The sequence below is a fragment of the Scomber scombrus genome, chromosome 10 (genome assembly GCF_963691925.1).
Source record: "Scomber scombrus chromosome 10, fScoSco1.1, whole genome shotgun sequence".
In the NCBI taxonomy this organism is placed as follows: domain Eukaryota; kingdom Metazoa; phylum Chordata; class Actinopteri; order Scombriformes; family Scombridae; genus Scomber; species Scomber scombrus.
In genome coordinates, this window is record NC_084979.1 from 19,673,351 (window position 1) to 19,777,596 (window position 104,246).

At 40.1% G+C, this 104,246-nt stretch overlaps 2 protein-coding genes across 3 annotated transcripts; one reads left to right on the forward strand and one right to left on the reverse strand.

Moving 5' to 3' along the window:
• Positions 1-8,320: 8,320 nt before the first annotated feature.
• Positions 8,321-17,137, reverse strand: LOC133987666 (amphoterin-induced protein 3-like). The gene is given in 5 exon segments (XM_062427110.1): positions 8,321-8,329; positions 8,555-8,584; positions 8,586-9,980; positions 14,630-14,694; positions 16,975-17,137. Coding segments are annotated over 5 exon segments (1,662 nt in total).
• A 22,235-nt stretch (positions 17,138-39,372) lies between these two features.
• grm7 (glutamate metabotropic receptor 7) lies at positions 39,373-98,627 on the forward strand. 2 transcript variants are annotated; one of them, XM_062426495.1, is made up of 10 exons: positions 39,373-39,876; positions 63,662-63,878; positions 69,662-69,797; positions 70,446-70,600; positions 73,027-73,164; positions 75,026-75,226; positions 80,745-80,884; positions 85,649-86,584; positions 95,106-95,358; positions 98,578-98,627. In XM_062426495.1, exons 1-10 carry the CDS (start codon positions 39,373-39,375, stop codon positions 98,625-98,627), a joined length of 2,730 nt encoding a protein of 909 aa, XP_062282479.1. The 2 variants fall into 2 exon arrangements, with proteins under 2 accessions (XP_062282479.1, XP_062282480.1); XM_062426496.1 differs by having other exon boundaries at positions 39,409-39,876; positions 98,584-98,627.
• Positions 98,628-104,246: the final 5,619 nt, after the last annotated feature.

A 104,246-nucleotide genomic window follows, 5' to 3' on the forward strand; every position in this document is an offset into this window, starting at 1 on the left:
GCTGAAAACTTAACTAATCAGGTATGCCTGGGATAATATGGTCAGTCTTGCAGTGAAGTGAAAATGTCAAGTTAGTCTCACTTCAAACTTTTCATTAGACCATAGACCCCATTATATAAGATTTTGCTTAATAACAAACTGTATTAAACCCATGACCAAAGTAGTCATACATTCTGTCATTGTGTTACCTATAAGTGGCATTATAATGAAAATAATTATTCCTCTTTGTGAAGGATTCAACCTCCAAATAAGCTTGCTAGCCTATACAATGCAGTCTGTGCAATTTTAGTACATTTAATCTATTTTAGGATCTAAGCCCAGTTAAGCCTATAAGCAAAATTATTAAAATTTTAGAAAACTAAACCGCAGCCTGCTGGTAGGCCAATTTCTTACATAATTTAACCATTCAAAAGTGAAAAATAGATCCATAGGTTATATTTTAATTTGACTCTGCCTGATTGATCTCCATGATCTTAAAATTGGAATTATTCTCCTCCTCAGTTTACTTGACCTACTTTCAACCCTCTGAAAATGATGGTGAATCTTCTAACATTAACATTGCTGTCTTTTGAAGGTCGTTGCAGGCTCAGTTTTTTAAGCCAGTGGTATCATGTGAGTCGTGAGATTGCAATGAATCCGTCGATACCAAACATGTCAGCTTACTTGGAAAGTGGTTAAATATCGCTCTAAAGCTGAACTGTCTCCTCAATGTCAAATGACTGCTTGTAATAACTTTTAGTAGCCACTTGATGAGTTCACCTTGTCTCATGTCCTCAGTAATAGATGAGGGACGTGCCACTGCTTTGCTCTTAGTCTCTGTTTATGAAACTGAGGGCCATGTGCATGGTGATGTTAAGCTTTGAGAGGTAATGTTGAAAGATATGTCAAATGACATTGTAACTATGATGCTGATTAATTTATGATACAGATTAATTTATGTTATACAGTGCAAATATGCTCCAAGATAGAATCTTGGCTGACTGCTTTCAATCTAAACAACTGCTGATATTAGCTTAGATCATTCTTAAATTGTGCCATTGTGTCTCCTTTCTTTCTTTTCTTTCTTTTCGTTTTTGACACCCTGTTTTCACTTTCTTGGGGAAAGACATGTCACAGTGCATTTGGTGCTCCAGCATCAGCAGTCACTCTGCTGGATTAGCTGCGTTTAGAGATGAACAGGGGTGGACTAAACCATTTTGCTCCTTTTGTAAGGGGTATGAGGAACCTCAGAAAGCCTGCACTATTTTTTGGATGCAAAGTTCAGTCTCTAGACCAAAAAAAAACTTTTCAAAGGTCTTGTCCCCACTGGGGCTCTTGGTAGACAGTCTCACTTTTCTGACCATGACAGTGACCAGTTAAATCTATACTCTGCAGCAAAGAAAAGAGCAGTTTGGAGGAAAACCAGCACTTTAAATCTTTTGATACTCCATAGAGTGCCACTAGCCTTTCAACCCTCACCACTGAAGCGATCATTAGGAGGGCTGATGCTGTGTGGGTTTACTGTGTTGTTTCATCATCTCCTTGGAGTATCTGGTGAAGAGAAACACCAGAGGGCGCTGTTTCCCTTTTATGTGGAAAATAGGTTTACACTTCATCCCCAGAGCCCCATTACAGAAGAGACTTACTGAGCAAGACTTCCAGTTACACCTTGATTTCACATCCCACACAGTTACATTTATACCTTAAGTTGGATACTGGAGGAGTTTAGGACACCTCAGAGATGTTAATAATGGAGGGGAAAGTACAATGAATTTAATTACTGTATAAAACTGACACAAGTCAAAATATAATACCACGAAAAATATACAAAAATACAAATTAACTGAATATACATAAAATATGTGTACAAAAGTAAAGTTTATTCCATGATATGGAAATTGTTTCATTATATATATATGTGTGTATATGTATATAGTGTATTTTAATTACTACATTATGTAAAAATGCAATCAAGGAATTAAGTTATAGCTTAAATTTTACCTGAATTAACTGCTATCTGCCCTGAAAACTGGAGGAAAGGTTAATAAGAACAGTAAGAGTAAACCAAAGAGTGAAGTTCTAAAGCTATAAAACCCAAACAATGAATTGTAAGAAGCTGTCAAGCTAAGGGAAACCATGGTGGGGGGATAAAATGGAAACATAGTTTCTAATTTCTAATAATAAAAACATTACCATTTTATGCTACTTTATACTCCAACTCCAGTAAATTTCATATTGTACTTTTACTCCAATATATTTATTTGACAGTGGTAGATTTTACATGAAAAAATCATCATAAAATACACAACTTAAAGAGTGTCTGGTTGAAGCCCCTTGTCATGTTTCAGATGTCTATGAGTATGACTGCAAATAAAAAATATTTTCATGATTGATTGGTCTGCCTGCTATCTTCTGGATTGATCGATTTGTCTATGAAATGTCACAAAATAGAGAAAAATTTCATTTTAATTTCTCAGAGCCCAAGGTGATGTCTTCAGGTGTCTGACCAACCATCCAAAATCCAAACATATTCACTTTACTAGCCTGTATGACACACAGAAGCTTTAAATCCTCACATTTTGAGAAGCTGCAATAAGCAAATCTATAAAAACAGTTCCCAGTTTGCTGTCTGTTTATGCACCTAATTGTTGCACCTCTAAGTTTTTAGAAGTTCCACCAAAGAGACATTTCCCTTCTAAATGTATTAGATGGTTTCATTTAAATAACTGTTTACAGCACCAAAAGGTAAAATTACCAAATATTTCACTTTTTTTCCCCTTCTTTCGTAACCTATTAGTCAACTTTACACACCCCAGACTAAGGTAATAAACTGTGTAAAATAGTTTAAATTAGACAAACCTCACCAAACCACAACAGCAAAATTCATACATCTGTATCAACAATCTAACAATGCCATAATGAATACATCATTCATAGGGGCTGTTTTTCCAGCAGAATCAGCACTCTTACTACTTTGTTTTATTGGTACCTTTGGTCAAGTAAAGGATCTGAAGACTTCATCCATCACTGATTGTGAGCAGCCCCTTTCACATTTGATTCCCTTTTCTAAAAAAAATCTAATGGAATGACATTGGGTTAGACCATAGAGGAAGTAAGAAAACATGTCCCCTTTGTGGATATACGTATCTAACCCTCCTGTTGTCCTCCAGTGAATTTCCACCCAGGTAGACAACAGGCATTAACTCAAAAATTAGGTATAATTTAATTTAAATTTACCATAATTTCCAAATATGTGTGACACCTGTGATAATAACTTGGAATGAAAAATGTCTAACACAGAGTTGGGTGATAACCTTATGCTTTATAAACAGTCAAACCAGACTGGGTCAATTTTGACGGGAAGACAACAGGAGGGCTAATTAATCAAATGGGATCTCAGTGCTCTGTTGCATTCTCTGTGTTACCTGAAGAAGCACCTGTGCAGGATTTGGGGCTTTCGGACAGAATGAAACCTAGCTGTGCTCTTGAATGGATGTGACTTAGTACCACTTCTCTTGTTTCAAGCCTTAACACAACAGATTATGGAAATCCTCCAGTTTCCACTGTTATTTTTCACATTTTTAGTTTGTAGCCAAAGAGCAAAATTACCTCTGAATAGAGCCAAACCAGAAAAATGTAATCTAGTTTAAATACAGCTTACTTAAAGCCCATTTAGAGGCAAAAACTTTGTGGTGTAGTTAGACACACAAGCAGTGAAAGTGCTGGTATTCATACAGGAAAAGGACCAAATCCAGTGATGTTTTATAAGGCAGTCACCTATATCTCTATGAATATTAGAAATACCAGTAACTTAGTACCATAAAAGTTGTACCATAAAGTACATTACTGAGTATCTCACACACTGTAAGACATTGTAGAAAGGGAACCTGCACAATCTGTGACAGTAAATGTTTCTTTTTAATGGAAATAATAAATCTTTATATATCATTAAAGTTCACTGTTGTCTTTGAGTGAACAAGTGTGACACAGAATAACAAGGGAAACACCATTACCACATAATACAATAAAGCCAGTGGAAGAAATGACACAAACTGAACACTAAAGAGGATAAAAAGACAAGAGGACGTTGTAGAAAAGCGGTTACGAGCAACAATATAAAACGTAAAATGCTTTGAGTCATTTTGCTTGTCAAATCTTATAATATCCAACTACGTTCTAGTCACTGAAGCACAGAACGACGCCAGCGGGACTGTGAGTCTTCCAACAGGCTGAATGGTTCTGACCACAGTGTACAATTTGCTTGTTTGCAGTGAAATGTGATAGATCCGTACATTTGATTAATGAGGCATTCAATATCCCCACAGTGCTCTGAATGAGGCCAGAATCCTATTTGATATGTCGGACATCCTGCTGCTTTTTATTGCTTTGCAAACACAGAAGTGATGTTTAAACCCAGGACATGACCTGCACTCATATTCAGTGCAGAGGTATAGATAAATAATTTGTTGTCTAATATGCAGCAGTCTACATTTATTTTAGTCTTTCTAAGGAAAACAACCAGCCTACCCCCTAAAAACATGTACAGAACAGCCAGTTGGTGGACTGTGCTGAAAACCAGTGATATATGTGTGTTTCTTGAGCACACACTCCAAATAAAGTGTCCAATTAAAATGAAATAAGAGTTGTGGTCGACTTGGAGATATTAGGCCTCTGCTGCACCGGTATATGTGGGTGTTACAGCGTCTGAGAGATGTGTGCATGTATCTGCCACAGCTGGATGCCTCCATTTCTTCCTGATGACTGTTTTGACGGTTCAGTAACAGCCCCTGTTGACAGTCAATGCAGCCCTCCACGAATGAAGGCAATTCAACTTGAGCTATTCAGAAAAACTCCCCTTTTCACAGTAATTAGATTCTTGAATAAGATGATTTCGAATCCCTTGGAGCCCTGAGGAACTAGGGAAAACAATTAATCTGGAAAGGGAAGAGCTTGCTTTAATTGAAGCCTGATGGAGTGTTTTGCTTAGGAGGAGGGCATCATTTCAAGTATCTTTCCCTACATCTGGGTCATTTGTTAGAGCTGCTCAGGATAGTTTACAGAGAGCAGACTGAGCCATACAGACTTGCACCTTCTGTGTTGATTAGAAATTATAAAGTTATTTGAAGCACTGGTGTACTTGGGTTTTAGATATTAGGTATTTCTCTATAAGCTTGAACTTTCATGACTATATAGAGCTGCACAGATAGAGCAATCAACCAGTTGGTTGATTGCCAGAAAATGAATAATAAAACAATTATAATACTGAATACTGGCTATTTTGATGATCCATTATCATTACTCATTTTTCAAGCAAAAAGGGCCAAATATTGGATAGTGCCAACTTCTCGATGTGAAGATTTACTGTTTTTTCCCACACAGTAAATTGAATATCTGAACATTTTAGACTGTTACACATCACTGTGGCCTCTGAGAAATTGTGAATGCCACAGTCTAAATGATCAATCAATTAATTTAATACTGATAATTTGCTTCATTGGGACTGTGTGGGTGTGGTTTGACCAGGTATGATTAACACCAACATGGATTTTTAAAGACTGATACTCATAGAGATATATGGGAGTCATAATTAGATAACTTTTTTTTTATAAACACATAACATGCACACACAAAAAAAAACAAGATACATATTTAGCAGGACATTTTACAGTTGAAATATTAACTTGTTGGCACTCTCTGGTGGATCAACTATGTATCGCTGACTCTGTTTCTAAGTGAGCTCAAAACTAGCTTGGCCTTTCTGTTCTGTGGTTTCTTACTTATTGACTGTCATATATATAGATCCCACTATATCTGCAATGCGCTAATACTGGCTAGCTAGCTCCAGTAAGCTACTGGAGCTAGTGGGTTTTCACCCACAACTGTTATCAGATACAGATATTGCTAAATCGAATTGGTGCACCGAAATACAGGACATCACCTTGATGAACAGTTAAAAACACAAATACAAAAAACTGTCATGTGAAAAACTGTTCTAACTTTGGCAGAAAACTTAATATTTCCTGTAGGATCCCATTGCTGATATAAAAACACAACATACAGGACTACATATTCATTTGTAGATGCTAAATGACACAGGGTATATTCTGATTTCAGCAAACTAAATCTGTCTCTAGCTCTCAGTATATCAACTGAGCACAATAACAATTTGAGTTATTGTTTATGGTGATGTGCTTTTCATACCTCTGTTTTTTTTTTTAATGAGGCCTTTCATTGTCAGTAAAGTACTTGCTGTCACAAGGTTAAAATAAAAAGCTTCATCCTAACTCTGACATGCTGCCTACACTGAAGTTGACTCCTAAATCAGCAGCGCACTTACATAAACAGAGTCACCTATGGACTCTTTGTGATGAAGCCATGAAATACTCAAACCATGTCCTGCAGGCCTATGTTTTAACCTGTCTGCTAATAATATCAGAAACAATAAATCCCAACTCAGCTGCATGTGCTGTGTCAGAGAGCAGAGCCAGATTAGAGGGATTTAAAACCGGTGGAATTGACAAAGCACCTGGGTTTTTTTATCCTAGTGGTAATCTCCTCAAACCTAACCTCAACTCATCACGCCATGTAATGTCTCTTATACACTGTCTGAAAAACAACAGGTCATGACAAGACTCAGATATGAGCTGTTACATCACACAGGCACATAGCCTCATGTTACATAATCTTTGTTCGGGAATTTCAATGTTTCTTAGCATTATGAAAACCTTTTAAATTTGGGCTTACCTAAATATAACGAGTCCATTGTAATGTGATTAAATGCAGTAATGCATTACAATACAGTGTTCTTTTAGTCTTACAGATTTTTGCTTAATCCCTGAGCGTTTTAGCCGTGATGAATCTCAGCGTCATGTCCCAGTTTCCTGCATGGTTGCCCATTTGATTTTCAATTTTCACCTTTTCTGTCTTTGAATTTGCATTCTAGCTGCACAACAAAAGTAGTCTCCTCGGACTTGCAAGGAGTCAAGTTTTAATTAAGGATTTAGAAATAATCAAATGCCCCTCAACTAACGGCATGCTCTCCTTTGTGAGATGTGTGGTTACAGGCAACTTCTCTTTGACATTATATGAAGGATTACATCTAATCCTGTTCTATCTCTGTGCAATCCTTCGTTCCAAGCCAGTGTTTTATTTAAGATTAAACTACAATCTAAAAACATTATGGATGCTTGGACTTAAAGAAACTGATTTGTTTCTTTTGACACTGCTGTTTTGAACATCCCTTTCCCCCCAACTATCTATATGATCTCTAAGGTCTTTCATGTCATTGACTTAATGTTCGCATCGCACACTTATTTCATTTCACTGTAAAGTGTGCATGTCCTTCTTCAACATCATTCATCTCCTTTGTTGCAGTGTGCAATTCTGTCATTTGAAGCATGTTACACTGAGTTTAAAAAAAAGCTCAAAGCTACACAAAATAATGCCTCCCCCAGGGGTTTTGCATCTGAGCTGCTTGAAGTATTTGTCACTTCAGTTCAAAATTTGGGGGTTGTGTTTGTTCAGCAGTGTTCAAAGTGCTCTTCTGTGTTTGATCAAAGAGATGCTGTCTTTGAAGAGCAGCCCAATTGCTGTTTGTTTTTTGGTTTGTTGACACTCCTGATTTCTGTGCTTCACTATTTGCCTGATAAGCAGAGCGCAGAGTCATTGTTTTCGGCAGCCAGATTAATGCAACAGGTTTAAATGAGATATACAGTATATATATGTATGATGGATCACTGCCCGATGCGCCTGTTTTCTGTGAGATAAGATTTTTAAATGTTCACTGAATGCGATGGCTTCTCCACAAAAATGTTCATTGCTTTTCTCACTATACCTTAATTCATCTTTTTTTAATATAGCTATGGATCTGTTTACAGTTCTATCAACAGGGCAGGGAACCGATTTAAATGGACTGCATCATTTGTTAGGAAAATGGGGAAGTTTTCAGGAGTTGGATAGAGTTTTAGGTTCCTCATGAACAAGTAACATACACACCCATTAAAAGATATATATAGTCTGTATATTTGAACTTATCTTCAGCTAGTGCCTATCTTTACCACAATAATTATGTAGCACCTCATCTCAACCAATATAGAGGCTGACTTACTTCCTGCAGTTCGTTACAGTCATAAACTTACAGAGTTTTTCCTTTTATTCCTTGTTAAACACTCTCTGTGAAAAGTGAGCCAGATTCATTCTTTGATCCCGCGAGAAATATTTTTGGCTAGCACTCTACCTGAGTACAGACAGATTTTATTAGCTGATTTTTAGGGCTGATAATGGCCCTACTGTGATTTAGCAATGTCAGTACACTCAGGATAATAAACCAAAGTAGAGACTTTCATTCGGACTATTGGGCCAGATGACAGAGAAGAGAAAAATTGGAACAGGAGATATTGCTTTTTTAGTTCAGGAGGCCTTTTAACTGCAGCCATGAAAGAGAGACAATGTTCTTTTTTCCTTTACAGCATGTTATTACTAATTCCTGAGAAATGAGTCTTGGTTTGTCCAGAAGTATCCTGCCTGCATCCTCAAAAGAAAAAAATAAAAGGAAAAAACTCTGTTCAGCATCAACTCTCAGGTGTCCATTCTGTTCCGTCTTCATTTATCATTGGATCCATGAACGCCACATGCTTATCAGCTTGCATTTTGGGATGGTCTCTTAAGGAGGGGGAAAAAACTGAGGATAAGGTGCAAGGGTCATAAGTTGCATTGGGAATGACTGGAGGTGTGGGCTGTTTACAGTAGCTGCAGCGACAAGGAGTCAGGTAGAGGTACATGAGGATGACGACCATGGTCACCACACAGCCGATCAAAGTTGTGTAGCCTGTGTTGAAAGACTCTGCTGCTGGCTGCAGCACTGTCACGTTCACTTCTCTAGTTGCATTCAGTGCCTGTTCAATATCCACAGCCGTGCACACATACAGACCTGAGTCATTGACCTTTGCTGCTTCGATCTCCAAGGTACCATTAGGAAACAAACTAATTAGGGTGTCATTTATGCTGGCTTGGGTAAGGTACCCTTTGCTGGGGGAGAGCCATGTAAAAGAGAGGTCTGTGCTGCTCAGGGACGTTTGGCAGTCTAGACGCACTGTCTCTCCCTCTGAAACTAACACCCTGGAGAGGAGCACGGTCACAGGCAGCGATACAGCTTTCTCCACAGTGCAATTTTGGAAAAAGCGGGTGTGTCGCAGGAACTGAATGGAAGCTCGTGGGTCCCCGTAGATACTGCAAGTGTGCTCTTCCGTGAAATCCTTCAGTGAGTCATAACCTCTCAGATCCCAGTGCCAGAATACACTGTACATGGAGCAGTCGCAGATCAGAGAGTTGTTATGGAGATACAGCCCCCGCTGTACCAACCCAGGCAAAGCTTTCACATCCTCCCAGGGCAGACGACTCATGCGGTTGGATGAGAGGTCCAACATGGTAAGAAAAGGATGACTGTGGTCTTGAATGGTGAAGAACGGGAAGTGCGTGATCTGGTTAAGGCTGAAATACGCTTTTTTTAAGCTGCTCAGACCACTCAGTGTGCCGGCCTCCACCTGTGTGATCTTATTATTGAAGAGGAGGAGTTCCTCCAGCCTCCACAGCCCCTGGAAGTAGTGCTGCTCCACCACATGTAGCTTGTTGGAAGACAGGTCAAGGTACCTTAGTCCGGAGGCATTGTTAAACACACCCTGGCCCAAGGCGTTGAGCTGATTGTGGGACATCCGGAGGTTTTCCAATCTGGGCATCTTGTTGAAGCTGCTGGGACCCAGCCAGGACAGATGGTTGTGGCTGAGGTCGAGGGTGGCAGAGAAGGAGGGCAGCAACAGAGGTATCTTGGACAGACCACTGGAGCTACAGCTCACTGTGTCAGATATACAGAGGCACATGGATGGGCAAGACTCCTCAGAGCTGTGGAGGAGACAAAGCAGAACCAGGAAAGGGCCTGGATACAGTCCACAGGTCATGTTTCTGGAAGTGGGATCCTTCAAGGTTTCTAATCCCTCCGGCACTCCCTGGTTTAAGAGAATAAAATGAGAAACAGCATGATACATTAACAAAAAACAGAAAATTAAAAAAAATGGTTCAAATGGAGAAGCCACAAATTAATTTTGCTCCTTGTAATTCAGCTTTTGTATTACAACGACTCTCCTCAGACTGTCTTGGGACATTTCTAAGAAGTAATCATCATCCAATCAGTAGTGAATTGCTAAACACATTGTGATAATTCAGTGTGATGCAACAATCTATACACAGAGAGAAATACTTTACCTTAAAAAGAAGTTTCTCCTCAGTTGTTATCAGATGACTTTAAGTTGAACATTATCAAAAAGATCAGTTCAAACAGTTTTCCCACGGCTGACTTGAATTTAAAGGCAACAAAGGGGAAAAGTTCATACCACTTCCAGACAAGTGAGCAATTTTTTGCTCACTCAGTTAATCCCACTCCCCCCTCCAAAAAATGAAAAACCACTCTTGAACCACAAATCCAAAGTAAACTGCTTAGCTACATGAGAGTCCAACTTTACTTAGCTTTTTTTTCTCTTTCGAAGTTACATCCAATCAATGAATGCCCAAAACATTGCTCTCTAATCCCTATCTGCCTCTTAGATCCTTGTCCCGATGTGCTCGAGGAACAATGCAGTCTTCTTGCCTTTGTCCTCGGCCAAGTTAAAGGTCCCCCTACTGGCTCTCTCTTCATCCCAAATGAGACTGCTGCTCTACAAACATCCTGCAGTGTTTTGCAGTGTACAACAAACAGCACAGAGCTCTCTTAATCTCCCACAATCCCCTCCTCCTCCTCCTCTTCTGTGTCATTTAGAGACCAGCCTTGTGTCTCCCTCTCTCATCATTAAGTATTGATGCTAGTGGCTGTCCTTCCCCCTCACTGTCTCTCTGGCTTCCTCTCTCTATCTCAACAATATTGTTTTCTCACAATAATCTATTAATATTCCATTTCATTAAACTTTCAGTATTTTGCTTACTAACAGATTAGCAGAACCTTGGAGATTTCCTCATGAATGTTACATGTGTTATCCGGTAACCTTTCATGAATAATCCCAGAGGACTGAAATTTAGCTGTGCCCAGTGGACTTTTTTTTTTTTTTTTGACAATGTGTGGATATTGGTTTACTTATCGTTGTAAATGCACCTGTTTTCTGTGAGTTGTTGAATTAAGCAAATCCTGGACATCCCTCTTCATCTCTCTGTGTATTTTGTCAGCTACTGTGTTGAAAGTCTTTCTTAGTCTGAAGTTCTCTTCTTTTCTCCATACCTTGTAGTTTCTATTTTAGTGGTTTTGAGTGTATAGATTTAACCTGCCCCCTGCCTTGCAAGCACGCACACACACACACACACACACACACACACACACACACAAACACACACACACACACACACACACACACACACACACACACACACACACACACACACACACACACACACACACACACTGACTACTTACATTCATTTCCTGGAGTCTTATCCTAACCTCAACAATAACCAATACTTGCCTAATCCTAACTGTTACCCTAACCTTAACATGACCCTAAAATGACTTTAACTCCAACCAATTTCAAACTAAAATTAATGATTTACCTCAAGGGGACTTGTTTTTATCCCCATAACGGAGGCGAGCCCCCACAATATAACTGTGTGAACAGATTTACGTGCCCACAACATGAGGAATACCTGGTATAAATGCACACACATGCACACACATGTGCGCACACACACACTTGCGCGCATACACACACACGCGCGCACACACACACACACACACACACACACACACACACACACACACACACACACACACACACACACACACACACACACACACACTTGCTCTTTCTCTCTAAGTGCCTCATGCAGTACATCCCTTCCTTTCTTTTTGAGCCCCCGACATCCCTCCTTCCCCTCAGCCGTGGGTTTGACTGGATGTATGCTGTCCATGATGCTTGGTCATGGTGGTCCTGACAGCTCTGATTTCTGTCACAGTGAATTAGCTTTGCCTGCCAGCAGCAGCCACCTCCTCACTGCTGCCCCTATCCCGCCACCCCCTCCCTATAAGTGCTTGGGGCTTTGACTGATTCCCACTCACTCACTCTGCAGAGGCACATAGCCAGTTCCCTGTGGATTCAGGTTCACAGAATGGGGTTCACTTTCTTAAAACGTGGGCTGATGGAGAGCAGATGCAGAGTCCACAGGAAGGTGGATGCAGGAAACTGAAGGGGAGGTGTGAGGTGATGCTGCTCTAAGTCTGAGATCAGTTTAGAATCTCTTTTCCTCAGTGTTCATTTGGATGTATTTGTTGCTAAAATGAACAAGCTATCATCTTTGGCATTGTGGCATTTCACACAATCTTGTCCCAAGGCTAGTCATCAGCTTGGCTAGAGCATGTAAGAAATATATACGCCCACGTTTGTACATTTGAGATATGTTCCAAAAGGATTCTCAACAGCCCCCCCCCTTGTAGGTGTTATGTATGTGTGGGCTTATATCATGACTGAAATGGCCTCGAAGTAATTTGTCTGTTTCCTTGCAAATTGAACTTTGTCCTACTGTACAGAGAACCATATATCCGTATAGCTTTTTAAATATTCATGTTTCATTGATTGTTTTAGGGTATTATGTAACACTCCCGTTTGTTAAATGGACTGCTGCAATCATGTATGTAGTGTATTTCTCAGTCCCTATGAGTAAATGATCCGTAAGTCACATAAGACCTATAAACCAGTGAGTTTATCTGCATAAGCTGGTGCTCTCATGGTTTGGTGCCCTCAGTCAAATATGAGCATGTGAGGCTATTAAATAAGGTGTATCATTATGCCAGTTTGATGTCAATGGCTGCATTTGTTTTAGCTACAGAGTCATTGAGACTTTATGCTAAGTCTCAATGGTGCTGGGAACCTGTTACTTTTCTCAGGCACATGTTTCGCTGCTGTTGACACAACTTGAACATTTCAGTGCCTCATTATTTTTAGTATTGACGCCGTCAATTTCGAGCGCAATCATTTGTCATTGTCCTTGGAGATCAATTCAATCAAAGCATGAGCAGGTAAACAACACAAAGAGGTAGTTGTTTTTGTGCACAAAACCTATTCACAATTATTTTGGCTTTTTTCTGTTGATTGCCTCTAATTATTCAGTAATAGTCTGTAGTCTGGAATATCAATATTAACAACTTTCCATCTCAGCCCCGCTTTTTCCCTCTCAGCGTGGTCTACTAATCTTTTTGTGGTGAGTCTTTCTTTGTTTCTTCATGTTCTTGTATTTCTGTTGTCAGACAAGACCACGTCGCTCCAGCCTGCTGTTCTGCAAAATCCCTAAACTAATCAGTATCTTTGTATCAAGCTGCTTTGCAAATCCTGCACTCTTTTTCCGCATATATTTGATTAGACTCAGTGTATGCAAAACAGTCCTGTCAAATCAGTCAGGTTCAGAGTGGACCTCAAAGCTTAAACCCTGACCCTGATGCATCCTGCCCCCAGCAGAAAGTGATTTTCTCCTTACCATCTGCTTCAGACGAGGAGAACAAAAAAAGGAAAAAGAAACACACAGCAGCACAGGCAAAAGTCTGCTCTTATCTTGCCCTTGAGAAGCAGTGAAGCTCACTAGGAGTCGATAATATAAAGCTCTATTATTCTCAGATGCATGAAGAATATTTTAGTTGGGCATTAAAACATTGGATAGCAGGAATGCAGAAATGTATTTAAATCTATCTATACCTAAAAAATAATTTGTGTTGAAATTGTGTTAATAATATCCATAATGGCTTGGTTATATGATTTGAAAGATACATTGAAACTGAAGACAGAGAAAAAGTACTATCTTAATTACTGAATAGATAATTGACAAAATGATAGGGCAAGAGGAGACATACGTACAAGTATCCCTGACTCTCACGCTAAGCATCCAACATTACTCAGAACAACAAAGTAAACCCTGCAGCTGAAGGGTTTCCATTGCTTCTGTCTGCCATTTATGAACCCTTGAACCTGAACATAGACACCCTTGTTCAGTATTTATTCTGTATTTCAACAGCTTTTTGTTAGCATGGCTGGCAGCCAGACTCTCAGATATGAATGAGTCAGTGCCTAGATAAAGATTCAGAGGATTGAGTTTTATTTCTTTTCTCTCTCTGGGTGAATCCGCAGTCTGGATAAGCCCTCTGTTGAAAAGAAATTTCAGACAGCGAAGGATTGTTTGCTTGTCACAACGAGCAGCTCAGCTGCTCCATATGCTCTGTATTCATAGTGATCGCAGTGCATTATTTGAGAATGTCTTACCCAAAACCCCAGAACCTGGTGAGATAGCGGTTTTATATGTTGCATAATGCTAGTTGAACACACAGTATGCTCAAAGACAATATGACTCTATCCTCTCCAGCTAGAGCTTTTCTCTACTCAACCCATCTGATGGATGTAGTAGTTGTAGAGACAAGCACACCATCTAGTGGTTTAAGACTCAACTAAAATGGTGAAGCATCCAGTGCACTATTTCCCTACTATCACTATCACTGTGCCACACAAAGGAATAAGAATAATTAGAATACAAATAAACAAAAGCCAAACACAGCACGATAATAAATAGAGTGGCATGGTGGTGCAGTGGTTAGAACTATCGCCCTACAGCAAAAGGGTTTTGGGTTCAAACTTACCAGCTGGCTGGGGCCTTTCTGTTCACCGTAGGTTCTCTTCAGGTACACTGGCTTCCTCCCACAGACTAAAAACATGCAGGTTAGGTTAATTAGTGACTCTCAATTGCCTGTGGATGTGAATGGTTGTCTGTCTCTATACTATATATTAGCCCTGTGATTGACTGGTGACCTGTCAATGTCAGCTGAGATTGGCTCCCCGACACCCTCTTGAGGATAAGTGGTAAAGAATATGGATGGATTAAATGGTGAATCATTATTCATCTATTGCACTATTTCCTAAGTATCGCTTTCAAATAAATACGAATAATTAGAATACAAATAAACAAAAGCAAAACACAGTATTTTAACAAATACATAAATTGAATTAGTAGAGACACACTACTTTAAAAAATACAGATACAAAAATACATAGACGTGAACCCTATTCTAAGTACACACTCTTAAAGGAATGCTTTTCACATTTTGGAAAATACATTTATTTACTTTCGTACCAAGAGTTAGATGAGGAGATCGATACCACCCCCATGTCCGTACATAAGTATGAAGCTAAAGCTAGGAGCTGATTAACTTATCGAAGGATGGAGGAGAAAACAGTTATCCAGACTCTGGCTGAAGGTTAGCATCACTACAGCTTAACTTTGTATCCCATTTATTTGATCCATAAAAAAGTGTGAAAATAAAGTTGTGTTATTGCTGGGGAACTGTGTGCTGAACTATTTATTGGCCAGAAGCAATGACCACACCAGAAGTCATCATTCATTTTTGCACTTGATCTTTTTTGTAGATATAATAATGTATTAATTAGTGAGCTTTAGAGCTACTAAGACTTTTTTTTTATAACTTTAGATCGAGTAAGGCTGTCTGTTTCCAGTCTTTATGCTAAGCAGAGCTAAACTGTTGCTGGTTGTAGCTTCATATTTAAGGGACAGATATAAGAGTGGTATCAATTTTCTCATCTAATTTCAGTCAGAAGCGAATAAGAATATTTCCTAAAATGTTTAACTATTCCTTGAAGATACATTCCTTGATTGCATTTGTGACAACATTGACAGTTGTGGACAGTTTTCCTTTAAATCCACCTAATTTACCATCATGAAGATGGGCAGCAACCAGAACTGATTTTAATTAAAAAGAAAATCTCTGAATGAGGTAAAATGTCACCCATATCCTTACATCTGCAGATGTTTGGCTGATTTTCTTGCCCTACCCATGAGCACAGAAATCAAGCATAACTCTTGATTACAATGCAAACCCACGTCTTCATGCATGTCAATACACGGAGCGCAGCGTGCAGAAAAGAGGGCTCGGGGTATGAACAGCCCCATGTCTCCTCAGCCTTAATCATCTGCGCTGATTGTTAACGGATTTCAATTAGGACTCACAGGAGTTAATATGATTGCTTGCAGTTGTTTACCCTTTCTTGCTTCCTTCCATGGAAGCCAATTATGCATGAGTAGCAGTAGATGAGTACTGGACGCTGCTAATGGCTCTGCCTCTCCCTTTGTGTTCACATTACTGAAGGATATGGGTTGTGAAATGAGATCACTACTGACTACTGTGCTATCAGTGATTGTGCTATAAAACATTATGGGCCAGAACATAGTAAATTGTGTGATGTGACTGTGGGGTGGCTGTCTGCTCTTGCTCTGCTCTTTTATCTGTTATCCTCTCATCTCTTTCCTCTTCCTTTACTCATTTTTTGATATCTCTTGTTTCTCTCCTCTTCTCTCACATCTTCTCCCCTCTCCCTCCCCTTTGCCCATCCACTAAACCTTCTTCTTGCTCCCTTCCTCTTCTTCTTGGTCCTCTCATCCTCTACTCATCCCCTTCCATTTATTCTCTCAACTCTTATCTCCCTTCATTCGTTCTTTACACCATCCCTCCACATCTTTCATCTCCCAAACGGGGGTTATCAACAGACAGACAGCACACCATCCAACAATCTAGCCTCTTCCCCTTCCATATCACTTATGGTGGATTGACATATCTTAGAAAATCCATGATGTCCTAATCAATAAGGATTAACGTACATAATATAGGGAATTCATATAAATCACAGCCATACAATTAATCATTATCTTATTACTCAGGGAATATATTGCCCATATATCATCTGGGATATCTGATTTCATGTGTGTAAGTGTCCTTGAGTATAGGCATGAATGCAGGTGATTGGCTTGAACTTTGTGGTGCTGTTCTGTAGAGTGAAGTTGAGAGAAATGGTGAATAGTTATGTTCTATACGTGTAAAAAAGAAAAAAAAGCAAGTAGAGCGACATAATCTTATCTTTCACCTAGGTGACAGATAGAAACAGCTGTGCTGAATACAGAGCAGGTTTATCTGACTGCACTCCACAGTTGAGATAGTGTGATGGATCCTGCAGCCAACTGTCTGTGCCACCTGAGCCTTGCTGCTGCTGTTGTGTTGCTGCTCTCTGCTCAGACAGACACTAGGGGACATGAAGGGTGATGAGCATTTAGCAGTTCCATCAAGGATCTCCGGGGCCATCCGTGGAAAATGAAACCATCTCTGAACAGGTAACTCAATTTAACTCGTGGCCGCCTTCTCTGGAGCTACAAGCACAAATACTTTCTCAGCTGATGAGATGAGGTAACAGAGCATGGCTGGAGTCACTGAGTGCAACAGGAGAGGCTCGCTCTTCCCAAATTGCCTAGACATGGTCAGGGGAGGCTTTTCCACCACTTTTACAGATGGAGAAGCGGAGACTGAAGCACAAGGGGCCAGGTTTTCTCTCCTTCCTTTTCAATCAATAGAATAGACTGACTTTAATCATGGAGCTATTGAGTGCTGAAGCTAGCAAAATAGAGAGTTGGTCTTCTGGAACCATTCCCAACCTTGCCCACTGCTTCAAAAGCATTTGCTTGCGCAGGAGAGGGAATACTGCATTTGGACTGAATTTGTAGGGACAGCAATGAGGTGCCAAATTTTTTAGAATATATTCCTCAAGTGTACTTTGTATTCCCCACATGGGAATTAATGGATGTCTAAAAGATGAGCACTTTATGTGACTGCAGTATGACACTTTTACTTTTAGTCTTCAGCTGCCTAAAACCAAAAACAGGTTGGATTGTGTTAAAGCTCTGAAATGGATCTTCACATTTTGACAATTAGATCGATTAACTCAGAGAGAGAAGGTGTCACACTCACACTGCTCATTAGAAATCACTCTTATTAAACCATTTCATAATTGCTCTCCAACTAAATTATATAACGATCACATTGACCTTTCCACGATCCTGCTTAGTAGTCTCAGTTGGTGCATTCAGAAAAGTCAATCTAATGAATGCAGTTTAATGTGTGGCTCAATAATGCTATCTTCTACTCCATTATTAATCACAATAAAAAAGTTAGCTCTGTTAATTATTGCAAATGTGTTACAATGAAAATGCCAATGTGGCTTTAAAGCCTCTAGGTATTTCAGAGGAAGTGATGGATTATTCACGCTTCTGGAGGAACTCCTAATGAAATGTCTTCTGTTAAAGTCACCCACAAGAGCAGATAGATGTGGCTTTAGATGTGCTATGCTGTCTTTCAGTGAAGTCTGTATGACTATAGTAGAACACATTAGATGAAACTTTAATGTTCCCTTAGGGCAAATTGGGTCATTACACCTTCATGTTAGAGGGAGGCTCTGGAGATACCAAATGTTTTTTGTATCCTAAATTTAGTATAAAGGAGCAGGGAAGTGTAATAAGGAACAATACATTCTTGTAATGATAACATCTAGGTTCAAGTGTCAGTCATAGCTGCGTCCTTCCTGCAAAGGTGTCCTTCAGCAAGACACTGAACCCCTACCAGCTGCAGACCCCAAGCTAAATCTGAAGATCATGCAGCCATAAAATAAACACAACAAGCACACAGACCCATGTTCATCACCTGCAGTGATTCTCATTGATTATTCACTCATTTTAACTATGGAGCGCTAATTCTATTTGAAAACTAAATGCAAAGGAAAATGGTGTGGTGCCGCAGGTTATAAATCAGAGCAAAGCAGCCGTACATCATGCTTTACTCTCAGCCGCATGCTGGGAAAGTGAGGCAGAAGATGAAAAAAGAAAGCCTGCAGAGGGCAACCATTAAGCTCACCAAATATCATTATCAGATTTTCAATAAGGTTGGAGCCATCAGATAGTGAATGCAGACAGTGTTGCTGCTTCTACTTCCCACTCTAGCTGCACCAGGTGCAACATGTTTTTGCAATCCAATCTGGAAACAAGGCCACAAGGAGGCTTTAGTTATTGCTTAGATCCCAGAACAAATCATAAGCCCACCAAATATAAGGGCTGGGCTGCCTGGGGAGTGTCTGGAGGCTCGGGGGGCTCGGATGCACACTGTTGTTTGAGTGATCACACAATGATTACCACCCTATGCGTACTGTTATGCTGTGTGTATACTGCAGTACAAGGGCACTGGGGGGATTTACAGTGTTCTTCATTATCAAAATTTAAATAGCTTTTCTGATAAAGTATATCCAAAATGAAACCATATTTCAATAGATTATTTCCCCCTTGCAAAGCCCCAACACTCATCACAGACCACAGCTAATGAGAGATAAGAAACTGTAGATAAGGCAGTTTGGGGCTTGAAGGGTGCTTTTTTCCTTTATTGTATACTAAGTGCTAAAGTAGCACAGAGGATATAAAAGATAGTAACCATAAGCCAAAATATATACAGACAGAGCATTGATTGTTTTGTATAAAATAAGAGAAGAGAGGTACCAAAGAAGAAAAGTGGGAGCCCATTTGTCAGTGCGGTCAAGTTGAAGTTGGCCTTCACCTCTCTGTTTTGATTATTTCCTTATCTCTCTTTTAGTGGCTGGTGGTGAGTAACAGTGACCCACTGGATTGCTTCCTAGACCATATTTCCTGATCTGACTCTGGCATCGCCATTCCCTCCTAATGTCACTAGATTTATTCTTGGGCTTAAAATCCCACAAAGCAGCAAAATAATGACTTCTCAATAAAGAAAATGAGATCAAATAAACTGCCTTGTTGAACAGCTAAAACACAGCCATGATCGGGCTGAGTGTAAACAGATGTAAGCTTAATTAGAGGCAAAACATTCTTTGCATTCATCTTTAATTACTTGTAAACCAAAAAAGAACTGGAAATTAAAAACACAAAAAACTCATTTATTTCTCTCATGGAATGCCAGATTGTTTGATAGAAAAGGCTAAAAACAGTTGACACATAGAAATCTCTGACTTTGGCACCTTTCAGTGGCAATATCAAAAAAGACACCATGACAGAGAACAGTGCTTTTCTCTTCTTTTTTTTTACTGCAAACAAAAAATATAGCCTTGAGGATAATTTCAAGCATATTAATTGTGGCTGTAACCTGATCCAGATCAATTGTTACACAGAACCATCTGAGAAGTGAAACTGTTTGGAAAAGGGAAGGCTCTTTAAAAGAATACTTGGCAGGTAATTGGATGAAACACTTGTCCATCACCAACTATCAGTGTCTTACTTTGCGAGGCAGCTGGATTCACGATGCTGATAAGCTCATATCTTTAAGCCTGACAAGATGGGTTCTCACATTTCACAGTGATCTTATGAATTCAGCTGCCTCGCAAGTTAATTGTGGTTAGGGTTAGAGCTAACAATTATTGTCATTATCAATTAATCTGAAGATAACTTTTTTGTCTTATATTTTGTCTTATTTTTTTCTAATTTCCATGATAACATGTTCATATTACTTGTTGTTATCAGAACCTCAATTTATTATCAGGATAATTTAATTTGATCTTAATTTTCACACCAGCTCTACAATCAGTTATAGCATATATCACTGCTACATGCTCTGGCTGAAAACAAAATAAAAATGTATATCTCATACTCAAAGCAATTTATTTGGATATGTGTACATTATATTGCATATGTTTAGCACTGCATAGCTTTCAAATATTGTACAGGTGTCTCTAAAAACCATTGCGCACATGACACTCTCACCATTTAACAAATGATCCCTCTTTGCCTTGTTACTCTGGTGTTGTGATTTTTCTTCGCATGAATTGTGTCCTGTCCAAGTAAACAGTGTCTTTGAAGTATTCCCCCAATGTTAATAGCTATTGCACCTTTAATGATGAGGCAACAGACAAGGCCTGGGAGAAATATTAACTCAGCAAGGTCAAAGCAGACAAGGTCCCATCTGTCTCTCTGCAGCCTCTGTGAATCCCAGGCCCCTACATTACTGTGGCCCCCCGGGGCAGGGAAAATGGATCATCAATCTGATTTAGAGAGACTCTGGCCAATGCTGTCATTTCTAAAGCCGAATAACACTACTTTCTTCTTCTGTCACCTTTCACAGGTAAATTCATAATGCCTAGTGATGTTAAACTGCCTCATGTATGGCGTCACTGAGCCCAGACCTTCGGAGAGCTTCACATCACATTACATCACGCTAGCCTGCCACACCATGGCACTCTGCAGCCGCTATGGATACCAAGGTTTAATGCAATACAGCAGTCAGGGCAGTCAAGAGAAAATAGAGCAGAAAAATAAAGTGGTAATAGCTTTTTATTTCTGTTTACTGGTAAATATATAGCTGCTATGTATTTGAGGGTAATTCCCTGCCTTGGTCATGAAGTTTAAGTCTGCTGGTAAACTCAATGACCAATCACTTCGCTCCAACTTCAGAAAAGAGACACCGTGTAAAACCGGATCAGCCATGCTTTTAGTGCAGCCACTTTCCCTCTACACTGTGTTTTGCAACACACACGCATACACACACGCAAACACACAGTTTGACACTCTCCTGCCATGGAATTTGGTGTTGTGGCTGACACAGTAGAAATGTGGTGTAAACGACAGGGCTCTGTGGCCACACAGCACTGTTGATAATGAGTCTGTAATCCATTTGATAGTCTATAAACAGGGTGAGAGTCCTACGAGTCTCTGCCAGGAAAGGCAGCCAAACAGCACCCTGGGGTAGACATTCCCATAAAAGAATATGCATGTAGAGGAGCATTACTCTAGCACAGACGGGTCACCGCAGCTCGAACCTCACCCTGTCATTGGATCTTTGCATAATAGCCTTGCTGATTTCTGTCATCTTCTTTTCACGCTGGGTTTCCAGTACCCACAATCCCAGCTGTCGTCTTATCAGCCTTTCCCACCTATGAAGCCTCTTCTTAAACTGCTCCTGCACCAGGAAAATGTCACGTTTGTCTGCCAGTGTAAATTTGCTTATCTTATACAGAAAGGAGCCTGTGAGAGGAAAGAGGTTGTCTCCACAATGCAGGGCCTTAAGGGATCTTTTGAAACCCAGTTCTTTTCTGCTCAGCATTCGTCTAATGTGACACAAATCCCTCTGAAAGAGGAATAGCGTCACCATCCTCAGGTTTGCTTCAGGTACATTAGTTGTATTTTTCTGCCTTGTATGTTATGTACTGCGTTGAAGTGTAGCTGAGAAACAGTAGGGGAACCCCGGCTGTTTCTCCTGGCTGGGTGTTTGAAAACCTTGGCGGCAGCCCAGGAAGCAAGCAGGTGGCCAGGAAAAGCTTGCTGTGCTCCTGTGGACTTTGAACCTGATTCCTCCAAATCCACACATTGTTATTCACCTGGAACTTGCTGTTTGGTTGACTTCCAGACCCAAACAGCATTACGACGAGCCTGCTCTGCACACTCTCCAACATTATGCTCACCCTAGTCTTTATTCTTTGCATCACATCACACTTTCACAGTGAGACCAAACATCCCAGAAGATTCCCCCCCTCTGCACACAGTATGATGGCATGCTTTGTTCTTTCTGGCAAGGTGAAAATCGTCAAGGGATCATTTAATAAGAGAAGGCTTGCTTGAAAAGGATGAGAAAGGGCCTCAGGTAGAGAACCTCCCTCTGATGAGGATTAGTTTTATCCTGCATATGCAAATGACATTGATTAAGCCATAGACAGTACTACCCCTGCTCCAGTGTGGCATTGCTCTCCTGCAGGTAATCTCTTGAGACAGTACGCAATACAGCCTTGGGAGACAATGCTAATAGCCAAAGATGAAGTGCTGTCATCACGATCATCATTTGTGACTCACAGAAAAAGGGTTAGTGGCAAATTACATAGACATGTCATTGAACAACTGATGTTTGTTTTTCCTGATCTGCATGCTGATTAGCATGATAAGTAACATAGATCTCTATTCCTGAAATGCGCTGGATTCTTCCTGTAGTTCATGACTATACAGCCTTATCGTCTTCCCATGTGGGGACTTTTAACGACTTAATCCCTCAGCATATTGCAGGAGATTATCTTTCTAAAATTAACTAGCCCCTTGAGACTGCAGAGATAGCAGCTGCTTTTTTGCCACTTGGCGTGTTTTCAACAAACAAAGTGACTTATTGCATTCGGGAGAGCGTGCTCACATTAGCTTTTTAAAGCTGTAAGATTATAGGACTATTGTGCTGCTTCGACTGCTGTTTGATGCATTCAAACAGAGGAAATGTCTGAATGCAGGTTTGGCGGATTCTTTAGATTTTTTTGTTGTTGCAAAGGCTGTTTGGCAGTATATGTGCTCTGCATGTTGTCACTGTGCGGGGAAATAAAAATGGAGGAATTCTAAAGGGCTGCCAATCCCACTTTAATCCCAGTGTGTCTGGCATTCGTGAGAGGCAGTCAATCTAAGGCAAAAGTAAACTTTAGTAGGCATATCCCGTGGAAAAGAAAACATACTACATCTTCTTTGAAACAAAATTTAAATTAATCATGCATATGGCTGTGAGTAAACAAGATTTCATTGAGTTACAGTGATTATTTCCTACATTTCCAAAGTGCACCATCTAATCCTCCATATAACCAAGTTTCCAAGAAAAACACACATGACTGAACTGTCAGCAGTTATTTTTTTATTTTGTTTTTATCTCTAATTGTCCTTTGGCGCATTAATCCATATTTCTGCAGGCTTGACGGCTTCTTGGGAAATGAGTGAGTCAGTAACATTTCAAATGGTCATGTGTTTCTCTCTTTATCAGTCATTAGATGTCTGCAGTATAAATGTCCGCTATTATTAACCATCATGTCTGAAATTGTAAATGTTAGTAAATTGGTCATAATTGGATTTTGAACAATGTGGCTCTTCTCTAGAAAGTAAGAGGTCGAATGGTCCATTGAAGGGGTCATTGCTTTTTAATAAATTCAAAAGTGAGTAGGCAAAGGGGATTTTTTAAAAAAGCCTAGTAACCTAAAAAGGGTTCTTACACGATTTATTATTAATCTACAAAGCCTGTTTTATCCCACCAATTGTGACTATGTTTTTTCCCATGGAAGCTCTAGAAGTATTGTTGTTTGCTTTGAGCAAGAAATTCAACTTTAAAATGAAAAAATAAATTGCCTTGATTAAAATGTATCAATGAATTGTGACTAATTTGAAAGGTCACATGACCAGATCTGTTTACTTCCTGCTTGCACCTGGGAGATGTCTTTCTCGGACTGCTACAAAAAGAAGTAAAACCCCTTAATTAACAGATAGAATGATCATATTTTGTACATATATTCTTTAAAGGGTCAACTACTGATATATTTTGGGAATTATACTCCTGCATATATTTTGGTTATTATTGCAACAATTTGCCAAATGTTGCAATAATGACAATATAATACAGTGTTTTAATTGAAAATGCAGATTTTTAGCTGCTAACCCTAGTTATCATTATCATTATCATTATCATTATCATTATAATCGTTTAGTTTTTGGTTGTTTTTACACAGTTTAAATCTATCAGATGTGCTGGACCTCCTAGAGGTACATTCCCCCTAAGTGCTGTGTGCACCACCAAAGCTATTCCCATACTTGAAAAAGAGGCAATTGAAAGTGACTGTGATAGTGATGGCTCAGACAGGGAGTACCAGGGTGAAACAAGCCATTTGCCAGGTAGACTATTGAATGGTGATGCAGAGGTGAACTATTTGGAGGATGAGGCAGATGTTCATGAGAACCAATTGATGTGCCCCCCACTTCTGCAGCAGTTGGTGTTGAAGCAAACTCACCTATCTTGGCAAGTCTCCCACAGCAACCAGCCGAAAAAGCCGAAAATGAAACCCTACAATGCCACAAAAAAAAGAAAACATCTCTTGAAAATATGCAAATTAGGGACAGGGTTTTTAAAAGATCAAAACAACCGGCCGTGTCCAATATTTGAGTCTTTGTGACCTATGAGCCAACTGCAGCAGAGTGCATAAAGCAAATTAACCCAATCTAGTCGATTTGCTCCTGTTGATGCATCCTCTGCCTCTGAGGAATGTTGAGTTGTTGTGATGTCTGTCAGACCTTTAAGATTTTGCTCAGGAGGAGGGTTTTTTTGCCTCTTGTTTTAATATTTAACAAGTTACTGAATATAAATATTGAGGTTTTTAATTCTTTGAAATCAATATATGTTTTTTGTAAATAAATCATGACGTGGCCTTATTTGGAGCACACATAGGCTTAAATGGTGTCACACTTTTGACTTTTTTCAAAAAATATCTTTATTTTGTATTCCAAAATCCACATGAACTAATTAATACATTTTCAAAAGAGCGATAAGTCTTACTTTATAATAATTTATCTCCACTATAAATCATGTTAGTATACATGAAAAACACCTGAACCTAGATTTTGGTGGGTTAAGGGTACACTTACTCCAACAGTTGACAACATTCATTACAAAATTAGATAAGTAATCAAATGTAATAAGTTACATAACTTTGGTTAAGTAATGTTATTTATTACATTTTAGATAGGATAACTAGTAATATGTAAACCATTACATTTCCAAAACAACCTTCCCAACACTGGATGAAATAATGAAAAAATAAAATCCATCTGATGGATAACTCAAAGGCCACAAACAACCCTCTCAACAAAGTACAACCTATCTTCAGTGCATTTCTTACAAAATGATGCCATACTCAAAATCGGTTGACAAAAGCATGATAGCCTATTATGGCAGGCATGGTTGCAAGCAATTCATCTGGAGCAAACCAATCCAGTTTGGGTATAATGGATTCTTGCGTCACCCACAGCGTACATGTATTTTATTGTGGAGTGCACACACATCTCCCTGAAACGGCCCCAGGACAGGGCTGAAGTATAGTCCTTGTTGTACCTGAACAAGCAGAAGTTCCTTCAGAGTGTAACTTTGTACAAGACAACTTTTTCCACCTCACTTAGCCTCCTTGATGAAATGACAATACAAGGTTCTGCATGTCATGGAACTTTGAGACAGTGTCACCTGCATGATGTACCTTTCACAGATGTTAAAAATGTTGCTTTACTTTGCGGTATACCAAAAATATGTAACAAGCCCTAATTTGTATCATATAAGGCAAAAACTAGAAATAATATAGAGATTAATAATACTGAAACCGTGGAAGTAGAGCCTTAAAAAGATATTTGTTACCACTCTGGGTGGAAGGATAACAGTGTTGTAACCATGCAACTAATACTGCTGAGAAGTATTCTGAGGTGCCTGGCCTGTAAACAGGTGAAAAAAAGAGAAAAAAAAACCTATGACAAACACCACAGCCCACGTGTATTCTCACATATAATCAAAACATGGGCATGGATCTCCATGGCTACAGTAAGGTCAAAGAAGTGGTCCCTACACAGTGTGGTGGTGAATAGCAGGTTGTTCTTTGGAGTTGTTGGTAGTGAATATGACCTCCTAGCCATTCAGTGATCTTCGAGTCTCTGAAAAAGATATGGAAAACTACCTCTTGGCCATGGCAGAAGATCTTCGTTTGCAACTGTCACTCAGGATTCTTCAAGTGGTGAGGAAAAATCTCACTGGCCTGTGAGCACAGATAAATCGTTTCCACAGATGCACATGGTGTGACAAGTGCACTGTATATGGATGTGAGAAGCGTGATGCACCTCTTCACACTTAGTGCTTCAAGCGCTTTCATGGAGAGTGAAGTCTAACTGTCTACTGTTTACTCAAATTTGTTGTAACAGTTTCTGCGACTGTGAAATAAGTACATTGTTGTCACCCTACAGCATGCACTGCCCCAGTACAATTGGCACAATATTTCAAGGCACAGTTTATGTCTGCCTGCTCTAACATGCTGTACGCTTTTTAAAAAAAAAAAGGTTTTGGGTTTTTTTCTTTCTGCTTGAATCTGCTGGATGATATACTTGACTCAGCTTCTGGCAATGATGGTAGATCTATCAGTCTAACTCAGTTATTTCTCCAAATTGATGTTGTTGTAAATGACTGGGCACTTTTTATTTTAAATGGAAAACATTGCAAAATGTCAACCTATTGGTAATACAATGAATTGAATGTATGGGGTTGGGATCTCTGTCTGCCATGAAATGTTCTGATATTTTATAAGCTATGACGGTAACACTTTACTTGAAGGTATTGTCATAAGAGAGACATTACACTGTCATAACTGTTACATGACACAGTCATGAACGTGTCATAAACATTATGTCAATGTCATAAACGTTTATGACTGTTGTCATTAATGTCATTCGGTTTTTGTAATGACAAGTTGACATTGTTTGGGTTGTCTTGATTATGACAACTTGACATTAATCAAATTTACATGACCAGAAAATGTCTTTGTCATGACAACTTGACATTACATTTGTTTGGGATGTCCTTATTATGATAGATTTAAAATGTGTCATGAATGGGTCCAGCTGAAGAATTTGTATGAATTCTGATTGTGCTGTTCCCCATTGGTCATTATTGTGACTGAGTATAGCACCTAATATTTCACTAACGTAACCAACATAAAATCAGTAACTTAAAGTATGTGTGTTAGGAAGGTCTGTGGAGTAAAATGCATGTATTCAAACTGCAAGGAAAACTTGAGTATCACACGGGGTTAATACATTATTAATAGAACCATTAGTCTGAACTCTTAACCCCCTCATAAAATATGCCTTACTAGGAAGTATCATTATTTATTACAAGTAGTTCAGTTCATCCGTATTCTTTTAAAGGTACAGGATCATTTTGATGGTATGTAGCTCTTGTTCTTTGAGTGTGCGTGTACATCACTTTGAACAAAGCCATCTGCCAAATGAATGTAATGTATACTGAATGAATATAAATGCTCAAAGTATTGTACTGTGTACTCATTGTCCTGATATTGACCAAGCAGTAATTTATTTACATTAATAGTGAGCTAGTGCCAAAAAAAATATCATTGATTGTCTCCAACTTCTCATTCTTATTCAGGAGCCGTAGGAGTCTTTCACAGCATACCCAGGGATAAAGGCAAGAAAACAACCTGGACAGACTGCTGGTTTATCAGTGATCACAAATATACATAATAAGTCCCACTCATACCGATGGGTAATTTAGAAGCATTTGTCCCCCTGATTTGCATGTGTTTAAACTGTGGGAGGAAAGCTTCATGAGCCTGTTGTGGACAAATGTACATTTAAAATTGAAACAGATATCAACAGGTGGGTATCTCATTTAAGGTCGCAGATGCACACATTTAAAAGCAGAGTTTTTACATTTGAAACCAAATGTGTTGACTGCTATGAAGGCTTATCAAACAAAAACTATCGTTTTTTCGACTATTAAGCTAATAGCCTACAAAATTTCCAATGATCCTATCTTGCCTGGGTTTTTTTTTTAAAAGCTGTGGCAGTTGCCTCACAGAAAATACAATATCTAAGTGAGTATGGATTTCCGTCAAATAATTTCAGGCCCCATAGTCATCACTCTCCACCTTCTCATCTGAAAACCAAGGTCAAGCTTAACTTCAAAATCTGACTCACACTTAGGTCAGTAGTGACCACTTTCCAGACAAGGACAAGGGTACGCAACTGAAGGCTATATAAAACAACCTGAATGAGCCATCCGCTCTATGAGTAATGAGGGCTTGCATGGCTTCTTACCTGTTTCAGTGCTTGTGTGTGCTTTTATAAAATTATGCTCATTATTCACTATTTGGTACTGAACTGTGTTCCGCTTCAACTCACCCTCTTGTAATATAAGCTATTTTATAGAGTGCATCTATTATCTGTAATCAGATAAAGATTTTGCATCAGTGTATGGTTGCTCTGCTTCAGCTTCCTTTGTGTGCAGTAAAGCTGAGAGTCAGACAAGTGAGTCATGTTGAAAGTGACAGGAGATATTTATCACTGCCACTGTTTATGGTGCAGCCTGTATGAGCACTTTTTTCTTTTTTTCTGACAATCTGGAGGCCTAAGCAGGAGAGTTAAGCACTAATAAGACAGCTTCAGTGTTCATTTCTCACACTCCCCTCCTCTCCTCTGTCAGATGAAGGAAGAGATCTGAGCACTGGGGAGAGCCTCCCAAGTGATCACTCGGTGGAAATAAAGCCGATTGCTTAAATAAGTAAGAACGACCGTGACCGACTGACTAATGATATGTGTTGCAGCGGTGTATTTTGCTCCAAGCAATGTTTTAATGTGTGAAAATCAAAAAACAGTTACAGGTTTTGCATCATTTACAGAGAGTGGAAGCAATTGGGGAGCTGCTGTATGCTAGCAAGCCCCCGCTTTTCAAAATGAGGACTTATTCCTGTATCAGCATGCCTTTTTTTTTTCTTGTTCCTACAGAAAACATGATGAATAATTAAATAATAAATCGTGAAAGCAAGATAAATGTCATCAGTGCCTCAACTTCATTTATACATTTTTCCTGAAGCGAAAAGGGAGAAAAATATCTTCCAGTATTGAGCTTGTACAATTACTTCTGCTAACCTGTTTCTTTTTTATCTACATCTCATCTGTTTGTGATGGGATTTTATGTTAGAAATCAATAAGAGATAATGTGTTTACCTGGATTCTTCTCACTAGTAGCCTCTATGCTGAGTGTCCTTAAGATGTTTTGCATTCACTCTACCACCTATGTGCGATTCTCGGACAGGTTAATAAAACTGCTGAAAAACATTTACTGTAAAATGAACCATGCAGAAAATGACTGACCCCAAAGGGAATTAAATTCTATTTGCTTTTGGTCTCAGCCTGTGATCATGATATACCCATATCCCTGCAGCAACGTATACGTAACCTAATGGTATGCTGTTTGCTGTCAGTGCACTTTTAAATCACTTGTATCATCTTGTGAACTTTGACATGTATGTTTTCTAAAAGCATCCTGGCAGTGAACAGAGGATGTTGTTGTATTGCTGCACCCGGTCTCTCCTTTGTGTGCTGCCATGTCTCTGAGGCATTCATCAATTATATCCTCAAGGCTCAATCTACTAGCATATTTCCACTCTCAAATGAATGGAATTCTCTATTATTTAGCTGCTAATATGGCTCCGGATGGTCCCTGAAGTCTGATGCTTTCCTGCACTCTGGAGCAGCTCGGACATAAAAAGGGGCCGACTCTGGCCACACTGGTCATTTTATCTGTTCTCCTCGTTTCCTGCTAGTTGCATTAGCTTGCCCACTGGGGTTTCTTTTGGCACATTAAAAAAGATTTGGGTTAATAATTGATGCTGCAATTTATGGACTCCAGTGCCTGAGGTTCAATTGTAAGCCTCCACTTAAAAGGAAAGCATGCTTCTCATTCCTGCCTTAGCCTCAGAGTACCATGATTTATAACTTCAGTTTGATGGTGCTCAATTTATTGTGTGGTACTCCTTTGAAGAAAAAGAAGCAGATGTATCATTTTTCAAACAAAAGTCATTTTGATGTGATTATGTTTGGGTTTCAGATTTCTCATTCACACGTCATCTCAATACAAAGAGAAAAAAATATTGATCTATGCACCACACAGATTAAATCTATTGTGTGTTTGTACAGCACTGAGCTCTTGGCCCTACTTTGATTAAGAAATGTTGCCTGAAATTAATGTTCAATATCACCACCAGATTTGACATTATGTGAAAAGATCTATAGGATGTTAATCAATAGTATTACTTTGGTGATCATAGAGGGTGTGATGTATGTGTGGGCATTAAGCTTAGCTTTAATTAAAATTCTGCAAAGAGGCGACATGACTCATAATGTTTGCCTGTGATAGCTCCTGCTTCTCTTGGCAGCTCTCAACTAAACGTCTCTGTGTTGTCTGTTTTAAGGCCTTTCTGAGAGGAAAAGTGAAATTTGTCTAAGAAGACTTAAAGGATTCAGATCCAAGGACAGAGGTACAAAGTTTTAAGGCAACTGCTCTCACAGTTTTCTTTTCTCTGACTGGGCTTCATATTTCCTCATTGTTTATGTGCTTGAAGGGATGTTTCTCTTTAAGTGGCTGTATGGATGGTAGTGCCGGTAAGTAAGTCAGTTTACCACTTTGGTCTACACTGAAATATATCTCAACAACTAATGGATGGGTTGCCATTAAATTTGATACAGACAGTCATCTTCTCCGAGAGGTGGAAGCCTACTGATTTTGGTGTTCCCCTGAGTTTTAGTGCCGCCATGAGGTTGACTTCTGGGTTTTTTGGTTGTTGTTGTTGTTGTTGTTGTTTTGTTTTTGCAATGAAATGTTAGTCCAGATCTCCATTATGCCCAGAGGAAAGGTCCTGGTGTTACCCTGACTTGTAATTTTTCTAATACTTTTACCAGATATCTGAAAAAACTAATGAAATTTCCTTCATCCTCAGCTGCACTTTGCATGAGTTAGTATGCAAACATGATGCAGTTTAGCACTGTTTGTACACTGATGTTAGTATTTAGCTTAGGGCTCGGATGATTGGTCGATTCAACAGAAAAATCCTCAGCAACTATATGATAATCATTTTTCTCATTGTTTAAAAGAAAAGTACTCTAATTCTGTGGTTCCAGCTTCTCAAATGTAAATATTTTGTGGTTTATTAAGTATTCCTTCATAGTACGTCCACTGAATATGTTTGGGTTGCGGACTTTTGGTCAGGAGAAAAATATTTGAGGTTGTATTTTGGGGCTTTGGGAAATGCACATTGACATTTTTCACAATTTACTGACATATTATAGATGAAATGTCTAATTAATTGATTAATGAAGAAAAGTAACACATTAACCAATAATGAATATAAATGTTAGTTGCGGCCACAAATGAGCTCAAAACAATCCTGCAAAGAGCTGCGACAGTTTGTGTGTAGACTCCTGTTGCCGCAGGCTTGGGCTGTCAGTGGTAAATTGTGGTCTCTCACTCACTCATGGATGGGGTCAGTGATTCTTAAGTGTGTGCAAATTTGTTTTCGTATTGGTGGCAGCACCTTGTCTAATCATATGCTTTCATGCAAATCAAGTTCAACCTGAAGGTCAGCCAACAACTTTGTTCAGCAGCAGTATTTCAGGAAAACACACAGGCAGGTAAGTGTACACAGTTGTTCAACCTGATGACAGAGTCTGGGAGACAGTTACAGGGATAGAGTGTGCCTTGGCACTGGGGGGTTTTATGCATATTGAGTGTTTCAACCTCTTTTTGTGTCTCGGGATACAAAAAAAATCACAAAAACAATTTGACAAGAAAAATGGGTTATGAATTTTTGGCATTTCTAGTATTTCTCAAAGACTATAATTCCTTTCCTTTTTCAAGGAAATTAATAAGGGAGAAGAGGATCCATTCCCGACAGAATAGAATATAAAGCAGGTGGAAGCATTTAGAAATGCACCTGGTTTCAATCCCCTGAAAAGAGGGATTGAAACCATTTCCAGTTCCATTTTAATTTCCTGTTTATTTCGCTCTCTGAAGCTTTGGGAACTCTGAAAGGATTTAAATGCCCTTCAGTCCCCGTGTCTTTCTCCCATTGCCTTTGATTTATAGATTTGATTTTCAGCTTGAAACCAAGAAGGGAGAAATTCCAAAAGGGGAAAAAACACCATCATGACATGGAGGGGCTTAAAGCGAGCTGAAAGGTGGAGGAAATAGGAAGGATATAAAACGCCCATTGCCAGCTCGGCGGATGAAATATGGGGAATTGTCGGAAACCATGTAACAAAACGTGATATGTAGCAAATGAACTGGGCTTTATTCAATCCCTGAGCAACAATAAGAAGTCCCATTCTGCTCTGCCTGTATTGTGCTGTGCCCTGTGCCGACAGGACTCACTTTCACTCGACACTGTCGGGCACCCATTAAATTGTACAATACACAATCATTCTTCCCTCCTAACTCTGTAAACGCAGTGTGCACCCTGTTATTCTCTTTCACTTTGAGCCACTATTCCTCAGCAGGAGATGTCACTTGGGGACAGGCACCCCGACTTAACTCCCCTCGTCTTCATAGTTCCTCCAAAACAAGCCATGACTATTGACACACAATACAGAGCTGTGTATGAATATATGCATTTCCTCACACTGACTCCCTCTCTATATGCAAGAGATCAGCTGGGATGGCTCCAAAAGGCACCCAGCGTGTCGACAGTGGAGCTGCCCTGGGGAAAAGGCAGCTTTTGTGACCCATAGTTCCCACAGTACTCCCATGGGACCTCTCTGCCTTTGGGAGTCCAGGGAGACAGACTTGGGCTGAGAGGCAGGAGGGATACTTGGTGATGATGGAAGCACTGAGCTCACTGAACAGATAAACCCAGGGGATTACTGTCAGACTACACACACAGTCAAAATAGCCCGTGTGTGAGGGACCCAATAACTTGGGTCCCTTAACTGTGTACAGCCTCAAGCTAAAAGAGGTGATGTAGTGTATGAGACGATAAATGTCAATGAATGCGGATGACTAAAGGTAGTGATTTATTGTTCCACCTTATGTGATAGCCATGTGCGGTAATTTGTAAGAGTTAATTTCCACCTGATGAGCGAGAAAGATGTTTGCATGCATTTGTGTACCTTTTGTGTGTGCTTTTCAAAACTCTGGTAAAGACTGCAGGGGCACTTATCTGAAATAAGTAGGCCTGCCCTCCACCGCAGTCCTCCCTAGCAGCTTCGTATGGTAATGAGTTGTGTAAGATGAAGAAAATATGTTATTTGCAACACAAACAGCACTGCAGTTAATTCAAGAAGCAAGGGCGTAATCCACTCATGGTTTCAACGACAACATTTCTGCAAGTTGTAAAGTTCATCTGAGAAAATGGAGGAATGAGCTCATTTGTGCTGCAATAATACATTGAGCACATTGGAAAAATAAGATAGTTTGAAACAAGGCTTATGAAATGCAAATACTTCACACACTAACTCACTGTGGTGGTACGTGATCAGCTGCCAGAGCATAAATTGAAATGAATAACAAACTAGGAGGGTTGCCTGCCAACGTGAGAGGGATGATGAGGTTATGATGTCCATCTGCAGTATGTGCAGTGTCTCGGTGTTAAAGTCTTCATTAACATGAAGATTGTTTTAATCTGTCCAAATTGATCCATTTAAACACGCTGACATTTGGCACTTATGCCTCTTCGAGTTCAGAAATGTCAGCCGACAGAAGAGGAGAGAAAATGCTTGTAGTTGTTGGAAATGCAGCTCTCTTTTGTGTCGCAACAAGGGCACAGAGCTACAATATATTTGGACCCACATTCTGTACTTTACAAGATGTCTATATTGCTGGGCAATATTTGCCATGGGAACATAAATCAATTCAAAATAAGAACACTGTTGAATATAAAAGGCAATCACAGATCAGAACAGCTCAGCTGCACACATTGTACAGAGAAAATGTCTTGATGTTTATCACAGTGAAGGTTTTTATCTTTTGGAGGATTCTGTCTCTGGTTTGTTGTGAAGGAACAACTCAGACACTTGTTAGTTTGGTAGAATATTGCTTTTCTTTTGTTGAGGGGACACTTGAGTAATGGCAATGTAATCATGATGTAGCGAAACATGTAACTAAGCAGTATGGTACACCACTTTACTTGAGGATGCACAAAAATAGTCAAGTAGTTAGAATTAATGAGCTATTACTTTTTTGTCGCTCAGCTTTTTTGCTGAGAGTCAGATGAGAATATTCTTACCACTCGCAATGAGCCTACTGGAGGCTTTACTGGTTGCCTGGCAACCTCAAAATGATGTAAAGACCTCAGGAAATGACTGTGCCCAGCCAAGAAATTGTCCAGCAAACCACCCTCCATGAAACTTTACAAAAACAAGTTAGCACGTTTTAATTTGTGCATTTTTTTTGGTGCATTTTTTAGTCTGTGGGCAAAACCAGGCGAGCTATTTTCTCTTTGCTTCCAGTGTTTGTGCTACGCTAAACTAACCAGCTGATGGCCCGGGATTGATATTTAGCAAACATGAGAGTGGCATTGATCTTCTCATCTAAATATCATCAAGAAATACCTCCCAAAATGTTGCATTACTCCTTTCATATAGTACCTTTAAGTCGACTCAGAAGTACAGTATTTTTTTCTTTAATATAGTGACTGGATTCAGACCAATAAAACAATGATTTGCACTCAAGATATTATTCATTTATTAGAGTAAATACAATACACTATTTTTGTATCTATTTATTTTTCTTTGGTTGAGAAATATTCATCAAAGATAATCTGGTCATCTGTATGTCTCACGTCACTTACATGCACGTACACCACCGGCCCCACCCACACACAAACAAACACATACGTGTGGAGGTATTGTTATGAGTCATTCACAAAGACGGCAGATTAAATCTCCACCATCATAATGATACCATGAAAACACTTGTGATAAAGTAATTCACAGAGGCCTAGTGCTGCTCAGAGAGCCGGCTAATTAACAGACACAAGGTGAGAGGCATTAGCCATCACAATTAAATTTGTGGCTAAAGTCCTCCTGGCTAACTAACACAGCTGCACCCACTTATCATGTAAGACCACTGGACTATGAGGTTAGCCATCAAAACAAAGTCCCAGTCACCCACTAATAGGGCCTCTGGAAGACTCCAGGGATGTGTGGGTGGGAGGTCAGCACCTTCGGGCCCTTGCCGCCACAAATAATACCTCTGATCATTATCGCTACCAGGCAAGCTCCCAATCAGGAGAAGGTCCCTGTCACATCTGTGAGAGAGAAAAACAGCAGTAGTCTGGGCTTATTATTCTTTTGGCTTTCTTTTTTCTTACTTTTTGCTTCCCTCAAAGACTGCATCTCTGTTAAAGCATCTAAGCAGGCTTGCTGCCATGTAACCTAAGAGTTTCAAGCAGTCACAAAGATAGCCTGGGGAGAAAAACCTCCGCAGTTTATGTATTCCAGTGGTCACTTGTGCATTATCTATCTATCTTTCACATTTCAGTGTGTGAGTGGGTACCAGGCTCGCAGCAGCAGCTTTACAGAGACATAATTAGAAGGGAGCAGGTATGACAGATGGATTACAATCATAATTGAGAGCGTGGAGAGTCTATCGTCCTAGCTGCAGTGCACCTGCTTTGTCTTTGGCATAAACAGCAGAAGAGGTAAGAATTTGTCTTCTCATACAGCGTGCCTGTAGAATTACAATACCCTCCTACCTCTCCTTCCCTCACAGGCGCTGATTCTGCTTACAGTGATAAAGAAAGGCGTAGATAGCCTGATTTTATTATTCTAAAGCAGATGGTACAAAAATGAGACATGGGGGCCCAGCAGCTCAGTGACCTTCATGTTGCTAATCTAACATTGCCCCTACATTGATCTAACATTAACACCTCACCCCTCACAGAATATGCATGACTCCTTACAGGCTGTTGCTCCGTGTGCTTTTGAACAAATCACCTCGACATGCAATTACCTCCTGCTCTGGAGTTATTCCTTTCCTGTGGATACGATAGCCCTTTCATTTAAGTCAGGGAATTAAACAGTTTTCCAGGTTAATTAATTTGACAGACAGACCCCCATTGTGCCCAGTGTCAGCCCAAACTGAAACCTTATTGCCTCTTGTCCTGAAGGTTGACTTTGTATTGTTCTTTGATTCATCATTCTTTAAAAGGACCACACAGTGCCAGCCCTGTAATTGACTTGAAGAAGACTGCATTGAGCAGACATGTTATTGAATGCTTGAAACAAAAGCTCTGGTCTTTCATAGAAACCTTCAATTTATCCAGTGGGATGCATTGAAATGTGGTGCACCTCTGCCACATGGAAACCAAGGCTGTGTTGGTTTGGTCTTGTGTATGTTGAACATAAACCTCTTCCAAGACACATTCTCACTCCTCCTTGCTTCCTTTGTACTTCATTCCATGATGAAATTGAAATGGAATTTGTCGGAGTGTGTGCACATGTGACTGTGTGTCTGTGTGAAAGTGAGGAAGGAGAAGGAGAGAAGATCCAAACTGAAGTGTAATCTCAGTCTAAATCACACAGCCTCCCCGGGGGAGAGGCCCCTCTTCCTGGGGTTAGTCAGTGAATTAAATCACGGTGAGGACCCCATTTTTCAAAAGTAACCTTTCCGTTGACAGTGTAAGTGGGAGTCAGGCTCTCACCGCAGAGTCCAAGCAGTGAAATTAGTGTTGTGCTTTGCGACACCAGTCTCTCAGGGTGTCATTTGTAGAGGCTGTTGCTGCATTTTTCCAGGCCTGCCTGCCTCAGTGTGCTCACAGCAGAAGAGGCCATCTGCCTCCCTCCCCTCTCACATCCCTCATTCCCACACAGTTTCTCTCAATGTATTTTTGGTGTATTTCATGAATTTTGGCCCTAGTGTGCAGAATGTTCACCCAAAATCACATTATCATGCTTGGAGTTGAACATGCGCAATAGAAATGCATGCAATCAGTGCAGCTAATAGAGATAAATACACTACATGGCAGGATTAGACTTGAATTAATCTCTATTCAACTTAATTAATTAGAAATTTGTCCATCCAAGCCTGTAATGTCAATAGGACATGTTTCAATTAGAGCTACATTGCCTTTTCTAATCTTTTAATTGAGAAACGAATGGAACGAACATGTTCGTAAAATGGGATTCTGTGCCACGTAATCATTTCACGATAAAGCAACTCTCACAGGCTGTTTATTACTCACTGATCAAGCAACTCAACTGACTTATCCTGTAATCCGTTTACTGTTTCTTCACTGTTTCTCAGAGTGCTGCTGTAATTTTTAAACAACAGCCTCCATGCAGATGCTATTGTTGGAAATGTGGTGGCTGGTTTAGAGGTAGTCAGTTTCTAAGGTTACTTGAAAATGAAGGATTATACATGAATTATGTATCTACAGAGTACTCAGTGGGCACCTTTTCCAACATTGTAGGAATACAGCAGCCATTAGTTGATCCTGACAATAAATTAACTGAATATGAGATTTACTTTGAATTACAAATAGAAACTACCTTTTTTAATTAATACCACAAATTGCCAAGTAAGTCCCTGGCTAATACTGTTCCACAAAAGCAAATTATTATAATCTGCTTGTTTGTAAAAGCACCATCTGTGTAATTAAATAGTTCGGTGGTGATATTGTTGACAAGGAGCAAAATGAGCCCTCACATCTTCTTATATACCGTAGGTGTGGTTAATTCTCTGTTTGTGTGCCAGTGTGCATGTCAGTGTGGCGTGTGTGTGTGCATGTGTCCGTGCGTGTGTGTGTGTAGTGCACAGGATGAATCAGGAGTGTTGCCTGGGAGACCAGCCTGGACCCCTCCAAACGTGTCTGTTTCTCTCTCACTCTTTCTCTCACTCTGTGTGTCCTCCGTTTTAAAGGTGCATCAGTAATGAATCCAAAACTATTTCAGGAAAGGCACTCTTTTTTTCCAGTCGGCGAGTGAAAGTCTTCATACCTGCTTTTCATAATGCCACAGATCTCTGTTTTATGCACGCCGCTGTCAACATCAAAAAGAAAAGACTCAGACTTTTTATGTGTATGTGTGTGTATATGTCCGTGAGTGTGTGTGTTTGAGAGGGATAATAGAGGGAGGGGAAGTAGAGAGAGAGAGAGAGAGAGAGAGAGAGAGAGAGAGAGAGAGAGAGATAGATAGAGAGAGAGATTATGAATGCGGAGATACTGCGCGCTGAGAGGCATTCAGAGGACCAATTGTCTTACTATTCAAGTCTATAAGTGCTTTTGTTCATCTTGTTTACCTCCTCGTTCAACTGATGTCTAAAGATACTGAGCTCCAACTTCCTGAAAACCTCGCCACGAAGTGATGCTACTATCTTTTTTTTTTTACCCCAGCCAGCTGAATGACGTGTCTCGATGAAAGGGGGCTGAAAACTCGGCGCACACAGTGAATCCCTCGCTGTGACTCATTCATTTTGTAGCTATAAATGAGACCGGTTGCGGAGACTGGGGAAGAGCCGGGGTTCTAATTAGCTGGATTTTCTTATTGCTCGGCTCATTTAACGCACATTTAAGCGTGTACTTGTCGTTTCCCCTCTTTCTTTTTCTCTCTCTCTTTCTTTTCTTTTTTTCTTTCTTTTGAAGACTCTGGAGATGATATGCACCCTTGGGAGACAGACAACCCAGCCGACCGAGCCACCCCTGCGCTCCCGTGGAGTTGGTCTGAGCAAGAAGAATGTCACCCACTTCTGCCGGTGATAACATTTAACAACATTTAAGTGCTGCTTTTTTTTTAGAGATAACTCTAGATATTAATTATATGTAATTTTGGTATAATTGCCTTTTATGGTTCTTAGTAGCGGCTTCATTATGTTTCCAATCGCGCTCTGGATTTAGCATAAATGGACAAAATTAGGCCAGTTCGTGTGCAGTGCGTCTTCTTGTACTGATATTTTTCTGTCTAATGGATGTCACCTCCCTTTCAGAGGGAACTGAATTAGCGTTAGGGGCTTCACCATTCAACAAGCTGCACCGCTCACTCGTGGCAGTAAAGCGATGGGCACAGTTTGTCTGAGCCATCTCCTGCGTCTTGGTTCTTTAACCCAGCTTGTTGAATCTCCTCCCTGGTGATAAGGATGGGTTCGTATTAAGAAACTTATCTACCGTTTTGGTTCTATCATCGGCGGATTGCAGACTCCATCCTCTCTAAAAGTTGATCATGGCTCGTCCCGGTGTGTGCGTGAAGCTGAGCTCTATATGGAGAGTGTTTTTGCTCATGAGGACTGTGGTGGATTTCGCGTTGCCTCAGGAGACTTATGCACCCCATTCAATACGGACTGAAGGGCACTTGACCCTCGGTGGACTCTTCCCGGTGCACGCCAGAGGGGCCGACGGCACGCCGTGCGGGGACCTGAAAAAGGAGAACGGCATCCAGCGGCTTGAGGCCATGATGTACGCTTTGGACCAGATTAACCAGGACGAGCAACTCTTACCCAACATCACCTTAGGCGCCCGGGTGCTGGACACTTGTTCGAGGGATACCTACGCGCTGGAGCAATCTTTAACTTTCGTTCAAGCCCTGATCACGAAGGACACCTCCGACGTGAGGTGCACTAATGGGGAGCCACCGGTGTTTGTCAAGCCTGAAAAAGTGGTGGGAGTCATCGGAGCCTCGGCGAGTTCAGTATCGATTATGGTTGCCAACATCCTACGCCTCTTTCAGGCAAGTCTCCGAGCGTGTGCAATAGTTTTGTGGTTTAAAAATAGTGTTTTCATTAATGTACAAGCTTCTGGTTATTAGCTCTTTAGGGAAGCGTGACAATGATGCGCCTCCTCATTGCTACTCACCCAATAGATTAGAAAGGGATGCTGTTAAGAGGTTGCCAACAAAAAAACCGGATCTGAACAGCCCTTTCTATATTTATAATTTGATGTATATTAGGATACACTTTCTTTTAGGGTTTTCTGCATGTTAAAATATTGTAATAAAAGGAGGGTGAAGTGGGTTTTAAGCGCGTTGTCCCTTCACTACATTGTTTGGATGAGACAGCTGTGCTGTTGCTTGTCCCCGGTGGTGCTGAAAGAACAGCTCCCGTCTGTTCCAGTTTCACTCCGGAGTCTGGATGAGTGGGCACTGACAGCCTGACACAATCACACCCAAACTCAACAACCCCCTCCTGAGAATAACAGGCCTGCTTCATATGATTGCACATGATTATATGAGCCTCTTGTACTGGAAAGACTGCAGGCGTTTTTATGAATGGTTTTGAACCTGAAAGCCTCATGGTTGAGTTTGCTTCCTTTTATCTACAGGGGGCCCCTCTTGAAAATTACCTTGCTTTAAACTGTTTGTACCCCAATTGAGCTCGATGTTGGCAAGTAAATTAAATTAATTTGCACCGCTAATTTCCAAAATTAGTTTGAGCTTGGGTTTATGGGAGCACATCTCTATCTGTTCCTGTTGGCTGAGAGTCAACTGATGGTGTTGGCCCACTGCTGGTGCTGCAGTGGAATGGGAAACACAGCAGGGCACCAATACAGCAGATTAATTATTTAAAACACATCTCCATAGCAAAATATATCTAATTACTTAATACCATGTGGATGTTTCTGCAAAAAGTGCAAATGACTACAGTATTTTTCTCTTGTGAGGACAGTAGTGTTACAGCCAGGATGGATCATCAGAGCTGTAGTGTTGGTGTTAATGATCTATGGTTGCAGATTGTAACTCACAGATGTGTCATCTCCTATTTTGTGTGAGTTCAATTAGACAAACCATGGGCTTGGCTCTAAGTAGCTGTAACTGCAACTGCTTTAAGCCTCGGACACACACACACACACACACACACACACACACACACACACACACACACACACACACACACACACACACACACACACACACACACACACACGCGCACACACACATCCTGACAACACTCATTCACCACTTAAACGCAGATTTTTTTTTACAGCAGTCATCCTCTGGGGTTTTGTGGCTCCATTGGTCAGACAGTTAGACTGATGGTCCCCACCGCAACCTTCAGCCTGGCTTTGGTTCCTATTCACTCTTTGTAGGCTGAGTTAAAGAAATTAAAATTGTATTATTCCAGGTTATAAAACCCTCCAGTTATGCTTCGAAGCGTCCTGACTACACTCCTTATTTGTTGCTCAAGGTGTGCTTTGTAAGACTTCCCTCTTTATTTTAAGGAAAGCTGTGCAATAATAACATGTATGTGTTTGTGAAACTTGGATATAAGGGGAGAGAGATGATTTCTTAATTCTCTCTATTCTTTACTCCTCGCCTCAGGTGTACCAGCATGTCTGTGGGTGTCAAGCTGTGGGAGTGTAGGTGTCGCCCATGTGTGATGTTGCGCTGGAGCTCAGACGCTGTAATGAAGCGTGGGGGATTGGTGGATTGACAGCAGTTGTCATGCAGCTCAGTCCTGCATTAGCACAGTCACTATGCATTTCTTTTCATTTCCCCAAAGTGTTGCCAGAGACGTGGATTTAATCACCACAGTTAAATCTGCACCTGAGAGACAATAAATTCAGTCATCCTCTAAACCTTGTTCGCCCTCTAGCAAACCTATCGGTCTCTGGTACCAGTGGTGATAATGTTATTGATAATAATGATGATAAATTAAATGCGAGGCCACATGATACTGTATAATCAATACATACCAGAAGTGATAGCTCCCAGCTCGTGTACTACACTCATTAATCTTACAGTGTTTGATCGTCATGTTTTAGCAATTACAAGCTTATTTTCAACGCCAACCCATCAAGAATTGAATGACTCCAGTCAAAAGCTTGAAAGGACACCTGTTCAGAAATAATTAAAGAAACTTAGCAGACACATCAAATGGGCTCTGCACAAAGCGTTCAATTCCTGCCTTAGTTGATTTAAACTATATTTGATTATTGGATATACCCCATCACTAAGCAGTCTATTTGACTTTGAAGTTAAGTCTCTTTCTTTGCAGTTCAAGCCTGCGGACATTGACAGCTCCCTGATCTGTCCTTAGTCTACTTCCAGTTTTGTTCTCAGTGAATGTCATCAGGTCGTTTTGTGTCTCACCCCTGTGATAAATGAATCATCAGGGAAGCTAAATAGTGATTGTAGATTTTATTGCCAGACTCTAAATATCATGGCTGTCTATTCAGGACATGAGTAGCTGCTGAACTGTTAATGCTGGGAAATTGACATGAGGGATAGATTTTTCTGAGGACCCAGGAGGGTTGATCAATAGTGTTTCCATGGTGAGGCCGATCGGCTGCTAAGATGTTTTTATTTCACTGCCTTTCATGTTGTGTTGGATATGAGAAGCAATAATGCCACACGAGGGGGGGAAAAAATCAATCAGCCAAATTTTTGAATCTTTACCAAAAGCTATGATGTTAGGCACCTTTGGAAAATCATCCCATCCTCACACTCTTCCCACGAGCTTTTTCGGAGAAGATGGCACCGTAGTTGAAAAGATTATGCGACTTTGTCCATTTGTAAGTCCCGGTCTCTTGAATGAATCATGAAATAGATTTTTATCCAGGTGACATTTACATCAGGAGTGCAGCTCGCCATTCTCTGTCGCATCTCTTCTCCCAGAGACCGAGGCAAAACTTTGTATTGAATGCAGGTGAACTCTGTCTTGTCCTCCTGTCTGGGGAAGCGGCCCCTTAAGACTAGCTGTCTAAGTGAGGCATTGACGTCCTCTGCTCTCATACCCGTGACAAGCTCCGGTTGGCTTTTTATCTCTCCTCTTTCACAGAATCATCGCCATGATTGATTTGAAGGAGATTGAAGTCTTGCAGTGTGATCTATTCAGCTGACAGTGGTAAAGACTGACACCACAGGAATATGAAGGCTGAGTGTGTTATGTAACAAGCTCTGAAATGGACACCAAATGTCAGAGGTTAAATATGTCCGTTTTTATAAACAAGGTTGCCATTTGCACATTGAAGCATTTAGCAGTGCATGTCAATTAGTCACATCTCTACTGCTGTATTCTGTCCTACTGTTAGAGACACGGCAGGTATGTCAGTGCAGCGTACGAGTAGATACACACACACACGGATATGCACACAAAGAGCTCCATTAACATGGCTGAAGGAAGAAAACACAATTGTCTCAGGGATATTTCATGATGCACACCAGTGGTTTTAGCTCTTGTATTTTCTCTCCATCACTTGCTAATTAGCTTTTATCCTGATAGTGACATAAGGAGCCCAGTCACTCACTACTCACTTTATCATGAAATCTGAAATATGGATAAAAATAAAGAATCATTTCAGCTTCTCAACTAATGTGATACTTCTCTCCTAACTAAGGCTCAGCATCATACATCTTAGTTAATACATTGTTTTAGAGCCATGAACTATATATACTATAAGAGAGTTGAGTTCTTTGTTATATGCATGCTATTGCATAGGACAGTGCTTTGACATCTTGTGATGCTTCTGTTTAGTATTATTAGGAATTATTTATTTTGGTTTTGGATGCAGTATTCATATTTTGAAACTTGTGTTTATTAAGACTTCGCACATGTGCAATTAGTTATATAAACGTGACTAATATATGCAGTTAGGAAGAAAAATGGGACAAATACACAGTACCATACAAGAGTGGTGAAGGACTTGTTGGATATTTTCAAATGTTCCCTTTTGAAAAAATGTCAGTGGGAATAGGATGGGTGGAAAGTGGAAACTAGACTGGATACAGACTATGTTAATTCATCGTCAAACCCAGATGATCAGATCTCATACCCTTCTTTGATGTGAAGCAGAACAAGAGAGTTACTGAATATTTGAATATGACTCAAAATGTTCTGGCTGTCTGGCTTTCCGGGGGGGGGGGGGGGGATTTAGGTTTGATTTTGCTCTTTTACTCAAGTGGAAAACAAACTGAACTATTTCATTCTTGTTTTTGTGCAGGCACAGACACATCCCAAAAATCCTTACTGGTCTTGAGCAAAAATTATCTTCTAAAGTCTAAAAAAGAACCAGCACATGACAATATTTCGGCTACAAATGGTTCTTCTCAAATTTAAATGAGATTGAGAGCACACTTGTGTATATAGAAGGGCTGTGATGATGTACCACACATCACCTGTACATTTAGTAATTAATCATTTACATGTGAGGACAAAATGCCCAATGATTCAATTACAAGGAATAAATAGTGTAGACTTTTCCCCATCCATGTCAAATGAAAGCAGTACAGGAAACAAGATAGTGTGGGTATTTGTTTTCATCTGTTTCCCGAACATTAAACACAAAACTCTCCAAAGATTCACTTTCAAAGTAGGTAACAAATGTAATTACTTTTTAATTTCACAGTCATAACACCCCATTCACCCTGACTAACATGTTCATCAAAATGTTTGCCTTTTGCATGACACTCATAAAAACCTAAAAAGTCAGAAATAACCCAAAAAACTATGTTACTGCTTATTTAATTGAAGTATGAAGACAAATTGAAACATTTATTGTCAAAGTGTATTTCTGTGCCCTCATTACACACAGTGGGGAGATGAGAGGGGAGAGACAGATGCAACAAAAGCCCCCAATCAGACTCAAAGCGGGAACACTGCAGTTCATGGTCTGCGTCTTAACCCCTACCCCACGGGGCGTCCCTCTTTTAAAGTTTTATAGCACTATTAAATGTTTCACTGCTTCCAGAGTTTAAACGAAAAATGACTGTAAGATAAATAATAATGGAATAAACTTAAGTAGAGAGGATTATGAAACTTTAAATGAATATGTTGTACTTTTATTATTCCTATGTGGATATACTGAGTACATTATCTAGTCCAGTGATTCTCACTCAGGGTCCCTGGGACCAAGAGCCCTGCTGCTTTTCATTCTAGCTGTTTAATCAGAGACTGACTTATGGCCTGGTCTGACCAGAGCTGGCAAGGTGAAACGTATTCACGCTGTGGCACAAAGCAGGTGGGGCGGGATATGATGTGGACAGGGTTACAAGGGTAAGTTGCTAGTGCTAGAATGGCTAACAAGCTAATAATAGTATTCCACAAATTGAGAATTATACCCCTTTTTATCAAATAGTCTTTTTCATCTGTGTACCTGTGCTTGCACTCGTTGCTAGCCACACAGTATGAACCCAGGTCTGCTGCTTGTGTTAAGCATACAGCTATACAAAAAAGGATCAAAACAATCAATACTTACTTAAGGAGAGGTCAATCCCACCTGCTCTTTCAAATTGGCTTGAATCTCACTATTTTGCAGGTCAGGGTTCAATTAGGTTGAACTCTGTGATAACTGAACAAGGCAAGATCAATTCATGACAAGAGGTGGAGGGGTCTCACTTCTGTACCTGAAATGATGGTGTGAACATGGTGTTAGACCTGTGATGGAGGTGTATAAATTAAACAATTATCTGGTTGAACAGATGATAACGCAGCATGCACTGGTAGTGTAAGTACAAGGATTGTTAACCCCGATCTTGATAAGCAAGCATAGATCCAATGTTGGAATTGGATAACAAGATTCAATTTACTTTTGCATTCGAATTGAGGTGAGTCTATGACTGCCAACTGTTTTCAGAGCATGATCTGTACTCCAGGAAAGTATAGTCAAATAGTTAAGAAAAACTGAGCTTTTTTTGTGGAATCACTGTTGTGAAGCAGTGTGTTGGTGCTCATGTTCAGTGAAGCAGGTGTATATACTGTTGTGAAGGAGTGTGTTGGTGCTCATGTTCAGTGAAGCAGGTGTATATATGTGTGTTCACACACACAAACAGGATGCAGTGTGAGCAACTGCAATATTAATAAAATGAATAAAATATCCCTGTGTCAGACAAGTTGTCATTGCTGCTGACATGAGGTCATTAGGTCAGCAGCCTGCTACAGGGAGAATATGAGAAACCAAGCATGCCTGATATTAAGGTCTCGGCTATTCCACAGGCCTGGGGGGATGGTGCACTTTATTATTCAGCGACATAATAGCTTGCTATATGATTAAATGTTTATCAATGAAAACACAGCTAGGACATTCTTAGTTCAAACTTCATTTATTTTCACACATATTCTATTTTGTTTCTATGTTATGATTCCACTTATAGCTGAACATTGGTCCGTATCTTTAACGAGGTGCCATCCCTCATTTATTTGGGGTCTTGGCTTGACGACTGCAACAGCAGTGACATTCCCACACAAGTTATTACCCACATTTTCTCCCACTGCATTGGGGCGGTGGGGGTTGGGGAAAGAGGGCACCTGCTTAAAAGCTTGGCTCTGCTCACAGTGAGGTCACATCGGTGTTCTTTCAAAACGTATTGTCGGTATGACTGTAAAATGTGACAAGAATAGCACTCTTAAGACTTTGCAGGAAGTTTTCTATAGTTTATCTGGTGAGCAGAAGGAGCAGGAGAAGAGGAAACCCCATTACGTCCGATCCTCTTAAGGGGATGAGTGGAGAAGCATGAGGAGGTCTCTACTGGCTGCTGGTATGCCTCTCACTCATCCTTCCAAAAGAAAAAAAAAAGTCCCCATTGCTTCAGCAGAAAACGATCCAGTGTGGGCTGAAAGGCATTATCACAGGGCTCATTGTAGTTTGTTTCAACGCAGTGATCTGTGATCCGTGCAACATTCTGGACGAGGCCTGAATTACAAAGTCACTCAACCATAGTAGACTTCTGTGCTGTATGACTAAGTAATATCTAAGTCTGTTTTTGCCTTAGAAAATCTCATATTGGCACACAATGTCTCTGTATAGATCAATCAGTCTTTTAAATATTATCTGTTTTTACCAGGCAGTCTTCTCACAGTTCCTCAAATCTTGGCAAATGAGTTAAACTATTTTTTTTTAAATGGCTGCTCTCAATTTATTCCATCCTGTGAAGAGCTCATTGCATGGGTGGAATATAGTCTCAATCAAAAATATACAATGCAAGCCTCTTTCAAAACTGACCCAGGGAACATCCAGGTTTATACAAAATTAAAATGCCTTAGTTTTAAATGGCAATATGTAGTTAAAATGGCCAATGTAACCCACATCGGGCTTCATCAGGGTCCCTGATGTAAGCACAGTACACCTGAAGTATCCAAAAAGCACCTGTATGTGACCACCACAAAGCCCCAGCAGCACTTTTCCTCCAGTGTCTTCACTGGCTGCTTTTAGTGCTGCCTGTGAGAGTGTCTGCTGCTTCAAAAGGAGCCCTGTGTTGTGGTTCCTTTTAGACCTGGATTTTGTGCTTTGTCCTCTGCTTTATCTCTTTCTCACTCCTCTCCCCATCCAGCTCTGAAATCACATGGCACCTTAGAAATTATATTGCACTTAAGACTAATACTGTGGATTTACTTGTCAGGGAGAATTCCCTTTCAACATAAAAGATGTTGCATTTTAAGGAGGGTGGAAGTAAAACTAAAGCAAAGCTAGCAGCTCTTTGAGGCTGTATTTAGACACAGTGGTGCGTTGGCTAAGTGCTAATATCAGCAAGCTAACATGATCATGATGCTAACTCACTGATGTTAAGCAGCTGTAATGTTGACCATGTTCACCATCTTATCTTAGTTCAGCATGTTAACATTTGCACTAATTATAATGTGGTATTTGGACATCAACTAAAGTACTGGACAATTTTTGTTAATTAATCCTGACAGCAACATCAACATATTTACCAACTTTCATGGCAGTCCATCCACTAAAACCCCCAAAGTCAGGAGAATTCACCCTCCACAGACAGTGAATGTGTTATCAAATTTTCATGACAATTCATCCAAGTTTTAATGATATTTCAGTCTGCACCAAAGGGCTGGATCAACCAACATTGCCATCATATTCAAGTTATGCACATGGGTACACACAGTTTGCTTCCCATCAATGCAATGCCATGCAAAAAAGACTAATGCAACAATACACCGAAAACACAATAAACTTTCTGAACTGTGCTGCCAACTTGAAAAGGGACAGGAGGTGCAATGCTCACATGGCTGTCTTGGTGTCCCTTGAGGCTGGTGGCACGAGGCTCTATTTAGACTGAATGTCCATGTGAGGGTTCTAATGTAGCATGCCACTGAAGAGCAGCAAGAAATAGACAGAGTTACTGCACGCCAGTTTAAGCTTCAAGTGAGGAGAGAAAACACAATGGTCCTTCAGCTACAATATATGTTTTCTCAGTTATCTCTTGTAGTTAGATCACTCAGTCTTTTGGGTGTTATATTATTATGTATTATATAAATGAATTATTATTGCTGATGTATTAATATGTAATCAATTTAAGTTGCATTTTACTGTAGAAAATGAAACAATGTAATGATTAGTCGATCAACAGAAATTAATTGGAGCCAAAAAAAACTAATTTAGATAATTTTTTGTAGCTTCAGAAAATTACAGAATTTTTTTCAGACATTTTAAAGATCAAACAATTAACTGGTTAATCAAGAAAACAATCAACAGATTGTTAGAAAAATAATAGTTAAAGCCCTATTTTCCTGTTTAAACTTATAGGGGATGTATTTAGCTTTTCCTTATTTTCAGTCATATACAATGTTATAGTGTCAGATGTTCATATTAAACATGGTCAAAGTGTAAAAAAATAAATACATATATATATATATATATATATATATATATAGAGAGAGAGAGAGAGAGAGAGAGAGAGAGAGAGAGAGAGAGAGAGAGAGAGCGAGAGTTGGAAATGAGCATAATCGATCCCCTCTAATTTTATATTTAGCTAGTTAGTTAAATCTATAACAATAAATCAAATTGTATAAGATTATTATATGTTGTGCGCATAAAATCTGTTTCAATATCATAACTACAGTACTTAAAAGTTACTTATATACTTTAGTACAGTACTAATAATAGTAACAGTAATAATGGAAGTAAATGTTAGAGTTACTTTACACCACTGATAAACTATCATGACACCTATCTTCATGACTAGACTACTATCCTATAGACCACTATAGGTAAGTGAATGGATCCTCTCAATTTGATGTGAAATTAGTTAAATTCGAGGTGTTTATGTGCTTGTGTGTGTGTCTCACTGCATGTGTGTGTGTGTGCTTTTTGTACAGTATCTCAGAGATGCTGGGGCCCAGTGTGCTATCCCACAGTTTACACAATAAACTGTCATCTGGATTCATTCCTTGTCCGTCAGTCATGTTATTACAGCGGGCCCTGAGGGTGCATCTCAAAATGGTTGCTAACAACAGATACTAATATATAACCATAATATCAGCCAGCACAGTGTGGACCTTTTTATAGGAAGAGTAGATTATTAGAGTGCACTGTTGATTTTACATGTGAAAATGAAAGGGTGGCACTTTAGTGTTTCATTAGCTTCAATTTCATTTTGTCTGTATTTCTCTGGAGTTGATGTTTGGGCGAGTGTACGAGTGTGGGTTGTTGATATTGTTTATTTTTTTTATTTTTTCCTCTCTGGCTGTGCAGTGGTGTGCAAGTGCAGTTTGAACATGTTTGTGTGTTGCTGTTCTTTTGAGCTTGAAAAGTATACTGTGCTGTAGCAGCCAAAGCATACATAAAAAATCAGTTGACAGGATTAAGGTTTTCAGATGCAAATCCTGTAGGATTTCAAGTGCTCTGTGAAGCACCTGCATGTGACAGTTACATTGATTTGGGGGAAGACCTCCATCAACATTGACATCTTGCAAATTAGGGAAGCTCTTTCCTTTCAAATAGGGTTTCTTAAAGTACAATTGACTACTGGATGGAAGCTATTGATGACAGAATATAGTGTTTTTTAACTGCCTTATCAGTGTTGGAGCACTCACATATTGCCCTGAATGAGGTTTTGGAGGATCAATACCATGTCATTTATCAATGGATTATGCAAAGAGCTGCCATACACTGTCTACCTGGAGGTCGAAGAACAATCAAATGTGGTATTGTCAGTAAATTTGCTGATGCGTTTGGGAAATGAAACCATCTGTATGTTGCATCAACCAAACTTTTCTTCCTGCACTCCTGCTAGTGGATATATATCTAAAATTAACATAACATTTATTTTACTATACCAACCTAATTGAATTTCTTCATTAGATTGTTTCATCATGCTTGCCATCGCTGAAGGTTTTCCCATTCAAACATATATACTTGTATTCAATCTGTTCAAATATTCACATCATGGGCACTTGCTTCCCATCAGGACCCCACAAGGTTTACCAGTACATTTCAGGGTTAATGGTTGGGTCATGGGGTTACATGTCTGTTATGGTTAAGGTTAGAATAAGAATTAATGTAAATCCATGGAAGTGAGATTCTCCTAGGACTCTCCTGTCATCTGCTATCACCTCTGGAGACAGAAAGCTGGTCCCCCCAAAGGTTAATCATTAGATTTTGTATTCTGGCTTCAGTTTGGATTAGGTTAAGGGTTGAGGTTAGGTTATGTTTGGTTATGGCTAAGGTTAGGGTAAGCCTACAGGGAATTATTGTAAGTCAACACAATGTCCCCATTAATGGCAAAAACACGTGTGTGTGTGTGTGTCAGGGTGGCAATAATCCTAGTCTCAGTGCGCAACCAATTTTCCAGTTATTGTACACAGTTGGAAACACATCACACCTTTTTATTTGGAAAAACAGTCCACACAGTGGTGATCATTTTGAATGTGCTCTAATGAGCAGTAGATAAAGAAAGAAATAAACACAAGGGACTTAAATGCAGTTGCTCTGTTGATCCCAATGAAGAGGCTTGGAAAAATCTAGTTTATCACAAGACTTTGATGTGTTTTTCTGTGCTGATTCAAACAACTGTATTAACCTGTTTAACCATATGCAGTTTATATAGTATTTTCAATACTGGCTTCATAGGTTTGGCTTCAATATCACTGTTAGAGGGATTTTTCCTCTATGAGCCATCATTTTTTTATATCAGGATTTGAAGCTGAAGGCTAGACGTTTGACTGTGTATAAAATGTCTACTCCATATAACTCACATTTTAAACACTAAGTGAAGAAGATCAGCACATTTCTTTATCTTTTCAAATATTTTGGATCATCAATGAAGTTGATGTTTGCCTCAAGTTAGAGATTCAGACCCACTCAATGTATGTTGAAGGTATTGTGTGTTGTGTTAGTTTAAAAAAAAAAATGTTTTTTTTTCTTTTCTGCCTTTTTTTGACAGTAAAGAGACAGGAAATTACGGGGGAGAGAGTGGGGTGTGACATGCAGAAAGGTCCACCGGCCTGGACTCGAACCGGGGTCCGCCTCGTATAAGGCATGCGCTCTTAACCACTCTACCACCTGCACGCCCTATCACAGCTAATTTGAGAGACTCTGTTATTAGCAATTCACAGGAGCTGTTTTGAGAAACATATGTGTTAGAGCTCTTGTTGAAAATAAAGATAACCCTTCAGTAGTCATGTGTGACAGTTCCATTGTACTGGGCCCATCCCTGTTTCAGCTGGTTAACTTGTCTGAGGGTAATTGTCTGATCTGGCGTCTGTTGCGCATCTCTGACTCTGGCTCAGAAATACATGTCAGTGTGCAGCCTTCTGACACTTTGTCTCACCGTGAATGGAAGTTATGTGAAATGTGCGTGTCACAAAAACACATTTCATATGAATCTTTTTGGTCCATTAGTCGAGACACTTGCTCTGATGAATCATGATCTCATGAGAATGAAAGTCTGTTTACGGAGAACAGCTCTATTCATAAGACTGTGGCCAGTTCTTTTAGAGTTGGCAGGTTATTCAGTATGGCACTGGAAAAAGCTTCTTGTGCTCACTGAGTGGACAATTGTCCATTGTTCTGGCTGTGCCGCAGAGCCAGTTTGTTGCTGACAGGACTACCAGGTCATATACCCCCAGTGATGCACAACACCAGCAGCACTAGAGGAGAAAGGAGAGCCTGGGTCATGACTGGACACAGGATCATTCTCATCAGAGTGAGCCGCAGGGTGTGAAGATAGCCATACAGAGGCTTTAATAAGATTTTCTTCAAAAAGTTTTTCAGCTCTAATACGGTTTCCTTTCTGTATGCTTCACTGCTCAAAAGCACACAACAAAACCATGTTTTTTTAATGGAGATTTTTTTTTACTTTTTTCCCTTTACAGTCAGTGCAGATATGTAAGGTTATGTGCTATATGCTGTAACCCCATGCACTCTAGACGGCAAACGTAGCATAAACAGCACATCAGCAGAGCAGAAGAAACAGAGAGAGCTCTGTCTATGTGTCTACACTGGAGGCGTTCAGGTGCAGTGTTGAGCGTAGGTCACCCGTATGTTGGAAGCAATTAGAGCCTGATACTCATGACTGTAGTCACGCGCACAAAATTAGTAAAAATAGACTTGAAGCGTAAATGAACACTTCAGATCGCAGTTGCCTCCATGCACAGAGCTGCTACAGACAGCTGCCTAGATTAAAATGAGAGCGTATCTGTTGCATGTGACTGCGTGAAAAACGTATCTGGCGCGCTTTGTTGTCTAGACACAAGGTAGCCCCCCTTTAACAATAATTCGAGCAAGTTTCAAGAATCTCCCTATAGATTTTCATATTTTACGGAATTTATTGAAGGGTAATGGATTCCTGCTGGTAGAAAGATTGTTTAAATTCTATAAAACACACCAGGAAGACAGTTATCTTGGATGTAAAGTGTACTATTTACAGTAAATGAGCTAAAACTTGAAAAAGCACTGGTAGGTTCCTTTAAAGGCATACTCCAGCAATTTATTACCGGACTTTCCTAAAGCTAGGGTGCTCACAAGTGACAGGATGTTAAAAAAAAAAAAAAAAATCAGCAGAGGCCGATGTATTCAGTTGTTCCCAGTATGGATCAAGCAAAAACATGGGATTCTTCATGTCTCATACTTTTTCATTAGACCACACTATCTCATTAATGCTAACTTGTTTCAAACCCCGCTGCTCAAGCTTATATCGTAGACTTTTTGTAAAAAATCTCAAACTCACACCGAGAACTTTTCTGATGACTTCATCAAGTCAACCCTAACCCTATTTCCTGTCAAAGCCAAAGATAAGATTATACAACTTTTTTCCATTCCATTCAGCCTTGTGACAGGTAGACTGATATTCAGGTGTAAAATTGGTGGAATGAGCAGGATTTGAAATAAAGGCAGAAAAAATGTTCACTTATCAAAAAAATCAGATAAGTGTAAAAATAAAAAAGGTATCTTAAAGATTATTTTGCGAAAACTAACTAGGACCATATCTCCTCAGACATTTTAATCCTACCTTTAGAGAAGTTTTTCACTTTCTGCACTTTTTCCTAAGTACCCAAGTCGTTAAAAAATGCAGGGTAACCGTTAATTGTTAAAAGAGGAGGAAAGAGGACGATGATTTTGCCATCAGGACCCAGAGACTGCAGCAGGGAAGAGACTTTATTGGCTTGAACTGTGTCTCCAAGGCTATGTTCTGTTCTACCACAGAAAGACTTCAGGTTATAGATGGTTAATGTGAGGACCAGTTAGAGTTTGCTGATCCCAGTGAAGGAGGTGAGATGTGTCCAAGGCCTCGGAGGAATGTCTTGTCTGGGCAGCTAAAATCAGGGCTATAAAGTCTCACAGTCAGCTGTCGAATGGTCTGCCTTCATGATTTAAAAAAAAAAAAATATATATTTTTTTTAATTTTAAATCTATTTTATTATCAGCTTTACACTTGGATGTGCGCAGTTTTGTCTACTTTTAGTTGTATGCTACTATATTTTCAATATTTAATCTGTTTCTGTATTTATAAGTTCATTTATTCCTTCATTTGTTTTTCCATTTCATTTTAACCACATTTCTTGCAAATGTGTTTCTGGATTTTTATTACCTCTTTATAGATTTTAATGTTGTTTGTTGTTAAGCCAGTTTTGTAAAAGCCCTGGTCGATGCCTGTGAGAAGAGTTTAAATGTCTTACCCTGAATGGCAATTTAAGCCTATTTCCTGTAACATAAGAATATCAGCTCTGTGTAAATTACCCAGCTGCATACATTCATCTCCAAACACTTCCTATGAAGATTACTGCCATTTCCACAATGCACTGTATAACCTGAGAAAACCAAACAGCAGGCATCACATCAGTTTTATTTAAATACATTTGTGAAACTTTTAAAGGAGATAGTTGTCATCTGCACATTCTGGTTCACATTTGCAACCATTAAGCCAAATGGGCTGACAGTGCATTTTGGGCATGTTGTGAATGCAGGTGTTGCTGATAAGATACTGTAATCCCAATTGTTGGAGAGGATCACGGCAGCACTGCAGGCAATGCCAAGCAAGCAGATAACTGCCTATTAAAATGTTCCATTCTTTTCTAAAACTGTATGTATTTCTGAAGTGCACTGCATCAAGCTCAGACACACTAACAGAAGGAATAGTATATCTGTGACATTTTCCACTGCTGTGATCAGTACATAATTACACGGCATTACTAAAGAATTCTTTGTGAGGAGCAGACAGAGAGGAAAGTTAACATCGAGGAGAATCACCCGCATTGTCTGTACTATTAGGACAGAAATGGGCCTGGTGATGATGCTCTGTCGAGTCTGAAGAGAGAGCTATACAAGAGAGAGATGGGGTATAGTACAGAGGGAATCATTGGGATGCAGGTCAGAGTGTTGCAGGTGCACTACTGACAATGAATGTGTCAGACCTGGCGTGCTCCAGGTGTAGCTGGGAAAAAAAAACATGCACCTATGCTCGCTCTTTGGTGAAAAACATGTCAGAGCCAGATTAGGACTGGACAGAGCAATGAGGCAGAGCAGAGCTGTAAAGATGAAGGCACACACAAACAATTCCCTCAACACAGACGCATACATATTTATATTCAGATAGATATTATGGCATGCAGATTTCCACATGAGTTTATTGATATTTCATACTTCTCAGAGAAAAATAAAGTTATCATGCAGACTTGTGAAGACCACTGTAGAGAAAACACAGCTGCGTCCGGTGCACTTTGCAGCAAAGAAAAATCAATACAGCCATCTGTAATGTGAGACCCTGTGGATATAACGGAATACATTTGATAACACTTACACATAAACCTGCAGGCTATGTTTTATTCTTACGGTGAGTCGGGTCTGTCACACCTGGAGAGAGCACACAGCACAGCCGTGATGATCAAGGCTACTCTGTTGAACTGCATTGTTCTCTGCAGAGCCTCGCTTTGAGTGTAGCCTAAGTCAAAAGAAGGTTTATGAAATTACTTAAAGAGATACTGTATCTGTACATAATAAATCTCAAAAGTGGCAATAAAAGCTTGATTGTCGTGCCAGCTTGAATGGCATGATCCCTAAGTCAGTAGGTTCCCTTGGTGATAACAGCTACATATCACCTTTACACTGCATTACATAAATGGTTGAACCTCTCCTTGGTACAGGCTCTTCTCTGACAAGGCTTTGAGAGCTATTTGGTGTTGGGAAACGATTATTTCTTTGAAACACCAATAGAGTTGAAATCGCAGTCTGTTTACCAGATGGAAAGATGGAGGTCACTCAGGTTCCCTTTGTGAGTTATCCACACTTTCCTCCCACGCCTCAGCTCTACTCTACTGTGTGGCTCTCCTGGTCAAATATCTGATTTGTGAGTCATACCTACCCTCTATACACATGGAGAAACATGCTGGTTGTCTTAAAATATACTCTGGCAGGGCAGCCATGCAAGAGCTCAGGGCCCGGCGCAGAGCACTGGAGCTGCCCAGGGGACTGGCATGGAGCGAGCAGGAGAGATGGAGGGTGAGGGAATCGACTGGGAAAAAGAGTAGTGGGTGGAAAGAAGGAGACGGTGGAAGGTCGTGTTAGATAAAGGGTTATGAAAGCCTAACTTTCTGTCATGTAACACCAAGGCTAGCACAGTGGTGTAGGCAATTCTGAAAGGGTGGGGTTTGTTATGTGATTTGTGCAGCAAAAAAGGGATGCAAAACACAATAAACATCCAGACTGGTTAAGCACAATTCAGGCTGAAAAAGAGTAGATATATGTGGTGGGAGAATGATTGGAGGCTGGTCTTGGTGATGAAAGGGAAAGGTATGGGAAAAAACTGAGGAAGCTGATTGAAAATGAAGTACCCTGTCTTTAACAAAATACACGTATTTACGTCTAATTTTGTTTACCAAATGCAATGTGGAGGAAATGGGTTCAGGTTCACACTTGTATTTATCACTCATGTTATAAGGTGTTGGCAGCTAAACACTTTGTTGGTAAAAAGACTGTGATTTTTTTTTAATACTGAAAAAGTCCATTTTGCCCCATCTCATTCTGTGATTCAGCCAAGTTAAAGGTGCTATATTCCATATTTTTAAATTAACATTTAAGATTAATGCTAATAAATTCCTGTTATTCCTGCTCCACAGAGGACAATACACTTAATACCTCATCTTGTTATTAGCACAATATTTAGCAGCTAAAGAGCTTCCCTCAGGAGTTGGTGGAGACCTATACAAAGCTGGAGGGAGACTGAATACTGGACTGCTGCTGGTGGTGATCAACTCCAAATGAATGCTAATATCGCTCCATAACCGCTTTATGTGTAAATAAGCAAACTTAAACTGACTCATTCTTAAACATACCCATCAAATAATAATCATGCTTTAGTTGCCACAAATGGATATTGTAAGGAAACAATGTTTTGCAGATATGTTCAGTATAAATATTTTGCAGTTTACAGATACACTGTTGATAGAAAACATTTTTTTTAAAACTAATCCTCGCAGCATTGCATTTCCTACAAAACATATTTGCTGATGCAAATTAGTTGTATATGAGCAGAATTTTGAGAGATGGTTAAGATGAAAAACAGGGAGAAATGGGGAGAAAAAAGAGAAAGACTAAGGACAACGAGGAGGGGAAAGTTGGCTGGCATGCGAGCAAATGACTGAGGGCAGATTGTCTCGACTTAGGGGGAAACTGGCAGCCTGAGGACCTCTCGGGGCAGGAAGTGTCTGCTGATCATCTCTGTGGGCGTGTCTGCATGCAGACAGATGACAGGGAGGAAGGGAGGGAGGGACAGACACACACAAAGATGAGACTCACTTGTCTCACTCCGACCGGGCTGGAACACACAGAGGGGCGGAGAACAAGGGAATGGAGGCTGAAAGTCACAGGTTGCATGAGGGCACAATGATGGAATGCAGCCTTCACAAAAGGAGAGTTTGAGTGAGAGTTAGAGACACAGATGGGCAGGAAGAAAGGGGGAGAGAGTGACAGAGAGAGGGAGGGAAAGCTGTCCGTTTCCCCCGCCCTTCCTCCCTGCCTCCTCAACTGTGTTGGCAGTGCCGTGCTCTGGTAAAGAGAGATTACCAAAGCCCAGCCTGAGGTTGCATGTATGGACACAGTCATTACCTCTGCCCTACTGACAAATGGCACTGTTGTCTGAATACAAACTGATGGTTCCCTGATCTCCCCACCCCCATGTCACGGAGATGCAGAGCCTTGATTTAGCAGTGAGATGTAAAGATGTAAAACGTGATAACTGCTCAACATCGTTATAGGCCTGTTTATCGTACTGTATTGTATTGTTTATAGGACATCGACCGCCGCTGCTTTACAACGCCGGGCAGCAGAGCAACAAATAAATCTTTGGACAAGGGATATTTTTTGTGAGCAAATATTTATTCCATTATGGGTGGGGTGTGTAGTTTTCGAATTGCTCTCAAAATGGCTCCTTGGCTACATCATGGGGTCATACTTTCAGTTTGTGTGTGTGTGTCATTGTGCTGGTGTCATGAGGACAAATCTTTGCATTGGCGTCCAGTCACAGGCAGCATGGGGTTAGATTCGGGTCTGTCAGAACCCGCTGTCATTTCCGCCGTCACCGTGGAGATTGTTGCGAACAGCCGAGTGGAGCTGACTGATGTCAAGATATACTTAGAAGCTAATCATGCAGCAAATAGAGGCACAGGGACTCCTGCAACACAAACTGCCTGACCGCCCTCGCTCCACTTGGAGCCATTCATGGGAAACATTTCAGCGCTGCCACTCACAGTTTGTTTGCAGCTATGGGCCTATGTTTTTTGAGAGTTTTCTTTGGATAAATGGATAGCAAACCCAGGCCGGACAACACTCCAGTTTTCTGCGCCCTGACACTGATTTAATCTACTCACAGTGCTGCCTTTTGTCAGAAAAACATTGGTATTTGAAAGATGGCCTTTGTTTTTTGTCTACGTTTTTGTTTAAGAACCCATGGAAAGTCATAACCCTTTGTTTTCTGTGGAGACAGCCTGTTTTTTCATATCTGCAGACTCCCCTCATCTCAGATGGCGAGGATAGATGGTTGCCATTACCCCGACTGAGAGTCGTGTTGCGCCATATGCTGCCTATTTTTCTTCAAATAACAGTTCCTTTTGCATAGTGCATATGAGAGAGAAAACAGTGCAGAGCAGCACAGCCAGCTACATCTGCAAGTATTGCTCCCAGCTCTTAAGAATCACCAGCCGCAAATTAGCAGAGCAAGGACAGCACAAACATTATAGTCTCTCACCTTTCTTTGGAGCTGCCTGTGGTGCTTGTGGGCTGCTGTATGTGAAAATGCAACAGAAAGGCCAAGGCACTCTAATTAACTTCACCTGGCAATCCCACTTACCGTGAACGTGTCTAACCTTTACACAACCTCGCTTAGTCACCTCTCCTCTTAAACACCCAGGTTGAAATTCTCATTTAATGTCAGTAAGCAGATTACGACACTCCCTGCCCCCACCTCTGTCGTCTTTTTTCTTAACCTTCTATAGACTTCAGTAACAGATTTTTATTCAGGGCGGCTGCAGCACTTTGTGGTGGTAAATCAATAAAACAGTGTCCCCTATAACAGACCTCTGTGTTTTCCTTACATCGATCCTGTCAGCTCAGATACATTCAAGAGCAAGCCAGGCGATTACCCTCAGCAATCCTAACTTTGATCTATACTGCAGATGACAGGTGCCAGACATCAGCTTTGGGTAAATGTGATACTGAAAGGGGGGCATCATTAATCATTCTTTCTGGCTGGAATTCAGTTGCTCATGATCGGTTCATGGTTCATTGTCGATGCAGACCGCTCGAAGGCAGTGCTGTCACCCATTCACCTTGTTGCCAGTCATGTGTGATGCAATATTTCATATTAAAGATTAAAAGTGTCTTAATAACAATTGCAAGCAATATGAATTAGTGTGACTGCGAAATGGGCAAATTCTTGATATAAATGGAAGGATTCAGAAAAAAAATCCCTTACTCATTCCAAACTAATTATTTACAGAAAATGATTAAAAAGATTTTGATAAAATATCCATCCTGCCTGCCTTAATGATCAACTTAACTGAATCCATTCAAATCAACTGCAATTTGTTGCAACAAGAGCTTATTTTAGGTGATACAATTCTGTAAATCAGTCATGAAACTGTTATCAAATTGGAAAAACTAAACTTTCATGCTTGCAATCTACTGAGAAAGACGCAATCAAGATCAGAATAATTTAATTTAATTCACTTATTTTATACAGGAGGTTAAATTACTATCTCACATCCCACTTAATTTGTATCGCATTAGCTGCAAGAGAGAAAAATACAAAGGTGTTAAATTCTAATCAGTATCAGTTAGTGAGCATCTCCTTGTATCGTAATTCTGGGAGGTTTTATCCTCACACCTCGGCATTTTCTCAATCAAGGTTTAGCACTCTTGTTACCTGGAGGTCAAAGTGGTAATTAAAAAGCACAAGCTGAAAACGTGAGTGTTTGTACAAAGTGCAAAGATTCCTCGGGAATAAGGAGCAGAGAAATTATATCAACAGGGTAGAAGCCTGGGACAAAGTATAAAGACGTTACCGTCTTAAATGGTTCCCTGCAGCAAAAAAGCTCCAGTGAGACAAATGTTCAAGCAGCTTTCCATCCCAGCCGAGGTGAAGATAGGACGTGATTCAACACCTTTTGACTCCATAGTAGCAGCTCTGTTGAGACAAATCCCATATCAAATGTTGCAAATAGATGCTTCACTTTTTGGAGAGAAGGGTCTTTTTAAATGCAAATTTCTGTTGCTGTTGCTTTTCCATTACTTTGCTATTCTCCCTCTTTGGCCCGATATGCTCAGTTTAAGCAGCACTGAAGCAATTTAACTTCTGACATCGCAGCCACATTCCCACCTGTGAATTTGTTTGATTGCATCGCTGATTTTGTTTACTAATTTTGTAGATTTCTCTTTTGTTGTTGTTGTTGTTGTTGTTGTTGGAATGACTTGAAACATATTGAGTCTTCATCTTGAGCTTGATCTCTTCCTCTGCTCCTCAATTTGTCAGCTTTGTGCAGTTGACCTCCTTTGAGTTGTGGGTCAAAGCTATAACTCATACTCTGTGAGTTGAAGCAATCCCATCAGTGAGCTGCTGTGTCCTCATTCCTGTGTTTCCCCAGTGTCCGGCCGCTTTTGATCACTCTAACAGAAATGGATGGCATTCATACGGTGCTCAGATTAGACTGTGTGATGAGGTACTGCACCGGGTTCAAGAGAAAATGATGTATGTCCTTGCTTGTGCATTCACCTATCTAAAGGGAGGTCTACATTTTGATTCCAGATGTGCCACCATGTGTGATTGCAGTGTTAAGGTGAGAAGAAGCTGGAAACGTCAAACACAGTTGCCGTCTAGATGTTTAGGACTCTAACAGATACCACCGAGAACAACCTAATACCAGAACCCTTTATCAGCTGGTTTGCATCATGCAGGGTTTGTTGATGATGTGTAATACCCTACCTCCTTATCCTACTGAGGATTAATCTAAGATTTTGAGCTTGTATGAAGAAAACTATTTAACAACATGTTGGGGGGTAAGAAACACATCTGCAAGCTATTAAGGGGCTTCCTGAACATTAGGAAAAGTGATTATCTTGCATCTTTCTTAACAGCTGATTGGTATAGTCTGTTGTATATCCTCATGCGGTGCTCTTTGTTATCAACATGTACACTGTTCAGTTGATATTATGTGTCAGTTGTTAGTTGATAGTAATAATTAAGAGAGATTACAGTACTCCCTGTAAGGAGGAAACACAGCAGTCTATATAAGAATTAGTGAACACGCGAACCTTCCTGTCATAAATTCCCCACAAAAGAGTGTCTATCAAGTGAGCATGCAAGGTCATTCCGAACCTGGGAATAGTTGTTTGACAAAATCAACAAAATGTACTTGCTGTATTTGATAAAAAAAAACTGGAGCATGGTGCTTTCTCAGCTCATATGGGACTGTTCAAATGTTCAAATGATAACCCCTGTCTATGTTCAAAGACTTTTTTTTAACATTGTATTTTGTGTCAACTTTCAAAGACTTGAAAGCTTACAAAGACTGTAAGATGCAGTTGAAAGCTTTAGAAAAGGCGATTAAGTCGACCTGAAGTTTTCATGTATTTTTAACAGATTCAGGGGTTTAAGTTCCATATTTAGGTCAGGTGATGACAACTGATGGTGTCCATGACAAGAGAGCAAACTCTTAACACTGAAGAAGACATTGAGATTATGTTTGAAAGTAAGATTTTACTTTGTTTTTTTTTGGTCAAATGCATCAATTGCTTGTTATTTTGATCAAAAATGTTGAAATGTACTTAAGTCAAAAGTCAAATGTTATATGTTATATGAACTAGCTAGTGGAGTCTGTTTCATGTACCATGTTAGATTATTTTTTCCTTTAGCTTGGGTCAAAATACAGGGACACCTGAAAGAGACAATAACCATAACACTGACTTTCTTTAGTTTTATATTTGGATATTCTTTAGTGTGATGGAGACAGACTGAGGTTTCATCAGGAGGGAGATGTAAGACAGTGCTTATGAGGCTGGGTTGCTAGTCCATAAAAAAGTGCTGCAAAGACATGGTCTCTGCAATAAACCTTTATGATGATATGTTAAGAGAAGGAGGTGACAGCAACAGCACGTTGCCCGGGTAACGGATAGGCTATGTAAAATATTGCATTACATAATGTGAATATATAACTGACAAGATAATGCAAAATGTATGAAAAAAATGTATTGCTCATTTGCTTTGCAACCCCGGCCCTCCACTGCTTGTGACACAGTGAGCAGCAAAAAAAGCGAATAAAGGCGATGTGAAAGTTGTCAAATATTATATATAACATATATTTAATACACTAACAATGTATAGTACAGATATTTAAAAAAAAAAAAAACCCATTACATGTATTTATATTGTAATTCTTGGTGACAGGATTTTGCAACATGCAAACAATGCATTTAAAAATTGTAAACCTGAATTATAGTTCAAACTTATCCAGTTTCCAGGAACACAATCAATTTATGCCAATATGCTGCTGATGTGATGTTAGTAAACTAACCATGACAAGTTGAAGGCTACCATTAAAGGAATAGTTTGACATTTTGGGAAATGTGTTCATTCACTTATTTTTTAAGAGTTGGAAGAGAAGATTGATCCCACTCATTAAATATAAAGTTACAGATAGGTGGCAGTAAGCTTAGCTTAGCATAAATAAAAGAAACAAGGGGAAACCGCTAGCCTGAATCTGTCTGAAGGTAAAAAACGAAGATCTATGCTTTTTCTGATAAATCATGCTTTCTGTCAGTTTTGAGGCATGGCAGATATACCTAAATACTAAAAACATAAAGTCAGAGGTATGAATCAGAGCAATAGCAAATTCAAATTGAAACAAAGTCATAGCTGCCGACTTAATCCAAAATTGATCTATTATTCAAAAGTAAATTGATTAAGAGTGCATATTTTGTTAACAGCATAATCCTCAGCTTCCACCCGCTGTTACAGTGTTAGTGTTAGTGTGTACGCTATTAGCATGTAACAAAATGTTAAGCTGTGATTGCACTTAGTAGTTTTTATGTATAAACTTTGTTTAAATAAAAGAAATGTATCTTTTATAATGCAGTTGTTCATCTTTTGTCCTCATTACTCAACCAGCAGAGTTTAAATGTTCATACACGCCGCAGAAGTGCTGAACTGTCAGTAAAGTAACAGGATTCATTATGGTAATATGAATTGGACGTTCATTTCTGGAGCCAGAGGTGTCTGACCATAGCCCAACAAATCTTCTCCAAAAACACTCTTTCTTGGCTGGGAGCAGTTGCCAGGCAACCAGCTGAGACTCCAGGAAGTCACTGCTCCCAGCCAAGAAATAATTCAACACATAAGTTCCCATTTTGTTTCCCAAAATGTTTAACTATTCCTTTAAGAACAGACTATATCTGACCCTGAGTCTGAGGAATATGTGTTAAGATAAATTAAACATCAGAAGAACAAGTGAAACAGACTGTCTCCAATATCACTTCCTCTTTCACTCATTCACTATCCTCTACACACTTAATAGAGCAGTAAAAGTGAGAATCTCTGACAGGTGAAGGTTTGCACAGCTGAAATTTTCACAATGTGAGGCTCCTCGTAAAAAATAGTCAACACACCATGTTAGAACTTTTTGTACATACGTTTCACACTCAGACCTTGGACACTCAAATAAAATGGCAGATGGTAAATATGGTGCTGATGTGATTTGTCAGAGCAGTCACCATAGCAACCACCTTTGATGCTGGACCAGAATAGCAGCAACACATGAGTAAATGTTCCTTTCTCTTCCCCAACCCCGCTCCTCCTCTTCAAGATCCCACAGATCAGCTATGCGTCAACAGCCCCAGAGTTGAGTGACGACAGGCGCTATGACTTCTTCTCGCGGGTGGTTCCCCCAGACTCATTTCAGGCCCAGGCCATGGTGGACATTATCCAAGCCCTGGGCTGGAGTTATGTCTCCACTGTCGCCTCAGAGGGCAGCTATGGAGAGAAGGGAGTGGAGGCTTTCACACAACTCTCTAAAGAAGCAGGTAAGAAAAATGATCTCTAAAATTAATTATACTTTTTTTTTTTTTCCTTTTTAACATGCTTTTGTGTTTTTCACTCAGTGGAAGATCAATTTTACATTTTCAATTCATCATAAAATCTGTTGTTTTGGATGGATGAACTATTGATCTGCTTGGCAACTTGAGCTCCCCAGTGAGTTGTGTAGTGTTACTGGAAATGTAGACAGAGAAACAGCTTGTAAAAAGGATTCCACGTCACAATAATGACCGTTTTAGCTTTTTCGCTGAGTGCAAAGAGAAATTGTTTGAAAATGTCTAATGTGTTCTCTTTGGCCAACAAAGAGGGGAGAGAATTGTCTAGCAACTGGTCATTTGGGACTGCTTCATTTTACACTGTTTCACTCTGCCTCATTTTTCATCCCTGCTAGTGAGAGTGCAGGCCTCTGACGATGTTAATGGTGGTCAGTCAGCTCAGTGGTCAGTCAGTTCAAACCACTCTGGTCTGGTTGCGTGTATGAAGCAGCAAGCTTTTAGATATTTTATCTTTGGGGAATGTCTCCAAGAAAACATATTATTTAACAGAGAGAGCCAAAGCACTGAATGGTCTAAAAAGCAAGCTATTAGGATCAGTCCGTTTGTTGAGCCCTGTAATATAACATTAATGGGTATTGTGTAGTGGCATTGATCCTTTTCAGACCAAACTGTTAAGTTCTTAGGGGTTTAAAGAGGTTAGAATACGATGTGGAAGTACACTTAATAACATTTGCATTCACACAGGGTGGTGGAGTTTTGCTTGCACCTGGGAAGAAAATTGTGCACACGCTTGACTCACCTACTTTTTCCACATTGATGCTGTTGTAGGCATGTAGTAGCACATGTAAATCAGCAGTCACTGCTGTCACCAGGAGACATTCAGTTGCCCTACAACAGTACAATGGTTTGGCAATCGTTGTCAAATTCTGTAGTTTACTGTGCAGTGTGAAACTGTAGATTTTTTTCACAGTTCCTGCTATATAATTTCTGCAAGATTTGGACAGGGATATGTTTCTGCAATACATTTCGTGTTTGAACAAACAACTTGGATGATGGCAAGAAGACCTTCAATGCACCAAAGTTGGCAATGGCTGTTTTCAACTTTGATTTCTTTTCCATCTTTTTGCTAAAATTGGAAAAAAAAAATACTCTCCATTATCCATGATAGCACATCCATGAGATTCCTCTGCAATAAAGGCACAGCAACAGGACCAAGTATTTTGCTGCTTCTCGACTCGAGCTCTATGGATCCCATCCCATTTCTCGTAAATCAGTGGGGAGTGATCTCTGTCTGCTCTAGTAGATTAATGTGTGGAAACCTCTAAAATGAGGAAAGCTAATGATATCCCACAGGCACTGATCAGAAGTCCAGCATGCATGAATATTTTATCTGTGTGCATTCATGTCCAGTGTGATCACTCATTAAAACTTTAAGAAGCTGTTTGTGACTGTGTAATTTGCATCGACAGAGAGAGAGAGAGAGATAGAGATAGAGAGAGAGAGAGAGAGAGAGAGAGAGAGAGAGAGAGAGAGAGAGAGAGAGAGAGAGAGAGAGAGAGAGAGAGAGAGAGAGAGAGAGAGAGAGAGAGAGATAGAGTCTGTGTAGGAACATATAAGGAAAAGTCCTGATTTAAGGCTTACTTTGGAAGTTTCAATTCATCTTATATCCTGATAAACAGTTTTTTCCAGCTTGTTTTCTCTGAAGTTTTCTCACTGATGTTTTTTCCCCGTGAAGAGCAGTTAACACACTATTATTATTCTAACTCCTTAACAGCTACATAAAGAGTTTAAAATTATAAGCCATTGTTGTTGTTGATTCATCCCTTTTGCTACTGAGCTGCAGTCATTTTGCAATATATTGTATTCATATACAAATGGGAATTATTTGCTCTAAAGAAAGACTTCTAGTACCCAAGGCATCTTATCTTTAATAAACACATTAATTATGTAATAGCATAGCTGTACATTCACAAGGATTCATTCAAAGGCACCGGTTCTACAACAGAGCTCACTGGAATCGACTGAATTGAATAAGAAGTAAACATCTTGGTAAATATGAACATTCGGCAAGAAAATCCGAGTTAATGTATTAAATGCACATGCTGTTTTCAAAAACAACAAAAGCTAAACTGAAGACAAACAATATTGTTGGGTGGATGCTGTTGCAGCATCCCTCAACATTGATCCATGAGGCCTTGAGACTTGTTTCTGTGCCTGCCGTGTTTGGTTGCAATGAAATGTCAGATGCATTAGCAGGATTCTCGCTTCACCACTTCAAGGAGAACCATCTAGCGGACTAATGCAATATGGCTGCCCATTACCTCAAGCTGAGACTGGAGTGATGGTCAGCCTGTATTGATCTCTTCTGTTTTTTTCTATTCTTTCTTTTTTTTTTCCTGCTCTACTTTCTCTCTCTAGGTTGAGGCACTGTTCCATTGTGCACCTTCATCCTGGCTCCAGGAGAAGCTGGCAGAGATTAATCTTGTTTGTATTTTTCTGTGTCTGTCTGGACTCAGGCCAGAGTGATGGAGTTCAGTTTTCCCATTTGATAAAAAGACTTGCATTTGAGGAAAACCTCCCACAACGTATCACAGTGGAATTGATTGCAGCAAGTTGCCAACACCATGCGTTCCTAGATCTAGTCTGAGGTGTGAGGTGTTAAGAACAAAGTCTGCAAAAGTATAACAGTAATATTTAGCCGTAGGAGGGGGACTAGGGCATCTGAAAACACTGGAAAATAGACCGCAGTACGTCTGCATGACCCCCCCCGGCAATGTCAAGTCCCAGACCAGCAGGGCAAAGGCACACAGGATATTGAAGGGCACACAGATGTAGAATATGAATGTCAGCTGCACGTCAGCTTATTTTGATGTGCTACCACATGTTCAGGCGGGGGAAAACTGGAGGGAGCAGGCCTGCCTTTTGACTGTCAAGGTGATAAATATAATTGCAGCATTACGGATCCCCCAGAGGCTTGGGTTCGGAGGGTGTTGAGTAGGCATGTGGGAGGTCGAATCCATCAAGAGCCTCTAATTTAAAGGGATTTGTATTTCACTAAGCAAAATGGCAAAGCTCGATTCCTCGCCCTGGAGAGCATTTTCAGAACCGAGGGCATGGAGGATGAATAATTGAAGCAGTTAATGCAGTGCATGACCTATGGCACTCAGGCAGATAAGCAGAGAACTTCCATGAGCCTGATGAATTTAGCCATCATGATCATTAAGCTGTCTTTGATGTATTAATCAAATGTGGAGCAGAGGGTAGGATGTCATAATGCATATAGTGTTGACATTATGTTGAGGGATCACAGGTAAAAAAATTCAATGTTACAAACTATTGTAGCACACCTTACCTCTGTCATTGACAGTAATGTGACATTTTGAGTGCTTTATAAATATTTTACACAAACATATGTTTGTCTTCACTAACTGTAAGCGGTAGCCAGAAGGAACAGTAATAGTATACAACCCTAGTACTTGGATAAGATTTCAAGAAGTTGGAGTAAAACATATCCTTCTCCCAGAGCCTGACATTTATCTGTCTCACATCACATATCTCCAACCAAGAGAGACAGCTCTTCTTTAAACACATTGTTTGAGCCGAGGACTCTTTCAAGTCCACAGAAAGCCTTGCAGTGACAGGTGAAGTCGGCCCGACCCACAGTGCAGCACTCTTGAAGCAAAGATACAGCCCTTGCATTTTCATCTTGCTTGCCTCCCTGCCTCCCTGCCTCCCTGCCTGAGTGACTGACTGACCGTCTGACTGACTGACAGATGAGGTATTCTGCAGCCATTCAATAATTTAGCCACCATTGCACAACTGCCTGTTTTCAGCCTTTAAGGTAGTCTTGAGCCTGCAGCACATTCAGCTCTGGTGCTCTCTCTCTGAAGATGGGATCTGCTCCAAATGCTTCTTATCTTCATCAGTGGCTCCTGTGGTCCCTGTCTGAATTATTGACTGTTGTGACCTATAATAAATCTCTGCTCAAGACTGTTATACCATTGTAACTCTTCACACATACCCACGGGGTTCTTGTCATAATGGAGTTAATGCATTTTCATGAGACTTAAGTTCTCAGCATATTATAAGGGTTTTTTCTCCTCTCTGGAATTAATGTGTGATAACTACCTGCAGACGCACTGCCCTTTGGAAATGAAAGGTGCTGCTAATACTCCAGAATCAGATATTAAACAGTGTTAGACTTTCCTTAAACAGAAACCTGGAAGCACACTGGAAGCTTTCTGACTGAAATCAACTGAAATCTCTGTGCTGAAATGGAGCTTTAGTGTCATCCCTTGGAGACCCACAAAGCTAGCTTCTCTGCAGAAATGACACCAAGCATGTTTCACTTTAGCCGGGTACCAACAGCTAGGCCATTAGCAGGATCTCCATTTTTATGTTTAGTCCACTTAGGGAAGGATAACAGCAGCCATCCCAGAGGTCTTACACAGAATGTTGTCTCTAAGAAATATCCCTAATTCTTCCTGCTGATACTAGAAAAATGGATCATTAAGAGAAGGTTCAGCAGTTGTCATTTTGCTATCTTCTGTCTTTAGAAATGCCACAGTAAACCGTGACTGGAGATGTGTGATCTGCTAACTAAAAGCTGTTTATATCAAAGTAATGAGCCTGAGGAGACCGGCAATTAGGAGATTCCTTCAATTTCTCTGTCTACTCAGGGAAACTCAAACTGAAAGGTTATTGGGTAGACTATTAAAATGCTTGAGCGGGAGAAATTTTAATTGGTTTGCGTAGAGCTTTGCTGTTGACTCAGGACGCAGGCTGCTTGCATTAGTCTTGGCTTACATTTAGGATGTACTTTCGCACAGGTGATCATATCATCTGTTTATCCAAACTGCTTCAAAAGTTAGGTTGTCCTCCGTGCCTATAATTACCACACTAGAGTGGAGCAAACTCTTTTTTTTATTTTTTTATTTTTTTTATCAAAGATGTAATTTTGCTCCTCTACCCAATAATGAGGTGTGGAATATAACCTGGAGACAACGAGTGAACTGCTAAAAGCCAGTTGGGATAATATGTGGTGCCAAATATCCAGCAACTATTTAGCAACGTACGGCAACAATCAGTACCCTTCATCCTGTACAAAGTCATTAGTGGTGACCTGTCTGAGAATGATTTATTGTCAGCATTAATATCCTCTTTGTTTGTTATTGCCGACTGCGCTATCTGATTGGTTCAGGGTCCAACAAGAGATGTTTGATAATGACTTTAAATGAAAAGTCAATGGCAAGCTGTTGGATTTTCTCAAATCCATAATATGAAATCTGTAGCTTTATGTCCCTGTTGGTGAGGATTATTGGATTTGTTATAGCAGCTATGGTATGTTTATAACTCTCTCACTCTGAGAAACGATTCTGGTGCTCAGTAGGAACGCGCAGTTTGGGTGTTATATTGCATGCTGCTGTGGTTTGCAGATCATTGCCAAAATGTAAATGTATACACTGTAAGATCATTTAGACTCTACCGCAAGCATGACAGCATCATTAAAATCACTCTATTGTGTTGAGATGTTTTCCATTTTCACATGGATGTGATTTCCATGTAAGAAAAAAGCTTTCCTCTATAGTGACCCCAGGCTTTTATCTTCTTCTATCTGTGTGTGTGTGTGTGTGTGTGTGTGTGTGTGTGTGTGTGTGTGTGTGTGTGTGTGTGTGTGTGTGTGTGTGTTTGTTTGCACATCTGTTTGTGTGAGTGGATGAATGGGTAAGATCATCCCAGAGGCCTTATCATTTCTACTTCCTTCCCATTAAAAGGTGGAATATGCGTCGCCCAGTCTTTGAAAATTCCCCACAACCCCAAGCTGGAGGATTATGACAAAGTCATCCAACAACTGCTGGAAACCCAGCATTCACGGGCAGTCATCATCTTTGCTAGTGAAGAAGACATACGGTGAGCAGCACATTCTGGCTTCATCCATTTTGTTCAGGCACGTTGATGACATGCCATGTTGGGGTCTTTAATCTTAGAGTAGCAGCTCCTGAAGACGGGGCTAGAGGCACAGATTTGCCATGTGTACAGGATGTCTGCTACACAAACATGCCTCCAACAACACAAACACAAGCATGCCTTGGAGAAAAAGTAGGAATAGAGATCGAAACAAAGCAACAGAGATATTGTTTCATTTACAATGCCCCACAGGAGACGTTTATGTAAAGAAACACAGCATCAAACATTTAGTACCTGTAAATTCAGAATGAGGAATCCAGATATGGACTTACTTGTGAAATGTAAACGAAAAGAGAAGATGAGTGTGAAACGAGATAAATGACTAACTCGTACTGTTATGTTAAATGAAAGCTAAAAATAACATCTTTGCTGAACACAACGTACAGCACAACACAACACACTGTAGCAGTCAACACAAAACAAAAACCTTTCCTTTCCTTCTCAGGATTTATGAGATAATCTGAAGAACTGTCCATGACAGCGCTGTAATGTCCAAGCAACTCCTTAAAGCCAGCTGTGCCGCTGTGTAATAGATATTAGATTGCACACCTTTTGTGCTATCTCCTAATTCTAACACGAATGCCCTTGCAGGGGAGTTCTCAACGCCACCAAAAGGGCCAATCAGGTGGGCCATTTCCTGTGGATTGGATCTGACAGCTGGGGGTCCAAGAGCAGCCCCATCCACCAGCTCGAAGATGTAGCAGTGGGAGCAGTCACTATACTGCCCAAACGCTCCTCCATTAAAGGTATGCACACACTGGTCCACACAGAGCATGCTTCAAAACATAATGTTTTAATGTGGGACTAAATTGCCTTTTACTGTTTTTTGGGCAATTATTCTGTGTTATTACTTGCAGACCAAAATAAAAGCAAAAAAACAAGTAAAATATTCATATTTTGTTTGAAAAAACGTTTAACTTTCTATCTACAATAATTGTTTTTTGCCACATGGAGGCAGTGAAACATGCTGTCAACAAAAACATTTTGTAAAGCTGATATGGCGACATTATCATTCAGCGTCATTCATTTGGAATTGAGGTTCTGACCAGCCAAATAAGTTAAGTTTAGTATTTACTCTGAGTATAACTCTGTTTTTGGTCTCCTTTAAATCCTGTGTGAAATGTCTCCTCACTAGCTGCTAAATACTAATAGTCTATTTTAATAATGTTCACCACCTGGTAGCTATCTTTGTCTGTCTGGTGTTTGGTGCTGGACAGTGTATTGTGGGTTTTTAGAGCTTCTTAGCTGAAAACCACTGCCTGGTGAGGCTGAAAACAACAGTATGAAAGCGGCAAGAGTGACCCAAAACAGTAAAGTTTCAAGTTGTAAGAGCACAATATTGAGCTGAAAGATGCTGTAAAGCTCTGTAGAGCTGAGGAGAGGTCAGGTGATGATTCTCTGTGGGTTCATCACTATGAACAATCCCATTTATATTAAACATAGTCATTTCATCCATTATAAATGTATATTGATTAGCACAACTTTAAGAGCAGAACATCACATTCAAAACGTCTCATCATTTCCCTGCATTACTGACAACAAACAAGGACATATAATTACATACTTCTAGTCATAAGTCTGTGATGTTCAATGCATTTTAAGAAATATTTTGTGATGACACACTGTACTTTCTTTTACCTTTTTGGTGCACTCATTCCCCCTCCCTCATCTATCTACTACATCTGTCTGCCTGTCTATGTAGTTGGCAATTTCCTACATTTCTCAGAACGACTTGACAGTCCTCAGAGAACAAGTTTGACCTTGTTGTTGCATTTGGCTGTGAGTTGTACATGATCAGACTAAGGTCAGTTTGAACAAACACAATGCTTTGTGGATTTTTATGAGATACTGAAACCAATGAATGTAAACTGTTTCATCCCATTGCAGTCATGTCAGACATTAGTGTGGTTTTACATATTTTCTGTCAGACAGCTGTCCATGGAGAAAGTGGGTCTGCATTATTAAAAGGGATGAAAAATGATGCCTCTGAGAAAAAGCTTCAATGTAGTTTTTGTTTTCTGTCCATACACCCCAAAATAAATGTCATATCCGATTGCTTTGAGCTAAGTGGTGAATTTCTCTTTAAAACTGTAGCTCAAATAAGTCTACCAGCAAGAAAAAGGAAGCCAAGTAGAAAATTATACTGCTGCATCTGCCAGGCCATGTACAAATTTAACACTGAAATAGAATATTATCAGCATGTTTAAATCCAGTTCAATGTCATTATCTTAATAACCACGCATCATTGCAATCGAGGAAAGTTAGAGTTTTTGTGAAGCTTTCTTAATCAGTGGAGGTCTAGGCTGGACAGATGTACACTCTGGGGGCAGCAAGAATATTATTACTATAATCCAGCATTCATCATTGATAGTCATTTGAAAATAAAATCAGCTGAGTCATTCAGCTCTGATTAGTCATTATCACCTCTACCCACTACTCAGCTGATATGACTGGATAACAGAGAGCGGAGACCCAGACAGAGACTTTAAAATACAAAAATTCAGATAATTCTCCAGACAGAAAACTACAGTATGTTTCTGAAAGAAAAGGTAATAAAAGATTCCTACACCATGAATCTCTCAGTGTAGTCTTTTGCATTGTCCCGCCTCATTTTCCTGACCCACATTGGGTGTTAAAGTTGCACAAACAGGAAAGCAAAATTCAGCATACAGGCTTTCTTTTTCCTTTGTTACAGCAAGTTATCTCTCCTCAAGCTAATGCTTCATACAGACATCTAGACCTGTATGTTGAAATTAGAGTTCAACTCATACATAATTACATCATGCTTTCAATCTATCTCTGTTGGATTTTATGAAGTCAAGGAAACCTGCTCAGCACCTACCGGACCTTGAAGCCTGAGGCAACAGGCTGTGCCACCACTTATAATCCTTGCGTTATTTATTATGCATCCTGTTTTTTAATTAATGTAATTTCCAAGATGAAAGAAGTGATTAAAGTTCCATGGGGCTCGAGAGGAAGAGGAACCACCATGGTCAAATTTTGATGAAGTGGTGCCTTGCTGGTTCGCTTCCAGCACCTAGCGGCCAGCACCACACCACCACTGCCTGCCGCCACACTGCTGCTACATGAGTTTCGTTTCATTTCCTCCAGGTTTGAAGTGGTTGATAATTGGTCCGGAACTGAGCCATTCTCTTCTTTCCTCTATTCCCAGGGTTTGATGAATACTTTACTGCGCTCACGCTCGAGAACAACCGCAGGAACGCGTGGTTTGCTGAGTTTTGGGAGGAAAACTTTGACTGCAGACTTCTCAGTGCCTCCAAGAGAGAGGATACCAGCCGTAAATGCACAGGTACAATGGGTTTTGACATGAACAAATTAAGAACATTTCTGTATTACACTAATAGATTATGCATATTTTCACCCTCCTACGTATGTCAGGTTGATTTGAACTTGACCTTTTGAAGCAGCAGATAGACTGTTGAGGCTTTGTTCAACCCCTCTTGTCTGTTGCAGAGCCAGAAAGTCTAACACCAGGTGTTTCTACCCAGCGGGTGCAGGACATGCAGAGTTTATTATTAGAATGATAATGCACCACGTGTCATAGTCATACTACAGTTATAGACCGTCTGCTCCTGTGGCTAATGTCCTGTTAGTGTTATATTCCATTTTCCCTATATCCCCCCTTAACCCAGTCACCTTGACAGCTCAGCACAGTGTGTGTACTAACTATACTGAGTGAGATTACACTTTATTTAGGTTGGAAAATTACCGGAAAACAACAGAAAGCTAAGTAAACACTGTTCATAAACCCATTGTGGTTTATCACCACCTTTGTGGGAGTATTAATGATAGTGTTGTTGCCATCAGTGATGCATGCTTGTATTACCTAAACCCAGCCTGCCAACAGTGTGACAGGCATTGCACTGCATTTATTATCTACATGGATGATTACTGTGATGTGGGATGCTGTATTAGTCTTGCATATGTGATGGCAGTGTGACACAAATTACTGTTTGCTGAAGGATTTTGTTTCCTTTATAATCTCCTGTTTGGCGTATTTTGTCAGGCGTCAAAGACAAAAGATGCTTGTCCACTTAGTGATCCCTGCAAAACCTCTGTAAAATTACTGTAAAAGTCTCTTATCTCTTGTTCAGTTTCACTGAAAATGGCTTTTATATTGCTTTGAAGCCCAAAACACTGTCTTGATATTCTTGTTCTTTTAATACCTCAATCCAAGCTGATATTTAGGAATGCTACATACTAACGGGAGGCTTTTGCATTTAAATGCTGTCCATTGAACACCCTATGCAGAGCTCACAGAAGCAAAAAGGTTATGTGTGGGTTGAAATGTAAGTTAAGCTCTGAGAAATGGAATGAAATGTCAGCCCAGATTGCTGTTGACCTCCTTCAGTTTTTGCAAGTCTCCAACAATCTTTTGTGTGTCCTGTTAACATCTGCTGCTCCTCCACTGAGCTCTGCATGTGAACTATGAGCAGCTATCACGGTGGAGAAAATTGTCTTTTACTATCAGTTATTTTCTTGATGATGCATTTTTGTTAACTGGACACTTGAATATTATAACTATGATGATGACGATAGTAATAGTAGTAGTTTGTCATTATCATTTTCATTCAGTATTTGGGAATGCAGCTCTTATCTACCAGCAGTATGAAATAGCAAATTCAGTATATAACAACAACACAAATCCAACAGAGGTTATACATTATGTATTCAAGCGGTGTATCAGCAGCATGAGGCAAAACCTTTACAGCAGCCTACAGTGAAAGGGCAGAGCACTGGCAGGAGGATATGAAAGAGCATGCAGCCACTGTGGAAGAGTATGATACTGAAGTTCATGGTAATCTTCATCACCTTGCAGATGGGACAAATGGGGCCCATTCTTAGCAGTCTATTACTTCGTATTGCACCGCAGGAATTTAATATGCTGTATTTGTCACAAACACTTTGCCTCACAGCTCAGCTTGATATTTTCCATTTTTTGCACTTGGGAATTAAACGTGTCCTCTTATTTTCTATGCCACATTGTCCCTCTAGGTGTAATTCCTACGATATGAAAACTGTACTAACTGGCAGCAAAATGGTAAATGGAGGAATAAAAATGAAGCTGAAGATGATAGTGAGTGCTGAGAGAATGTAATGTCTAATGGCTCGTGGTGTATTTGGCTGTTGAGTTTCTTTTCTTCCCTTAGGCCAGGAGCGCATTGGGATCGACTCTAAGTACGAGCAAGAAGGGAAGGTGCAATTTGTGATTGATGCTGTGTACGCCATGGCCCACGCTCTCCACAACATGCAGAGGGACTTGTGTCCTGATCATCCTGGTGTGTGTCCACAGATGGAGACTGCAGAGGGAAAGACTCTGCTGAAGTACATACGCAACACCAGCTTCAATGGTGAGGGACATGTTGTAAAAGTCCACACATCAGACATTCACATAATGTGCAAAAAAGAAAAACTGACGGTAACGCGCAATGTGATACATAACATTGTGAGTAGCTATCAAGAAGCAAATGAAGAAAAAATCAGTAACAAGGTGGTTATTGATAAATCGTTAATGAGTAGTCAATAACTTCGAATCAGGGACTTCATTGCAGAAAATAATGAGTTACTATAGAACAGACTTGAAAATAACATATAAATAAATCCTTATTAAATGATCAGTTCATACATATCTATAAATCGACATTCTGTTCACTTTCATATTGAGTTGTTCTTAATTAACTCTGAGCCAGATGCTGAGTGGCAAAAAAACTAGTAATGACTCATTAATTACTTAAACATCAGTGCCTACTTATTAGTGATATGTCAATTATTAAGTGGTTTCTGACTCCTGTGTAGTCCTTCACTAATTCTGTAGTAACTACACATAATGTTATGTACTGTACTGTAAAGTGCAATCATACTGACACTGGGAGATTAAAACTGGATTACGTCCATTCCCTGTCACTGCAGCTGTATTCTTGTTAGAAACATTTTTTTCTTGGAGATTGATGCAAGGACTTCACTCACAGTAATTTAAGTTGTACCCTGTTGGCCTACTACAGTTATTTACCTGTTACTCTGTCCTGAAGTATTTTATGGCAAGCCGTTGTGTGTCCACACCAATCAGCAGAGTCAAAATTACATGAATTTAGCACAAAATAAAATTATGGACATAACAGCCAGAGTGATCTCAGCTTCAGACTATAAAAAGGAGGCAAATAAATGCACACCACGCTCTCTGTTTTATGCGTCATATAGTTGCTTGTGGGCTTACTGCTATCTAAATTTACATTTAATTTAATTCATAGTTCAAAGCACAACATTTTCTAGGACTGTGTAATATTTTCATCCTATTAGATATATTATGGGTCTGCCAGTTCTTGAACCTCTACATTATTCAGCCGTGTACAGAAAGTGATGTGGAAGATACTTAACAATTAATGGCAAATTGCTATTAATGACAACTGCTCTGAAATGCAGAAGGGGTAGTAGAAGAGAGCCGAATGGGAGATGGGTTTAACACAAGAGAAACCTTTGTCATTACAAATGTGCTGGCATGTATGTCAGCCAGTGATCATTAGAGGCTCTTCTGAAGTACACTGTGTCTTCACAAAATGTTCTAGATCACACTCAGCAGCTTAAAATAAGAAATCAGTGTAATCTCCTCACAAAACTGTCCTACTTTAAGAGGTAGACCTGGCTCATTGTGTGTCTAGTATTAAAATAACCCTTCACTGTGATGTGTCATGTGTGACTAAATGTATACTAAAATCATGCTTCCCTGCTTAGTTCAATAAATGCATGAAAAGGTGACATAGACATAAATGGTTTGCCAATATTTTTAATAATATTTTGCTCCAAAATATGACAGCTTTTGTGAAAGGATTTTTGTTATTACATCAATTCAATCATCAAAAAAGAGCAAACTGTATGTAGCCAAGATTAAGTCAAATCCCTTTTCTCGTATCTCCTAAAAAACCCAGTTATTAACTGGGAACTTTGGGATTTGAGCACTGATTAACCATGCCAGTAAAGTGAATTTTTCTACATTATTCAATCTAAGACTGTGTTGTTCATGTTAGCCTGTTTCTGTTTTGGAGGTTGGGTTGTTTTGTTTTGCTGTTACCAATCAGCAGTCAAGTCAAGTCAAATCGATTTTATTTATATAGCCCAACATCGCACTTCACAAATTTGCCTAAAGGGGCTTTCCAGTCTTTACAGTATACTACACCCTCTAACCTTAGTCCCTCGATTATGATAAGGAAAAACTCCCCCTGGAAAAAAATCAGTAGCAAATGACACATCCGTCCTATTGAAATAATTTTCAGTCACACAGAAGCTGCGGTAGTGCTTTCTAGAATAATTTAACTCAAAGTTTTTCCCAGCGGTTGAAGAAATATGCAGATTTTAAGGGTTGTTATTTCTGTAAGTCGACTCAGGTGTGTCGATGTCATTCATGCTTGTTGCCATTTTTGGGGCAATTTGTATCTTGCTGTTTTTCATGGCCCACAAAGCTCTGATGGCTCATTCTTCCAACTAACAACACCGACACTGAAAAAGGTGGGCAGAGGTCTGGAACTAACCTGTGAAATTTCTACCTGGCTTAAAGGATAAGGCCTGCAATATATCTATACTTTTGTTATTGTCAATAAATCCAAGACCAAATGCAATAGTTCATCTCTCAAAACTCTGATATCTCTGCTTTGTATGTGGCAGCCACAAGCCCCAAAAAAGGCCAAGTAATGTTTCCTAAAAACAGCTTAGGGCTGTAGTTTTTAGGGAACATTACTCAAACATGAATAAATAGTGTATTTGCTGGGGACTATTTTCAGCTGCAGATTAATGCACACTTGGTGTGTTACTGAGTATTTCAGCAGCAGGACAGTGTATATGGGATAGATACAAATTAATTTTACTGGGCAGTGTTCATAGTGATGAAGCATCATGTCAGTGAGTGTAGCGGCATGGCTCATTGATGAATTGATTTAAGCTTCAATTTAAGAAAACTATAGACGGCCACCAGATGTATTCATTGACAGATAATAAATCATCATTCACTAAAAGTATACTGACCCATCAAAGGTTTGTGTTCTTATGCACATTGTGTGTTTAGTTGAGGGTAGTTCAGAATATGCAATGCTGTGATCACATTTAATAAGGTGAATTACTCTTTACATTTATCTGTAAACAGAAATGTGTGAAAACTTCTGTCAGCGAGCTAAAGGCTAAAAAGCTGCCTGTCTGCCTCTAACACTGTCGCTATGGCAGCAGTGCAGAGCTCCAGCAGGCGTGAAGCCTTCGGATTTTATATGCAATTGCCTCAGCAGGGCTAAACTTTCAGGGATACCTTAACTAAGTGCAGATTCATGCATGGGACTGAGAATCTGCTGTCCAATTTTAAAAACCATCTGGGTTTGTGCTGACTTTTCTGGATTTTTGGTTGCTAAAAAACATTCACCTCCATGTGGCACTGACAAAGACAGAGCCAAAAATAAGACCTCTACCTTCTCTATCTCCTCTCCCTCTTTCTGTTTTGCTATTATATTCTCAAACCTTCTCACAGGCGAATGAAGGTTGTTCTTTTGTGGCTCCGTCAGGCATATCTCACTGCCACTATTGCATTTAGACTGGAACCACAAACATTATCCTGTGTATGTGCCACTGCTAATGTATGTTTGAGAGTGAAGGAGTGTAAGCCTCCTTTGTTGATCTCCCTACTGCGCCGGAGTCACAGAGCTGAAGAGTGAGAAGCAGGAAAAAAAGGAGAGAATAATGATGCGGGAGAAACACAGCAGTGGATCCCCAGTCCACCCACACTGCTCGGTACAGCACAGCAGCAGTGCACTTTTGTCATGTCTTAGTTCAGAGCCACATGCAAATGTATAAATCTTTCATCTTAGACAGCGCTCTCACTAAGGAGTCTACACAGACCATTTTGTTCCCTTGAAAATATCAGGCAATAGAAAACAGAAAGGAATTTTTAATGCCTTTTTATCTGCACAGACAGAAATGCCACTTAATTATTTGCTCTAAAGCTGAAGAGCGCCAAGTACCCAATCACTCATGTCACTTTATTGAAAAGACTTTGTGTATTATAGTATGCTGTTTTTTTCTGCTGGGGCGTGGAGAAAGAATGGTAACCCTTCACAGATTTTGCTCACAGTAGTCAATATTTTGTCAGCATCTCTATACACTGTGTCAACACGTCTACTTTGTCTGTTTGGTGGAAGCAGAAGTGACAGGAAGGTGACTGCCACCCACCGAGATTGAGTTTGTTTTTTTATATTACTATTTCCACTACTACTACTACTACTACTACTACTACTTCACAAGCACACTTGAATAAATGCTGAATAGCCATCCTGCTTCATTTTTGTGCCGACGCATCGATACTGATGAATAAGTGCTCTACTTTTAAATATAGGTACGGATGGGTCAATTATCCCTAATATCTCACATTTCTGAATTGTCAATGTGGGATATGAGCAGATAGTGAGGGATTTGTGGGTCTGCATACACATGAAAATGTCAACTTAAGGTCTTATAAACTCACATTTATAATGCACAGTGGTGTCAAAAAGTCCATAAGTAAAATCTTGAGGCATGTCCATATAATTTGATTGCAACAGCCCCAAATGGTTCTCTTGCTACCTCTGCCTCTCTTGTTTTACAAGAGGCCTGACACTGTTGTAGAATGTTCAATGACAAATGTCCTTGGAAAAAAACCACTGGAAGGAGATGAAAATTCCCCTCTGGCTTATAATAACGAAAAGCTACAGTGGCCTTCCATACAAAAGCCATGAGCTCTGTTCTAGATACAAAAGACAACATGTTCCCAAAAGTGTTTTTGGACATATGCTGCTACTCCTTTCTCTACACTTTTTTTATAGCTAAAGCTATTAAAGTGCTTAATTCCCATGCCAAGTGTCAAGTCCGAGTCCCCCTGCCCCATTTCAAAAATGGTATCTCCATTTGTGTCGACAGACGACTGTATGCAGTGCCGAGGTGAATAGACTTGCAGTTTTTCATTCTCCCTCAGCATTGTGAGACAGTAAGAATTACCTCATCAACAATGCAGACCTCATGTATAAAATAAAGTACAACCCTTTTCCCATTAATGCCATTCAGCATTCACTGCTGTGAGGGAGACCTGATGTTGAGTGACATCTGCATTAACAAGCTACCTTGCTCTCGCTCTGCAGTCATGAGGATCGTATCATTGACTGATTTCCACACGTCCACACTGCATATGACTGACAGGCTCAAGAGCTTGCACAAATTCACATTTAAAGAACTCTATTTCTCAAGCGTAATGTTTCAGGTGTCCGCAGTCCTCTCTAAGCTAATTAGTCGAATCTTCAAGGCTCTGCTTGAGACAGGCCGCTACACACTGAGAGCAGATGGGGACGGTATGAGACTTTGGATGACCTGTTTATCATCCTTCCATCTCCTGTTGTTGTCCACTCTGTGATTGAAATGCACTACTTTTAACCTGAGGAGGCCTGCACTCATCTGCACTCTGCACTCATCGGTGTCTCATATTAGAGTACAGCTGGGAGTCAATTTATCTAACCATGCTTTGAATGTGAAAATATATTCCTCTACTTGCCATTGTGCAGCCGTGATGGTGCATAGGAAGCAGGTGAGGAGTGGCTATATCGGTCAGTAGGGAGCTCACTTTCTCGTCCATCATTATCATGGAGGTGCAAGATATAGGTCACAGTGTTTGGAGGTTTTTAACTGAGAGGAAGAGACTCATACTCGGTTGTCCTTTGTGTCCATTAGGGCCACTGCACAGTAAGAGGCAAGGGGTTAAAAGTTCATGTTTCTCTCTTATAACAAGAAGTGTTGTACCCTGTCACACCATTGTCTAACACTTTTCTATTCTGCCGTCCTTTTGCTGCATTTCCTCTCCATTTCTCTGTACAGGCAGTGCCGGCACCTCTGTCGTGTTTAACAAGAATGGTGATGCTCCCGGACGCTACGACCTGTTCCAGTTCCAGATGACCAACTCCTCCACCCCAGAGTACAAGGTGGTAGGACAGTGGGTGGAAACCCTGCAGCTCAGGGTATGACCATTTAACGATACTGAACACAGACAACAGACAGACAATGGCAAATGTTGTTTAAATGCTTGTATCCAAATAGGATATCTGGGCTCAGTGATGCTGAAGATTTTTTCTAGTGTGAAAATGTTTTGTGTTTTCCAAAAGAGAAATCTCTTATGTGACAAGGGGGTGCACATTATTTGCATCTCAAATAGGGAGAGAGCTCAGGTGGAGGCATGTTTTACTTTCAGTCTAATTGATGTATTTTAGGTGCAGGAATAATCTGTTTGTGCAATTTACCAAGAAAAAGGAAGTGTTACTCTTTACCCTGCAAGATAAATGTTCAGAATTCTTCAGGTGTTCTTCCCTCCGACAATGAATAGTGAATAACGCTCACACATACACACACAGAGTTGTGTTTCCATCACTTCAGAGGACATTACCTTGAATCTTTTATTTTCTGCTGACTTATCCTAACCATAACCTCACCTTTACCTTAAACCAAGCTTTCACCCCAAAATTTAATGATTTATGATAAGAGGACATGATTTTGTCCCCAAAGTGTGACTTTGTAAACAGATTTTTTTTCCTTACAACATGAATAATACAAGCACGCATACATGCATATAAGCCAAAGGCTAAACATATTCAGGTCCTACAGAGAGATACTTTATCTAGAAAAGGTAAATATTTATATTCACAGTGGAAACATGGTTTTATCAAAGGTTTCAGATGCCATCTCTTTTAAGAAAAGAAACAAAAAACATTAAAATTTTAATATCATTGTAGGTATGTGGAGAAGAGTCAGTAATTATAGTCACGTTCTGTATGCTATTAAAAAGTGATTTGATATGTTTCCAACTGGAAAAGGATGGACAGGTAGGACAAAACCATCATGAGAGACTTGATGTGAAAGAAGAAAGTAAAAAGAAAATGACATCACTTTGTTGGAGATGGCTCTCCTCCCACTGCATAGGTTGGAGGACTGACGAAGAAGGAGAGTGGGAGGAAGAGGAAGAACGTGTTTTTAAGCTGAGTGTCAGCCCATATATGTTCAATATTTGGCAGCAGAGATGTGCTGAACATGTTGATGTTGTTAAAAACTGACACTTGAATACACTTCTCCTGTATTACTCCATGGTAGCTTTCCTGCAGCTTTTACTGTACAAGATGAAACTGTAAATCTATGATCACATTTTATCAGATGAAATTTAAGGTACACCGCACAGTGCAAGTTAAATCATAATAAAGCTCCTGGTGCTCCAAAAGAAAGAGAGGGATTTTTAATATGACAATTTGTGGAATGTAATTTTTTGACATATTTAAGAGATAACAACATGAATATGGTGTTTTTCATTTTATGGGAACTTTAAATAACTTTAATTCACTTACAAAAAAAAACTGTCACACAGTATCAGTGTTCGGTGCAGAGACAGCTGCCGTGCTGCTTTTTAAGTGCAAGGTGTTGGTTTGTAGCCACTGTAATAGATCTCACTGTCACAACACAAGAATCGGCTTGGGTGATTCATGTGGACCATAAAGAAACTGATGAGTTTTATTTTATTTCAAGGCAAATATGGCTTGGAATTGCCCATATGATGGGTTGAAACCCTAGTTGAAAATTCTATGTATTTCTATGTAACTCAGATTACACAAAACATTGCATTTACATACAGATGAGTTAACATTTGCATAATGGCTCTCTGGATCACAAGAATTAAATTCGACTGAATGGATTTGATAGCACAGGTGGAGTAACGTCTGCTGCCGGAGCTTTGTGTTTCATTCTGTTTTAGTGTGATTACAAACCAAACAATGTTACAATGCAATTATATTCCAATGCAATAGGTATTACTTTGTTCAGTTACACATAAAGAGCAATCTAATTTAAAGGTTACCCCTGACTGAACATACCGATACACTTTGCGATCATTGATAAAGAAGTTCGATGCGAGGCTGTTCCAGCTCACAAAAGCTCAAATTAACTGTAAAATTAACAACTATAGCAAAACACGAATGAAAACTATAGCAGCCGTAAGAGAACAAGGTGTCAAAAATCTTGCTTCTGGTCTCCATAGCAACAGAGCTGTTGGTCTCATTACTGTTTCCACACTGTGTGTTATCGGGAGGTTTTCCAGAGAGCACCATTCATTGTCCAAATAACAAATGGCACCTTCATGCCCCCAGATAAATGGCAGATGATAATCTACCCAGACACCACAGAAACAACACATTTGTCATACAGGTATACACAACACAAACACACACTGTAGTTGTGTGTGCATGTGTGCCGCAAAAGTGCTGCTCTGTAACTGCAATTATTGGCAATTGCCACATTTGGAGGGGGCGATGCTGTTTATATCCTTAGCTGGAGTCATGTTTCATGTGATGGTATCTGCACCTAGTAGAGGTTTTTGGAGTTTTTTTTTATCTGCTGATGTTCATGTTAAAGATTGAGCGATAAGAGTATGACTTAAAAGGTCATAAAAAATGGTAAAATTGAGGTGACATCTTTTGAGAATTTCTGTGTGTTTAATGTGTGCCGACTTAAATTCCATTTCATTATAAAGTAATAGTTAGATGAGAGGATCAATGCCACTCGCATTCCAATTTAATATGAAGTTACAACCAGGAGACAGTTAGCTTAGTTTAGCACCTTTACAGCTCACTAATTAACGTGTTATATCTTGTTTGTGTGATCCATACAAGAGCGAAAGTGTTACAATGACAGTGTGTGGTCTTGTACAGAGTTCTGTGTTTTAATTACATTTCTTGGCCTTGTGTAATGGTGACCTGGAGTCTTGTTGTCACTGTGAGATTGCCAGGCAACCAATGATGTGTTTTTGTGCAGATTAAACACATGATATATAATGTGCTAATAGGTGAGCTTTAGGATTTTTTAACCTTTGGACAAAGACAGGGTAGCTGTTTCCTCCTGCTGCCAGTCTTTATGCTAAGATAACTGTCTCCTGGTGTTGGCTTCATGTTTAAATGACAGATATGACAGTCATGTTGTTTTCTCATCTCTCTGCAAGAAAAATAATATGAATTTCCTATAATGTCAAACTATTCTTTAAGGCATGAATCCATTTCACATCAAGGTATGATGCACCCTATAAAATTATAACGATAACTAGTTTTGTTCATTTTCTGTTACCTTTTTTTTTAACGATTTTTGCTGGCATAGATACTTTTATTCGACAGTAGAGAGACAGGAAATTACAGGAGAGAGAGGGGGGTGTGACATGCATAAAAGGTCCAACAACCGGGATTCGAACCGGGGTCCGCTGCGTATATGGCATGCGCTCTTAACCACTCTACCACCTGCACATCCTTCTGTTACCTTTTTAAATCTGTGTTATCAAAGCATGATTAAAAGACAAAGAAATAATTAAAGCTGCAGAGCAAGAATTTTGTCTCCCCCTCCTGGCTGTAAGAGTAATTACAAAAACACTGTGGACACATGCTTACATCATGCATTCGTCCGTGGCTATTTCGATTTTGTTGTGGCCGATAAAATTTGGAAAGTCTAGAAGAGCTGCATGATCAAATGAATTCCCATTCAAGTTAGCAGAGGGCTAACTGGAACAGCCAACTTCTCTAATAGTAGTCTCTATTGCTCTCTATATTGTACATAGGGCATGCCCAGTATGCGTTCATCCGGCCAGCGTGGGAATGTCAAACCCAACACCAGATTTAAACCTCCATTATACTGTGATATACAGAGAGATTTATCTGGTTGGATATGAATAATCAGCATTGTGTGAATTTGTTTGGCAAGGGCTTGAATGTAACGGACATTCATTTATATGTAAAAGTTCAGTGCAAGTTTACCTTTTATATTTAAACAAGAAGTAGTAGTTATACTATTTGTAGTAGTAGCTATAGTAGATATAGTGGTTTTATGTTGTTTTCCATGTTTTTCGTTACTTTTTGTTGTCCAGTTTATTTATTTGGGTTACAGGCCAATGTCTTAAATTGTTGTGAAACTGTACCTTTAATCTTCTGGCATTTTTCAAGGCATGGATCACTACACTTTCATAATAAATCAGAAGATCAGCTCAGAGTCTCATCAAAGCAATTTTAACACCCTAACAAAATATCTAAGGGGTCCTAAAAAATTCTTGTTGGCTTTTTTGAGGCTTACTTGTATGTTGAGACTATAGTTTGAGCTTAAATCATGAAACACCTCAGGCCTTTTTGAGTGGACTTTGAAATAGTTCTGCACTGTGTCTGTAAACCCCACTTTTCATTTTGATGACAAGATCATAAGTAGAAATAGCTCCGCAAAGTATAAAGTAGGTATTTTGCTATCCCAAATCCCATTCTCCTTCCTTCTCATCACATATTTCATACCTCACTGGCTCCTGTATTAAAACATAATGTCTTTTGCATTTCATATTTCTTTATTTTATTTCACTGAACAAAGGTAATCTCTGTTGCCATGGTGATTTCAATTACTTTCAAGTATTACAAAAGGCAATCCCTCTAAGGAATTGGCAAGGCAGATGTTGTACTGCATTAAGGTTAATTGTTTTTCAACAGTTTAACATTTTTCAGCTGTTTGCAAATATTGCATTGTACTTTGTTTTTTCAAATATAGCTCATGAAATTCATGATATAATTTCAATGGGCCAATCCTTAAGTTGTGTTGGAACTGTATATGAATGTTATGTCAAACTAAAAAGATGCCACATTTAGATGGTTCCTCATCTCTGGTTACACCTCTTGCTTATCTGTCTGTTGCTAACCTTCCCTTCCTGTGCTGTGTCATCTCTCTCCCAGCTGGAAGAGCTTCAGTGGCCAGATGGGGAGCAGGAGGTGCCTATCTCTGTATGCAGCCTGCCCTGCAAGACTGGAGAGAGGAAGAAGAGGGTAAAGGGCATGCCGTGCTGCTGGCACTGTGAACTATGTGATGGCTACCAATACCAGTACGATGAGACTTCTTGCAGATTGTGTGCCTACAACATGAGGCCCAACTCCAACAGAACCGCCTGCCAGCCAATCCCAATTGTCAAACTGGAGTGGCACTCCCCGTGGGCGATCATTCCCGTCTTCCTGGCTATGCTTGGTATCATCGCCACCATCTTCGTCATGGCAACCTTTGTACGCTACAATGACACGCCCATTGTCCGGGCGTCAGGCCGAGAGCTTAGCTACGTGCTGCTAACTGGCATCTTTCTGTGTTACATCATCACCTTCCTCATGATTGCCAAGCCTGATGTAGCTGTGTGTGCCTTCAGAAGGATCTTCCTGGGTCTTGGCATGTGCATCAGCTATGCTGCACTGCTCACCAAGACCAACCGCATCTACCGGATCTTCGAGCAAGGCAAGCAGACAGTCACGGCCCCACGCTTCATCAGTCCCACCTCCCAGATCGCCATCACTTCCAGTCTGATCTGCGTGCAGCTGCTGGGCGTGCTGATGTGGTTCGCCGTGGACCCACCAAACACCATCGTCGACTACGATGAGCAGAAAACCATAAACCCCATGCTGGCCCGTGGCGTACTGAAGTGTGACATCACAGACCTACAGATTATCTGCTCATTGGGTTACAGCATCCTGCTGATGGTGACCTGCACCATCTACGCCATCAAGACAAGGGATGTACCAGAAGACTTCAATGAAGCCAAGCCCATTGGCTTCACCATGTACACCACTTGCATAGTCTGGCTGGCCTTTATCCCGATTTTCTTTGGCACAGCCCAATCTGCAGAGAAGGTGAGTCAATTCTTTCTTTTTCTGTCTCTCTTTCTATCCTTTGTTCTTTCTTTCTCTTTGTCACCACCTTTCTCTGTGTCTGTCTCTCTGCCTCCCCTCACAAATCTCACTCTTATTCCTTCATTTTTGTACAAAAAATAAAAATAAAAAACACGGAGAGTACATACAGGGAGAACTCACACACACACAATTTGTGACTGTATAAGTTATGGGTACAATTTTCTTTTGATTTCAAATTCATATGGCTCCGATGTGCATGGAAACCCACACTAGGACCACCACAGACAGAAATAAGCATATAAAGGCGGAGGAAGAATTGATGTTAAGCACCAGAATCCTGAAATGCCTGAGGAGTGATATGTAAGGGGGTGCCGACAGCTCCTGATGCCATTATCTTAACTCTCATGCCCAGGGCTCAACATATACTATTATGCCTTATTCTGGAGAGGAAGAAAAACAGGTTGAAGAGGTGGAGGAAGGAGAGGATAAGGAACTGGAGGAGGATGAAGGCAGGGAGAAATGGGGGGTAAATAGAAGTTTGATTCAACACATTCCTTCTCCTGACAGCTGCGATCTACTCAACAAAGCATTTGACATTGGGTGCTACTGGAGTTGATTGAGAATATGACATTTTGACCTTCTGTGCTAGTCGTTGCTTATCTGGGCAGCACTGGTGCATTCATCTGCTGGACTCATGAGCTATGCATGCTACTTGGCAGGCCGTGTGTTCAAGATCGAGTAGAGGGGAAGTTTTCCACTGACAGAATATCGATGCTGACAGGAAAGTGTTACTCCTAACCTTTTGAGAGGCACGCCGTTCAATATCCTTCCTGCTAAGCTACTGCATGAGATGGATCAGATTTTCCTCATCTCAATTTGCTACTGATTTCATAGATGAATTACACCCTCAGCAGCGATTAGGAGTTCATTATGTTACTAGCGGCGACTAGCAAGGCAGTAATGTGTTTATCTTTCCCCTTTATGCAGTTAACTCTTTCTTCACACAAGCTGCTGCCTTACACTCACCTCTAGTTCATACCGTAGCATCCTGGTGTAATGGCCTGTGTGGGTGCATTTCTGTCTGCTCCCTAGCCACTGCTAGTGAGAAGTGCCTTTGCATGTCTTGGAAACGTTCGTTGCAAAAGCTGCAGTGTAGTTAAGATGAAGTGCTATCTTATTCATAATTTCAGCTTACTTAAGGTTTCAGAATGAACACGCATTCGTGACAACGCCCGTCAATTTGAAAACTGTTCTTACTGGTTCATAAGATCCCTGTATGAATACTTTCAGTCAAAATTGGCACAAAATATAAAAACAGTGAAAAAATAGTGTCACTAGGTGAGAGAGATGTGCAAGGACTACATGGGATCAACAACAGATTAGTGTGTTTGACTATATCCTCACTTAATGAGTACCTCACCCTATTGTGTTTTTATGTGCGTACACAGGTGGCTAAACACTGACCCCAGGTTGTCCAATATCAAAAGATTTACGAAAATATGGTGGTGATATGCTGCCAGTGATAATCTAAAAAGTCAAAGGGCTGTTTGACCTTATCTTGTTTTATTGTATTATATTGTAGTAGAAATTGTGACTGCACTGTGGTATTTCTTTAACTCAACACAGTTAAGATGCCCTTATTTCCACACCTGTGACTCCCCCCTCTCCCTCTGTTTTTCCCATTCAAACTCTTATGCATATGATTTATTAAACCAGGTAAAATCTCACTGAGATCTTTTCAAGAGAGACCTGGCCAAGAGAGCAGCACAAATATGACCACACACACTACAAACAAGTGAACACAATATCCAGTTGCCATACAAGGTCAAGAGCAAAAGTCCAGTTATGATGCGTAAAGACGTACAATTTTCTAAAACAATTTCAGTGAAAATTAAGAAGCAATCACATTGACCAAGAGCACTATTTTCTCAATCCTTAAAATTGACTTAAATTCCCCCTTTGTAATCAGCTCTGACAATTTCAGGTCTTTCTGTACATTATTTCGGGAAGAAGGGGAAGCATATTTAAAAGCTTTTTTTTGCCCAACTCTGTTCTAAGTCTGGGGACCAACATTTGTAGAATATTGTGAGAGTGCAGACCATTTAGATTTTTTTAGATAAAGATGAACCAGCCTATGGAAAAAAATTATTTATAAAAGCCAACCAATGTAAAAGTCTGTCTCTACAGAAAGAAATGGCCATCTAGCAGCAGCACACAGAGTACAGTGATTACTCCTGTAGGCAAGGCAAGGCAAGGCAAGGCAAGGCAAGGCAAGGCAAGGCAAGGCAAGGCAAGGCAAGGCAAGGCAAGGCAAGGCAAGGCAGCTTTATTTATATAGCGCATTTCATAACCAACATGAAGCACAGTGGTATGCAGTATGCATATTCTTTAGCCATTGGTCAGGTGCAGTCATAAGGCCATAAGTTGTCCATTAAAGGTAAAACATAGCCAAAATCAAGTTCTTCCTGTCCAGAGGGAGAAAAGGGATTTATTCCTAAAAAGAAACTTAATTTAAGTTTCAACTTGGAAACAAGGTTTTCAGTGTGTAATTTGAATGACAAGTTATGATCAGTAATGATACCTAAATACTTATATGTTGTGACCATTTCAATTTCAACCCCTTGAGCAGTTGTGATCTCAGGAAGATTACATTTTAACTGCCATTTGAAAATATCAGTATTTGGATTTGCCTGCATTTAATACCAACTTAAGTTGAGTCAAATGAGACTGATCAACATCAAAGGCAGACTGCAGGAATTCAGTGGTTTGTACTAATGAAGGAGGTGAGTTATATATACCTGTATCATCTAACACATAAACTAACACTACATAAAAATGGAATGCAGCATTTCATAAATTAATCAAAGATTACATACATGAAAAACAACAGTGGTCCTAGTATTAAACCCTGGTGCACGCCTTTTGATAGAGATGAAGACCAAGAAAACTAGACAAATTGTGTTCTAATAAGTAATTTGAAAACCAGCTTACAGCATGCCCAGATATAGCCAATATTGTAACATCTATCCACCAAGGTGACATAATCAACTGTGTCGAATACCTTGGACGAAATAAATAACGAGAGCTGCACAATGTTTTTTGTTGTTTTTTTTGCAATCCAGTGTCTCAATAATGTTGTTCACCACTTAAACAGCAATGGTTATTGTGCTGTGTTGTTGTTGATGTTGCAATAGAATACCATTTGTGTACTAAAACTTAAGTTGTTCTCCTGAACCTTTCAAGTACTTTAAGTAAAACATACCATTTAGATCAGCCTGTAGTTATTAACAACTGAGGGATCAATTCCTTTTATCAAAGGGAGAACATAGGCAGATTTCCATCTGTTAGGAATCTCATTGTTGGATCGAGTAAGATTGAAAATATAAGTGAGATGTTCTGCCTCTCAGGGAAGCCATGCGAAAAAGGTAACAAAAGATCACAAAGCATCCCCTCACCTCCTGTGCACCTGCATGTGCTCAGTGAACTACTCCACACACTCAAGTTAATTACTGTGAGAGTCAGCAGCATCCAAATTCAGTTGTCCTCATTAATGGGGACTGACTAACTTTTGAAACAAACTCCAGGTCTGCATGTCACTGTTGAAATAGACTTTTAATCAGTTCAGAATCAGAAACCATAGAAATATGCAAAATTGGTGTTAACAGAGTCACAAAAACAGTGTTGTTAATTGAGTAAGGAAACTAGCAAATAGATGTACTGATGGGAGGCTGTCATTCAACATCTTTCGTCTTTGACCACAAAACAGACATTTTCTCTACAGTTCAGAAGAGTGGGTTGATGATATAATGAAACATTTTTCCTTAGGCACAGAAACTTTCTAGTAAAACACCCACAAGAGTCAGTCGTGCCTAAAAGAGAAATTCATGTCATGAAAACGCACATACCTAAATACATGTCTGGAAACCACTTAGACTCTTGTAAGATGCCTTCTGTACCCACATAAACTTCGTGAGAAAAGACTGTGCTGCCAAATGTCATTAGTAATGACTAACGCAAAACTTGCTTTCTCTAGCTTTCAGCAGGTAAAATGAATATTGCAACTTCTAATCCTCCTGTCTCCCTGAAAACAACTGCACTTGATGGGACTTGACATATTTGCAGAGATGTGAAATCTTTTGAAAATAATATGGGAAATTCCCTCACCTTCCAGTTGTTTTATGAGTGACACCTTGAGCAGACAGCACCAGAGGCAGACTGCAGGCAAAAAGCTAAAACTGGTCAAGAAAGAAAGGTTGTCGTTTTCATTTTGAAAATAATTGTTGAACATTCTTCAAGATGAAGAGGATATCGTTTACCACAGTCAAAATAGAAACAATGAAGACATATTGTAGTTTTCCTGACAGTTGAAGGTTTGATTATTAGATGAGCAAAAATCCAAATACAGAAAATAACACTTTTTATTTGTTAGTTTTACATTTATAGGACTATAACTTGGGGAACTAGTTACCAAGGTTATATATGCTTACATATGATACCAAAAGTAATAAATTGCTTGAATCTTATATTGACATTTTCTACTATACTAATTATGTAGTCAACTTTTAAAAGACATATTTTAGGATTTAAAAAAATATTAAAAATGTTTTTTTCCAAAAGAAAGTATATAACTTTAATAAAATCCTTAAAAGGACACAAAGAATGAAGAGTGCCTGTAATGCATGCAAGCCGTGTTGTATTGTGCAGTAGTGCACACACAGCAGTGATATTTAAAACTCTCTTTGGGCTGTGGCGCATCTTCCCATGAGGCACATGGAATTCTACTTATGTCCCCTCTAGATGGTGAAATTTTATTTCAGTAATGTCACCCAGTCTGATGAAATACACCATACCAATAGGAACACATCTGCCTAATATTGTAGCTGTGCTATAATTTGAAATAAATTGGTAATAAATTAGATTTTACCTGCTGTAAGTAAGTTGAGATATCCTTCATGACAATCAAGTATTTGTCACCCCAGCGAATGGTACATAATTGTGTTCAAATACAGGTTTTTATTGCAGTTTGGAATGTTGTGTTGAGCATTACCTTTATGATCTCTTTGCGTAAAGATAATGCAATCAATGATGGATTTTATTACTGCTGAAATAATTGCTTCTTACAGAAACATCAGCGTTGCCAAGCTTGTTGCTTTTTCGCAGGGAGTTGCTTTTCCTTGCGGCAAAAAAAGCTGTTGTGAGGACATCAGTTCATCTGCAGGAACAGCACATATTCTCCTCTGCATCAGCCAATCACAAAATATTACTTAATTTTCATCAAAACATATCTTTAACTAAGCTCACTGTTACCAAACATCTCTTCTTTCATTGACTGACTGACCACCATCTCCCTGTGAATAGGCTCCTAAATATTGGCAAAGATAGGAGTTCTTTCTTAAGTTAATCGAGTCGAGGAAACATCAACAGTGACTTCCTCAGATTGTTCTGACTATTAATAGCCTGCTCTAACAAATTCAGGGAAGGTTATGTATACTACAACCTCTTTATCTGCCAATCCCGAAGCCCAGAAGTGGTGACCTTCAGTGCAGAGTCAAAATGTAGAGAAGGCCATCCAAAAAAAGGAAAGCGGTGTCTCAAATATGGAATAGGGCTTTGCAGCACAGAGCCAGACAGAGTTATTCATAACATGAGCTGGGCTGGAAAGTAGGCCACCTAAAACAACAAGAGACAACCAGGTAGTTGAGAGGAGACTACAAATCCCCCAGATCCATTATTGAAGGCATTCTCTAACAGGGCAGAGAGCATCCTAATTGTCACTTACAAAATAAAGTCCTTATCGCTGTGTGCATTTATAGTACTCAACCATACACAACTAAATTGCCTTTGCAGTAAGTATATCCCTGGTGGGTGTAATTATGAGAATTACCCTCAACAGCTTTTTGTCTAAATGGAAGACATGTCGTTTGTTGTGGCTGGATGTTGGCATTTGTCTTGTCAATGAGATGTAAAATTCCAAAGCAACCGTTTGATTCCTGATGAGGACGTTAATAAATCATTACTGCGGCTATAAATAGAGAGTTGCCAAGCGGTTGTGAAAATGACTTCATGTATTTATTTATGTTAAAGCAACAGGAATTAATTATGGATGTTCTGTGACAAGCTAAACAGTTGAGTGGTGGGTGAGAGGGCTACGTATTTGGGTCAAGCTCATAGAGGCACAATGAGAAACCCTGACTCGGTGATTAGAGGCAGTGAAAAAAAAGTGGGGATTTGGTTTTGTGTGTTTACGTGTATATGTATCTGTGCGCATGTGTAGCTGTATTAGAGGGAGTGAAAACCTATATACCTACATGGGTTTTTGTGTATGTTTGTGTGAGTGTGAGTGTGTGTGTGTGTGTATGTGTGTGTATGTATGTATGATTTTGGTTGTGTGTGATAAGTATGAGCAAGCACCTAATGCTCACTGTGTCCCTGCTCCTGAAATCAACTCCCCTGCATGGTCAATAAATCAGTTGTGATAGGGTCAGCATTGCAACGTCTAAGGTATCAGAATCTCATTAAAAGCTTATTCCAGCCGTGTTTAGTTGCTTGCACCAAACTCTGTAGTGTTGCCATGGATACCAGACAGGTTACCAGCTACCAAACAAGGAAACACAGCATAGGGCGGAGAATCTCTAGTGATTATAATTGATGCCACGTGCACTCCTTCACAATGCTTTGATCGGTTACCCCAATATCTAATCATAAACACTGCAAATTCGCATCTCAGACACAACATTTCCGTTCTCCCACAGCTAAGAGTGACACAGAACAGCACCGAGAGCATTGTGATATTCATACAGTTATTAATGCATGGCGCGCCAGCCAGATCACTGCCTCTGATGCTTCTCCACAGAGAAACGAAAGGGGAGGGAGAGAAAGCAGTTGAGTGCATTGGCATGTTGATGATATCAAGCATTGGTGGAGACTGGAAGACTAAAGCATGACTGGCATGTAAAGTAGTCCGCATGGTATGAAAGATATGACCATTAGTCTTGCTATCTACAAAGTAAAACTGTATGCAAATAGTGACATTTCTTCCTCTCACTGAAACGGTAAACATTTCGCTGCTCTCCAGATACACTGTGGTACCTAAAGTGTTTACAGTTGTATTCTCTCCCCATCCACATTAGCAGCGGTTGACTGAGAGGCAGCATATAAGTGACATCTGATGCTTTCGAGTGCTGTAGATTAAGAAGGCTTTAGCGATCTGCTCTTTAAACAATAATGTCCCCTCTTGAAGTGATTTTCTTTCCACTAAGACCCTTAAATGAAAGAAGAGGCTCTTGTGTGTACGCTGAATAACCAACTTTTCCCCCTCGTCAAATCACCACCTTATAATGAAGTCACTCTATGAACCCAAATTATAGTGTGATCTGGGTTATGTAAGCTCGCAATTACAACTCGGCGATGTGAAAGGTGTTACTCAAGCTAAGAAAAGGAATGTCGTGCAGAAAGCATACAAGAGAATGTACCTATGTGTGTGGCTCACATGAATGGCAATCTTATGAATGATCTCACCACTTAATGCAGAGAGAGCCTTTCATAGGCTGCACTCCACTGCGTGCAGAGCTGCAGAAAAACAAATGTAGGCCTGCTCTACACTGCAGATACTGTGTGCTTAGTCCATTCTTAGTCATTTATTGTACCCCAGGAGGAATTTACATTAAAATGGGCCTTGGCTGTGGGGTTTATAATAGGACTAGGTAGCAGTAGATTGGTATGATGAATGCTTGAGTGGTGAGATAAAGCATCCAAAATGAAAAGAAAGGAGAGGTGACTGCAACGTGTCACGGACAGATCCTCGCCAGACAGTGTAGTCTATCAATCTAGTCAAGAGTCTGAGTGGACAGACCGGAAGAAAGGAGGCCATGCGAGGACATTTTGATAAAGTCATAGTGATGTTTCTGCTATTGTCATTAATACGCTTGAACCATCTTTGACTTGAGTGAGTAGCTGCAGGTCAGGCTTTAATAAATGCTGCTGAATTATGTTATGCTTGATTGCTCTTTTCCCCACAGCGACACATAGCAAATATCCAGACCAGCTATGTGTCCAATGATTATATTAGATTATCAAAAAATAATTTTAACATTGAATTATCAGGAGGTTTTGTATTATATTAGAACATAAAGTAAACATAAAGTAAACATATCTTTTAGTGATGTGGGTCCTTCTGTCAGGAGATTTTTTTACACTCCAGGAATAAAAAAGGACAACGACCTATGACGTTTTTTGCTGGATGCTCAGATTATGTTAACAGGCTGTACTTATTATTCAGTTTTGCCTCATCATTTTATCTAGAATGACTGTGTAGTAATTGGCCACAGATGTTAAGCCATATAGCACTCTTGTCCCTGATTTTTCTTTTCTCTTTCTCTCTAAGGTTTAAATGATACTTCTGACTTATATAGCTGCCAAATAAAGTTCAAACCTCATACAAAGGAATTGCCCATTTTTTCATGTTTGCTGCTATTAAAGTGCGTATTAAAAACATGCTTTACCTGTCTGCTCTTCCCTCTAGCTGTACATTCAGACAACCACCCTGACCATCTCCATGAACCTTAGTGCCTCAGTAGCACTGGGCATGCTCTATATGCCCAAGGTGTACATCATTATCTTCCACCCTGAGCTGAACGTACAGAAGAGGAAGCGGAGCTTCAAGGCTGTGGTCACAGCTGCTACAATGTCTTCACGTTTGTCCCAGAAGCCCAATGAGAGGCCCAATGGAGAGGCTAAGACTGAGCTGTGTGAGAACCCTGCTGCTGACCCCATGAGTAAGTAACCCAGTGAGAGAATCACAAAGCCTCACAGCCACATGTGCACCAAGCTTGTTAACGTTTACAGTAGACCACACTTCACTAAAGAAGACTTTTGGTCAAAATGCATTTAGATTACATATATTAATTCAACATGAAAACATACTGATATATTATATGTTATGTAATCTGCTTAATTAAATCTGTGAATGCATGAACACTCAAATGTTTGGTTACATACAAACTGTGATAAGTTATATGATGAATCTGTGACACTAACATTACACAAAGTGAATTTAATATCTATGCCTTATTAAATATCCATATATATACATATACATACATACACACACACACACACACACACACACACACACACACACACACTCACACACACACACACACACACACACACACACACACACACACACACACACACACACACACACACACAAACACACACACTTATGTATATATATATGTGTGTGTGTGTGTACTGTATATACATATACATACACAGACACACACACATACACAGTACTCACAAGTTTAAACACACTGTTCCATTCCCTTGAATGAGGAAGTGTGTCCACACTTTTCACTGGTACTACAAATATGACTTATATCTGTGTGTTTTGTCCTCAGTGATTTAATAAAGCTATAAAGATTAGGGTGTGATACAGACCACAAAAAAGACCTCAGAGCTGAGATCTACATTTACAGTACATGTGTGAGATGGAGGTTTCAATTGGTTTGAAAATATTTTTAGATTGATATGTCTTTCTATTCTTTCTTTCTCATATTTCCTTTCTTGTTCTAGAAAGTCGCATTCCAGCAATTTAAGTGGCTGGCTACTTAGGTAAAAAGTATGTAAAATGTCCTATAGAATGGACCCAGTTATCTCTTTCCTTGATAAAGGGTTAGACCTTCAGTCCGAGTGCACAGCAGCATGAGAGAAGATGGGGGAAGAGCTCAGTGAAAAGATTTGAAGAAGCATGGCTTTGTTGTGGGAATGGAAGGAGATAATCTGTCTCTATAGCTGTGTGTTACTCATACCTCCCTTCATCTGAAACAGTAAGCATGATCCTGTTAGCAAAGATAATACTCGGTTTTACTACGTGAGAGGGGAAGCCTACGTACTTCTATAGTTAGGTGATATATAGTGTTTCCTTTGGGTGATAAACACCAACACAGAAGAAAATGCAAAAGCTGTATTTCAGACTCTTGCGATGGAAGCTCTTTGCTCTTCTCCAGTGAGGAAAAACCCAGAGATGATTGACAGCTCATGCAAATCACACATCACAGGCTCCGAAGGTCTCCTCTCCCACAACGCTTCTAATCACACAGAGCGATCATGGTACCCACAGGTGCGCCAGCCCCTCAACCCCTCTTTGAATTATGCCTATGATATGACAGTTGTCACACTCATCTGTCAAGAGTGGAATGAGCTTGTGTATCTGTGTATGCATACAACTGTGTGGGCATCTTTGCATGCCGTTTTCAGTGTGTGTATTAGTGTGTGACTTAATGTGTGAGTTACGCACATATAAGTGAGAGAGCTAATGCAAGTGTATCAGGGGATGGCGGGCATATCTTTGCCAGTCACACATGTGGCTCATCGAGCAAATACATTCTGCATAGAGAGTGAAACCTAAACATCTGTCGCAGCAGCACATCAAAAGTCCCCAAGCAGGGCACACAGTCTCTAGGAGGCCGTCCCAAAAGTGAACCGAGTCATCTGTTCTGTGCGACTCTCACCTTCTGTCTCTCCTACATGAATGTCTTCTCGCCTCGTCTCCCCTCCCTGCACACTCTCTCCTCCCCTTGCCCTTCTTTTTTAGCAGCAGTGGAAGTGACATTTATTAATGGCGAATTTATGTGCATGACCGCCCCGAAACCTGAACTGTGGCTCCACCATCCCTGGAGACTGTCCGTCAATTCCTGTAACCATCAGAGCGCCAAATACCTCCTTTTCAGAGCCCATCAGCCCTGTACGCGATGACTCAGAATGATTTATAGGATTAAGAACATTAGCAGTTCTGCAGATTTACACTGGTATTGATACAGTGTCATATCTTCATGATTACGCTTCTCTGAGATGTTGAAATGATTCACTGCCTTGTACTATTTTTACTGACTTATTGCTTTTCAGATCAATTTAACAGCAACCTAAACAGCAGAACAACATAGAAGAAAATTCATGATAAACACATTTGATGAGATAAATAATCAGCTGTCAATACTAAGAATTAAGGTGATAGCAGAGGTAGATGTCTCAATCCCAGAATAAATCAATCAATAAACACACATGCACACACAGTGTATTACTCAAAAATGAAGTCTTTCTGAAGACTGTTTATGGTTACCAGCAAAAATCAGTTGTACATTTGCTTATGTTTTATTCATCATACTTGCAGGCCAAGACTACAAAATGCAGCTGTAAAGAAATGGTGCGACTTTAATTGCATAGCCCATGGGAGTTGGTTGCCATGGCAACTTTAAAGCAGCAGAATGAGAATTTATAGCAATGTCTTTGATTAAGGAAAATGTACATCAACCTTCTCTCACTGTACAGAGAAGACGACATTCACACAGATACACACATCCTTGTATTTGCTGTTTATCCTCATGAGCACATTCACATGTCCTCATTACAGTCTTGACCCTTAAAAATAAACTTAATTCTAAGTGTAACCTTAACTCTAAACTTCATTCCTGTCCTCTAACAGCTTTTTCAAGAAGTCGTGACGAGCCAGAGTGACCTCAGCTCACAAAAAATGCCCACGCTATAAACATTTTGAAACTCAAACGGCTCTCATAAGGATAGATGTACAGGAGGACACACAAACACACGCAGTACCTAGGCACTCAGCCACATTCCGATATGTTTCCATGGCAATCCAGACTGGGATCACATTGCATGCCCTAGCATTTGTTCGGTGCCCACTTGTGTGGTGTTTGTGTTTTTTATCACTAGTTAACATCTGAAAATAGAAACTAAGGCTTTACACGGGGGTATTGTGAGTTGGAATGATACACTAGGCCAGAAAATATTGCTACTGATTGCACACAGCTGGAGCTAAGAATGCACAGCACAGTAGGGACAGTTTACCAAAGCGGATGATGTTTATTTGCCTCTGTTTGCGAACAGAAAATTGAAAAGATGTATTTTCTCGTTGTTTCATTTCAAGCAGTGCACAAAGTAAATCTTAATCTTAGTGTTTTCTTTTCCCTCAGGTCAAGCAACCAAGAAAACATACGTGAGTTACAACAACCTCAGGATCTGATCTGCTTGAAAAATGAATGCTGTTTGTCCTTTATCTGTGTTTGAAAAGGAAGTAGAGGAACACAGAAAGACAGACAATGTCAAGAGAGAAAGCGCAGGCTTCCCAGCAGCACCTGCAGTACCTATGCACTCCAGGACTGTGGATAGCATCCAACCTTCATCCAGACATGATACATGAGTCCTGACAGACACTAGCACAGCTGCAGGCCAGTGTGGCTGGGTTGGCCTCCAGACCCAAACTGTACTGTAGGTTTTAAACTTGTGTTGTGGCTCCCTTCTCTCTAACAGGGAACAACTTGCCTGCTAAAAGGGGTCACTGTGAACAAGGACAGACGCAAAAAGGACACTGGATCTACTTTCAAGATATTTTCTTTTGAAATGTCATTAAAGCCATATTCTCTTGGGGTTCCCATTATCTGATTTCTGTTTTGTATTGTTTATAAGTGATTTTCTTCTGTGCCTCTTTTTTCTTGGAGTTGATTTAAATACCTTGAACAGCAAGCTCTGCCACATACAGTATTTTGTTTTACAGAGATCGACTCAAAATCAGTCCCAGATGATTATTATGTTAGAGTGATGGGCATTGTAAGTATATTTTTTTGTAAATATTTGAGAGTATTTTCATGTTTGGAGTACAAAACTAGATATCCAGTCTTTGTTCAATTGGATTTGGATGGTAATGAAAAGCACCACAAAGTGTTCACTTTGCATGTGCCAATGTATGTCTGTTCTATTTGATGTAAACAAACAAAAAAAAGAGAAATAAATTCTGAAAATGACAATGAGCTTCAGCATCCTTCTGCGGTTTGTTTTCTTTATCAGAACTGAACTTCATTAAATTGCAGAATATGGCTTTAATCTGTTGTTGAATTGACAACCCCCCCCACCCTTGTATCTGCAAGCATGTTTGTTTTATATAGTTTCGTACTGGGTATATTATGCCTAATTATAGTGTGAGAAACAAGCAATCATGCAAGTATGTGGTGATGTTTGTCAAATTATGAACATGTAATAAAATAATTTTGTTATCTTTTATACAATGAAACCAGACAGCATAGTTATTTCTGTACATGAGTCTGTTTGTGTGACTGGTTGTGTTTGTGTTTCAGAGCAGGAGAGCATATCGCATGTTTAAACTGATGTATGAATAAGTACCATTAATCACTGTGTTGTTTATGGGTCTCTGTAAACTGATGGAAATGTCATGCGCTCGTTTTACTGTCTCACCCCATGACAGGGCACATTAGGGAGCTTGCCGAGCTGTGCTGCCATGCAGAAGAGATGAGACCCTGCGAGAGGAGAGAATGTCCACTAGCCGACTCTTTTACTCACCCTTTGCTCTTTCTGTCTCATCCGTTGTTTCTCTCTCACTATTGCTCCTTCCAAGTCTCACTGCTGATCCCCCTACATGAATAATATAACATGTCAGATCAATTTGTCCTGCTGATGACCAAGCCTTTACGAGCTAACCACTCTTTATTCCTGCTCCTGCCTGCAAGCATAATGTTACTATTTTCATTATTGATTATTATATAAAAACATGAATAGGCCATGCATGAGAGACTTCTGTTTCTTCACATGTTAGGTGTCTCCCTCTAGAGTGTTACATAGGCAAATGATATATGGCCAAGAGATGCTGATTCCTCTGTTTATGTATGTGTGTGTGAGAGAGAGCGAGTGAGAGGGAATGAGGTCCTTACCCACACAGGTTTTCCGTTGTTTCTATTTCCATTTGTCTGGCATCTCTCTTAGCTCCTGTGGGACCAGATGGTCTTTACTTTTCATATATACAGTCTGTCATTTTTTGTTGCACACAGCCAAGAAAAATCCCACTTATGCCCAATTAAGACTAGCCTCTCCCCCACCAAATTAATTGCCTGTGTCAGTGTCTGTGTGTAAGAGGGGCTGAACAGAATAGATCTGCAGCTCAGCAAAAAAGAAGAGAAACAGTGAATAGCTCGAGCAATAGCATCTTGGATGTTGATGTGCAGCAAAAAGAAAAAAGAAAAGAGAGGCAATGTTTGAAATGCAGGAATCATTTCAAAATCTGAACAAGGTGTGTTTGGGAATGGGTTTTTACCTACTTCATAGTGAGAGGTATGTTCTCCATCTCCAAACTCTCAAGGCTCCTGCGTCACAGCCCACCTGCTCCGCATGCATCTGTTCTGTAGGCAGTAGTTTCCTGGGAGAATTAGGAGGGGGAGACATCAAAGGGAGGAAACTAATCATGGTGGACTGAGAGCAAGGCACACTCCACCACAAGGACTTAAATGTTTCAAACTCTTAGGACTGTCAGTCGAAGAATATAATGCGTGGAACACTTAAAGTTGAAGAGATTTTATAGACTCCTTAAATGTACACTGTGGTGGGCTCGCCACCGGTTCTGACTATTAAGAGCTGTCTAGATGGTTACAAATTGGGTCATGTCTGCATGACCCAATTTGGATGACAAGGTGACGCCACATTTCAGTGCATGCCTCATGTGACATGTAGAGAAGTCACAGCACCAAAGGCACAGGCGTTCTTTAGTCTGAGTTTTCATGTCACTTTGGTCCAGCACCGCCTTTGAGGAAAGCCTTCCTTATCTTGTCAGAACTCCTGATGCGCTCTTTCACAGACAATTTACTGATGCTGGATCTAGATTAGCTCTGTTTCATGGCTCCTGGGCCCTGGGCTCTCCTATCTCTCCATAAACGTCCAATTATCCAACTCCAGCCAGAGTGAAACCTTATCTCCTTCCCGTCAGTGACCAACCGAGGCCTGATATAGCATAGGGTGGATAAAAACACTCTTCTTATTTTCCCCCCACTGCATCTTGTACTCTAAACCTCCTTATGATGCTTGCTGTTTCCCAGCATCTTCCTCGTCCTTGCCTTTCTGGAGAAATCAGGCCAGTACTGTTACCGCATGCACATAAGATTTTATAATTAGTGGTACAGTAAGATAGCCATTGGACAGACATGAATCACTTCACCCTCATCTCCTCATAGGCACTAATTACCCTCCACATGAAGATTACCAGTGAATTTTGTGAATATGCGCTGCAGTTGAAATGCTGTGTTTGTTTTTCTACGAGCGATCCAAGAAACAGATACAGCTTTTTTCTTTTAGTGAATAAATGTGTCTAGGGTCACTGGGTGTTATTTCTTATCTGTGGGTCCACAGAGCTACTGTTTGCCTTGCTTACACTGCATTGTGTGTGTGTGTGTGTGTGTGTGTGTGTGTGTGTGTGTGTGTGTGTGTGTGTGTGTGTGTGCGTGCGTGCGTGCGTGCGTGCGTGCGTGCGTGCGTGTGTGTGTGCGTGCGTGTGTTTGTGCGTGTGTGCGTGTGTGAGAGAGAGAGAGAGAGAGAGAGAGAGAGAGAGAGAGAGAGCAGCGTACTGCATTTTTAATCAGCGGAAGAGACCAGGCATCATTCTCATCACATTAGTGTCTCCTGGTATTTATTCCTCTCTCTCTCTCTCACCACTTTTATTCCTGGGGGGAGTTGGGTGGGTGGAGAGAATACATCTGAAATTTGCTCATTTGACAGTCGTTAGAGATATGGATTCTGACAGTACACAATTAGCTCAGTCACCTCCTTTATCTTCACTCATGTTTGGCTGGGGGATTTAGTACGTGTTGCCTCCACTGTAATGACTGTTATACCTCTCTCGTTGCCTCCCTCTCTGTCTCTGTCTCTGTCTTTTTCTCTCTCTTCCCCTCCTATCTCATTGATATCAAAACTTCTAATTCCATCTTTCAGCCCAGTTAATGATTATATGAAAATTACATATCTGACTTCATGGATATAATTGACTGCTGTGTTATTAAGATGGCTGAGTGAGACGAATGCTCTTCAGAAATCGCAGCTGAGTAGGTACACTAATCTGCTGCTTTCCCCCAATTTCCCCTGTCAGAAAAATACATTCACAAAGAAAAGTACAGAGTGCTGGCATATATCTCATGAATATGTTGCATTCTTGTTATGTTTTCACTGCATGAAAAATGCAGTGAAAAGTAGATCTGGTTGCCTGGTAGCCTACTTGTACAAAATAAAGTAGTACATTTTTAACACCGAATTACAGTTAAGGTTCACAGTAGAAGCAAAAGCCAACCACATTTAAACTAGATCATCTGTGCCTAAGCAGGAGTTGACAAAGATAAGTGCTGGCTGGCAGTGAAATTTAAGAAAGCTCAGCCCTTGATTTCATGGAGCACAACACAAACTATGTATTTCCACATCCCACACAGATCACTGTTATTTCAAAGAAAAGTAAATTCCCAAAGAGAAACAAAATACTGAAATAGAAATGATTAGTTGGGAAAGTGTGACATAAATCATAAATCAAACTAAGATGAAATGAAATCAAAAATCCAGAATTCCACTTTCTTCTTAAAAATGTATCCTTATTCAGGCACAAAAAACCTTCATATGAATCCACCTCTAAAAGCTTAAAAGATATGAGTCTTGCTTTAGGCGTTTGTGCAGGAACTGTAAAGTCAAATGATTATAAATCAGTTCAAATTGTGAATTATAGTCTTACCTCGCAAACTACATCGCTGAAGATTGTGTCTCTCATTTTTCAGTTGGCGGTGGAGTGTGGAGCGCTCTCCATTTGATTAAACTCTACCCAAAGGCTGCATCAATTATGTATTTTCACAATGGAGTTAATGGACTGCAATAACAGTTGAAGATGACTTGACTAAATTTCCACATGACATGGCAAGAAAAATCTCACTTTGGTAATGTAACACCCTTGAAGAGCTTGTCTGAAATGATAAAATATCAGGTCTGCAGCTGGAGTTTTAAATAAAATCATATTTTCTTTTGTTATCCTCTCTGTTAACCGGTAAAGCATTATGTCCTCTGACAGATCTGTCTAATATGCAACACACGTCTCTGCCGTGCACAAGGCACTGTACATCCTTCAAAATACCTGTGTTGGGTTCATGTGTAGACTGAATGCATATGTGTGTTTGTGAATATGTCAGCTTGCCATCCATCCACCTTATGATCGTAGCCTCTATAACTCTGGTCTCTGGGGTTTCCATCCCATGAGTGGACCTTCGCAGATAACAGAAGGGGCCCGCCAAACCCCGACTACACAGTCACTGACCCATCTGGTCATCGGGACAGCAGGGAGCATGCAGGATGCAAAGACCAAAGCTCTGCACAAACATCCTGTGCTAACATGAGACTGTCAGATCACACAATGCCTGTAAAAGGTAGAAATGGTGTACCGCAACCATATACTGAGCAATCCTCATGTTTTATTTTTGAAATGTTGTGTGTTATCTAGACTGCACATAACGACACAGGGCAAAGAGCTTCCATTTAAACTACTGAGAAGAATGTGCCACATGGTGCGTAAAGCAACAGTGATCCTGCTGTGTTTGGAGCAAAAACTACATGTTGATTCAGCTGCGATCTCTGTATGTCTGGCACAGGATGGTTCAACATGACATCACCGAGCAGGGGGTTTTGACCTGACCTCCGTGCTGCTGCTTCTCCTCTACACTCAAATGCACAGCCATGTAAATGTTTTCTAACAACCTTTCACATGACAAGTGTCTACCACTGCCCTCGGCCCCTGCCGGAAGCAAGCCCTCAGCTTAAAATGCTGCTCACACCATTAACG

Excerpts from the sequence above, each read along its gene's own strand:
- grm7 (XM_062426495.1), top strand. The coding sequence starts at position 39,373 with ATGGCTCGTCCCGGTGTGTGCGTGAAGCTGAGCTCTATATGGAGAGTG. Across the intron at positions 39,877-63,661 it reads ACATCCTACGCCTCTTTCAG|ATCCCACAGATCAGCTATGC; the intron begins GCAAGTCTCCGA and ends CTCCTCTTCAAG. Across the intron at positions 95,359-98,577 it reads CCCTGCTGCTGACCCCATGA|GTCAAGCAACCAAGAAAACA; the intron begins GTAAGTAACCCA and ends CTTTTCCCTCAG.